General features: G+C 37.3%; 1 protein-coding gene across 1 annotated transcript; it reads left to right on the top strand.

Moving 5' to 3' along the window:
* Positions 1-41,869: 41,869 nt before the first annotated feature.
* Positions 41,870-102,104, top strand: LOC309807117 (E3 ubiquitin-protein ligase RLIM-like; the record flags this gene model as incomplete). The annotated part of the gene is made up of 2 exons (XM_082626352.1): positions 41,870-41,946; positions 100,670-102,104. 2 exons carry the CDS (start codon positions 41,870-41,872, stop codon positions 102,102-102,104), a joined length of 1,512 nt encoding a protein of 503 aa, XP_082482478.1.
* Positions 102,105-144,179: the final 42,075 nt, after the last annotated feature.

Raw genomic sequence — 144,179 nt, 5'->3', positions numbered from 1 at the left:
TTTGGAAATTCTAAATCAATCATAGCAAATTACAAATTATCATCAAGAAAGACTGCATAATAAAAATTTCTAAAGGTTACTGTAGAAATTAAGCTTAAATTCAAATTTAATTCTAAGGTAAATAAAACTATGTATTCTATTTTCTTTCTTCATTATAAAATTTATAAAACCAGAATTTTCCTTCTAATGTACGCATTTGGTGTACTTGCTTTTTTTTTCCAAAAAAAGTTTCCCTAACTTAAGGACATATACAACATAGGGTACCTTAGAATTAAGGAAATATGGGAGAATGATTTTGATTACCTCCTCATGCTACATGAAAATTCATTACTTCAAATTTTCTTGAACAGTTTTTTTAAAAGATGCCAGTTACCTAACTCATACAAACACCCACATACATATGTACATCTTTCTTGTTGGGGAACAGACTTATATTAGTGTCAATAAGTGGTCATTAAAGTTAATGTGTTCATTTTATATAGTCATAATTTAAGATATAGTAGAAATTCGTTTGAACATGATATATACCTTGTAAAAATATATTAGAGACTTATAGAACCACCTCACAGTGACTATATTTGTCCATTATGAGGTTTAGAATATACTTTACTACTTAAATGAGTTGAGTATGATATTTTATCATTATACCTTTGCTTTTGTCATATATTGTGGATGTAGAGTCTTTGGTCAGAAACATACCCTCTATATTATAAAAACATCATTATAGAAAAATGTAGTATTCTTTTAATATATAATTTAACATGAAACTAGGACAGATTTTCAGCAAAAGAAGGGAGCTGCATATAGTTGGCTTTTACTGGCAGGCCTGTTTCTGCCCAGTAATTACCCAGGCTTTACATACATGTTACAGTTCAGTGCTTTGAAGGAAATCCAGCTTTCTTTGCTCTCTGATCTTTTCTTCTCACAAAATACTTAGCAAACACATAGCTATTAGCTCCATAGGAAGTGGTTGTATACATCAGGTATTTTTCCCAAGCCCACTTAACCAAGGTACCAAGTAATTTGACTAGAATCCAAACCAAATCAGTTGAAGAGCTAAGTGTGCAAAAAATCCTGTAACACACTAGATTCCAATGAGCCACAGTTTTATTAACACTGCATCACTTAGCAAACTCAGATGGGGTCTTTGGGTCTTTAGGTTGTTTCTTTAATAGGCAAATGTTTAAGAGCACACTTGATTGATTGATTGATTTATTAAAGAATCATCTTTTTTTAATTTATTTATTTTTGGCTGTGTTGGGTCTTCATTGCTGCACGTGGACTTTCTCTAGTTGTGGGGAGTGGGGGCTACTCTTCGTTGCGGTGCGTGGGCTTCTCATTGCGGTGCCTTCTCTTGTTGCAGAGCATGGGCTCTAGGCACGTGGGCATCACTAGTTGTGGCACACGGGCTCAGTAGTTGTGGTGCATGGGATTAGTTGCTCCATGGCATGTGGGATCCTCCCGGACCAGGGCTCGAACCTGTGTCCCCCGCATTGACAGGCGGATTCTTAACCACTGCGCCACCAGGGAAGTCCCTAAGAGCCCACTTTAAATGCAGTTACACAATGACATCATGATAAGAAATGCTATAGGAATATAGGCATAGAAAAAAAAATTATCATCACTCACATATGCTCTGAGCATTTTCTGCTGGAGAATCTGAACTTCGTAATGAGGGTACTAATATATTACATGCTTCTGATAGTAAGTTCTTATCACTTGAGAAATATCATTAAACGTTATATCTCTGCAGCTTAATCCTTCTTAACCTGAAATATACGTTTAGAAATAATATTTTAACAGTTTGAGAAAATTCAGCTATTACATAGCTATTTGCCTAAATATTTATGTGAGATAATTATGAAAGCATTCTATTAATAATTTTTTGAAGACATTGTAATAACAATTTAGTCAGAATTTTAGAAAAAAAATAAACCAATAAAGGTACTCCTTCTGGTTCAAACTGTACAAATGAATATTCTGAAGCTAAGTAAATTGGGCAAAGTATGTTGCTGTTTCATAAGTTAATGAAAGTAAATTTATTTATTAAATTTTTATTTATTTATATTTTCATGGGTTTATAACACATAAGGTTCATGTGTATAATATTATATTTTGACATTTATATAAACTACAGTGTGCTCACCACCAAAAGGTTAGTTGTCAACTGTCATCATATTGTTGACCCCGGCATTGGGTGTCCAGCACTGTAGCTTGCTGGTCGTTGAATGGAGCTGGGTCTTGGTGTTGAGATGGAGATCTCTGGGAGAGTTTCGCCATTTGATATTACATGGAGCTGGGAGGTCTCTTGTGGAACAGTGTCCTGAATTTGGCTCTCCTACCTTAGAGGCACAGCACTTACGCCTGGCTGAAGCACCAAGAGCCTTTCATCCACACAGCTCAGAATAAAAGGGAGAAAAAGTGAATGAAAAAAGAAAGAAAGAAAGAAAGAATGAGAGAGGAAGGAAGGAAGGAAGAGGATAAAATAAAATAAAATAAAGTAATATAAAATGAAATAAAGTTATTACAATAAAAATAATTATCAAGGAATCAATTTTCTTTTTAAAGTAAAGAACAAAAATGGACGGACAGAACCCTAGGACAAATGGTGAAAGCAAAGCTTAACAGACAAAATCTCACACAGAAGCATACATACACACTCAGAAAAAGAGGAAAAGGGGAAAAAAATAATATATCTTGCTCCCAAAGTCAACCGCCTCAATTTTGGGATGATTTGTTGTCTATTCAGGTATTCCACAGTTGCAGGGTACATCAAGTTGATTGTGGAGATTTAATCCACTGCTCCTGAGGCTGCTGGGAGAGATTTCCCTTTGTCTTCTTTGTTCGCACAAATCCCGGGGTTCAGCTTTGGATTTGGCCCCGCCTCTGCGTGTAGGTCACCTGAGGGCATCTGTTCCTCGCTCAGACAGGACGGGGTTAAAGGAGCAGATGCTTCGGGGACTCTGGCTCACTCAGGCCGGTGGGAGGGAGGGCTACAGAGTGCAGGGCGAGCCTGCAGCGGCAGAGGCCGGCGTGACGTTGCACCAGCCTGAGGCGTGCCGTGTGTTCTCCCGGGGAAGTTGTTCCTGGATCACGGGACCCTGGCAGTGGCAGGCTGCACAGGCTCCCGGGAGGGGAGGTGTGGATAGTGAGCTGTGCTTTCAAACAGGCTTCTTGGTGGCTGCAGCAGCAGCCTTAGTGTCTCATGCCCGTCTCTGTGGTCCGTGCTCTTAGCCGCGGCTCGCGCCCGTCTCTGGAGCTTCTTTAAGGAGCGCTCTTAATCCCCTCTCCTCACGCACCAGGAAACAAAGAGGGAAGAAAAAGTCTCTTGCCTCTTCCGCAGGTCCAGACTTTTTCCCAGACTCCCTCCCGGCTAGCCGTGGTGCACTAACCCCTTCAGGCTGTGTTCAGACCGCCAACCTCTGTCATCTCCCTGGGATCCGACTGAAGCCCGAGCCTCAGCTCCCAGCCCCAGCCTGCCCCGGCGGGTGAGCAGACAAGCCTCTCGGGCTGGTGAGTGCTGGTCGGCACCGGTCCTCTGTGCGGGAATCTCTCCACTTTGCCCTCCGCACCCCTGTTGCTGCGCTCTCCTCCGTGGCTCCAAAGCTTTCCGCCTCCGCCAGCCGGAGTCTCTGCCCGCGAAGGGGCTTCCTAGTGTGCGGAAACCTTTCCTCCTTCGTGGCTCCCTCCCACTGGTGCAGGTCCCGTCCCTATTCTTTTGTCTCTGTTTTTTCTTTTGCCCTACCCAGGTACGTGGGGAGTTTCTTGCCTTTCAGGAGGTCTGAAGTCTTCTGCCAGCGATCAGTGGGTGTTCTATAGGAGCAGTTCTAGTAAACTCAGGTAGAATAAAATTTGTTTACATTCATTATTTTAATTAAACCAACACACATTTTAATTAAAATAACAAACTTAAACTAGGTTTTATTTACTGAAGATTATCCCAGATTAACACTTGGGTTAGTTTCTATATTTCTGAGAGTTTTAGAAGACCCAATTTTTTCAAGTACTTGACCTTCAACCCAACTAAATAGAGCTCTTTTACAAATTAATTTTGGCAATACCATCCTAAGGTAGAAAAATACCACACATATACAATGTACATATATAGACACACGTACATACATAGACACACATAAACATACAGACAGATGCAAACAGGCCTTATAACTATAGTTTTAAAATTTTAGCTATGATTAAGGTACAGTAATATAAAACTCACGAGTTTATAAATGAACAGGTGGATCCAAATTTTGTTTTGGCAGTTGGAATAAGTGACGTTCACCTGCTCAGATGGCTAAAGCTTTTTATTAATATTTGTGGAGAGGACATTTAAGATTTTTTTATTTGCCCAATTTCCAATTACCATCTCTCCCCTTTTTTCGAATGAGGAACATCTCCCTAAAATTTGCATTTTAGGGAATGGCTGTTAAGTCAATAGAGGAGATGGAGGTAGAAAATCTACATCATAGAGAAAGTATCCAAGTGTTCTCCAAGATGGAGTTTTTCAGGCATATTTGCCTGTTTTCAGAGGTCCAGGGTAATTACTATTTAAATTTTTCTTTTTCTTAAGTGCAAGACAGTTCTGTCTCCAATGTCCTGGTTTTTAACAATATCTACAAGCATTTTGAGATGAATAGGGGAGATTTGGAGATTGGTAGAATAGGTGGAATTTGATTTGCTTCTAGAGCCACATTTCTGGTTTTTAGAGGTTTGTAAGACAAAGATTGTTGTTTCCAAATCCCCAAAGACCTGGTTAACAGCCTATCAAGGGACTGATGTGCCCATCCAACTAAACTTGCTTCTTTATATCAGGGAGATTTCCAACTAAGATGAAAATTAAAAGATTTCTAGAGCTTGAGGGTTTAATGCAGTATGCCTTCAAAAAGTCTGCCTAAAGCATTTAAGAAAGACCTTTCTGAGTACCAAATTCAACCTCAGACCAATTCACCTTAGGGAGAAACCTGTACTATTGCTTCTACTAGCCCCTAAACATTGGCCTCCAGGTGATCCATTTCCCGATCATTTGTAGGAGGGCCTGGGAGGACTTCTGGCCATCTGTTTCCTCTGCAGTGGGGAGGTGTTCCTCAGGGGACTGCCTGGCTTGTCTGATAGCTGTAGTATAATCAAGGGTGGGAAGAACATCCCTTAACAGCCAATCTAGGTTGCTGTGAGTGTGGTTGTGAATGGCCACTAAGCTTTCCATTCCTCTCTAAATTTGGTAAGAGGTTCTGAAAGTTGAGGTAAAAGGCTTTATAACTTAGAAGATCTGCTGCTGTCTGGGGGCCATGAATTTTTTGTGGTGTGGGTCCTGGAAACAACCACAGAGGCATTGCATAGGAAGGCCTAAAGCTGGCAGAGCCTGTTTACAGAGCCCTGGAAAGTGGCAAGGGTCATAAAGGATGGGAAAATGATCCCTCCCATCTGTCTCTGGTAATTGTTCTGAATTTAATTACTTGCTTTTAGTATTTTAATGCCTAATCTGTATACCCCAGGCCTAGAGGTTAGGCCAGAGTGCTCTCTGTAAATCTTGTAAAGAAAGGGAAGTCAGAACAGGCAACTTGATGTTTAATGGATTTTGGGGGAAGTTGGAGGAATCTGGGGACCTAAGGGAGTTCACTGAGGTGATGGAGTTGGATTTTGAGAGGTAGGGTTTAGACCAGAGGCCCAGAGAGCCAAAAGATCTGGAGGGTCAGGGACAGGGAGTTGGGGGTAAAGGAATGTATAAGAGGATGAAAAAGGGGAATTTATGTCAGGTGTAGATGTTATTTTTGTTCTGAGTCTAATGTCTGTTCTCTCGTCTTATTAAGGGAGTCCCTAACAATAGCCATTACACTTAAATATAGCCAATTCGAAGCTCCCATTGTCTGGCAATTGACAGGTAGGATCTTATCTTAATCTCAATATCAAATCAAACCAATAAGACTTTTTATGGCTTAACCATGGATGCAAGAAATGTCCCAAAGGAGACTGCAAACATGCAGCCCTAACAATATCTAGAATGAGACAATGAAGGTTGAGATGACAAAGGCCCCTTATGGCGCAGGGCCCCTTGTGACAGACTCCCTTGAGAGCTGGCATAGTCAGACAAAGAGATGCCAGTTGCAAGCCCAGATTGTTACCAGTGATTCTGATCAACTGGCTACCGCACTTGGAATCCCAGTCTTTTCAACTGGAAATGCACATAAGTATAGGTACCTTCCAGGTGGTGGAGACTAGACGTGATATTCTCACTGGTCATAAAGCTAAGCTCTTAAGCATAGAACAACACAAAAGGAAAATTTCCTGCACCTCTTTTTTTTTTTTTTTTTTCATGTACACATGAATGGCTTCAGATAAGCCTTGGGTCTCTTGGAGCCAAACTGATAGCTAAGAGGCATGTGCCACTGGATTGGGGATTGTGGTATTTTACCATGTACCTCATGACATGGGAATTTTCTTGAGGTTGGTGGTGACCTAGTCAATTTAACCCATTCATGGCCAACTTATCCTAACCTGGGGGTCTTGGAGTTAGGTTGCAAGTGCTCTAACAGCTTTTAAGTGCTCGACTGTGCCCACCAATTTTGTGGCTTGCTTCTGAAATTCCATTAGTCATAGCCTTTACCTCATGTGCACATTAACTCACAGTGCCTGTCTGGTGAGAACTGGGAACTCACCAGTCTGTGAGGCAGGCTCAAATGACAAGCTTATAGGACTTTTGCCTCTGTTATACACTGTGGTTTTCATCCTTATGGCAAATGACACAAAAGACATAAACAAAGAAAAGAAACAGTAGGAAAAGAATCAATAGAAAACAAGAGTACTCATATCAAATTTTTACCAGAGTAGGTGTTCCTAAGGAACGAATTCACCCAAATATTTTCTCCTGCTAATCTAAATTTAGAAAAAGCAAAGGACTCTCACCACCTTCACTTCCATCAGACCCTGCAGGCAGAGATCTGGGAGACTGACATGAGATTTCTTCTTTTGGCTTTTGTCAGAGGTCCCAGGTTCTCTCAGCTGCAGCAGCCAGAGTGAGCAGTGTCCAGCCAGTGAAGGTCGCTTCATGGTTGCCAACTCGAGTGGAAACATTTTCCTACTACCCTTCTAGGTTCTTTGGCTGGTCTAATAATCAAATTGACCTAAGACATTAACAGGAGAAAAACAAATTTAATTTTATATGTATGGGAGTCCCATAAAAATAAGAGCCCCAAAAGGCAGCCAGGGAATTGAAGCTTATATAACATTCTGAGCTAAGGAAAGGGGTAGGGGTCTGGGGGTACAAAGGGAAAGAAGGCCATTCACAGGAAGGAAGAGATGTTTAGAAAACAAAGTTTGCCCTGTTACGCAAGTAAGTCTCTTAGGTAAAAAGTTCTCTCTGGTAATAGCTTTATCCTGGTACAGGCTCCCTTTCCAATGTAAATTTAAGCTGTTGAGGGGCAGGTAAAGGGCTTTTCCTGAATCTGATGTATTTTGATTATCTTTCACTCAAAATAATCCTTATGCCAAAGAGACATCTTTTGGGGTAGAAAAATGTGTTCCCCTTTAATCCTCCTATAATAAAATACAGAGTAACAGGAATAAAAAGAGAATTTTTAAAATAAATTTATTTATTTTATTTTATTTATTTTTGGCCACATTGGGTCTTTGTTGCTGCATGCGGGCTTTCTCTAGTTGTGGTGAGTTGGGGATACTCTTCGTTGCAGTGTGCGGGTTCTCATTGCGGTGGCTTCTCTTCTGGCAGAGCACGGGCTCTAGGCATGCGGTCTTCAGTAGTTGTGGCTCGCAGGCTCTAGAGCGCAGGTTCAGTAGTTGTGGTGTATGGGATTTGTTGCCCCACAGCATGTGGCATCTTCCCGGACCAGTGTTCGAACCCATGTGCCCTGCATTGGCAGGTGGATTCTTAACCACTGTGCCACCAGAGAAGTCCCCAAACAGAATTTTAATAGCAGGTATACCTCCTATATACATGGGAGGTACCCAGGAAAACTGAGTATCTCCCCAAAATGGCCCAAGCCACCACCTGAGATACCATCTCCAGCTAAAGACAAAGAAGATGTTTAGTAGGGGGGGGGCAGTTATGGGAGGTTACCGGGCAAAGCACAGTAAATAAAGATATGTTTGTTATGCAGATTTAAGTCATTTTCCTCACTACTGATAAGAGTTTCTAGAGATTTAGAGTCATCCTTCCTTTTCTGATATAGAGGGGGAGACACCCTTACAAATGGAGATTTCCCCTTGTAAATGTCCTTTACAAAAGGGTAACTTCTACTTGGTTTTCTGAGTTTCTCCAGAGTCTGCTCTTTTTTTAAAAAAATAACCAGTCTAAAATAATTCTTATGCCAAAGAGGCATATTTTGGGGTCCCAAATTTTCCTCCACTTTTGTATAATGGATGATAGAATTGAATTAATGTTAATTTTCATAAGTGTGGTAGTGGTGATATGGGTTTGTATCCTCATTACAGGCATAATGAAGTATTTAGAGGTGAAGTATAATATCCTCAGGCTAATATCAGATTGTTTGAAAAAAGAGACATAGGTGTGTGTGAGTGTATGTGTGTGTGTGTGTGTGTGTGTGTGTGTCTGTGTTCGGAGAGTGAGAGAGAGAGAGAAAACTGGCATTGTGGTACAATAATAGTTGATATATTTATTCATTATACTGGTCTTTCAACTTTTCTTTGAGTTTGATACTTTTCTCACAAAAATGCAAAAAATAAAATATGAATTAAAAATTTGGTTTAACTGCTTATAGACATTATCAACTGTATGTGTATTTATGCGATTTTATAGATTTTAATATTTCATCTTTTTTTCCATAAATAATTGTATACCAAAAATCTATGGAACATCAATTTGAAGGAAACACTCTAAGTATGAATACCAAAAGTGTTGCGTGTAGTGAGTATCAGCTCATGTTTTTTTGTTATGTATATAGATGATTGTCAATGAATCTATCTGTGGACTCAAGGGACATTCTGATAACAGCATTCAGTTCTCTCCTTGAGTCCATAGAATAAATGTACAAAAATCATAGTTGACTATGAAAGAGAGTTTGACTTAGAATAGATTTTCAAGAAAGGTTCACAGTATTTTTAAAGAACAGTAGTAAAATTAATGCTAGAGTAGATTAATGTCTGTGAATTTGGATTTTTTTTCAAGTCTTGAGATATTTCTCTCCAATTCATTTCACGGAATTATTGTATAATGTGTCACCCAAGTAGAACTAACCTTAACATATGGATGTTCATACATTATTTCAATTCTGTTTTGTTCTTTTTATACTATGCAATCTCATTATGAGGACACTGCATAATGATAGGTTTTACTCAATCTCACGGTAAGCTTAATATTCTCTTTTCATATTGTGTGCAATATTGCGGTTTGGGGGGGAATACATATTACTTTTAGAAATCATAACCAAATCGGGTATATAGAATGGATTGAAATGGGAATTAAATGATCTGGTTAAAAGTATTCTAGCAAGATCTAGTAACTGGAAAGAAAATATTTTTAATAAAAACGATTATTTTGTAGTTTCATTTTCATTGCTAAAGCATATATTTCACATTTTTATGTTCAAAAAGCTAAAATTTCCATTATTCTTTCTTTCACCTTCCACACTTGAGAAACCTATTTTTCTGTACCAGCGAGTGTCCTACTTTATAATAGTAACGCAAGTGCAATTCTGATAGCATTTATGCTATCATAAAAATTGGCCTTCTACTCTCACCTCTCTTAAAAATTATACTCTTAGATTAATAGATTACCTTCGCATGCTAGATATTTAATAGTCTCCCACCAAAGTTATATATAATTGTGCACCAGTAAGTACTTTAGTCATAAAAGCTTTGGTTCCACCAGTGTTATATGATGTCACTTTCTCTACAGAAACTTTTATTTGCAAAAATAGGTCTACAGGATTCACGTCAGAATCATATTTAGAAAATTCCTGTCTACAATTTTCTATAGTCTAGCAGTTTTCTGGAAAGACATCTAACAAAGCAATTTTTACCTAATATACTGATGCTAGTTAATTGTTTCTTTTGTTTTTAATGTTCTTTAAGATAGCTTTCTAATTATGGTACATATTTTCACATTTACTAATGTTGAGGTACTCTGTAGCACATAACAGAGTTTATTATAGTGGTTCACTTCTTGGAAGACAATTGTGCTATTTTGTGAGGAGTTTATGTTTAGGATAATGGCTTTAGTTTGCAAAGCTCATTCATGTGAATTATTCATGTCAACACATGTTTAATGTGTACTTACTATGTTCCATATACAAGGTTATGTACTAGAGATAAAAGGAAAAGGAGGAAGAGAGAAGGACTGGCCCAAGGAGGAGGAGAAAGCATGATCTAAGACTCAGGACTTAGTAAAGGACATTGATCCATTACAGATTTTTTTTAACTTTTACTGTTTACAACTATTCAAACTTAATAAAACAGCACAGAATCACTAGTATATCCAAAACTCAGAGTCAAGATGTGATTTTTCCCTATTTGATTGGTACCTTGTTTTAGAATAAAATATTAGTGATACACATGAGAGCTCTCAAAGTCCATGGCATTTTCCTTGCTGCTTAGTTACACACTGTCTAAAGTTTGACTATACTCTAGCATCCATATTTTTGTAAATCAAGAATTTGTTTATAGTTAGAAATCCTATTCTACTCTTTTATATTTTGAACTTGCATAAATAATATATTTCCATTAGTAACTTGCATTTTTCATTCAATGTTATGTTTTTCCCCTCAACAGATTTGGAGTTTATCTATTCTAATTCTAGATTTTTAGTAATTAAAGGTCGAACATTCCTACTTGAGTGATCACAGTCTTATATTTAATAGCTCTAACCCTTACAGAAAACAAAATTGATGAGTTTCAAAGCATTGGTTCTGATTGTATTTTATATCATCTCCATGTAATTATCATCTCTATTTTAATTCTACTTATTTATTATTATTATTATTTTAGGTTCTAATTTCTTTTTTTTAATATCTATATTGGATTATAATTGCTTTACAATGGTGTGTTAATTTCTGCTTTATAACAAAGTGAATCAGTTATACATATACATATGTTCCCATATCTCTTCCCTCTTGCATCTCCCTCCCTCCCACCCTCCCTATCCCACCCCTCTAGGTGGTCACAAACCACCTAGCTGATCTCCCTGTGCTATGCGGCTACTTCCCACTAGCTATGTTACGTTTGGTAGTGTATATATGTCCATGCCACTCTCTCACTTTGTCACAGCTTACCCTTCCCCCTCCCAATATCCTCAAGTCCATGCTCTAGTAGGTCTGTGTCTTTATTCCCATCTTACCACTAGGTTCTTCATGACCTTTCTTTTTTTCTTAGATTCCATATATATGTGTTAGCATACGGTATTTGTTTTTCTCTTTCTGACTTACTTCACTCTGTATGACAGACTCTAGGTCCATCCACCTCACTACAAATAACTCAATTTCGTTTCTTTTTATGGCTGAGTAATATTACATTGAATTGCACTTTATTTTTGACTTGGCCCCCAAATTAGTCACACAATTACACAGTGTTTAACAGTTAAACTTCTTGGATTTATCTACATGTATATCACTTTCTTTGCTCAGTTTGTTCTTTAATCCCACTTCTACAAGGTGAGTTTAATTCCCTTCAGTAAGAAACCTATTCCTTTGAAGTTTTAGTATTGAAGATCTATAGGTAGAAATTTCTGTCTTTGTCTGAAAATGTCATCTCTTTCATTTTTTAATATGGTTAGTTAAATGTTCTATTCTAGGTTAAGAGTGATTTTTCCATTAGTACTTTAAGGATAGTGCTTTCAGTTATCTTCTGGCATCTATTGTTACTGATGAGAAGATTGCTACTAGTCTCATTGCTCTTTTTATTTGATATTCTTTCTTTCTTCCAAGTTGCTTTGTAGACTTTCCCTTTGCCATTATGTGATGTGGTTTACCAGCTGTTTTTTAGCCTTGGTTCCCCAGAAAGCAGAGCCTCAGGCCAAGAGTTTATGTGCTATTATTTAATTAGAGAGTACAATGCAAGTGAACCGGATTGCAGGGCAAAAGCAGTGAAGCAGGGAAGGCTGGCGATTCAATATGAGAATGCATGATCAAGCTGGGATTTGACCTCTGGAAGTTCTGTAAACTGGATCTCAAAATTATGGGGAGGGAATGTGAAGAAAGGAGAAAGAATTCATCCATGGCTTTAGCCTGTGGGAGAACTGAAAGGGTTGCTTTAGGAATATTCTCACCTGCTGGAGTAAGGAGAGAGTTGGAGGATAGATTTGTTGGAATCATGAACACAGTGAGACACTGCCAGATTGTATATATAAGTAGTCTGCCAGTGTTGCACATTCTTTTAATGTGGAACAAAGGAAGGATCAGGCTGAGGTGACGTATACGATACAGGATATAGTCATATATTTGTTTTTATTTCTTTTACTGGTGACTCCATGCACTTCTTTTATCTGAGGATTTATTTCTAACTTAATCTCTGAGAAGTACTATTTCTTCAAATACTTGTTAAATTCACTCTAATCTCACCTTCTAAAAATATTATTAGATGAATGTAGGTCTTCCATTTTATCTTTTATTCCTTTATCATTCACATTTTCATTTAATCTCATCATTTTTTTCTTGCTTATTTTCAACTTATAAAATTCAAATTCAGTTTTATCAAATATGTTATTTAAACTTTCTATGGAGTTTTGAACTCCAATGAACATACTTTTTCTGCCTTTTTCTGCATCAATTGAGATGATCATGTGGTTTTTCTGTCCTTCATTCTGTTAATGTGGTGTATCACATTGATTGATTTTTGTCTGTTGAACCATTTTACACATAAATCCCACTTGGCCATGATGTATAATCCTTTAAATATGGTGTTCAGTTCATTTTTCTAGTTGGATTATAGCTTATCTTTGAAGGTTCCAGCTTATCCTTGATCTTCTAACTTCAGATCATCTCTCATTCCTGACATCCAGCCCTACTGACTTCAGGACTGGCACCAAGAGGCAGGGGCAGTGGATTTACATAGACTGCTTAACAAAGCCCCACTATCATGTAAGGTTTAATCTCTATAATAAAGTCCTTCTAGTGGTTCTACTTGTCCAACCAAACCTTAATATAGAGTTTATCGAATGTCATTTGATATTCTGATCAAGGAAAAAGGGAGAAAGCCAAGGTATAAAGTATAGGAACAGAAAGAAAAATAACACAAAGGGAAATATATTAAATTTAGGATGATGCACGGAACATAAATATGCTGTAAAAATCTAAAAACTGGATGAAATTGATTATTTCCTAGTAAAATATATACCACCAGAATTGATTCCAGAAGAGTGTGGAAAACAAGAGAACCCTTAGAAGACCTTCATTGCTACTTTTGGTGAATTTGTCCACATTTCCATCTGGTTTGGCTTGGAGATCCCACCTCCATATTCTCGTGCTGGGCATGTGACCAAGACCTGGCCAGTTAGAATTCCCTGAACTTGAGGTTTTAACAGAAATCCCAAGCTGAGTCAGTCTTTTGTATAAAGGCTGTCTCTTTGCCTGGGTTCAGTAAATTGGTAATATACAAAAATAGAGTTGCGTTTGGTCATTTTTCTTGCCACCCCTTGGAGAAAGTTTTCCCCAAAATAATACAAAACAAAACAAAACAAAACAAACAAAACAAACTGCAGAGGGAAGAATATCCAATTCAGAGAAACATTTTCTATTTATATCCTTTGGGCCCCCACACTTACCTGTGTCTGAAAGTATCAGTACTTTCAAACTTTGTTGTATTGTGAGTCAATAAATTCCTTTCTAGCCTTTAAACTAATTTGTAAGTGTTCTCTAAAATTACAACTTAAAATTAATACAATGACCATGGCAGTAATTGCATAAGATTTCAAGAAGCTAATTTTCTTGCAAAAATGAAGTTATGGGTATATACTCTTTCAAGTTCAAATACTCTGAAACCCTTTCCCTCTTGCTGAATTTTTAAATTCCTTTATATTGGATTTCAAAATACAAAAGAAAATGGGCTCTGCTTCAAGATGTTTGTGAATGTAAGCATACGTAGCCATTACCTTTGCCTCTCAAAAACCTATCATAATAACGGTGAAATCTGAAAGAAAGGGAAGTCCACTACTATAATATGCAAGGAGGGGACTTCAGCTTCTGAGATATATATGTGCCCAGCAGAACTCCTGAGTAACTCAGGATGGCAAGAGGGAGACGTAGACTGAAAGTCTATGTGGGGCAGAGTTACTTCACCTACACCATTTTCTCCAAACAAAAAGTCTGACAGAAAGGCATTTAACCACCCTCTTACCAATTCTTTCTTTTAAAAAGGAGCCTTTTAAAAAAGATATGTAAAGACTGTTTCCAGGTGATCTATAATGGCCAGTGTGTTTGTTACAGTTCCTGCCAAAGACTTATTCTTTCAACATTTGTATGTGTTTAGAATAGTGGCAGGCCTCCATCTGTTCATGGTAAAACTAAGCCTTTCAGATTCTTTCCTAATCCATGAATTATTCCTATTTCTCCCAGGATTTATTTTGCTATTTTTAATATTTATCTTATTCTCTCTTATGTCATGCCTATCTCAAATATCTCAACAAATATTTATGGAACATCGACTTTGGGCAAGGCAGTATTTTTTGGGTGCTATGACTATTGTAGTGAAAATTACAAAACCCTTGCTTTCCTAGGAGTTTGCATTCTTCTTAACATCTAGAGATATTTTGTTTTCTCTTCATATTTACGAATGAAGACCATGAGCTCTGTGTTTATGATTATCTTTACACCTCTCATTTTTCTGTCTTGATTATCTTTGCTAGCTTCTTTATGTCTGTCTTCTTTATAATTGCTCCTGTTCCAAAGGATTCCATCCATCTCCCTCCACTACTACCATGGAACATACTTTCACAGGCAATACCTCATACTTCTTTGACTTCAGTCTGGCATCTTTATCCTAATTTTAGAAGCATACTTGATATTCCGTGATAGCTAGATAAACATTGCCACTAAAATATCACTCTGACATCTCAAATCTCAGAGTTTCCAGCTGAATTGTCATCTATTCCTCTACTATGACAAACAAGTTATATTGCATTTCTTATATCAGTGGAACTTCTCACCATCTACTCAGTCACCTAAACCAGAAACTTAAGGTCATCTTTAAATTATCCAAGCAGCCACCAAATTTTATTGTGCTTCTTTAATACTACTTGAATCTATATGCATCCATATCTCAACTGTCTCACCATTATATCAGGACTTTATACTTTTTTCTTCCAGTTAATGCCATAACACCATAAGTGTGACAATCTAAATTTTGACAATCTGTTCATATCCCTGCCAGTATGACCATTCTAAAAATTGAAAAATTTTATTCCTATTAGAAAAATCGTGTTGACTGTGCATTGCTTAGAAGATCTAGTTCAACTCTTCAGCCTGATACACAATACCACTTTTTGCCTCTTTGGCCTCATCTCTTCATTTCTTGCTAATGTACTTACATCTCTTCCTCTTCTACCCCAGAGCATGATGATTCATATTTACTGTTTACTGAGCCCTAAATTTTCAATGCATCTTTACTGTTGCATGCAGTGTTTATTTTGCTTAGAATAAAATTAATGACTTCATTTCATTGGCTAATTGCTACTATTCCTGTAAGATACAACTCAGATATAACCCAACTTTAAGGAGGTTTGAATTATTAGTGTAGATTTCTCCTCCTAGATCATTCCATTTTATCCTGTATCTGAATCTGTGTCAGGGCATCCCTGACATAGAATGTTACTGTATGTTTATTCATCTGCCTTCTTTAAAATGTAATACATTTCGTCATAATAAGTGCTGTACTTCGTAACTATAACCCTAGCACCCAACATTGGGCATGGCACATTCTTGGTCAGCGTTGAATGCCTGAAATAGTGATTTAGAAAAGGGTTGGCAGATATTATAACTTAATAGGCAAGAAACCCTATACAAATATGTTAAGTAAGTGAGAGAGATCTACGTTGAAATACATCAAATCCAGGATGGTAGGTAACAGTATTAAAATAGGTTTTCTTTGGAGAATAAAGGGTGAAAAATAAGTCTGGGATGCTCACAGTGGCCAAAAATTCTGAAGCAGTGTGTGTGTGTGAGTGTGTGTGTGTGTGTGTATGCCAGTAACTGTTCTAGTTTTTAGAAATGTAGTAGTAATTTTTAAAAAAAGAAAGATCTTTTGGAGCTTCTATTTTGGGATAGGAATGGGGAAGAAAACAAGCACAAGATAAATAAAAAATGTTTTAGATAGTCACAAGTGCTACTAAAGAAAAAAAAATACACTTCCAGAATAGAAGATGACAAGGCCAGGGGTGGTAGATAACTGTGTTGTGACTAGTGATGTGAGAATGCAGAACGCAGAGCCCAGAGTTGGCTTATAATTAGTGTCTGTCCTCTACGAATGGTGGATGAGAGAAAAAGGATTTTCTCCAACATGCTTTTCCAAATCCCCACATTTTTGCAGTGATGTTAAAGATGCTGGCTTGATGATTAACAATGGAGAGTTTTGAATATCACACAAAGGAGAGCCTCTTATTTCATAGGGAGAAAGCCTGAGTTAGGATGGTAAAGAATTTTCAAATCTTAAATGAAGTGACAGAAAAGAAATGCAGTTCAGTTTCCATTCGAAATTCTCATACCAGGAACTTCTCATTGAAGGGAGTATACATTCACGTCTCAAATAATGAAAAGACATGAAATGTTTGGTTAATTGTAGTAAAGAAGATACTGAAGATCTCAAAGTATTGTATATGGATAACAAGTAATATTACTTAACAGAAACGTCACATTTCTTTGTGAACTTTCCAGTACATGCAGTGTTTTGATGTTCATGTTGTTCGATGCTCAGGCTTGTTTGCATTTACAAAAGAATCTTTCTACTTAATTCTTCATGGAATATTGAGAGCACAACTTATTTTCATGGTTAGCCAAAAAAGATAGACTTTATATTGCTATCAAAAACTTATCCACAGGCTATAACTACTTTCAAAAAGAATTTGTTATTCAGACGAGGGGTTTTTTTTTTTTGGAATTAGGCCAAAATAAACAAATGTTTTAAAAACTACCAAGAAAATACAGAGAAAATTCTTAAGATGGAAATATTTATGCTCACAACCACAGTGATGCTGTGTATTTAAACTGATATTCTGTAATGTAAAAAACGTATCAGGTTGAGCTCAGAAGATTCAGGTACAAATCTTCTCCATTTCTGATTTGTCAGGGCAGACAGAGAGGAATATGATTTGGAAGAGCAATATAATACTCAGCAATCGCTTTGAGAGAAAAATAAGTGGCTCTATAGTTTCAAAGTCAGAGTGTTAAATTGGGTTTATGATATAAGCAGCATACACTGGTAGAATGAGATAGGGTGATGTGAAGTAAAGTTAGAGCGATACGATATTGGTGGTTGTTCAAACAGGAAGGATACTGTCTTCTAGCAGCTTCAGTAGCAGGAATTAGGGATTCCATTTTTGGGAAAAATGGTAGAATATAATGTTATAGTGGGCCTAGAACCAAGACATTAAGCCATTTACTTGTCTAGGACTCATTATAATCATTTTCTAGGTACAGGATGGATCCTAGATGAGAAGTTGTATTAGTTGTCTGTTGCTGCATAAGAAATTAGTACAAATGTAATGGCTTAAAACAGCATCCCTTTATTAGCTCACAGTTCTACAGGTTGGGATACAGGCATGGAGTGACTAGGTTCTGTGTTCAAGGTCTTAAAGGTCTGAAATCAGCATTTTTAAACCCTTGTCAGATAATTCTAACATCTAATTCATCTCTGTTGGCATCATCTGTCACATCTTATTCAAGCTGTCATGTATCTGGTTCTTGGTATAAGTAGTGATATTTTATTGTCTTTTGGACATTTTGGCTATTATGTTAGGATACTTTGGTCCCTATTTAAAGTGTTTTGTTTTTTTTTAATTTTTAGCAGGCATTCACTCTTTATAGGTTTGGCACACATTTCCTGTACTTTTATGGACGGTGGTTCCATGATAACCTAATTTTCTGACCCTTTGTGGTACTCTTATGGTCTGTTTCTCTTGTGCAGGTGGGGTTACCTCTGGTCCCTTCTCATGCTGCTTATGGGGTCTGAAGTAGCTTCCCCAGGATACGGCACTTGGTGCTTCTGGTGAGGGAAGGGAATCTCTGGAACACGTGATGAAGAGTCCTTCCTGGGCCAGGCACTTGTGACAGGGTCTCCCTGGACTGTAAGGAGTGGAGGGTGCTTACCAGGTTGAGAGCTTTCTGTGGAGGGATCTCCGTTGCCGGTACCAGCAAGTTGCCTGATGTTTCTGGGGAGGGGAGAGGAGTCTCAGGCCCATCTGAGGAGAGCATTGTCCAGGTGGGAGCTTTTTGTGGTAGGAGCACTTTTGCTGGGACCCTTAGCCACTGATGTGTCTGGGTGGTGAAGGGGGATCTCAGGCCCAGTGGGGAAGGAAAGCACTTTCCCTGGTCACTTAGTGTCATCAGGGCTTCCAATTGTTCGTCCTTGCAGGTTCTGCAAGGCTCGCCTGGTGTTTGGGGGATTCCCATTTGATATGATGGAGGAAGAGCCTCTTTGAGCCACTTCCTGTAACTAAGTTGGGAGTTAGGAAATGCTGGGCCTGGATCACATTTTTTTGTTGGTAGAGGGTCATAAGGTGCCCTGCCATGAGGCTGTTCATCCATTCTGAGGGTCCCTAGGCAATTCACCTTCTCTAGACCTTTCAGAGATCTCCTTTGGTTGTCTCATATTATTTCCAGGATATATAGTTGTGCGTATAAAGGGGGAGCAGGGAGAGGGGAGTATAAACCATCTTATCTGGATTAGAAGTCCTCTCTGTGCCTTTTAAGTGCTCACCTGATTAGGTCAGGCTCACTCTGGATAAGCTCCCAATCAACTGTGCTATATAACATAATCTAATAATGGGAATGATATTCCATCACATTCACAGGTCTCATACTCAAGGGGAGGGGCTCCTACAAAGATCATTGGGCATCATCTTAGAATTCTGTCGACCACAGAAGGTGCATGTGAATGTACTGAAGCATTAATTAAGCAATTATCATCCTTTGGAAGGTTTTAATCTGTTAGGATAGCATGAAAGCCAAGTACTGTTATAATTATTCTACTCACTTTAAATGAAGTATATCTGATATCAAAAATACTTCCTAAAAATCAGACTATTCAAACAACTTTCAGAAGTTAATGTAAATTTCAGAGGTTTGATCCAAGCCTTCATTTCTGGCCATGCAGATATCTTCTGTGTGAAAAATATGCTACCTCAAAGATGTTTTCAAAAACTTCACCACCACTCCCCATTTATATTTTGTAGTTATGTGCAAATACTGTGGCTGCCAGCAATTCACAGAGAAAAGAAAGGTCAGTGATGTTTCTGACTTTAACTTTTTAGAGAAGGTGTATACTTAACACTGCCTACATTTGTATAGGCTGCACATTGCACAAAATTTCTGATTATTGCTTTAGGTTATAATACAATGTACTCTCACCTATACCAGGATTGAAAAATTTAAGCAAAATTTTCTGGACTGGCCAATACAACCCCCCAAAAATAGTCTTCAGGCTGAATTAGGAGAAAAATCCTTCACTATGTTTAGGTTGGAAGGAAGCATGACCTAAATTTTGATTTCAAATACTCGGGGTTTTGGGTGATGGTTTTACTGGGGACAATTAGAATTGAACTATGTAGACATGTTTCTTGAAGCCAAGTTTTACCTTTAAGGCTTTCATATTGCAGCTTGTGAGGCTCCAAGCAGCAATTGGCTACTTTGGGTCATTCACACAAGGATTCAGAGTCATATATAAACCATAAAACCCTTTATAAGAAATCAGAATCTGTTTTAAAAATTAATTATATGAACTAAACATATATAGAAAGAAATTGAAGCTTGAATATATTGAAGAAGCAAAAATTAAAGACATACCTATAACTGCCTTTATCCTTAGTTGTTTACAATCACAGCAAATCAAAGTGTGACATGTTTAAGAGAAAGGTAATTAAGTTCTAAGGCTTTGTCATCTTATCACTTTTAAAAATACAAGATCTGAGTAAATGAAAGAAAATAGAGAGGGTTGTTAAAGAGCTGAGTCATAGAGTGGAATAGAGAACAAGCGGAAGCGGAAGAGGCAAGAAAGCATACACAGGCTGGGTTTGAAGAGAGTTGGGAATGCTGGTTGTGGTAGATGGTCTCTGATTTGCTTACCGGATCTACTCGCCATCCTTCTTAACCCTGCTTCGTGATTCCAGGAGGCTGATCTTTATCAGCTTCATGGACCAGTCTCTCTGTGTCTTCAGGTTGGGTTTGGTTAATATGAACTACTGATAAGTGATTAGAAGTCAGGAGGAAAGAAGGCAAGGGTATTTATTTCCATGATCTGCCCCCTTCCAAACTTTAGGTTGGCAGTGGATGCCATTTTCTAAGGTTACATCTCTTGTTGGGTGGGCTTCTCCTATAACTCGAAGACATTCTGGGTTGCAGGAACTGCTATCTCTCTATGCCCCTTCAAACCTAGTGGTTATAATACTGGTTTCTCACAGCTGCTAGCCTCAGGGTACTTCATCATCTCTTGGTTTCCCTTCATTCTTTACACACTTTAGTCTCTTCATTAAATGCTATTCCATCACTCTTTTAAAGTGTGCCATCAGTTTTTAGCTAGAACTGACTGATACATTGGTAGTGGGGAATAGGAGAAACGTTAAGGCAGTGTTAGGGAGGTGGGATAAACTGCTGTGGAGAGAGATAGGAAGAGAAGGGTTTCAAAGCTTTTTATGGCATTCTAGGAATGTAACATGACTTCTTTAGGTGAATGACTCTAATGTAGTCTTAAATGGCTTCTTAATTATTGATATTTGGTTGGGTTTCTGTTTCTTTGCATGCACAACCAGGATTGAACAGGGCTAAGAGATGTCTGGGATTTACATGACGAGATAATACTACTAGGATCTATCTAGATTAATTATATCATATTAAGACATTTCTCCCATGGAATCAGGAACATCCCAACCCAGTGCACATGCTAAGTTTTTATTGAAATTCAGTGAACTGCTATGGTGTGAAATTAATTTTTATTGTCAGTCCCCTGCGTCGGCAGGCCGACTCTCAAGCCCTGCGCCACCAGGGAAGCCCTATAACACTTTATATAGCTGAGAATTCATCGATCAGGATTTTCACTCTCATTGGAATCCACTACTTGCCTACGACAAATCGGACACGTAGAGTTCTCAGACAGCCAGCGATCAATGCAGTGAATGTGATATTCATGGGAGCAAGGTAGTATGCGAAGCTTGCTGTTTTCTGTGTACTCTGTAAGGCAAATGCTACAGGCTTTTAGTGCATCATTTTCACCAAAAGATCTTACAGCCAAGCTGTCAATCTGTGCTTTGGTGAGTCCTGTAGTTTGCAGATTATGGGAGGACCCAGAGTCACTTTCATCAGATATTATTAGGCTAATTTGTATACCCCCTTGGCTGGTCTCTGATGATAAGTTTGTTTCTTCAATGCCTTCAAACATCCGTGATCTAATTCCTGAATTTTCATCACTTGAGCTGGAACCAGAAATAGGACTAGAACTGGAACTAGACGTACAATTGGGGCTTGAATGCCAACTCAGTGTGGAACTTGAATGGGTATCATAGCTAGCATTTGAATCAGAACCAAATGTACCACTACTACTACCATTAGGTGACTCTAGCCATTCCATGTTTTGACTTGGAGGTGAGACACTATGCTCTAAATTACTGTCACTGTCCATAAGGTTATTTGAGTTACTAAATTCTGTCATTGTCTGCCTTAACGTGCTCTGAATTGGAACAGATGTTGTATCATTTAAGCTAGTATTTAACGTTCTGCAAACGGGATTTCTAATGGTATTGACATAAGCTCTCACACCTGCCTGCTCAGAATGTGAATACATATGCCTCAGTCCTCGTTCACTTTCAGAAGTGACAGTGTTGTTTGGTGTCTCAGATGTTAACTGAGTTCTACTAGCTCTGCTGTCTCTCTGAGAATATGCTCCAGAATGAACTTGTCCTACTTCAAGATTGAAGGGTATGGTTGGATATATTTCCCTCATTCCCCAAGATTCACCACTGCTGGTTGTATCTGGAGAATTTTCTCCATGAACGGCATTCCTTGTTCTAGAAGTTTCAATAAGACCGCTATTTTGCAACTCAAATCCAGTCATTTGCTGTGTCAATATTTCTTGGTGCTCAGTTCTAGAAAATCTCGCATTCTCACTTAGCAGAGGCTGCTCAAAATTCTGAGAGGGTATACTATGATTAAGTCTTTGTACAATTTCCCTAAGTGAACGTGGAGGCGACCAACTTTCAATTCTTGCTCTGGTTCTCCGATACTCTGGGCTCCTACTTCTTGCTCTTCTCTGACTTGTGGTAGGTGGGAATTCCATTAATGTTTCAGTTGTATCTTGTTCAGACATAGATGGTCTTGTAAATATTGATTCAGATTGTGGACTTTCCACTTGCCTTTGGCGGTCTTCCATATTTTCTCTTCTGGGAAGTCTTGCAGACGCTACATATTCATTCTCTGGATTTAGATTCCCATTATCAAGGTTAGCATTTATTTCTAAACTGAATATGAACTGATCACTTTTAAGATTAATTTGGCTCTCTTCTCTCCAAGATTGGTTTTCTCTTTGTCCACTTGTCATATTTTCAGTTTGTCCAGAACAGTTAAGCCAGTCTATTAGAGAGTCACCACTAGACACGTCATCTGAAGAGTCTCCTCTGTCTGTTCACAAAAAAAATGGGGAGGGTGTATAAAAGAACCACCAAAATTAGAACCATCATAAAATAGCACTCTGAAACTTTGTTTCAAAAACAAACAAAAAATGAGAACTTAAATACTCAGGTGTTTTCAACTGATTTCACATTTATAGAGTTAATATTTTATAAACTGCACTGTGTAGATTTATAAGTAAAGGTAGAAAAGTTTCGATTCCATCCAAAAAGAGTGAGCTAATCCTAGATAAACTTAGAGAATTTTTTAAAAAGGGAATCCGGAGGAAGTCTATTTTTCAGTATTTCATCATATACACAGCCCTGTGTACCACTGTCGGAGGAATGTCAAGAGACTTTTTTTTCAGTCCACTCTCAAAACACTAATGCAATTAAACAAGGTAAACACCAGTTAAGGTGCAATGCTAGTAGTTTAGTTCAATTTACATTATTGTCTAATTTTCATTAGTCTCCAACATGACTACTTGTAGGCTCTTCACTTATGTGCTTTTGATAATAGATAAGCTGTTTTAAAATATAAGGTTATTGCCCAAACATAAACAAGTTTTATAGGTTTAAAAGTGTTTGCATTTTGAATACTTCTTAATGTTACCAAGATTTTTAATTGACATTAAATTGAAGGTCAGATCAAATGAATAGACTGAACCTAGCATGGTACATATAAGACCATATTCAAGAGCCAAAGTATTATAGTATCCTCTTCATTAGACAGCAAAATCCTCTACTTCACACTGGGAGGGAGGACACCAGACCTGAGGTCCGAGCAGGGTTTCTCAGCCTTAGCTCTACTGACATTTTGGTGCTGGACAATTCTTTGTTTTGGGGAGCTATCCTTGTGCATTGTGGGATCTTTGGCAGCATCCCTGGCCTCTGCCCACTAGATGCTAGTAACACCCATGCCTCCCCTGTGACAACCAAACATATCTCTAGCCATTGTCAAATGTCCCCAGGTGTTGAAGAGAGCACAACTGTCCCCAGTGGAGAATATTTCTGTTTGCTTTTTTTACATGTCTATGTAGAAAAAATAATTCAGGAAGTAGGAGGGACTTTCAGTTGAGGTCGAAAACCAAGAAAAATACAAATAGGCTACTTTGCACTGTTTCCCAATTAAAACAACCCAAATGTGAATCAGGAAAACAAACAAACAGACCTTGACATGCTCACCAAAAATCAAGTAAATGCCAGTTCTTTTTATGAGAAGTTACTTACCAAATTAATGTAAGTCACTTCTGTATAATTTACTCTTTACTATTATGAAGTTACTATTTCCTATTATGAAGTTCCTTATTCATCCCATCCGATTCCCTCCAAAAGCAAAATATACCTGTATTTTCATCTGAGTCTTGTGGGGCGTTTTCTTTAATTAGCTGAAGTCTTCTCAGCAACTCTTCTTCCGTACTTTCACCTGGAATGCCTAGAAGATTGTTGTCTCTCATAAGTTCGTAATCTTCTTCACTCAGATTATTTACGAACCTGGAGAAATCTTCTTCCCGAACCAATCGGTCCGTTTGACTTATGTGTTGGGCCGAAACTCCATCTCCTTCATCGTTGGAATCCGAGTTTTCCACCTGAATAAACAAGTGGAAAATTATCTGAAATTCACGACGTGGTGTTGAAATTCACCAGTGGTCGTTTCGTTTTCTTCGCTTTCTACTTCCTGCCAGAGTGTCCGGTTCCGACTCAGTCGGATGACCCTCCGCACAGATTCCTCCCTTCTCCCTTCCCGACTCAGTTCTGTGGCCCCTGGTGACGCAACAGTTGGGAGCCGCCTCTAGCCCAGAACTTGCTAGACGTTGCCTAGGCACCCATTATCTTCCCCGCTGTTACCGAGTAGGGACTGGATTCAGGTTAGGTTTCATTTCATTCAAAACCAGCCAATGTTACTGAGGGTTTATAGTGTACCAAGCACCGTGCTTCACCTCGTTTCACCCACAGGAGCCTATTCTCAGGTTTTCAGGCTCTGATATGCTCTATTTATTCGTTACATTCCATATGACTGCCTTCTTCAAAATGCCATGCCAAAGTCAGCCTAGTTCAATGCAGCAATTCTCATTTTCAGGTGCCCAGGGACCTCCGCCTTTTCTCCTCATGAATTTCTCAAATCCTAGACTCTCACTAAGAAAGCCCACAATTTTTGATAATTTACCAGGGCCCTGGCTGAGTCTCTTTAGTGTGTCCTCTCCCTTTTAACTGTTAATGGCTTCATCTTGCATTATATGGTCCTTCAGTCTTGTTTCAAACAAACAAGAAACACCAAAACTTTGGCAGCCTTTTCTGCTCAGCCAGGGAATTCCTTCTCCACAAAAGCATCAGGTTCATTTTTGTCCTCCTTTCTCATAAATATTATAAATAGTACTTAAGCAAAACTAGCCAGAACATCACAGGAACTTTTAGGACAGATACATAATAGTTACTTTGTCTGCCACAGTGAGTACTGACTTTGCTGATTTTGTCGCATGTATCACCTGAAAGGCTTGGTGAAAATAAAATAACGCTCATTTGCAATGCTATCTGGAGGAGACCTCTAATTCACTCTCAGTACACAGCTTAGAAGTTGAAGGAGCTGTGTAAATTCACAGTTGTTGTTTTGTTCACGGTCCACAGCAGGCTTTCTTGTTTGTTCTCAAGGAGATGGAAGGATGGTAACTTTACTGGTGTGACCGTGAAGAATCTAAGTCTATGTCCTGCTTTTGACATTTGTTCCATGCCTTGTTTAACTTAAGCTAGAAAAATCAATCTTTCCCCTCTGAATCAAATCTCAGCAAGACTTTGGATGAGAACAGAATCCCCTAGACTACCCTGCCTCCTTTATGGACTTCTGAGTGTATTTGTTATCTTTCACTGAAGTTATTCTTTTCACAGGGGAACTCTGTTGTAAACTTGTTTGCTGTGCCTCAATCAAAACTAGCAGTATTATGAAAATTCAGCGTGATTTGTACTCTTGATGCAGGAAACCCTCACAATCGTTAGTGTTCTTGAGAGTGATTGATTCAGTTTAATTCACTTCAATCAATTCAAGTGTCAAGTATGTTTAGCGTTTGTTAAATGTCAGTCATATTATCGGATATTAAGATACAAAGATGAGTATATTTAAGAATCTGTTGTCATTAGAGTATAACAAACAATTGAGCTACACAGAGGTAAAATTACAGTTTTGAGGAGAAAGTGATTTGAGTGAGAGAGAAAATCGGTTTCACTGCATTTGGGGTTTAAAGGATGAACAGGAGTTTTCTAAGTGAATGAAAGGGGGAAATATTTTCAAAAGTGAGAACAGCAACTGCTAACACTCATAAAACAACAAGGATAGTAGATTTTAATTACTAAAAAAAGACATTAGTTAAATTGGCAGAGCAAGGCCAAAAAATGGAGATCTTTATGACATGTTTAGAAGTTGGACTTTATCATTAGTGCAATGGAAAGATGTTGAAGTCTTTAGACAGTTGATGGTCAAATTTGCAATTTAGAAATAATATTGATAGTAGTGTTGAGGATGAATATGATGGGCAACTGTTCAGATGGGAGGGTCAGAAATAGATAGCGGGCAGCCTAGGCTAGTGATGACAAGGATCTGAATCAGGGCAAAGGAATATGATTACAATGAAGGACTTTAACAGATCTCTAGGCAGCAGAACTGATTAAACCTAGTAATATGTGGGAAAGAGGGAAAAGTGGGGAGGGGGAATATATGAGGGAAAGGCAGGGGTCAGGATTACTTCTGTATTTCTGTCTTTGCTTAGTGGACAGTGGTACCAATAAGAAGTAACACCTGATTCTGAAGTTGTATGGTTTAGCTTAAGAGGGAGCATGATTGCTTATGATTAGAATAGTATGCAAGTTACCTGAAGATTCAGAAAGTCTTACAGTCTTTCCAAATTTAGGTACAGAAGCACATGAACTATTAATAGCCCCGGATGTTTGGTGTTCCCTGTAGTTGGCTCTCAGTGTCAATGACTCTAGCTTCCTGAACTATTTGTTCCTGGTTATGTCCCAATTCTGGTGCAAGTAACAGGGTATAGGGATCATCATCCCAGAGACCTACTTATTGACCTTGATTATTTAAATAGAAGCCACCAATATAGCTGTGCTTTACACTTAGTTCTCTCATGTCTTGACTTTCCTTCTGAGTATTGCAGTGTAGGTTCAGTAGTTTTTCCTCTGGATGGCAATATTGCTGCTTTGGCCTTTGTTCTATCCCTTGTCTTGATATCAGAAGTCTTCTGAAGATGTTTTTTCTTCACTTCTCATTTCAGAGATGGGAGGTGCATCAGGAAGTCCGGAGGTTGACTAAGCATCACTCGAAGTTGAGTTGGAGGGGAAGAGGTTGAAGATGGAAAGCTGCTTACTTTCAAACAGAGTCAAGCACTTAAAAATTTGGCCAATCCATTGTTTATGATGTGGTGAAAAAATGGGGTGTGTGTGAGCAGATTTGGCTGTTCTTTTATCCTGGTTGTAATAATGGAGTTTTGTAATCAAGAGTTTTCTTTTACTGACTCTGTCCAAGGAAGCTTCTGAACAGATTCTATGACTCAAAGGGAGACTGAAAATAAGCAAGAGATAGCATTCTCCCTGAAAATGGGTAAAAGGAGTTCCGTGGCTTTAGAACTGTAAGAAATGATCAAGACATATATTCCAGATACCTATTGCAGTATAACAGACCAGTCCAAAACGCAGTGGTAGATACAATAGAAACCATGCTGTTATAGTCAGGACTTTGTGAGCTAAGAATAAAGATAAAGAATACTGGGGATGGCTCATCTCTGCTCCATCATGACTGGGCCTCAGCTGTGGTGGCTTGAATGATTGGAGATAGATTAGATAACTTGACTGGTGTCATATGTCTGGGGCCTTGATTCTGGCTAAGTTTTCTTTGAGTCACATCTTTTGGTGCTGAAATGTCCAACCAAGATGGCATCTTCATTCACAAATCTGGGGCTTGAGTTGGGCTGCACAGGCTGAAAAGTCTGGGGCTGGTTTTCTCTCTGTCTCTGTCTTTCTCCATGAAATTTCTCGGTGTAGTTTAGGAGTCTTAGCAACCTGGATATCTCAAAGTAGTTGAACTCTTACATAGTGAGTGGCTTCACCCAAAGTAAACATCTCAAGAGACTTGGCTGGAATCTGTAAGTCTTCCTATGACTTAACCTCACAAGTGCAAGAACACCTTTTCTCTTGCATTCTGTTGATTGAATAAGCCACTGTATCAGCCCATATTCAAGAAGTGGGACACCACATTCTACCTTTCAATAGAGAGGTAACAAAGATTTTATGGTTGTATTTAATGTACTATAGCACATGATGAAAAAAATCTTATAATGATGACTTTTCAGTTTAAGTAGAAATTAATCTCTCCCTCTGTTTTCTGAATTGCATTATTCTCTGGGTAAAAATAAAAAAAGGGAGGACATAAAATCTGAAGTTCTTTGCATTCAGCTTGATTTTAAAGATACCCGATTAAGGATCTTTTTATTATGTAATAGTTTTCCCACATCAGAGACCATTGGTAATATTAAGAGCTATTTACTGAGCAACTGTAATTGCTAGACACTCTGCTTGTGTTTTAACTTATTTGGCCTCAAGCCCCATGCAAGATAGGTATTACTATTCTCAGAGATAAAGGCATTGAGGCTGATGCAAATTAAGTGATTTTCTCAAAGTTACAGTAATAGATAATATGTTTAGATTCAAACAAGGTCTATAGGATGACTTTCCCTGTTTCGCTCTACTCCACTATGTTTAATGAAAACACAATTTTAGACATCATTACACAAACGTAGTAAAATCTCAGTTAAATGAGATGCTTGAATCATGTTTGATCATTTTCGTGTGCCATTTCAATTCTGCTTTGGAGTTAGTCTAGAATATCTTCGTTTTAACTTAATAAATAGTAATTTTAAATCAAGAAGTAAACATAATTAAAGCTTGATAAGATATTTCATATTTATGTCTTTTTCTTTCCTACCAGAAGGATGGGTTAAAAGCTTAAAAGCATTGATGCAGAAAAATGAATATAAATATGCATGTCTCATGGAATCTACTGGAATTGGTTCTTTGACACAAATACTTGTTTTGAATCTAAACACGAAATTCTTGTTAATTGAAATCACACCCTTTCCACTTACATAGGCTTGACACTAGGAATTAGTTTCATCTCTTCCTTATTCTTACCTCTAATTATGGAAATAAAAATGTATTTATTTAGCAAGGTCTCATCCCTCTTATGATTTCCTTTCTTCCTGGTTCTGCTCAGATTTAGACTTTTTTTTTTTTTTTTTTTTTTTTTTTTTTTGCGGTACATGGACCTCTCACTGTTGTGGCCTCTCCCACTGTGGAGCACAGGCTCCAGACGTGCAGGCTCAGCGGCCATGGCTCACAGGCCTAGCCGCTCCACGGCATGTGGGATCTTCCCAGACTGGGGTACGAACCCATGTCCCCTGCATCGGCAGGCGGACTCTCAACCACTGCGCCACCAAGGAAGCCCAGATTTAGACTTTTGATAGCTTTTCTATTAGTGCCGTGTCAGTGGTTAGTTTGCTTCTATGCTTTCTCTAGTTTTGAGCCATTTTACACACTTTCTCTGAGGCATGCTCCAGGTCTGTTATTCACAAGCAAGTTAGTTCATACTTCTGCACATTTGTTTATTTGTAAAGTCTTACCTCCTAGATTATTGTAATAAATAAATAAACTTACATATACATAAATAATATTCTGTTTGTTTGAAAAGCACTCTGACTTTTTGTGAAAGAGACTCACTTCCCAATTTTACAGCATTAATCTGAGGAACAGGGGCCTGCTGGAATACTCCCCAGGGACAGAGGCTGGCAGGTGCCATCTTCCTGCTCTCTCTCTGCCTTGATAAAACTGAAAGGTGCCATCTTTTTTCCCCTTTTTCCTTTCCTGCAGGTGACAACTTTGTGCTCCAGCCAGCTGGCTCCTTCTTCCCTGCTCTTCCTCTGTCTTGCTATATATATATATTTTCTTCTTCTTTTTCTTTTTTTCTTTTCCCTCTTTCCCTTTATTCAAATGGTGTCATCTTTGCACTCTTCCCACCGCCTCACTCAGCCAGTAAGCATCATCTTCACACTTTCCTTTTGATGTGCTCCAGAGACCCAGAATCTCCAAGACAGGAGATCCCATTTTTGTGGCCTCCACTCAGGGGATGCTCCTTGATCACCTGGCTCTGGAGGCCAGGAGGGATTTCTTTTCTGGGTCCCATGGGACTGTAACAATTGGAGAGACAGTTCTTGGCAGGATACCACCCCCAGGATGTACCACTACACATCAGACTGAGACACAGCCCCAGTCTTTACATGAAAAAAGCCTATTTGCTAGTAGGGACAAGACTTAAGAGCAGACTTCAGGTTCAGCACACATCTAGAGGCTACGGATGTGCTCTCGGGGAAGGTAGGCTGGGGGTGCCATCTCTCCACCCTCACTCTGCCTTACTACAGTTCACTGGTATCTCCCAGAATGGAGCTTGTACACTTATGTGAAGCACTGTTTTCTTGTGACTGCTCCCCGGGGAACACCTTCAGATTGCTTGCTTCTGGGGCGCAGCAGGGCTTACACTTGCAATCTCACAAGGCTAAATATATTTGCATTCTTTAAAAGCTGTTACCAAATTTTCTGGCTTCCTATCAACCTGAATCTAGGTACTGCCTGAGATCCTCCACTTTGGGTTGCTCATTTGTCTTGGCACACCCTCAACTGCTGGGATGGTGTGCCAGGTCTATTAAAAATAAACTGCTTAGACAATCACAAAGATTTGAGAGGCAACCAAGAGTAGACAGGGTTAAATGACAAGGTTCATCTGTCACACAGCTCTTCAAGACTGGGAGATGTGGCTATTTCACTTAATGCATAGAAACCAACACAGAGAGTCAAGCAAAATGAAGAAAGAGAGGACTATACTCCAAAAAAAGAACAAAATAAAACCTCAGGGAAAAATCTTAATGAAATGAACATAAGTAATTTACTTGATAAAGAGTTCAAAGTTATGGTCATAAAAATGCTCACTGAACTCAGAAGGAAAATGGATGAAAACAGTGAGAACTTCAACGAAGAAACAGAAGATATAAGAAAGTTCCAAATAGAAGTCACAGAACTGGAGAATGCAATAATTGAACTTAGAAATACAGTAGATGAAGCACAAGAAAGAATAGGTGAACTCAAAGACAGGTCAGAGGAACTCATCCAATCAGAGAATAAGGAAGAAAAAAGAATGAAAATAATGAATATAGCTTAAGGGATTTATGGCACATCAAATGGAATAACATTCACCTTATAGGAACTCCAGAAGGAGAAGAGAAAAGGGGGCAGAAAACATTTGTAGAAATAATATCTGAAAACTTTTCCTAACCTGGGGAAAGAAACAGACATCCAGATACAGGAAGCCCAGAGAGCTCCAAAGCAGGTCAACCTAAAGAGATCCATACCAAGAAATATGAAAATTAAAATGTCAACGTTAAAGATAACAAGGGAATCTTAAAATCACCAAGAGAAATACAACTTGTTATATAACTTGTTATATACAACTTGTTATATAACTACATCAACCTAAAAAGCTTCTACACAGAACAATAAACAATCAACAAAATGAAAGGGCGAGCTACAGAATGGGAGAAAATATTTGCACATCATGTATGTGATAAGGTCTTAATATCCAAAATATATGAGGAACTCATACAATGGCTATATATATATATATAGATAGATAGATAGATATAGATTCTCAAAAAATTCAATTAAAACTTGGGCAGAAGAATTGAATACAAATTTTTCCAATGAAGGCATCCAAATCACCAACAGGTTCATGAAAAGATGCTCTACATCACTAATCACCAGGGAAATGCAAATCAAAACTACAACGAGATATCACCTCAAAGAGACTAAGAGGTAACAAATGTTGACAAGGATGCAGAAAAGGAAACCCTTGTGCACTGTTGGTGGGAATGTAAATTGGTACAGCCGCTATGGTAAACAATATGGAGTCTCCTCAAAAAATTAAAAAGAAAACTACCATACATTAGCAATCCTGCTTTGGGTGTATATATATCCAAAGAAAATGAAATCACTATTTCAAAGAGATATCTGCACTCACACGTTCATTGCAGCATTATTCACAATTGCCGAGAAATGGAAACAACCAAAGTGTCCATACATGGGTAAATGGATATAGAAGATTTGGTACGTACATAGATGGAATATTATTCAGCCATGAAAAAGAAGAAAATCCTGCCACTTGCAACAACATTTATGGATCCTTGGGGCATTATGATGAGTGAAATAAGTCAGAGAGAGAAAAATAAATACTGCATGATGTAACTAAATTGTAGACTCTAAAACAGCCAAACCCAGAGAAACAGAGAATAGAATGGTTGTTGCCAGGGGTTGGGGTTGGGGGAAATGGGGAGATGTTGACCAAAGGGTAAAATATCCAGTTAGCACATGAATTTCTGGGAATCTAATCTACAGCATGGTGACTGAGGTTAACAGAACTGTATTATATACTTTAAAGTTGCTAAGAGAGTAGATCTTACATGTTCTCACTGAAAAAAAAATGTTATTTATGCGAGGTAACGGAGTTGTGTTAACTAGCTCTGCTGTGGTAATCATTTCACAACATGTAACATACCAACAGGTTGTACACCTTAAACTTACACAATGCTATATGTCAATTACATCTCAATAAAGTTAGAAAAATACAGAAAACAGACTGTTGCACAACATTCAAGCAAAAATACTAGTTTTGGGCTGCTTTTTCTTGAATTTAGTCATTGTTACTTCTTGAATCTGTTTTGTATCACATGATAGCAGACTCATACAGGCAGCTTACTTCTGATCAGGTGCAGCCAAAAAGAAGCAACTGATGGTATATGGGAGTTTAGGGATAAGCTACGAGATTTCTCCCTTTCTTCCTCTACTTTGTGAAGATTCTCCAGCAGCAACTTTGTAACTTCCATGGCTCCAACTCCAATGAGACAGAACTGGTATGGTCTGACATTGATGATCATTTAACCTGGCCCTGGACTCCTTTACAACCCTCTGCTTAACTCTGCCTTTCCAGCATAGGGGTAAAAGTAAATTCCTGTTCCTATTAATCACTCCATTATCTAGGTGGCCCTTCTTTACTTCTCAGAAGTTTCATCACTGGTGTTCTTAATACCCTGTATTAAATTTATTTGCAAAGACTTGAAACAATTTCTATTTTATTTGTTATGGGCAAATACAGTATAATAAAATTTCCAAATATTAAAAAAAAATTAGAAGAGACATGAAATCTCAAAATGGGGAAATGTTAGCCACGTTTAGGAAGAAAATGTACTAATATTATTGGAGGAGAGAATTCAGGAATTGGAAGAGAACACTAATGAGTTTGGAAGGTATAAGACTGTGGAGAAGTTTGAATGGTGGGCTTCATGCCACAGGAAATAGGGAGTGATTCAAAGTTCTATAAAGATTGTGCTCACTTCAGCAGCACATATACAAAGTTTTATAAGATTAATCTGAAAGTGGTAGGCAGTTTGGAGTATGTGATGGAGTGATGTCAAAGAAAAATTGCACCAGATGGTTAAACAGGCAAGGAGTACTTTACTCAAGATGATTCTGTAAGAGGGGAGAGAGACTGAACTCCGTTCTGCTGAAACAAAAGGCATGGAAGTTTTTAGATGCCAGGATGAGCTGTAGGAAAAATAGTAGAGGATGCTGGGGAAGAGGTTGGTCAATATAATTAGACCATCTCTGTTTGCTTTGGCTCTTATCAAAGTTAGGCTCCTATACTCCCCACAGAGACTGGGAAGTAGGGGCAATACCTTTCTTGAAGGTTATATTTCAAAGAGCTGACTCCCAGGTCCTTGAGAAAGACATTTCTGGGTTGGAAAAGTATCAAGTGACTAGGAGAAAATTTACATCTCAAAGGGGCAGAGAAAGAATTTACAATTTCAAGTTTCTTAAAGTAAATGTTTTCAGAAAAGGGAGGTTAAGGGCCTATGGTAAAGAAAAAACCTGTCTGAAGTTGAGCCAAACTGAGGGACACATTAAGGCCATCTTGATCAGTAGTTAAAATTAGCATTACCTTCAGGAAGGTTATTTTATAAAGAAAAGCAATGCTTTAGAAACTTTCTCAGAAGAATCAAAAGTAACTGTCTGCTAGTTAGATACAGGTCAGGAATAATGAGAAAGGGCAGTTACAAAGTTAACTCAACTAATGTTCTCTGTGTTGTAGCTTTAATAAAGATGAAATAAGTAGAAAAAAAATAATCCATTGGTACACGGTGAGAGCCAATTGGATGGATTGCCCAATTAGAAATACTTCTTTATTTTCTAGTCATTATCAGTCAAGGATTAACAAACCTACTTTTATTAGATATACTTCTGTCTAGGGATTGAGAAATATCAATTATTTAAACTTAATCACTACTTTATTTCTGTGAGATTTTTAAAAGTATACTTTGGGGAAAAGTAATGGAAGAGTGATATAGCACTAAAACATTGAAGTGAATGACATAATAAGATCCTATCTTTCTCAACTTAAGGAGAAAAAAAGGGAGGGCAAAAGAAATGGGCAGAAAGTAAGTTTACCTACCAGTCATTGTGTCAAGTGTTTTCATATATTTATCTAATTTAATACTCACAAAACAATGAGACATAAGATATTTATCCCATTCCGTAGATGAAACTCTGTTTACAAAGTAATATATCAACCAATTGTAGAGCTGACCCTTGAATTTAAGGCCTTACGTCTGTTGAAATGCAAGAGCCAAACCCTGCTAATACAAGGTGCTTAGAATAGGTAGACTTCAGTGAGCAGGAAAATTAGAGCATGCGTGAACTGATGACAAGTTTTGCTGATCTAGTAGCTTTGTGAGATTTGTCTAGATCCAAAGACCCTTGCTCTACTAAACCATCAAATTAGAGGTGGTCTCCTTCTTAAACAACCAATATTTGCAGAGCTATTCAGACTTTGGGTCATGGTATTTTTTCAAGGATTAACTATTATCACTGGCTTTTCAAATTTTAACTTTAGAAAGTCCTTGCTTTTGTTGGAAGCAATGTTAAATTTTGATGCAGTTGTTTGCAGGGATGAAACTTGGTCGCCCTCTGGAGGCTATTCTCAGGTCCGACTAGCATACCTTAATTTTGAGAAAGAAGTCAGGTCTCAACAATTTAACAACTCATTTTAAATGTGTGGAAATTATGTATATACATTATACTTTTTTAGAAGTTACAAAACATTGAGTTCAAAATGCTCAAAATATTTTAAAATGCTGAATTAAACGTTTTATGGCATAGCATGTTTGGAATTCCTGTTCTCCCTTTGGAAATGGAGATGGTCATCATTCTCCTTTTATCATGCAATATCTATACTGGGATTAAAACCGTTATTTTTTCCTCCCCTATTATAAGAACACATGGGCAATTAGTTCTATAAATTGAATGATAAAACACATGACAATACAATACACTCGATTACTACCAAGATCTTTCATTTTAAGTTTAAAAAAAAATCTCTAAATTTCCAATTAAAAAAAATTTTTTTTCTTTCTCTCAGATATAAAACATCAGAGCTTACAAGAACCCTTAAAAACAGAATGGCTCAAAGGATAAAAATGTTTTGCTCCCTAGTTCATTCTTGTTCAGTTTTCTTGTAGAAGGTGTATTATACCAGTTAGTGTAAATTATACAAGCAAAGTTCTTGCCATATATTGGTTACAGCATTTCTACATAAAGTAAGCATTTATGGGCCTTCCCTGGTGGCACAGTGGTTAAGAATCCACCTGCCGATGCAGGGGACACGGGTTCCAGCCCTGGTTCCCGAAGATCCCACATGCCGCGGAGCAACTAAGCCCATGTTCTGCAACTACTGAGCCTGCGCTCTAGAGTCCGTGTGCCACAACTATTGAGCCTGCGCTCTAGAGCCCATGCGCCACAACCACTGAAGCCCGCGCACCTAGAGCCCATGCTCCGCAACGAGAAGCCACCGTGATGAGAAGCCCACGCACTGCAACAAAGAGTAGCCCCCACTCTCCGCAACTAGAGAAAGCTCGCGTGCAGCAACGAAGACCCAACACAGAGCCAAAATAATAAATAAATAAATAAAATTTTAAAAGTAAGCAGTTATGAGCTGCTATAAGCCTACTGTTTCTTTACTTGATTTAAATGAATTTAATTCTTTAAATAACTGAGCAGGTAGAGAATTTAGACTCAGCCATTATTAGAGGTACCTTATACAGCCAAAGTGGTATAAAAACCCTGTAACATGAAAGTGTTGTGGAGGTCCTTCTGGTCTTCTGAGACCGGGACACCTGTACCTTTATGTCCCATTTATAAATGTTCCTGTATAATGTTTGGGATGTTGAAATATTTGATGAGATAGATACCTCATGCCTATTACATGCCTTCCCTATATCTCTCTCAACTACATCCCTCTAATGAGTTGGTGCAGCTCCAAGGCTCTATCCAATAAAAAGGTAGTGTCAGGCAGTGCTTGTTGTACTCAATGGCTTTTAATCCTCCAACTGCCTTGTAATCTCCTCCTTCACACCTTGATGCTTAGAAATGGCATATTTCCTGAGGAAGAGGTTTCTAGGGAGTCCTGGATACTTGCTTGAAATGGGGACAGGAGGATGGAGGAACAGAAGGGAAGATATAGGGAAGATGAACGGATTTTTTAATATATATATTTTTTAATTTATTAATTTATTTATTTATGGCTGTGTTGGGTCTTCGTTTCCATGCGAGGGCTTTCTCTAGTTGCGGCAGGTGGGGCCCACTCTTCATCACGGTGCGCAGGCCTCTCACTGTTGCGGCCGCTGTTGTTGCGGAGCACAGGCTCCAGATGCACAGGGTCAGTAATTGTGGCTCACGGACCTAGTTGCTCCGCGGCATGTGGGATCTTCCCAGACAAGGGCTCGAACCCGTGTCCCCTGCATTGGCAGGCAGATTCTCAACCACTGCACCACCAGGGAACTCCGGATTTTTTTTTATATAAATTTTTCTGCCATAAAAACTATAGGTACCAAGCAAAGCAATCAGGGAAATTTATAGTCATGCATTAATTTACCACTTACAATGATGAGTAGATAGAGGACATTAGATAGATTAAGGAAGTATCTAGGAGGTAAAATGGATAAGATTGATAATGGATAGGATATAGTGGCTGATGCGAGAGGTTGAACTCAAGGATTATTGTTAGGTGCCTGGTTTATACAACTGGGTGAATGGTGTCACTACACACTAAGACAAGTGAAAATGAAGGAGGAGAGATTCGGCAGTTTAGGGAGACCATGAGTATTTAGCTTTATGTATATTTTAAATGAACAGATTTAGATGTTAAATAAGCAACTGGATTTACAGAATTCAGATTAGAGGTCTCAGGTACACAAATGTCCAAACTTTATGGAGTTGGTAACTGAAGCTGTGTGTTTCTGTGAAATCATATTATGAGTTCTAGAGTGAGAGGACATAATGGCCTAGAACTGAATTTTGCAGAATTTCAACATTTAATGTCTGAGGAGAAGGATACGTACCTGCAAAGAAGATAGAGAATGAACTGCCGCAGAGATTAAAGGAAAACCAGAAGAGTTTTTGGGTCAAGGAAAATCAAGTCTCAAAGACAGAAGCAAATCCTACTTACAGGTCAAGTAAGTAGGAGATAAAATTTTCACATCGCATCCATGGATTTGGAAATAACTTATGAAGTACCTTTTTATTGGAGTAATAAAAGATGGATTCTATTGGGAGTGGGTTGAAGCATGAGAAGGAAGTAATAAAGTGAAGATATCAAATATAGATAAACATTTTTAAACAGCTTTATGGAGGTACAGCTGATGCACAACAAATGGCACATGTTTAATATATACTATTTGATGAGTTTGGACATATGCATAAACCCATGAGACAATTAACACAATCAAGGTAATAGACATATCTGTCCCCTCCAAAAGCTTCCTTGTGTCCCATTTTTTCTGTGTGTGGTAAGAACACTTAACATGAAATTGACCCTCTTAACTAATTTTAAGTGCTTAACACTATTGTTAACTACAGACACTATTTGTACAGCAGGTTTCTTGAATTTACTCATCTTGTATAACTGAAAATTCATACCTGTTGAACAACAGCTCCCCATTTCTCCCTTTCCCCAGCCCCTGGCAACCAACATTCTATTCTCTGCTTCCATGAAGTCTGATTATTTTAGATACCTCATATAAATGGAATTATGCAGTATGTGCCCTTCTGTGACTGGCTTATTTACTTAGCATATTGTCCTCCAGGTTCATCCCTGTTGCCACAATGGTAGAACAACCTTCTTCTTTTAAAGTTGAAAATATTCCATTGTAAATATATACTACATGTTTTGAACCATTCATCTGTCGATGGACATTTTGGGAAAAGCTTCTTGACATTGATCTTGGCAATGATTTATTGGCTATGACACCAAAAGCACAGACCACAGAAGCAAAAATAGACAAGTAGAACTACATCAAAATAAAAAGCTCCTGCACAACAAAGGAAACAACCAACAGAATGGAAAGGTAACCAATGGAATGGGAGAAAATATTTGAAAATCATATATCTGGTAAGGGGTAAATATCCAAAATTTATAAGGAATTCCCACAACTAAGTAGCAAATAAACCAAATAACTCGATTAAGAAATGGGCAAATAACTTGAATATATATTTTCCAAAGAACACATATGAATGGCCAAAATGTATATGAAAAGGTACTCAGCATCGCTAATCATCAGGGCAATGCAAATCAAAATCACAAAGAGATATCACCTCACACCTGTTAGGATGCTTAGTTTCAAAAATACAGAGGTAACAAGTACTGGGGAGAATATGGAGAAATTGGATCTCTTGTACACTGCTGGTGGGAATACAAAATGGTATATAGTCACTATGGAAAACAGTATGGAGGCTTCTCGAAAAATTAAAAATAGAACTATCATATGATTTAGCAATCCCACTTCTGAATGGATATATGTATATATATATATGTAGATATATGTGTGTGTGTTTATATATATATATATATATGTATAAGAGAACTGAGATCAGATCTCAAAAAGATTGCACTCTCACGTTCATTGAAGCATTATTCACAATTGCCAAGATATAGAAAAACATTTTCAAGAATTATTTTAAAAACTGTGCCTTTGAAGAAGAGATAGTGTGGTAATTAGTAATAGAAGTCAGGTGGAGAAAGGTGAGTTTGGTTTTGCTTTTCTTTTTTGCTTTACTCTTCTTTATTATTTTTCCCAATTTGGAAGATTTTAGAATGTTTAAAAAAGATAGTGGAAAAGATCCAGATTAGAGAAGGTATTGAACAAAATAAGGATCCTTAGAGAGTACAAGGTGATGCAATCCAAATCAGGAGTAAGGGAATTGGGTTTAGTAGGAATAGAGCTTCTGTTCTGTTAAATTACCAAAGGAGATAAAGATGGCAGCAGATGTAGTAACTCTATTATGTTAATTAACAGGAAAGTTCTCCTAATGTTTTTTTTCTTTTCTGTGAATTAAAAGAGATTATCTCCTGATATTATAGCAAATGGTGGGGACATGCCATTTAAGAATAGTGCAATAGCTGAATCACTTTGTTATACAGCAGAAACTAACACAACATTGTAAAGCAATTATACTCCAATAAAGATTTTTTTAAAAAAACAAAGAATAGTGCAGAAAGAGAGAACAAAGTGTAAAGAGTGGGAAATGATGGGTCCAGATTAATGTAGCAGAATTAAAGGGCAATATTAAAGGACCTTTTAGGTTAGTGATCATGAATTTATAAAGGAAACAATCTAAACTATTACACACTTTACTTGGGAAGACTTTGAAAGCTGGAGATCAAGAAAAGAGAAAGCAATGGTTTGGGTTGATCCAGCATAATTAAAAGACACTGGAACAGGGCTAGGGACAAACACACTATTAGATAATGGACATTGGAATGTAAGAGAGTAAGGAGAGATACAAAGGCAGTATCAGGAGAAAGCAAGGGAGTAAACAGACTTGCGTCAAAGTACTATCATAGTGGTGGGGTATTTGAACAAGTGAACTGGAATGTGAGAAGTTATCGTAAAGGGATGGCATATTTGTGTGAATAATTTTTAAAGACTATTTCTCTTTTTCCAGCTCTGATTTTTATTTTAGAGGACTGACTCCTGAAAACTCGGTTTCCCAGGATTCATTGGCAACTAGCTTCCAATTAATTTTGAGTAAAGGAAGGACTGGTGAGAGTTTGGAAGAAGGGGATAGGGGAGAACCCAGAATGCCCTCTTTCTTTGAGTTGTACATACAACTGAGGCTTCGTCTCCCTCATGCGTCCAATTCCTGCTCAAGGGCTTCTCCCTCCATGTCCCCAGCACCCACCAGCAGTCTCTACATTCATTCCAGTTCTGCTTAGGGGATTCAGTCTTTCCAAACTCTAGGTTGCCTTCCTATTTCATTTGACTCCAGATTTTATAACTTTTGAAACAAGCTCCTTTTATTAAAATCTACTTTCTAAACTTCCTGAAGCAGATTTCCTGTCCTGCATGAGTAATCCCAGGAAAAAGATGCTCAAGATGGGACTCTGGAATAAGGTTTTGAGCTTGAATGTAGTAGTGACTCCATTGCCAATGCAAAGACAAGTACTTCTTCCGAGTAGTGGAAGCCATAAATAAATTACCAGCAATATTTGCTTTGAACATATTGCCAGTTGAAGACAATACTTTTACATGTCAAGCGGCAGCTGATTTTGTCTATTACAGCAGTAATAACTACAAGCACCACGGGGACCATTAGCTGCTTCTTATAGCACCAGAGAGCTTACAAAATGAAAATGTTTACACTTAATGTTAAAAGATGTTAGGTGTTTAAACTCTCAGATCGAGGCATGGGAAGACACAGAGAGCCACACTGAGGGCCTTAAAATTTTCTCACGTCTTATAGCCACACAGCAGACATGGCTGAGGATCAAGTTTCAAATCTAAAAGTGTGAGTTGCAGAATTAAAATGCAAGTTCAAGGTACATCTGTGCTAAGTCTCACAGATTAATATCAGGACATTGATCAGGAAGAGCTGGGTATTAAGATAAGGATATATTGAGTATTTAGGATAAGTGCAGGTAGGCAGACTCAGATTAATATGAAAATTTTTAACCCAAATCTTCCTGTGGTTTCCTCGCCAAAGGAAGCCACCCTTCTTCCTCCCCATTTGAGGAAACTAACCTTCCCTTACTTAACATATCTCTAAAGACCTCATCTAAATAGGTTAGTTTTCAAGGAAATTGCTACTTTTCTCAAGACCCATCCACATCAGCACTTACTGCATCCTAAAAACTACAGTCAGATTCCACCAGGCCCCAGGAGGCAAGTATAATGTCCACCCTGGTAGGAGTTAGCATATATATCAAAACAAATGCTATATCCTGCTAATGTGTATCAGCAGAAACCTGTAGAATGTGTGTGTGGCATATGGTTTTTTGGGTTTTTTTGTTTGTTGTTTTGCAGTACGCGGGGCTCTCACTTTTGTGGCCTCTCCCATTGCAGAGCACAGGCTCCGGATGCGCAGGCTCAGTGGCCATGGCTCACGGGCCCAGCCACTCCGTGGCATGTGGGATCCTCCTGGACCGGGGCACGAACCCGTGTCCCCTGCATCGGCAGGTGGACTCTCAACCACTGTGCCACCAGGGAAGCCCTGGCATATGTTTTACAAGTGCTAGACTGAGAAAGATGGAATATAAAGTTGGAAGGGGTTGAATTTATTATAAAAACATACCTGAGATTCAAAGTATTAGCTCTAGCTGATGGAATTGGCTCTAATCACTGGCTTGTTTGGCTGACTGATACATAGATTCAATAGTCAGCAACATTCAAAGAGGGCAAGATGCCATAATTATCTGACAGAATGTGGACAAAGGAATCCATGCACTTAAAATGAGAATGTTGGAGTGGATTAATTATGTAAAACCCACTCAACTATCCCACAGTTATGCCCCCACAGAGGTCATCGATAACATTCTTCTTCAAGACATTAAGACATTCTTTGATGAGAGAAATACAAGCATCCTTGAAAACCTCTGTGGAATCTGTCTTCTGGGGGCTAATGATGACAATGCGGGATAGCACCAATGAAATGGCCCCCGTGCTTTTAACAGGAATATGGGGTTACAGAGTAGCAGAGGTTAAGTGGTAGCATTTAATATGAGAAACAAGGTGAGTGCAATTATCATAAAGGTCAGCAGGGCAGAGTGGCACTATTTTCACCCAAAATGACTTCCAGCAGTAACAGATTAATCACATTTACACTGGGAATTACATTGATGAGCAGGCTTGACTGTATAAATGAAAATAAAATTCAAGCACAATGAGCAGAAACCTGCATTGATTTTCCAGGAATGAAAATTACAGCCTCGCCCAGACCTAAACCAGAGATCAGGTGGCTACAATAGCTTCAGAAACTTTGCTGCAAAACTGTCAAAAGTATAGAGTGTGATTTTTTTTTCTCCAGGTCTACCTCAAAGGGGTTTACAATTTTCCAGGGGGAATGTTTAGAAAGAAAAGTGGAAAACTCAGAATTTTTCAGAGGTTATTAAGATAAATTTACACACCTGAGGTTCCAAAACATCACTGTGGTCTTCAGGTCATAATAGGGCTTATGGAAGCCATGTGATAATTGAAATTTTGACACAAGTTCACCTCACTAGAAATCTTGTGCAGTGACCTACACTATATTTCCCCATATCTGAATGTATTTTTGGAGTACACATACTTGGAAAATGACAGAACTCTCAAACAAGGTAAGTGCTATTAAGAACGGCTACTGCCTGACACCCATAAGGATAGCTATTATTAAAAACAATAATAAATAACAAGTATTGGCATGGATGTGTAGAAATCTGAACCCTTCTCCATTGCAGTTCCTCAAAAAATTAAACAGAATTACCATACGATCTAGCTATTCTACTTCAGAGTATATATCCAAAGGAATTAAAAGCAGGGACTTGAACAGATGTTTGTAATTTCATGTTCTTAGCAGCACTATTCACAATAGCCAAAAGATGGAAACAACCTAAATGTCCATCAACAGAGGAATGGATAAACAAAATGTAGTATATACATACAATGGAATATTAATGACCCTTAAAAGATAAAAAATTCTGACACACACTGCGATACGGATGAACTTTGAAGACATTATGCTAAATGAAATAAGCCAGAACCAAAAACACAAATACTGTGATTCCAGTCATATGAGGTACTAGAGTAATCAAATTTATATAGACAGATAATAGAATGGTGATTGCCAGGGTCTGGGTGCAGTGATGAATGGAGAGGTTTTGTTTAATGGGTACAGAGTTTCAGTTTGGGAAGATGAACAAAGTCCGGGAGATGAATGGTAATGATGGTTGCACAACAACGTGAATGTACTTGATGCCACTAAATGGTACACCTAAACATGGTTAAGATGGTGTCTTTTATGTCATGCATATTTTGCCACAACTGGAAAAAAATACATAGGAAGGGCCAAGTGGAAGCTCCTGGAACTGTCCCTACATGAAAACAATACCAAAAATTAGCAATAGCACATATCTGGGGAATTTGCAGAGACTAAAATAACCATGCAGATGGTAATCTCCATCACCTGCCCCATTTAAATAATCTGTTTGGCCTGTAAAAAAGGCAAATAAGTCATGGACAATGATTGTTCATTATCATAAGATAATGAGGTACTAATTCTAATCAGAGCTGCTGGATTTTATGGGCCTTTTTTTCCTGGAACAAATCAAAACATCTCTAACTCCTGATATACAGCTATTGATCTGGCGAATAGTTGTCTCCACATCAAACAGCAAAGGTAATGGAGCAGTTCACTTCTACCTGACAGAGACAGAAGTACACTCAAACTCTGTCTTACCTGAGTCCTATGCCAAGTCTCCCGATGTCTATAATATTATAGTCCATAGGGAGATTAGTCATCTGGATATCACAAAAGCATTATGATAGTCCCTTGTATTGATGAGTTTATGGTGATTGGACATGAGAAAAAGTAGGAAGTACTCAAGTTGTGTCAGTAAGATACATAGATGTCAGAGTGGGAAATAAACTCCATGAAAATTTAGGATGTCAAATATATCACAGCCTAGGTATGATAATGCACACAAACAGAAACCAACCTGCAGAAAGCACTGAAGATCATGTTGATTTGTTTTAAAGATGGAGGCAGCACACAACTAGGATTCCGAACGATTTTTTACACACTCCCTTTCCTAAATCCCATTCCTGATAGTGACTGCTCTTTCCTTTTACCTCTTCTCTCCTGTCCTCACCCTTCCTTTATTGTTCCCTATCCTTCTTACCCCTCTTCCCTCTTTCATTCTTCCTCATAGAGAATAGCCTGGGCTATTATTTGTATTCTTTACATTCTTTGTATCTCTCTCCCGTCCACCCCCCACCTCAACAAAGGCCTTGTACCAATTAAGAAAGTAAACATTTCAAGTCTTCAGAGTATTGAGTGGAGAAAGGTTATGGGGAAATAGCAAATCCTGACAATTTAACTATTCTCTATGTATCACGTAAGTATATTTATCGTAAATAAATTCATACATGCAATAATAGTACAAACAGAAAATATTCACAAGCTACCAGACTGCCAAATTCTGAATGAGATACAAAATCACATACCTATACTATCTGCTTTTCAATTTATAATTAAAACCACGTTACCTCAGAATTTTAAAAATAGCATTTTGATAATTATAAAAAAATTATAACTACATTAAAATTTTAAATTTCTGCACTTTTAAAGACACCATTAGAAAATGAAAGGGCAAGCCACAGATTAGAGAAAATATTCATGAGATATAGATATAGATATAGATATATACATAACATAGACTGGCATCCAGGATATGTAAGATGATCTTACAACTCAATAGTGAAGTAGTATTCGGGGGAAATACTACTTCAGAATTATAAGAAACAAATATTTGTGTTTAAGCCACCCAGCCTATAGTATTTTTTATTGAGATATAGTTGAAATATAACATTATGTAAGTGCAAGGTGTACACTTGTTGGTTTGATACATTTGTATATTGCAGTATGATTACCACCAGTAGCATTAGCTAACACCTCTATCATGTCACGCAATTATCATTTCTTTTTTTGTGGTGAGAATAATTATGATCTAGTCTCTTAGCAACTTTGAAGTTTATAGTACAGTATTGCTGACTGTAATCACTATGTTGTGCATTAAATCTCCAGGGCTTATTTACCTATCACTACCAGTTGCAAGTTTATATCATTTGACCAACATTTTTCCAATTTCCCCACTCCCAGCCCCTGGACCACCATTCTACTCTTTGCTTTTATGACTTTGGCTTTTTTAGATTCCATATATAAGTGATATAAGACAGAAAAAGACAGTCTATGGTATTTTTGTCATAGCAGACCAAACAAAGGAGTATTTGGGAGATGCCATATCATGTAAGCTTTTTAGTCAATGGTGAGAAATATTGATTTTATTCAATTACAATAGGATAGTGCAATGCAGAGTTGGGTTTGGAGGCTTAAACATGGGAGAAAAATGGTCTAATTTATTTTTTTAAGATTATGTATTGGGGGCTGCTTCCCTGGTGGCGCAGTGGTTGAGAGTCCGCCTGCCGATGCAGGGGACGTGGGTTCGTCCCCCAGTCCAGGAAGATCTCACATGCCGCGGAGCGGCTGGGCCCGCGAGCCATGGCCACTGAGCCTGTGCATCCGGAGCCTGTGCTCCGCAACAGGAGAGGCCACAGCAGTGAGAGGCATGCATACCACACACAGACACACACACACACACACACACACACACAAAAGATTATCTATGGGGAGTTTCATATAGACAAGTAAACAAGGATTCAAGAAGAAACTTTAGAAGGCCCTTTATAAGAGTCCAGGTAAAGGATAGCAGATTAAGGTGGTAAAAATAGAAAAACATTAACTAGCAATTAACTGAGAAATAGATTTTCAGGAACTAACCCCCACACATTTAGATAATTCATCTGAAATATGCTATTTGAAAATATACCTTCTTAGGATGCATCATATCTCTGAAGGAAATGCTAAAATACCAATGGGTTGATAGTCCAAGCAATGAAGATTTACTGAGTGGTGTGTGTGTGTGTGTGTGTGTGTGTGTGTTTGTCATCCTCAACTGTCCTAGGTTCAAGGAAAGGCAAATAGAAATAAAACCTTCATGTTGGAATACTGTCCCACAGTGAGTAAAGGTATCATGTACTTATAAATTATATCTATTTAAACAAAGCCTAATATAATGGGAAAAATAAACTAGACCTGGAATCAAAAGACCTGAGTTTGAATCGCAGCTTGATTAATTACCAGAATATTAAGTTCGGGCAAGTTGTCCACATTTGATCAATTTCAGGTTCCTTATTTACAAAATGGTAGGCTGGATGGAGTGATCTCTAGGCTCCCTTCTTGCATGAGATTTTGTTATTCTACAACACCATACTGGTATTCTCATTAAAGTGAATTTCAAGTGTTTGGTCAAGAAGAGACTCATTTATTTACTTCTTTTATTTCAAATTTAATAATAATGTAAGCCCTCATCCCATCAGGCAAAGAAGAAACTCTACCAGTTTGTCATCATTCAAGAATCCATTCCTTTCATTAGGTCACATGAACATTCTAGAGGCTTAAAATAACCCTAGAAAGTGTGGTAGAGGCTCTGTATTTGGGCCTTAAACAAAAGATACATCTTGTTGAACTTTCATGGTGGCTTTAAATCTGCTGACTCTACTGCTTCACTGATAAACTGGAATCACAGTAAAGTTGGTGCCTGAACCCATATTACTTGCATGAAGTGCATAACCACTGTTTCTGAAATCTTTCTCTATCTCTGGAGACATGCCCTATTTTCACATTGCCATAGTGAATGTTTAAGTTTTCTGCTACATGAAGATATGTCCCTCTCTCCAGCCTCAGGGACATCTATCCCTCTTCCTTTGGAGTCTCAATGGCTCTCCTCTTTTTCCTCTCTCTCTCTCTCTCTCACCTAACATTATTCTTTCAAAGTATTTGTGCTTTTCAAAGAACAAAGGAAAATCTGTCAATTCCAGGAAACACCAGCTTTTCACCCTAACACAAATCTCCCCTGAAGTAATTAACAGCAAATGTTAACTACCATCTTGAAGTGGTGGTAATAGAGTTATTGGGGAAAATAAACACAAATTAAAGCTTCAGTAAATTATACTGCCATAACTACAAATAATTAGCTCTTCAAGAAAACAGATTTATATATCGACAAAATCCTTGTTTTGGAGCCTCCTCACCAAATAGCCTTAGTCTTTAAGGGAACAATCAATGATCTGAAATCTATCCCTCACCAAGCATACTTTGAAAAGTTCATTCTACTATACAGCTCATTAGATCGAACTTGCAATAAATCTTAACAGACTCAGAGAAGAAAATGTTTATTTAAAGTGGTAAATTTTTCAAAACTTCACGTGGAGCCTGACTGTGTTTCCAAAGATCTGATTCCTGCATTTCGCTTCAGATCATCCCCAATCATTAGAGAGATCTCTAACCAAAAGGTATGTAAATCTTCTATGTTCATGTTGCCATATCTGACTACATATATATTCTTATTTAACACACACAAAAACTCATGCACACACTGTCTCTCGCTCTCTCACATACATACAAAAACACACACACACCCATCCCTTCAGTTCATATATTTGTAAACCTACATACTCTTTTTGTAACTGCAATTTATTTTTTAAATCCACATTATGTTATTATGATCCACCCATGTTAATACACACAAAGACATTTCATTCAATTTACCTATTGTATAATATAATACTTTTGAAAACAAACCATAATTTATTTATCAATTACCTTTAAGAAGGGAATTTAGGTAACATCCACCTTATTATAAACAGCACTACATTAAGATTCCAATGCACCTAGCTTCTAATGTAGATAAATAAGAACTTCCTTAATGATAGAGAGGCTGACCTTTCTATTATAATTTTCGTGGCCACCCAGATGTATTCTTTTGTGTTTTTATTTGTCCATTTGTCTATACTGCTGTGGAAATGTTTCAATATTAATGTCATATAATCTGTTCAGCTTTTCTTCATACTTTGTGATTGTTTAAATGTTGTCTTTAAGACACCTTTCCCTAACCTGATTTCATAAAGCTATATCCATATTTTGCTTTTAAAGTATTAATGTTTTTTTCTTTCATATTTAATTTTTGATTTGAACTGGAATTTATTTTCTCATTTCTTTAAGATAGGGGTCTAACCCTTTGTCCATATGAATTTCCAATAATCTCAACACCATTTATTAAAAGGTTCATCCTTTCTCCACAAATCTGTAATGTTACCACATTAGTCTTTTTTTTAATCTATCTATGTTCCTGGGCCCTATATTCTGTTCAATTTTGTTTGTCTATACCTTTGCTGTGCCAGTACCACACTGTTTTAATTAATATGACTTTAAATGTTTATATCGGGTAGCATAGGTTGCCCTTTCTTCATGTTTCTTAATGTTTTCATATCTTCTTCAAAAATTTTTGGCTACTTTCAACTCCCTACTTATACCTAATGGTCACCTTGGCTAAGACACGGTAACCAGACATTTAGTCAAACATTATTCATGATATTTGTGTGAAGAATTTTTTAGATGAGATTAACATTTAACCCAATCAGTTGAAAGTCTTAATAGAAAAAAGACTGACGACCCCTCAAAAAGAGGGAATTCTGCCAGCAGACTGCCTTTGGACTCACACCGCAATATCAGCTCTTCCCTGGGTCTCCAGCCTGTTGCCCTGCCCTGCAGATTTTTTGCACATACACATGTCCTATTGGCTCTGCTTCTGTTTCTCTGGAGAACTCTGCCTAATACACTTCTCTCCCATATAAACTTTAGATTTAGCTTGTCATGGCTTATGAAAATATCTATTGCAATTTTCATTGTAATAGCAATGCATACACAAGTTATTGCCATGGTCAATTATAAGATATTGATTCATGTTTTCAAAGAATATTACAAAGTGTTCCATTTAATTTTTTACATCCTTTAAGAAAGCTTCATTTTCTCTATGAATATTTGACTCACATTATATTTATTCTCAAATACCTGATATTTATTGTTTTATTGTGAATGATATTTTTACTTAATAGTAAAAGTATTAATGGAATAGTATTTACTAATAGTAGTACATTTTCTTACTGGTTGTTGCTAATATTTTAAATTCTTATTGGTTTTTGTACATCAGTCATCCAGCAAGTTCAGAGATTAGATTTTCTTGTATTTTGTATGCAGACATTTTCCACCTCTTTTTTTGTTTTCACATATATTTTCCACTGGCTTTTGCTTCGGTACATATAAATTAATCTTGTGTTAATATTTTATTTGGAATAGTTTTATTGATTTCTATAAATGGATGTGTTGTATATTTTATTTATTTATTTGTTTTGGTTTGGCTATTGTATATTGAAAAAGTGAGTATACCCTCTTGTTTCACTCTCTGAAAAATTTTATATAAGATAAAGGTTAATTTGAGCCCTGAAGGATTTGCAAAGTCACTTTTAAAATGTCTGGTCCTGGTGTTTTTGTTTGCTGATTTGTAGACATTTAACCAGACTATCCTATTCATGTAAAAGTTGTTAGTATACTATGTTTCTCTATTTCCTCTTAAGACAATTGTGCTAATTTTATTTTTTAATTCAATTTTTTATAAATTTTCTTATTAATGGCATAATACTCTTTATTCCTATAATTAGTAAAACTTCAAATATATGTAAATAAAACCCCTTTTCTTTCATAGTTTTGTTTGTGCCTTCCTCTTCTATGAACATAAAAAAATACCATTCTTTATATTTTCAAAGAAACAAAATTGAAGTTTACTGATCCTCTCTATTGTCTATTTAGATCCCATTTTTTACTGACATATAATTCACATACCATCGAATTCACCTATTTATATATTTCAGTGATTTTGAGTATGTTCTCATATAAGTGCAACCATCATTACAGTCAATTTTGAACATTTTTATCACTTCAAAAAACAAATCTAATATTCTTTAGGCATCACCTCCCTATATTCCCACCCTACTTGCCACAAGCTCTAAGCAACCACTAATCTATCTTCTGTCTCTGTAGATTTCACTATTCTGGACATTTCATAGAAAGAGAATCATACAATATAAGGTCTTTTGTGACTGACTTTTTTACTTAGCATAATATTTTGAAGGTTCATCTAGGTGATAGCATGCATCAGTATTTCATTCCTTTTTATAACCAAGTAATATTTCATTGTATGGACATACCAATTCTGTTCATCCATTTATCAGCTGATGGACATTTTGGCTGTTTCCACTTGTTTGCTACTATGAAAAATGTTGCTATAAACATTCTTCTTCAACTGGTGTGAACATATGTTTTCATTTCTCTTGGGTATACATCTAGGAGTAGAATTGCTGGGTCATATGGTAATTTCATGTTTAATTGTTGGAGGAACTGCTTAGATGGTTTTCAATTGAGTGACGCCATTTTACTGTCCTATCACTATTTTTTTAAATAGTGTGAAGTGTGAGTCCTCCTACAAGTTGTAGATTATTGATACCCTCTAAAGTTTGTTTTCTGTTTGTCCTCCTTGTTTTATTAATTATCTCTTCTTCGATGGCACAATCTATTTAATTCTTATGTTGCAAACTTAGCTAATTAATTTCTAATAAGTTTCCTTTCAAATATGTGTGTGTGTGTGTGTGTGTTTGTGACACAGATTACAAGTATTGATTTACAGGTTTCCAGCAAGGGTTTTTTTTTCAGCTCTAAATATTTAGTAAATTCTGACAGAAATTGTCATTAAATAATAAAATAGAGCTTACAGTTTCAAACTTAATAAAGTAAAAGTAGACTGTTATAAATATTTCATGATTCCAGAAGAAAAAGAAAAATATGAAAGAATTTAGACAAGTAGGAAAAAAAGGAAGATTTAAACCAAATTAGTAACTACATTTAATGCAAATGGATTGGCTGCTCCAAATGAAAAGAAAATAAGTGTCAGATTGCATAAAATTACATGGAACTATGTGCTCTCTTCAAGAGACATACCCAAAGAAAGTGGAAGAAGTAAATAATAAATGCAAGAGCAGAAATTAATGACATAGAAAATAAACAACACAAATTCAAAAGCTAACACTTGGCTCTTTGAAAATACTAATAAAAATGGCTATCTACTTGAGAGGCTTCTCAAGACCAAAAAAGAATAAAAAAAGATAGAAAGCACAAGAAACCAATATCAGAAAGGTAAAATGGTCATATATCACATACATGTTACAGACTTTACAAAGGAAAAAATGAACAAAGTGTTTTCAAATAAATTTTAAATTTTATAAAAGTCACAGTCCCCTAGAAAAATATAACATCAAAATAGATTCAAACAGAAATAGAAATTTATACATACATTTATACATTACAGACATTGAATCAGCACTCACTACTCTCACCATGAAGAAAGCTGAAATCCAAGATTTTTCACTAGTGTGTTCTAAAGAAAGGAAGAATTCCAGTAGTACACAAACTCTTTGAGAATAGAAAGAGGGAACACTATTCAGCTACTTTTGAATATTTTCTTCATTTCAAGACAGGAAAGGGTAGTATAAGAAAGCATAATTAGAGGTGACCTTACCCAGGAAAACAGATGATAAATATAATATAAGCAAACTGAGTCCAATATAAAAAGCTAATTTCATGACAGACAACCAAAATTATTTTACACAACAAAATTAATAAAATTAAACATACAAAAAAATTAAATCAAAAGTTTCTTATAATTTCAGCAGTCATGTATGATTTTACAAAAACCTGCAGCTAATCTTATCAAAGTAGAAACAAACTTTCTTAAATGAAAATTAGCAATCTACCATAGAGGAACATTATAGATACAGGTGAGATGATGAAAGATTTAAAGATCAGGAAGAAGACAAGGATGCCCCCTGTCACCACTCTATTCAGTATTGTACTTGAGAGTTTAGCCAGTGGAGAAAGTCAAGAAAAAGAACTAAAATGTTTAAGGATTAGAAAAGAAAACACACAACTTGTTCTATTTATGTATGATATGGTTGTGTACAGAGAAAATACAAAATAATGTACAGGAAATTGCTAGGATTTGTAAGAGAGCTTCTTAAGATTTCTAGATAAAAATCAATAAAAATAAATTGTGTTTTTATATAATAGCATCAAACAGAAAGTGATAGTAAAAAGAAAGAAATCCTTTTAGATAGCACCAAAAAGCTGAAGTAGCAATAAATCCAATAAGATATACAAAGCCTTTACAGACAATATTATAATAGTTTTTCAAAGACCTTGAAGATTTCAGAAATGAATAGAGATATATTTTGTGTTTATAAGTTGGATATCTTAATAGTGAAAAGATGTTAAGTCTGTAAAGATTAAGTTATAGAGTAAGCAAAATCTAAGTGAAAATGCCCAAGATTTTGTTTTGGACCTGAAAAACTTCTTTAAAAATTTATACAGATTACAAAAGCCCACCACACACTTGAAGAATAATATAAATGTGAGAAAAGTTGTTCTACTGAATATTCAGTGTTCTTATAAAGCTATAGTAACAAAGAGGGTGCAGTTTTGATACAGAGACAAACAAATGAACCAAAAGAAGACTTAATAGAGACACAGAAAAACAAACCAAAACATATATTATTAAAACAAAATCATATGTATATATATGTACACACACACACACACACATACATATGGCACCTCTGTATAACAGAGGTATCACAGCACCTCAACAAAGACATAACAAACTTTTCAATTAAAAAATGCTGAGCACTAAGGTATCCATAAAGAAAAAATAATTAAAATTGTATCATATTGTAAACAAAATTATTTCCAGATGGATTAATGACCTATATGTGAAATGGTACCAAATATATTTTAAAAGACAATATAGGAGGCTATCTTTAAGCCACAAAGTAGAAAGATGGAAAAAAGTATAAGCTTTAAAGGAAAAGATTGATGTATTTACCCACATTAAATTAAGAAATATTTTCCAACAAAAGAAAACACAAAGATAGTTAAAAGAGAGGTCATGCCACAGAGTTTGAAAAGATCATTGCAACATATAAAACCAATAGAGAGACTACTATTCAAAATATGAAAAGAACTTAGAAAGAATAAAGCTGGAGGTATCTCACACCCTGACTTTAGACTATAGTACAGACCTACAGTAAACAAAACAGTATGGTACTGACACCAAAACAGACATATGGAACAGAATAGAGAGACCAGAAATAAACCTATATACACTTATGGTCAATTAATCTAAGACAAAGGAGGCAAGACTGTTCAATAGGAAAAAGGTCTCTTCAATAAGTGGTGCTGGGAAAACTGGACAGCTACTTGTGAAACAATTAAATTAGAACACTTTCTCACATCATATACAAAAATAAATTCAAAATGGATTAAAGACCTAAATACAAGATCAGAAACCATAAAACTCCTTGAAGAAAACATAGGCAAAACACTCTGACAAAAATAATAGCAATATTATTTTGGATCTGTCTCCTAAGACAAAGGAAACAAAGCAAAAATAAACAAATGGGACCTAAATAAACTTAAACGCTTTTGCACTGAAAAGGAAACCACTGACAAAATGAAAAGACAACCTACTAAATGGCAGAAAATATTTGCAAATGATATGACCTATAAGGGGTTAATATCTAAAATATATGAACATCTCATAAAACTCAATTTTAAAAAACAATTAAAAATGGGCAGAAGACCTGAATAGACATGTTTCCAAAGAATACATACAGGTGGCCAATAGGCACATGAAAAGATGCACATCACTAATCAACAAAGAAATACAAATCAAAACCACCATGAGATATCACTTCATACGTGTCAGAATGGCTATCATCAAAAAGACTACAAATAACAAATGTTGGCAAGGATGTGGAGAAAAGGGAACCCTAGTACACTGCTGGTAGGAATATGAATTGGTGCAGCCACTATGGAAAACAGTATGAAGGTTTCTCAAAAACTAAAATTAGAACGACCATAAGATCCAGCAATTCCACTCCTGGGTATATATCCAAAGAAAACGAAAATACTAATCCAAAAAGATGAATGCACCCAATGTTCACAGGAGCATTATGTACATTATTTACAATAGCCAAGATATGGAAGAAACCTAAGTGCCTGCTAACAGCCAAATGAATAAATAACATGTGGTATGATACACACACACACACACACACACACACACACACACACAGAGAGAGAAATATTACTCAGCCATGAAAAAGAAAGAAATCCTGCCATTTGCAACAACATGGATGGACATGGAGGGTATTATGATTAGTGAAATAAGTCAGACAGAGAAAGACAAATACTGTATGTTATCATTTATATGTGGAATCTAAAAAATAAAATGAATGAATATAACAAAACTGAAATAGACTCACAGTTATAGAGAACAGACTAGTGGTTACCAGTGGGGAAAGAGAAGGAGGAAGGAGCAAGATAGGGGTAGGGGATAAAGAGGTATAAAATGTGTAAAATAAATCAGCTACAAAGATATATTTACAGTTCAGGAAATATGGCCAATATTTTATAATAACTTTAAATAGAGTATAATCTATAAAAATATTGAATCACTATGTTCTACATCTGAATGTAATATAATATTGTAAATCAACTATACTTCAATTAAAAAATGAAATAAACTCTTAAAAGCAAGAATAAAAAGGCAAATAACCCAATAGAAAAGTAGGCCAAAAATTCAATAGACCCTTCAAAAAACAGCAAATCCCAAAAGCCAATAACTATATTTAAAATTGTAAAATATTTATATTTTCACTAGTAATCATGAAAACTAAAATTCACACCATAATGAGGTACCACTACACACAGATTAGATAGGAAATATTAAAATAAATGATAACAACTAATGTCAAGGAATTTAAATATCAGTCACTACCACTGTTGGAAGTGTAAGTTGATTTGACCACTTGTCATTATGTTGTGGTTTAAGGACATATATTCTCTGTGACTCAGCATCTCATGCCTGAAACTTCCCTATAACTCAGTAGTTCACTCCCTAGAGAAATGTGTTCTCCTGTGTACTAGGATACATATATAAACATGTATCTTGTTCAGCATTGTTCATGACAGCCATAAATAGAAAACAACACAAATATCTATCAACAGTATTACAGGAATGTGCACATAAGTAATAAATCTACAAAGAAAAACAATGAATGGGTTAACATAAAAGTTAGGTAAGTGGTTATTGTTTGTGCTATGGGAGTGTTTTGTGATGATGCAAGGCATGGAGGGGATTCTTGGTTGTTGCCAATGTTCCATTTCTTGACCCGTGTGATTGTAACAATTGTTACTGCTTCATAATTTTCATTAAATGTACATAGAGTCTATAGATTTTCCATCTAAACTCACAAAGAAAAACAGCTATTGTGCTTACTACCTAGGGAGTTAAGTACACAGGACTGATGCTACAGATGAATACTTATGTCTCCACAGCGATGCTTGCTGGCCACAAAAGCTAAAGCACCAGGATAACTGCCTTTCCTTATTTTCAAATTCCAAGTCTCACATAAATGCACTGAGTTTGTGGAATTTCTTTTATATAAAGATCCCAAGCTGAAAGAGGGTTTGGGATTTTTTTTTTCTTAACTTCAATCCTCTGCCTTAGGAAGGTATACTAGAAAATGCAGTAGCCCCCTTATCCTCAGGGTATACATTCCAAGACCCCAGTGGTTGCATGAAACAGCAGATAGCACCGAATCCTATATATACTGTGTTTTTTCCTATACTTACATACCTATGATAAAATTTATAAGATAGGCACAGTAAGAGGTTAACAATAGCTAATAATAAAATGTAAAAATTATAGCAATATGCTATAATAAAAGTTATGTGAATGTGGTCCCTTCCTCTCTCAAAATATCTTATTGTACAAACTTAATGCCTTTTCCATCTTAACTAAGCACTTATCATGCACTGTGGCCATAACTATTGCAAATTGAGGTGTGACCGCAAAACTAGCATGAATTTATTTTTCCTTCTTCACAATTTCACATACAGAAGATTCATTCTTACCATAGATCTTAGAAACCTCAGCAAATGATTTTTTCTTTCCTTATTAAACCAAGAACTTTCACCTTTTCACCTAAAGAAAGTACTTTACAGCTTCTCTTTGGCATATCCAAATTGCCAGCATCACTCCTCTTTTGCTTTGGGGCCATTATTAAGTAAGATAAGGGTGACTTGGACACAAGCACTGTGATACTGAGACAGTCAGTTCTATAAGGAAGAGGGCTACTAAGTGACTAAGGGGTGAGATAGGCCAGACAAAGGGATGGTCCATACCCCGGTGGGTGGATGGATGATACAAGATTTCATCACACTACTCAGAAATTTATGAATTGTTTATTTCTGGGAGTTTCTATTTAATACTTTTGGACTTCGATTGACCGTGGGTAACTGAAACAGCAGAAAATGAAACCTCGAATAAAGGGAAATGACTATAGATCAAATAGATGCTGAATGCCAATCCACTTATTTCACTCTAGGAGTAATCTTGGATGAATCAATTATAATACCATCTGAACTCTCCAAATATCTTTAGTTCTTTCAGATTGGTAAGAAGTGGTCTTGTTAATGAGATAAGTAATTCTTTTTCCCCTTGTCAATAAACAACATGGTGCACATGTTCACTGAAGTGTGTCAAAACTCACACCTTTTAAATGACATTTTCAAATTAACTTCCTTAAGGTGATCTTGCCCTTAGAGAAGTAACTTTTCTTGCTTTTTCAGAGTCCTTAACTCCAAGAATCAAGTTTATTATTTAACTATACCTACACTTCCAAATACTCTCACCAATAGCCACTGTCCCCAGAGTTTAGACTCTAGTGTTGCCCTGAAGCATTTTTTCAAAGGAAAAAAAATCTCCCTAGAAAAAAGTATTTATATTCCCTTTAGGTTTAGTCTTCTTATGGGTATCAAATAATATTCACTCCTTCCTTAAATCTAACACAGACAAAAAAATTCCTGAATCTATACCATGCCAACTTCTGAATTCTGAATTTGGGATATAGTAAATTAATGATTAATAGTTTCTTCTTCAACTTCCTTTAGTACAAACACACACACATCCTAATTTTCTTAGTCTTTTAAAATACCATCACAATTGAATAAGATTACTAACTTCAGTACTATGATATCATAATATAGGATTTCCTACTATAGTACCATAAAACATTGATCTCTGATGCTCAATCACACTGAAAAGCTCTACAAACTCTAGGGTTCTACAGCTGTAGTTCTCTTTTTGCACTGCTTATTGAGAGGAAAAATTTGTATTCATACCTTATAACTTCTCTTTAAACTTGCCTTCCATTCTTAGGTTACTTAAGATTTTGTATATTCAAATCTGTCCACAAATTGGAGTCAAATATTACTCCAATATTTGATTAGGTGCTAAAATCAGTGGAAAATATTGTTTAAGGGACTAAAGTCAAAATTACCCTTGAAAATCTCTTAAATCAATCATAATATACACTGTCCACTAAATAATTTATATCAGTTCCTCTAAAGCTTATTTAATCAATTTCCCTTACCCATCCTCTCAATTAATTATTCAATGAATTATTTGAGAATGGCAGAGAATCATGAATTCCTAAAGAATGCATTCTTCTTCTCACGTACCTACTGGCTGTCTTCTCACTAGTTTCAAGCCCTGTTTCAAATGTAGCTGGAGCCAAATACTGTATCAACTGCATTGCCCCCATCAATATTGCCATATCATTCAGGGACTTTTCCTCCGTCTTCATAAACAATCTAATTTCCCTTCTATCATCCATTTTGGATGATGCAGATACACAAATGACCTTCCCCAGACTTCTTCCCTCTCTTCATAGCCTGATAACAGCTTGTGAAATTTTCCTATGGGAAACTAATAAACTCACTAGAAAGTATTAACCTAGGCATTCATGTTAAACCATGCATTCTCAAACTTGACACTCGGCCAGTGCTTCCAGGCCAAGATTACTACTTTTCTCAAGTTACTCCCCTGCTGAAAGAGTATTCATTACATCAGTTTACAAAAGCTGTGAGCACTCCCCTTCCTCAGCAACAATCTGGTAGTTTAGATAAACGGTGGAGTATTTCTTGGCTAATTTCTATGGTAGTCTTAGATGGAGGCACAGCCGTATGTTATGTCACAGTACAGTAATCTCAGACAATACCACAAGTATATAAATCCTCATTTATGTCGACTTGAATATCTGGAAGAGCATGAAAGTGGGTCTGTTACTAGAAGAAAAGCCTACTTTACAATACAAAACACATAGAGAACAGTGGAGAGCATGGATAGTGTTTTCCTCTTCTCCATTTAAAGTCTATACAGGTTTCAGCTTAAAGCTGCATCTCTGTAGGTTCTCCCTAACTTTTCTCCTCTTCACCATGACCTTGGTTTTTTTTAGCTTTCTTCTTACTCTGAAAGACTTGATTAGCAGTCAATAGGCTCCTTTCATCTTCTCAGCAAGATAGGCTGTGGGAGAGGTCAGGTACCTTGAAGGTCCTACGGAAATATGTTTTAATCTTTAGGTTAAACATCTACAATCAAAATTTCTCTTTCAAATGTTGATAGCCTTTATTTGGTGTTATGATAATAGAAACTTTCTTTTCTCATCTAAGCTAAGGCTCTCTTCTAGGTGGGGGAAATGACCAAAAAAAGGGAGGGGGGACTTGGAGAAAACAAATGTTGTCTTACTGCGTAACACTGAAGACAGAGAACAGAATTATATGGCACTTTTTCTTGAGGAGATGATGACATTGCACTGTGGTATTCATTTTTCTTCTTTAATTAATTAATTTTTATTTATTTTTGGCTGCGTTGGATCTTCATTGCTGCACGTGGGCTTTCTCTAGTTGCGGCGAGTGGGGGTTACTCTTCATTGCGGTGTGTGGGTTTCTCACTGCGGTGTCTTTGCTTGCTGCAGAGCACGGGCTCTAGGCACGTGGGCTTCAGTAGTTTTGCCATGCAGTCTCAGTAGTTATGGCACACGGGCTTAGTTGCTCTGGGCATGTGGGATCTTCCTGGACCAGGGCTCGAACCCATGTCCCCTGCCTTGGCATGCGGATTCTTAACCACTGTGCCACAACGGAAGTTCTGCACTGTGGTATTCTAATGAGAGAAGTGGAATTTTTTTAAATTGTTTTGCATAGAGGGAATTTACCACCGTAGTGGTGATATCTGACTTCTCTTATGTCTTAACTTCTGAGACCTAAAGCCATTCAACAGTGTTTTCTTGGTAGCTCTTGAAATACCAGACTGTAGTAGAAGAAATTACAGACCTTTGTCCAATGTCTAAAGCCAGTTTATTAAGCAGAAGCACAATTTAAGGACTCTGTATTTCAAATAAATCAAATCCTTATAGTCTCTAATTTATACATAATCTTTCAGTTCCATTATTTTTCATTTCCAAAGATAATTCTTTTTAAATCCACTAGACTATATTTTCTACCTAAACTATATGTTCCATTAAAATAAAAGTATGGGGGTTGCTAAATGGGCCAAGATCCTCTCATGTTCTATCATGTATGTCATTAAAAATAATTTAGAAAACAATGCCATGTTTATTATCAGATTATGTGTCTGTTATAAAAGATACATTGGAAAACCAGGTTAATCATATGTGGTTTGATTGAGAAATTCAATCTTGATGAAGTAAAAAAATTTAAATGTTTAATTTTTTTTCAGTAACTGCTACAAGGGAAATTTAATGCTTTTGCAGTCTAGAGCAAAAATTACATCCAATTTTAAAGAATTCGTGTAAGTAACTATATGGACATTTCATGTACCACTATTATTATGTTATTATTTTTATTGGGGGGATATTTGTTCAAAGCAACAACTCCAAATAGCCAAAAAGCTTCCCACATGCTCTTCTCTAAATTCCTGTTTTGTTTAATTATAACCCTGAGTTTAGAATTAAAAAGAAAAAGGGGAAAAGAGGGAGACCCTCCTCTGACTACAAGCACAATTAGCTGCCCATTAGCAGTTATGATCCTGGTCTTCTGCCTCTGATATCAGTGGCCTCTAATAACATGGAATGGGTTCACTCTGTGGCTTCAGCATGGGAAGAGTTTATGGTTCATCCTCATTCTTGACTCTTTTACAACGGAAGAACCCCACCAAAGTGGAAGCCATGTCATACTTTTGTCACTTCCAGCAATAACCCCCTCCAACTTATTCTCTGGGCTACTGTTCGACCACACTGAGTTCTCTTTTAAGCTCTCTGACAGTGACAGTGAACTAACCGGAGTACTGGTATTTTCATCATCTCTTACCCAGAAACACTGTTTCTTCTACCAGGTCTGACTGGTAGAACAAATGAAACAAATTTTCAAACAACAAAGTTTCAAACACACAAAACCTATCAAATGATTTGTTTGTTGCTTTGTTTTAATCCCAATAACTGTAGCTTTCATCTCTAGAAGTTAAATTTGGTTCTTTTATATATCTTCTATATTTCGACATAACTTTTTTTAACATGTGTGGTACAATTATAAAAGCTATTTTGACTTCCTTATCTTCTCATTCTAACATCTGTGCCAGTTTGGGGTCACTTTCAAGTGATTATTCTTATTATAGTTCATCTTTTCCTGTCCCTTTGTATGCCTGGTAATCTTTGGTTGGATGACATACTTATTAATTTTGCCTTGTAGTAGTGATGATTATTTTTGTATTTCTATAAATATTATTGAGTTTTGCTCTGGAACATAGTCAAGTTACTTGGAAAGGTTTTCACCTTTTTGTGTCTTGCCTTTAAGATTTGTTCTGCTCTCAAAAACTTTATTAGTTAAATGTTTTATATCTATTGTTCAGATGATGAAAATGAAATTCCTAGAGAAAATGTAAAAGCCATGTACCTGGCTGTGGTAGGATCTCAAAAATTATCATTGAATAATTTGAATTCATATCCCTCTGATTCTAAAAACACCATGGTGCCACTCTTCACAACGTTCCTCTGTTTTAAGTTAACTCACTTATTAGCTAGATGAAAAGTCCCTCAAAAGTTTCTTAAATATCAAATTTAAATACTGTGCTAAAAAAACAATATAATAATTTTCTTACCACTGGCTGTAACAATTTACTCATCTAATTCAGGCTTTTCAATTAACAGTAATTATATATGGTTATAATATGTGAGAACATGCAACGAGAACTTATGTTGGAAAAATATCTGTTCTTACATTTCATATTATAAAAATGTTTTCACTGTACAGGAAAAGCCAGACATATTCTAAAATATTTATTTGCAGGAATGTCTTGGATATATATTTTCCTTTAATAATTAATAAAACTAAGAACTGACAATAGCATTGATTGAGAAAGAGTATAATTTTGAGATTCCTGCCTCAGAGATGATGTTAATCTTCATGTTCACATTTCATGTAGTTTAGTTCAGAAAAAAGTTTTCATTTTCCTCTTTGTAACTAAAAGGATCCCCATTCTGCATTCAGAACAGTAACAGTAAAAAACAAAGGCCTACTTTATATAAAGTCAGAATTTATAAAGACACACACACCCATATATACATATATGGATGTGTGTGTGTGTGTGTGTGTGTATATATAAAACTTCCTTATTCTTGTTTCCAAAATATTATTGTAAAGAAAATTATGACTTCTGTGGTATTTATTCATGAATAAACTCTAATGGAGAGTTCTACTCCTCGTTCTTGTCCAGTGTGTGAACCCATATATAAATTATGGAAATCCCCATCTTATGAGGAAGAATCTGTCTCTCGTTATACAGACTGAAAATGCCACCTACTTAATCTCTGAGTATCCTTTAAAGCCATAGGCTAGCATATGACCTTAGTTCTGACAATCAGTTATGTCCATTCTGGAGACTGGACTAGAAGCTACTGACAAGAAGAAAAGACTGCTTAGAATATATTCTGAAAGTGGAAAGCACACACTGTTTTCAGTATCCAGAACAAATGTATCAGTGATTCATATTACTGTATTTAGCATCCCCTATCATTGATATTTGTAGTTCTAGCTGAAGTGTCTCTGCCCAGTGACTCTTGCACTAGGTTGTTCCCTGGACCAATTCTACAGCATGATTCCTAGACATAAGTTTAAACTTCCAAACACCAATCCTGGTTGTTGAATCTTTTATTTAGAGATTCCATAAACTGTCCAATATCTTTTTAATAGTTTATTTTCTACTTAATTAACCCAGAGTAAGTCACCGATTGCTCTAACATAAAAATTGATACCAGGAGAGATCAGAGACAACAGCTCATTGAGGATATAGGGGAAATTGCCATCAGTTATCTAGCTTGGTTGGCACTGGAGACAGTAAATCTCTAGTTGGCAATAAGAAACAAATTGAGAAAAAATTATCCTTAGAGTGTCCTGCAACTTAAAGCCTACTAGTGACCTGACTAGGGAAAATCAAGTAGTAACTCACATGTAAAAGTATGAAGGTTCTGGGACTTCCCTGGTGGTGCAGTGGTTAGGAATCCACCTGACAGTGCAAGGGACATGGGTTCGAGCCCTGGTCCGGGAAGCAACTAAGCCCACGAGCCACAACTACTGAGCCCGTGTGCCACAACTACTGAAGCCTATGAGCTTAGAGCCTGTGCTCCGCAACAAGAGAAGCCACGGCAATGAGAAGCCCACACACTGCAATGAAGAGTAGCCCTCACTCGCCACAACTAGAGAAAGCCCGTGCACAGCAATGAAGACCCAATGGAGCCAAAAATAAATAAATAAATTTATCTTTTAGAAAAGTATGAAGGCCCTGAGTATTCCAAATCTGTAGGGTGTCATGGTTACTTCTAAGGGCACTGGGAGAGCATCCTTTCCCAATTGTATTCTTAGCTCCCTTGTCAATGATCAGTTGGCTGTATATGCATATATTTATTTCTAGTCTCTTTATTCTGTTCCATTAGTCTGTCTTTTTGCCAGTACCATGCTGTTTTGAGTACTGTAGGTTCGTAATATATTTTTTGAAATCAGAAATTCTTATGCCTCCAACTTTGCTCTTTCTCACAACTGACAAATGGTGTTGGTGAAATTGGATATCCACATGCAAAAGAATGAAACTGGACTCTTGTATCATACACAAAAATCAACTCTAAATGGATTAAAGACTTAAACATAAGATGTGAAACTGTAAAACTCCTAGAAGAAAACATAGGGGAAAAGATCCTTGACACTAATTTTGGCAATGATGTCCTATCTATATGACACCAAAAGCACAGGCAACAAAGCAAAAATGGGCAAGTAGAACTACATCAAACTAAAAACCCTCTGAACAGCAAAGGAAACAATCAACAAAATGAAAAGGCAGCCTATGGAATAGAAGAAAATATTTGCAAACCCTGTATCAGATAAGGGGTTCATATTCAAAATTTATAAGAAACTCCTATGACTTAATAGCAAAAAACCCCCCAAATAACCCAATTTAAAAATGGTCAATGGGCTTGAACAGACACTTTTCCAAAGAAGAAATATAAATGGTCAACAGATATATGAAAAGGTGCTCGACATCACTAATCATCAGGAAAATGTAAATCAAAACCACAATGAGGGAATTCCCTGGTGGTCCAGTGGTTAAGACTCTGTGCTTTCACTGCTGAGGATGCAGGTTCAATCCCTGGTCAGGGAACTAAGATCCCACATGCCACACAGTGCAGACCAAAAAATCCCCCAAAAAACAAACAAACAAAAACCACTCAATGAGATATCATCCCGAACCTGTTAGGATGGATATTATAAAAATAGAAAAATAAAGTATTGGTAAGGATGTGGAGAAATTGGAACTACAGTGTACTGTTGGTAAGAATGTAAAATGGTACAGTTGCTATGGAAAAGAGTATGGAGAGTCTTCAAAACCTTAAAAATAGAATTATCACATGACCCAGCAATGCCACTTCTGTGTATATAGTCTAAAGATTTGAAACCAAGATCTAAAAGATATTTCTGCACTACCATGCTCACTGCAGCATTATTCATGATAGCCAAGATATGGACAAAACCTAAATTTCCATTGATGGATGAATACATTTTTAAAATGTAATATATACATACAATAGAATATTGTCCAGCCTTAAAAAAGAAGGAAAATCTGCCATGTGCAGTAACATAGATATACCTGAAGACGTTATGCTAAGTGAAATATGCCAGTCACAGAAGAACAAGTACTGCATGATTCCACTTACATGAGATATCTAAAATAGTCAAACTCGTAGAAACAAAGAGTAGAATGATAGTTGCCAGAGGCTGTATTATACACTTAAAAATTTGAGAGTAGATTGCATATTGTTTTCTTACAACAATAAAATTTCTTTTCATAAACTAATAAAATAAATTAAAAATAAAGACAACAGGATACACCAATGTAATAAGAATGTAATATTCCAGTCTTAAATTCCCAGCTCAAGGTAATGCCAAATATCATTAACTTTCTGTGAATATGGTAAAAGTCTTACTTCTTGCATCCACAGGTTGAGATAGAATAACTCTAAACATTTAATTCTGATGACTCTTTATTATGAGAGTTTAATTGGCATTTTGGAATGGGGCATTGACTGAAAAAGAACTGGACTTCTTTGTAGTGGGATGAGGATATAATGGTAGATTCCAATAAAGAAAGGACTCTCCAACCCTCACTTGCCATCTTTCTAAGGAGAAGTCAAGTTTACAATATATAGTAACATTTTTTTTGCCATGATTGGAGACATGTAATGACTTAGCCAAGAAGAGTTACCTAGAAAATGGAAGTCAATTTTTCCCATCCCAACCTCTTTAGCCTTCCCTGTATTGATTCTTGGTACTTGCAATACCACTATTCTCCACTAGTCAGGGTGGAGACATGAAGATGAAATAATAAATGGCAGTTTGACTTAAGTCTGCCTCCCAGTAGGACTAGTAGGATGCCCCAAATGTCCATAAATATTTCATTAGTTTCTTAGTATATCATTAAAGTAGTACACTCAGCCACAAGCAGAATCACCATCTTGGCTGCATGTCTCAGGGAATAATATTTTTTTAGGAAGAGCCCACTAAAAGCCCCAAGAGCTTCCTCTATTTATTATAATAATATGTCAAAAGCATGATTAAATCCCTAAGAGAATCACAGTGATTAGTTTCACTACTGAAGATTTTACAAATTTAGGATTGGTGATTTCTATCATATTCCCTTTTAAAATTTCAATATGTCTAGTGTAGAAGTCAGAGTATTCAGGAGTAAAACAGAAGATTGTTATAAATTTGATCAGCTAGAGACAGCAAATTGAGACCGTTGTTCTATATGTGGTCTCTTCACTAGAACAAATCAACAAGGTTCTAAGGAACCTGCTTTGCTTTCTAAGTAATCGATAGCTATTGATTAGGCACATGCTTTTATTCCTTTACTCTGAAAAGCTGAGAACATCAGAACAATTTGCTTGCAAATCACAAGGCAGCAGTATTAATTTCACTGTATTGTCTCAACTTTTTCATTCTATATCACAGCTTAGCTCATAGGGACCTTGACCTTCCGACATCACACTTATCCTCTATTTTAATGACATCATGCTCAGAGAACCTACAGATCAGTAAATAGACTATCCAAAGTGTCTTGGCAAGACCCATGTCTGCATGAAAGTCATAGATAAATTGCATGAACCTTGTCCATTCCCTATGTTTTAGGAATCTCCCTCTTTATGAGGCGAATCCACCTTTCACCATAGAAGCTAAACATCTCAAGTGCTTGTTTTCTCAGCCTCCTCTGAAACTAGGGCATTAGCACAAAAACGGAATTCTATCAGTTGGATGCATATGCCCCAGATTTGCAATTAAAAGCTGCCAGTGAGAGAGTGGAAAACAGCAATTGTAGAGTCTATACTGGTCACACAAAAGAACCCTAGTGGAAGCAATATCCTCTTTCCAGCAGCGTCTGACGTTCTGTGTTTGTGAGCTCAGCATTATAATCTGCAGAGTAATCAAGTAATCCAGCAGTAGTGGCAATCTCATCTTCACCCCATCAGACCATGAAATAAGTTTAGACATTTCTCCTGGCTGATAGTTTAGACCCACGGTTCTCTGACTCTCTAAACCATTCTGTGAGCTACTGTATATCATTGTAATAAATTTCTTTTCTTAAAGTTATCTAAGTTATATCATGTTGCTTAAAACCAAGAGTTCTGCCAATACACCCAATTAGCATTTAGTAAGCATCTTCAATTGGCCTTATCAGACCCTAAAGGAAACTAGATAAATAGGATACAAACTCTGTTAGTGCATATGCTTGTGGGGGAAACTGTGATGGTGTTAGAGTACACACATATATAATAAACCATGGGATTATACCTAAAATTTTGCTTTTCTTAGGCTAATTGTGATTTCTACTTTGTGGATTATTTTTTTTTAAAACCCACATTTGTTTATTTATTTATTTTTGGCTCTGTTGGTTCTTCACTTCTGTGCGAGGGCTTTCTCTAGTTGTGGCAAGTGGGGGGTCACTCTTCATCGCGGTGCGCGGGCCTCTCACTATCGAGGCCTCTTTTGTTGCTGGAGCACAGGCTCCAGATGCGCAGGCTCAGTAGCCGTGGCTCACGGGCCCAGTTGCTCCGCGGCATGTGGGATCCTCCCAGACCAGGGCTCGAACCCGTGTCCCCTGCATTAGCAGGCAGATTCTCAACGACTGCGCCACCAGGGAAGCCCCTTTGTGGATTATTTAAGTAAAATGTTTAATTCCTGAACATTTGGATCTATTTTTAAATAATTTTGGTTACTGATTTCTAATTCAACATCTCAATGGTCAGAAAGCATATTTTATTGTATTTCAGTCTTTGAAATATGTTGAGACTTGCTTTATGTACAACCATATAATTAATTTTGTAATATAGTCTATATATACTTGTTAAAAGTGTGATTTCCATCATTGTTGCATAGAGCGTTTTATATATTTCAAATTGATTGAGTTTGGTATTTGTATTAAAAATCTTCCATGGACTTTTGGCTGGTTGTTCTACCTACTACTGAGAGAGTTGTGTTAAAATCTCCCACAAAGGGCTTCCCTGGTGGCGCAGTGGTTGAGAGTCCGCCTGCCGATGCAGGGGACGCGGGTTCGTGCCCTGGTCCGGGTAGATCCCAGATGCCACGGAGCGGCTGGGCCCGTGAGCCATGGCCGCTGAGCCTGCGCGTCCAGAACCTATGCTCCACAATGGGAGAGGCCACAACAGTGAGAGGCACGCATACCGCAAAAAAAAAAAAAAAAAAAAAAAAAAAATCTCCCACGATGATTGTGGATTTACATATTTATTCTTCTTTTCCTGTCAAGTTTTGCTGTATGACTTTTTAAAAACATTATTGTTTGTATGAAATCTTAGATTTATTACATTGTTTTAGAGAATTGATCTTTTAATCATTATGGTATTTGAAACAAATTCTACAGGTAAGCCATTTGAATAAGATAATTTAACAAGGTTGCTGAATCCAAGGTCAGTATTTTTAAAAATCAATTGTATTTGTACAGACCAACAACAAATAGGATATTCAGAAAACGATGCTCTTGATGGTAATATCTAAAAAGTGAAACACATAAAAATAAATCTAATGAGAGATATGGAGATTTCTATATGCAAAATTATGAAACACTACTGAGAAAAATTAAAGAATACCTAAATAAAGGGATATACCATGTTCATGGACTGAGGGACTCAACTTATTAGAGAAATCAATACTTCACATATTAATCTCAGTTTCAATATAGTCAAGTCCCGTTAATTTGGGGTTTTTTATTTTTGTTTTTGTGTTTGGCTGTTATATTTGTTGCATATTTGTTTGTTTGGTTTTTGTTTCTTTGTGGAGATTAACAATGGTTTTAAAATCACTGGGAAGTGTGTCCTCCTACAATTTAAAACTGCTACTCTCTTCCTCATTGATGCTTAAAATTTCATATTTAGATATATATTCTATAACTTTACCTTTCTTTGAACCTCTTAAATCTAACTCCTCACACTTCCCTGGGAGAGGCAGCACCTTAAAGCTTGTAAGCCATTTACATTTCAGTACAAGTTTGGTATAAGTTTCCTAGAAGAAGTTTTGGTAGGAGAAGGAGAGAACAGAGATAAGAGGCACCTAAAAGGGCAAAGAAAAAAGAAAATGAGTTCAATAAAGACAACCACATATTGGAGAAAGACCAGCCTTTTGCTATTTCTCAATCCTTCTTAGAACAGCTGTTTATTGACATTCAGAAAAACAGATGACTGCAGTATTTCTGCTTATTGATTTACTTTATATTCCAGTATAAGCCACTACCAATCAAGCAGTCATCATCTGCTTAATCCAAAGTTTTATTTTAAAATTGTTTTTTATGTTGCTTTTTAAGTTGATATGACATCTGGATTCTAAAACATGACATTCTGTTCTCTTTTGGATACAGGAAAAAATATTTTGATGTTTGAGACTGTATGATTAATTTTCCAAATGGTGGAAAGAGTACTGGATTGAGAACAGAGATTTTAATACTTCTTAATATTTAATATGCAATCATCTATCTTTGGTAAATTGCTTAGCTAAGCAGGCTCATAGTTTTCTCATTTGTAAAATGAAGGGACTAAAATATCTCATGAACAACGTGTTCTCAACCCCTTTAAGGGTACATTACTCTTAGTCACATGTTCATTGGATTACTCCGGAAATTCTTTCTAAGAATAAGACAGTGTAATTTTATTTTATTTATTTTATTTTATTAGTTTCTGCTTTATAACAAAGTGAATCAGTCATACATATACATCTGTTCCCACATCCCTTCCCTCATGCATCTCCCTCCCTCCCACCCTCCCCATCCCACCCATCCAGGCGGTCACAAAGCACCGAGCTGATCTCCCTGTGCTCTGCGGCTGCTTCCCACTATCTATCTACCTTACGTTTGGTAGTGTATATATGTCCATGCCTCTCTTTCGCTTTGTCACAGCTTACCCTACCCCCTCCCCATATCCTCAAGTCCATGCTCAAGTTGGTCTGTGTCTTTATTCCCGTTTTACCCCTAGGTTCTTCATGACATTTTTTTTTAATTCCATATATATGTGTTAGCATATGGTATTTGTCTTTCTCTTTCTGACTTACTTCACTCTGTATGACAGACTCTAAGTCTATCCACCTCATTACAAATAGCTCAGTTTCGTTTCTTTTTATGGCTGAGTAATATTCCATTGTATATATGTGCCACAACTTCTTTATCCATTCATCCGATGATGGACACTTAGGTTGTTTCCAGCTCCGAGCTATTGTGAATAGAGCTGAAATGAACATTTTGGTACATGTCTCTTTTTGAATTATGGTTTTCTCAGGGTATATGCCCAGTAGTGGGATTGCTGGGTCATATGGTAGTTCTATTTTTAGTTTTTTAAGGAACCTCCATACTGTTCTCCATAGCGGCTGTACCAATTCACATTCCCACCAGCAGTGCAAGACTGTTCCCTTTTCTCCACACCCTCTCCAGCATTTATTGTTTCTAGATTTCTTGATGATGGCCATTTTGACTGGTGTGAGATGATATCTCATTGTAGTTTTGATTTGCATTTCTCTAATGATTAATGATGTTGAGCATTCTTTCATGTGTTTGTTGGCAGTCTGTATATCTTCTTTGGAGAAATGCCTATTTAAGTCTTCTGCCCATTTTTGGATTGGGTTGTTTGTTTTTTTGCTATTGAGCTGCATGAGCTGCTTATAAATTTTGGAGATTAATCCTTTGTCAGTTGCTTCATTTGCAAATATTTTCTCCCATTCTGAGGGTTGTCTTTTGGTCTTGTTTATGGTTTCCTTGGCTGTGCAAAAGCTTTGAAGTTTCATTAGGTCCCATTGGTTTATCTTTGTTTTTATTTCCATTTCTCTAGGAGGTGGGTCCAAAAGGATCTTGCTGTGATTTATGTCATAGAGTGTTCTACCTATGTTTTCCTCTAAGAGTTTGATAGTTTCTGGCCTTACATTTAGGTCTTTAATCCATTTTGAGCTTATTTTTGTGTATGGTGTTAGGGAATGATCTAATCTCAAACTTTTACATGTCCCTGTCCAGTTTTCCCAGCACCACTTATTGAAGAGGCTGTCCTTACTCCACTGTACATTCCTGCCTCCTTTATCAAAGATAAGGTGACCATATGTGCGTGGGTTTATCTCTGGGCTTTCTATCCTGATCCACTGATCTATCTTTCTGTTTTTAAGCCAGTACCACACTGTCTTAATTACTGAAGCTTTGTAGTCTAGTCTGAAGTCAGGGAGCCTGATTCCTCCAGCTCCATTTTTCGTTCTCAAGATTGCTTTGGCTATTTGGGGTCTTTTGTTTTTCCAAACAAATTTTGAAATTTTTTGTTCTAATTCTCTGAAAAATGCCAGTGGTAGTTTGATAGGGATTGCATTGAATCTGTAGATTGCTTTGGGTAGTAGAGTCATTTTCACAATATTGATTCTTCCAATCCAGGAGCATGGTATATCTCTCCATCTATTTGTATCATCTTTAATTTCTTTCATCAGTGTCATAATTTTCTGCATACAGGTCTTTTGTCTCCTTAGGTAGGTTTATTCCTAGATATTTTATTCTTTTTGTTGCAATGGTAAATGGGAGTGTTTTCTTGATTTCATTTTCAGATGTTTCATCATTAGTGTACAGGAATGCCAGAGATTTCCGTACATTAATTTTGTATCCTGCTACTTTACCAAATTCATTGATTAGCTCTAGTAGTTTTCTGGTAGCATCTTTAGGATTCTCTATGTATAGTATCATGTCATCTGCAAACAGTGACAGCTTTACTTCTTCTTTTCCAATTTGGATTCCTTTTATTTCCTTTTCTTCTCTGATTGCTGTGGCTAGAACTTCCAAAACTAGGTTGAATAAGAGTGGTGAGAGTGGGCAGCCTTGTCTTGTTCCTGATCTTAGTGGAAATGGTTTCAGTTTTTCACCATTGAGGACAATGTTGGCTGTGGGTTTGTCATATATGGCCCTTATTATGTTGAGGAAAGTTCCCTCTATGCCTACTTTCTGCACGGTTTTTATCATAAATGGGTGTTGAATTTTGTCGAAAGCTTTCTCTGCATCTATTGAGATGATCATATGGTTTTTCTCCTTCAACTTGTTAATATGGTGTATCACATTGATTGATTTGCGTATATTGAAGAATCCTTGCATTCCTGGAATAAACCCCACTTGATCATGGTGTATGATCCTTTTAATGTGCTGTTGGATTCTGTTTGCTAGTCTTTTGTTGAGGATTTTTGCATCTACGTTCATCAGTGATATTGGCCTGTAGTTTTCTTTCTTTGTGACATCCTTGTCTGGTTTTGGTATCAAGGTGATGGTGGCCTCGTAGAATGAGTTTGGGAGTGTTCCTTCCTCTGATATTGTTTGGAAGAGTTTTAGAAGGATGGGTGTTAGCTCTTCTCTAAATGTTTGATAGAATTCGCCTGTGAAGCCATCTGGTCCTGGGCTTTTGTTTGTTGGAAGATTTTTAATCACAGTTTCAATTTCAGTGCTTGTGATTGGTCTATTCATATTTTCTATTTCTTCCTGAGTCAGTCTTGGCAGGTTGTGCATTTCTAAGAATTTGTCCATTTCTTCCAGGTTGTCCATTTTATTGGCATAGAGTTGCTTATAGTAATATCTCATGATCTTTTGTATTTCTTTTTTTTTTTTTTTTTTTTTTTTTTTTTTTTTTTTTTTTTTTTTTTTTCCGTACGCGGGCCTCTCACTGTTGTGGCCTCTCCCGTTGCGGAGCACAGGCTCCGGATGCGCAGGCTCAGCGGCCATGGCTCACGGGCCCAGCCGCTCCGCGGCATATGGGATCCTCCCAGACCGGGGCACGAACCCGTATCCCCTGCATCGGCAGGCGGACTCTCAACCACTGCGCCACCAGGGAGGCCCGATCTTTTGTATTTCTGCAGTGTCAGTTGTTACTTCTCCTTTTTCATTTCTAATTCTATTGATTTGTGTCTTCTCCCTTCTTTTCTTGATGAGTCTGGCTTATGGTTTGTCAATTTTGTTTATCTTCTCAAAGAACCAGCTTTTAGTTTGGTTGATCTTTGCTATCGTTTGCTTCATTTCTTTTTCATTTATTTCTGATCTGATCTTTATGATTTCTTTCCTTCTGCTAACTTTGGGGGATTTTTGTTCTTCTTTCTCTAATTGCTTTAGGTGCAGGGTCAGGTTGTTTACTCGAAATGTTTCCTGTTTCTTAAGGTGGGATTGTATTGCTATAAACTTCCCCCATAAAACAGCTTTTGCTGCGTCCCATAGGTTTTGGGTCGTCGTGTCTCCATTGTCATTTGTTTCTAGGTATTTTTTAATTTCCCCTTTGATTTCTTCAGTGATCACTTCGTTATTGAGTAGTGTATTGTTTAGCCTCCATGTGTTTGTATTTTTTACAGATCTTTTCCTGTAATTGATGTCTAGTCTCATAGCATTGTGGTCGGAAAAGATACTTGATACAATTTCAATTTTCTTAAATTTACCAAGGCTTGATTTGTGACCCAAGATATGATCTATCCTGGAGAATGTTCCATGAGCACTTGAGAAAAATGTGTATTCTGTTGTTTTTGGATGGAATGTCCTATAAATATCAACTAAATCCATCTTGTTTAATGTATCATTTAAAGCTTGTGTTTCCTTATTTATTTTCATTTTGGATGATCTGTCCATTGGTGAAAGTGGGGTGTTAAAGTCCCCTACTATGAGTGTGTTACTGTCGATTTCCCCTTTTATGGCTATTAGTATTTGCCTTATGTATTGAGGTGCTCCTATGTTGGGTGCATAAATATTTACAATTGTTATATCTTCTTCTTGGATTGATCCCTTTATCGTTATGTAGTGTCCTTCTTTGTCTCTTCTAATAGTCTTTATTTTAAAGCCTATTTTGTCTGATATAAGAATTGCTACTCCAGCTTTCTTTTGATTTCCATTTGCATGGAATATCTTTTTCCATCCCCTTACTTTCAATCTGTATGTGTCTCTAGGTCTGAAGTGGGTCTCTTGTAGACAGCACATATATGGGTCTTGTTTTTGTATCCATTCAGCCACTCTGTGTCTTTTGGTGGGAGCATTTAGTCCATTTACATTTAAGGTAATTATTGATATGTATGTTCCTATTCCCATTTCCTTAATTGTTTTGGGTTCGTTATTGTAGGTATATTCCTTCTGTTGTGTTTCTTGCCTAGAGAAATTCCTTTAGCATTTGTTGTAAAGCTGGTTTGGTGGTGCTGAACTCTCTCAGCTTTTGCTTGTCTGTAAACGGTTTAATTTCTCCATCAAATCTGAATGAGATCCTTGCTGGGTAGAGTAATCTTGGTTGCAGGTTTCTCTCCTTCATCACTTTAAGTATGTCCTGCCACTCCCTTCTGGCTTGTAGAGTTTCTGCTGAGAGATCAGCTGTTAACCTGATGGGGATTCCCTTGTGTGTTATTTGTTGTTTTTCCCTTGCTGCTTTTAATATGATTTCTTTGTGTTTAATTTTTGACAGTTTGATTAATATGTGTCTTGGCGTATTTCTCCTTGGATTTATTCTGTATGGGACTCTCTGTGCCTCCTGGACTTGATTAACTATTTCCTTTCCCATATTGGGGAAGTTTTCAACTATAATCTCTTCAAATATTTTCTCAGTCCCTTTCTTTTTCTCTTCTTCTTCTGGAACCCCTATAATTCGAATGTTGGTGCATTTAATGTTGTCCCAGAGGTCTCTGAGACTGTCTTCTGTTCTTTTCATTCTTTTTTCTTTATTTTGCTCTGCATCAGTTATTTCCACTATTTTATCTTCCACCTCACTTATCCGTTCCTCTGCCTCAGTTATTCTGCTATTGATCCCATCTAGAGTATTTTTCATTTCATTTATTGTGTTTTTAATCGATGCTTGATTCATCTTTAGTTCTTCTAGGTCCTTGTTAACTGTTTCTTGCATTTTGTCTATTCTATTTCCAAGATTTTGGATCTTGGATATAGAATCTTGGATCAGCTTTACTATCATTATTCTGAATTCTTTTTCAGGTAGACTGCCTATTACCTTTTCATTTGTTAGGTCTGGTAGGTTTTTATCTTGCTCCTTCACCTGCTGTGTGTTTTTCTGTCTTCTCATTTTGCTTATGTTACTGTGTTTGGGGTCTCCTTTTTGCAGGCTGCAGATTCGTAGTTCCCGTTGTTTTTGGTGTCTGTCCCCAGTGGCTAAGGTTGTTTCAGTAGGTTGTGTAGGCTTCCTGGTGGGGGGGACTAATGCCTGTATTCTGGTGGTTGAGGCTCGATCTTGTCTTTCTGTTGGACACGTCCGCGTCTGGTGGTGTGTTTTGGGTTGCCTATGGCCTTATTATGTTTTTAGGTAGCCTCTCTGCTAATGGGTGGGGTTGTGTTCCTGCCTTGCTAGTTGCTTGGCATAGGGTGACCAGCACTGTAGCTTGCTGGTCGTTGACTGAAACTGGGTGCTGGTGTTGGGATGGAGATCTCTGGGAGATTTTCGCTGCTTGATATTATGTGGAGCTGGGAGGTCTCTTGTGGACCCGTGTCCTGAAGTTGGCTCTCCCACTTCAGAGGCACAGCACTGACTCCTGGCTGCAGCACCAAGAGACTTTCATCCCCCCGGCTCAGAATAACAGGGAGAAAAAGTAGAAAGAAAGAATTAGTAGAAGAAAGAAAGAGAGAAGGGAAGAAAGGAAGAAGGGAAGAAAGGAAGGAAGGACGGAAGAAAGAAAGAAAGGAGGGAGGGAGGGAGGAAGGATGGAAAGAAAGAAGGAAAGAACAGAGGGAGGGAGGGAGGAATGAAAGCAAAAGGAAGAGTGGATGGAAGAAGGGAGGGAGGGAGGTAGGAAGGAAAGAAAGAAAGAAAGAAGGGAGGGAGGGAGGAAGGAAATAAAAAGAAGGTGGAAAGAAGAAGGGTGGGAGGGAGGGAGGGAGGAAAGAAAAAGAAAGAAGGAAAGGAGGAGTGGAGGGAGGGAGGGAGGAAGGGAAGGTAGGAAAAAAAGAAAGATCAGGTAAAGTAAAATAGAATAAAGTATTAAATATAGTAGCGTTATTAAAATTAGAAAGTAATTATTGAAAAAAAAATGGACCGATAGAACCCTGGGACATATGGTGGAAGCAAAGCTATACAGAGAGAATCTTACACAGAAGATTACACATACACATTCACAAAAAGAGAGCAGGGGGAAAAATCAAAAATCTTGCTCTCCAAGTCCACCTCCTCAATTTGGGATAATTCGTTGTAAAAAGAGGAAAAGGGCGAGAAGTCTGAAATCTTGCTCTCTAAGTCCACCTCCTTAATTTGGAATAATTCGTTGTAAAAAGAGGAAAAGGGGGGAAAGTCTTAAATCTTGTCCTCAAAGTCCACTTCCTCAATTTGGGATGATTCACTGTCCATTCATGCACTCCAGAGATGCAGGGCACATCAAATGGACCGTGGAGCTTTAATCCGCTGCCTCCGAGGCTGCACAGAGAGATTTCCCTGTCTCTTCTCTGCTCTCACAGCTCCCGGGTCTCAGCCTTGGACCTGGCCCCGCCTCTGCGCGTAGGTCGCTGGAGGGTGTCCGTTCTTCGCTCAGACAGGACGGATTTAAAGGAGCCGCTGATTCGGGGGCTCTGGCTCACTCAGGCAGAGGGGAGGAAGGGGCGCGCAGTGTGGGGCCGGCCTGCGGTGGCAGAGGCCGGTGTGACATTGCAGCAGCCCGTGACGCTCCGTGCGCTTTCCCGGGAAAGCCGTCCCCGGGTCTCGGGACCCCGGCAGTGGCGGGGTGCACAGGACCCCCGGAAGGTGGGGCGGACAGTGACCCGCGATCGCACACAGGCCCCGCGGCGGCGGCGGCGGCGGCGGCGGTGGCGGTGGCGGCGGCGGCCCACGCCCGTCTCTGAGGTCCGCGCCTTACCCGCGGCTTGCGCCTGTCTCCGGCGCTTCCCCAAGCAGCCCTCTTAATGCCCTCTCCTCGCGTACCAGGAAACAAAAGGGAAAAAAGTCTCTTGCCTCTTCAGCAGCTCCAGACCCTTTCCCCGGACTCCCTCCGGGCTAGCCGTGGTGCACTAACCCCTTCAGGCTCTCTTCCTGCCGCCAGCCCCAGTCCTCTCCCTGCGCTCCGACTGAAAGCCGATACCTGAGCCTCAGCTCCCAGCCCCGCCCACCCCGGCAGCCAAGCAGACAAGCCTCTCGGGCTGGTGTGTTCCTGAGGGCACCGGTCCTCTGTGCCAGAATCTCTCCGCTTTGCCCTCCGCACCCCTGTTGCTGTGCTCTCCTCCGCTACTCCGAAGCTTTCCCCCTCCGCCACCTGCAGTCTCCGCCCGCGAAGGGGCTTGTAGTGTGTAGAAACCTTCCCTCCTTCACGGCTCCCTCCCACTGGTGCAGGTCCCGTCCCTATCCTATTGTCTCTGTTTATTCTTTTTTTTCTTTTGCCCTACACAGGTATGTGGGGAGTTTCTTGCCTTTTGGGGGGTCTGAGGTCTTCTGTCAGCGTTCAGTAGGTGTTCTGTAGGAGTTGTTCCACGTGTAGATGAATTTCTGATGTATCTGTGGGGAGGAAGGTGATCTCCGCGTCTTACTCTTCCACCATCTTCCTCCGGGCCTCGATATTAGTCGACAGTGTAATTTTAGATGACACCTTTCTTTTAATAACATCAATTAATTTTTTCTCAAAAATTTCCAGTTAAGCAGTAGAGATAAATATCTTTTAGATATGGGGATATCAATAAAGTCTGAAGTTTTACTAAGCTTACAGAGTTGAAAGTAAAAGGATAAGTATTGTTAATATGAATATTATCATTTAGAAAATGGTTTTTACATCCTATAGGCTTAGTTCAGAAACAAATAATGTTTTAAGTCATCTCCAAGTGCTCAAAGGGCAAATAATCTATTCTATATATGACAACCATAAAAACACAATACTTTGATTCCTTAAATATGATTTCTAATTCAAACTTACCCCTCATTTATTATAAAAAGTTCATTCTTTTGATCTAAATTAATTTACTAAAATAGATATAAATTGTCTGTGCTAGATAATATTTTCAAATGTAACTTCCTTGTCTTACAATACCCTCATTTGAGACAGGAATATAATAGATGCATTATTAACATGCCTGCTCTTTCTACAATCTAATGGTTTTCAAAATGACTTAGTCAATCAATAAATACTTATATCAAAAGTTACTGAGACCAGGAACTTCCCTGGTGGTCCAGTGGGTAACACTCTGTGCTCCCAATGCAGGGGGCCCGGGTTCAATACCTGGTCAGGGAACTAGATCCCACATGCATGCTGCAACTAAGAGTCCACATGCTGCAACTAAGATTCCGCATGCCATAACTAAGACCCAGTGCAGCCAAATAAATAAATATTAAAAAAAAAAGTTACTGAGACCAGTGGTTTTTAAATTGTAGTTCTTGGAGTTTGGGGATTTTGTCAAGGACACTTATGAGTTTATGAAAGAGTGGAGGATACAAATAATCAAAGCCACACTTATTGTGTATTTCATAAAGTTATTGGGATTACATGTAAAATTTTGTTTGAAAGATGGGATATGTTGTATTAAACATTTGGATGTCACTGACTGTACAGACGCTTTTCAAATGTAGATGTTAATAGTAATAGTAATAATGCATATTGAGCATTCATTAAATACCAGGCACTGTTTGAGTGCTTAAGAGGCACTAAGTTATTTCATCCTAACATCAATCCAATGATCATTATCTCAATTTTACAGATGTAGAAATCAAGGCACAGAAAAATTAAATATCTGTCCCAGTTAGTAAATGAAAGAACAATAATCAAACTCAGGCTGTTTAACTCCAGTACGTTCACTCTTACCCACAACATTAATTCACTTTCTTAGGACCTCCTTAGAATAGAAAAATGGACAATCTTAAAAGTCTGAAAAAAAGAGACAAAATAGACTAAATGAAGTTTCTGATCAGAAAAGTAGCAATACAAAAGTGGTATTAAAATATTTATCTGGTAATTAAAGTAAAATAAATAACAGGAGAACCTAACAACTTTGGGTATTTGGGCTCATTCATTTATTAATGAATATTAATTGAGCTAGTTATCATCTTTTGTGATTAGGCTACATTAATGAATAAAGCATAAAGAAAATTCTGCCCCCTTGGACTTTCTAATGGATCCAGAGACTAGTTACCTTGGCCCAAAGACCTGGCCTAGGAGGATAGCAAGGAGCCTACAGAGTGTTAGTTGAAAAAACATTCAATTTTTTTTCTATCTAAAGGCTACGGCAGAGATAGAAGAATGAGAAAATCAGAAAGTGGGACTAGGTTTGGAGAGAAAAAGGATTTTGAATAGCTATCTTTCAAGGAATAGCAAGAAATCCATTTATGAATATTTAGAAGACAATTAGCAATACAAAGTTGGGCCTTTAGTGAGAGTACATTACATGGATACCATAGCCATTTCCCACTGAGGTAATAGCCAATCCAATGACAAGTTTTAGCTGGAAACATAAAATTGAATCAATAGTCTGATAGAGGAGAACCAGCACACAAAATACAGAAGTATGGTGAATTCCCAAAATAATGGAATGGGAAAAATCAAAAAGAAGCACTCAAAGTAACAAACTGATTTGCTAAATATGTGAAAAGTGTAACAGGTAGTACATAGTCAACACAATTACAGCAAAAAGATGAGTCATCTGTGAGGAGCAAAAAATCAAAAGCAATTGAGATTTTAAGGTAAATGAGACAGAAGAAGAACCTTTGAATTTGCAAATTATAAAGCATTACTGATGTGGAAAATAAAATCTTGGTGCAACGTGGAATGAAAGCAGGGTGAAAAGAGAACATAAAGTGTATATGTCATTTGTTTTGCACATATAATACAAGGAAGGGGAGGAGTAGACCATTAGGAAGAAGGGCATGCTTCATTTTGGTGGTAACTGCATCAAGAACACTACAGGATTTTGAAACCACAAATTAGCTGAGGATTAGAGAAAACTTTACTTAGCTTTGGAAAAGCTGTGCTTCAAATAGCTTACGGATAGCCCAACTAATTCCTTAGTCTTTCCACTACTATATGCTGCTTCCAATAGAGTAATACAAACCTGTCACTTGTTTTTAATAATGCTTGCTCATTTCCCCAGCAGTTTTCTCTTAATCTACTATCTTTGACTTCCTTGCCTTAGCTTACAGTAACACTTTAATACAGGGACTATAACAATAATGCTGGACTCATTTATAATTCCATCTCTTCAAACACATTTTCCCACATGAAATGTTGTTAGGATTAAGTAAAAAGAAAGTAAAGTGACAAATAAGAAAACCCTCTTTTAAAAAGATTTTTAAAAAAACCTTTGCTCTGAAAGGCAGATATGAATCACTGACAGCACACATTTGGGTATTAGCTAGGTGTAATAAAGTTCTCACACTCTTTCACTCAAGCTTTGTTTCAGTCCAATTGTGCCCTCTACAGTCTTATCAAGTGAATGAAGGTGACTTTAGCTTGAAAGGAATCTGATAAGTCTCTGATACTCAGTCCACACTTTTCAGACACGAAAGCAATATTTGATTCTTTATAAAAATTTCCGACCTATTTAATTTGGGGGAACTCTCTAAGATAAAAGGTAATTAAATTTAACAAGTGGATACATTTGCTTGGCTGTGTGATGACCACTGGAAAAGAAAATAAAGTTTTATATAATCTAATTGTGTCCTTCAACACTGAAAACTATTATTAGTGACAATGTTGAATTTTACCTGACCCTTCGAATCCTGGAAAACAGCAAAAGTTAAGATATCTCTCTGCCATTTGTGTTGTGGAAAACAGCTTATTCCTAAAAACCACCCTTCCACAGATGCCTCCTCGTGTTTACCGATGGCAATGACAGACAAAGATATTCCAAATTGCCATTTTTTTGTCTCATAAATTATCAGCTGAAGTGTTTATTGCTACTAATCAATTGGAACAAACTGCTAATTAATCAAACTGTAAAGTTTCACTCCTTGCTCCAGGCTCCAGAACTCGGACTCACTGTCAGACTGAGTCAACATATAATCTCTCCTAAGAACAGGCTGACCTCAAGGTAAAATATTCTCTGATCTACCATCCACTCAAGCTACTCTTTTATCCCATTTTCCCACAGCCTACCCTTAATACCCTTGTTACTTACTCTCAAGAGAAGAAAAACCCCTTTTGATTAACCACTGAGAGGCTTGCAGATCTTAGGGTCACAGCATTCTCCCTAATGCAATACGTCTCCTCCCCCAATTGCAATAGACCCCTCCTCGCACTTAACCGTTTCAGTAAAGTTTCTCCTTACTATGCTGGTATTGTTTGGTTTTTTTTTTTTAGTTGACATTGGCAACTGATAGAAGAAGTAAATATTGCTGCATCTGGATATATGTGATAATGGGGGATTGAAAACTCTAAAATTTTTAATTAATTTTTATTGGAGTATAGTTCTTTTACAATGTTGTGTTAGTTTCTTGCTGTACAGCAAAGTGAATCAGTCATGCATATACATATATCTGCTCTTTTTTAGATTTCCTTCCCATTTAGGTCACCACAGAGCACTGAGTAGAGTTCCCTGTGATATACAGGAGGTTCTCATTAGTTACCTATTTTATACATAGTAGTTATATATGTCAGTCCCAATCTCCCAATTCATCCCACCCACCCCTTCCCCCCTTGGTAACCGTAAGGTTGTTCTCTACATCTGTGACTCTATTTCTGCTTTGCAAATAAGTTCATCTCTACCATTTTTCTAGATTCCACACATAAATGGTACTATACAATATTTGTTTTTCTCTGTCTGACTTACTTCACTCTGTATGACAATCTCTAGCTCCAACCATATCTCTGCAAATGGCACTATTTCATTCCTTTTTATGGCTGAGTAATATTCCATTGTATTTATGTACCACGTCTTCTTTATCCATTCTTCTGTTGATGGACATTTAGGTTCTTCCACATGCTGGCTATTATAAATAGTGCTTCAGTGAACACTGGGGTGCATTCATCCTTTCGAATTATGGTTTTCTCTGGATATATGTCCAGGAGTGGGATTGCTAGGTCATATGGTAGCTCTATCTTTAGTTTTTTAAGAAACCTCCATACTGTCCTCCATAGTGGCTGTACCAATTTAGAGTTCCACCAACAGTGTTGGAGGGTACCCTTTTCTCCACACCCTCTCCAGCATTTATTGTCTGTAGATTTTTTGATGATGGCCATTCTGACTGGTATGAGGTGATACCTCACTGTCATTTTGATTTGCATTTCTCTAATGCTTAGTGATGTTGAGCATCTTTTCATGTGTTTGTTGGCCACCTGTATGTCTTCTTTGGAGAAATGTCTATTTAGGTCTCCCACCCATTTTTTGATTCGGTTGTTTGTCTTTTTGATATTGAGCTGAATGAGCTATTTGTATCTTTTGGAGATTAATCCCTTGTCAGTTGCTTTGTTTGCAAATATTTTCTCCCATTCTGAGGGTGTCTTTTCATTTTGTTTATGGTTTCCTTTGCTGTGCAAAAGCTTTTAAGTTTCATTAGGTCCCATTTATTTATTTTTGTTTTTATTTTCATTACTCTAGGCGGTGGGTCGAAAAAGATCTTGCTGTGGAAAACTGTAAATATTAAATGATTTGGTTCATTCAGTGAATTATGAGTGTTAATGAACACATTAAACAGTCCACAAAGAGAGAGTCCTTTAAGCATCTGCTGTGTGCTAGGGTTTCCTCTACTAGGCCACAATTAGAAAAATCTGTTTGCTCAAAAAGCACATAGGTCAGTACAGAAGACTAACATAAAACCATCATGAGATGCATTGATAGAAATGTACACAGAGTGCTATGTTTACATTTGATAAAGTCATTTACTATGAGTGCCTAAGGTTTATGGCAGGAAAATAATGTGACAAGAAAAGTTCTATAGTAAAGGTGATATCTGAGAAGACCATCAAAGAATAATCACAACTTTGTCAGATCAACAAACTGTGAAGAATCTGTATTTGGCATTGGGAACAAAGTGATCACAAAAAGCCCAAGTAATACCATGGTTCCTCTGGAGAGCAAAAGTAGTTGGAACTGACTCAGCTGTAGCTCACATATGTAAGACAACTGAAGGGGAGCTGGAAAGATGAGCAGATACAAAGCAGCACAGCCTTTTACAACTATGAAAGTTGGGGACTGCACAACTCCAGAGGGTACCATTCATAAAAACGTCAATGTGAATGACACATGCTGGAGTTGTGTACAGCCCTGAGCAAGACCTCTGAGCAGGTACCAAATTAGTAGAGTATTTTTATGCCAAGTGTATAAGTTAGGATGCTTTTGGTAGCAAAAAATGGAAACCGAATCTGTCTGTCCTCAACTTTAAGAGGATTTTGGAAAGAACATCAGGGCTCATGTAACAGAGGAGGACCCTATGGGGCCTTCCTAGGACAGACCCCTCCCCCATATCCTCTACTTTAGCTCCTCTCTGAAGTACATAGATCACAGTATTTGATGCACATTTCCTGCTTTACAGATGCTAAAACCCCCACCAAATGGAAGGTTAACTACTTAATGACCATAAGCACATAGCCCCCAGGCCTACTGGAGCCAAAGTATTGATGACCTTAACCCCTGGGACACTGTCCTGTAACCTCACCATCAACCAAACAGAGAGCTGTGCACAAACTGATCACATACCTTGGGACTCCCCTCCCTCACCTTGCCTTTAAAAACACTTTGCTGAAACCCATCAGGAAAATGAGGCTTTTTGAGTACTAGTTGTCCCGGACGCTTTGTATGGCGCCTTACAATAAAAACGACACTTTCTTTCACCACAACCCAGTGTCAGTAGATTGGGTTTACTGCATGTGGATAAGTGGACTCAAGTTTGCTTCAGTGACACTCACAGTACTGCTATGGGGCCTTTGCACAGCAATGGAGACCATAAACAAGACGAAAAGACAACCCTCAGAATGGGAGAAAATATTTGCAAATGAAGCAACTGACAAAGGATTCATCTCCAAAATTTATAAACAGCTCATGCAGCTCAATATCAGAAAAACAAACAACCCAATCCAAAAATGGGCAGAAGCCCTAAATAGACATTTCTCCAAAGAAGACATACAGATTGCCAACAAACACATGAAAGGATGCTCAGCATCACTAATCATTAGAGAAATGCAAATCAAAACCACAGTGAGGTATCACCTCACACCGGTCAGAATGGCCATCATCAAGAAATCTAGAAACAATAAATGCTGGAGAGGGTGTGGAGAAAAGGGAACCCTCCTACACTGTTGGTGGGACTGTAAATTGGTATAGCCACTATGGAGAACAGTATGGAGGTTCCTTAAAAAACTGAAAAAGAGAATTACCATACGACCCAGCAATCTCACTACTGGGCATATACACTGAGAAAGCCATAATTCAAAAAGAGTCATGGACCACAATGTTCATTGCAGCTGTATTTACAATAGCCAGGACATAGAAGCAACCTAAATGTCCATCAACAGATGAATGGATAAAGAAGGTGTGGCACATATATACAATGAAATATTACTCAGCCATAAAAGGAAACGAAATTGAGTTATTTGTAGTGAGTTGGATGGACCTAGAGTCTGTCATACAGAGTGAAGTAAGTCAGAAAGAGAAAAACAAATACTGTATGCTAACACATATACATGGAATCTAAAAAAAACCCAAAAGGTTCTGAAGAACCTAGGAGCAGGACAGATATAAACACAAAGACATAGAGAATGGACTTGAGGACACAAGGAAGGGGGAAGGTTAGGCTGGGACGATGTGAGAGAGTAGCATGGACATATATACACTACCAAATATAAAAAAATAGAGAGCTAGTGGGAAGCAGCCGCATAGCACAGGGAGATCAGCTGGGTGCTTTGTGACCACCTAGAGGGGTGGAATAGGGAGGGTGGGAGGGAGATGCAAGAGGGAGGGAATATGGGGATATATGCATACATATAGCTGATTCACTTTGTTATGCAGCAGAAACTAACACACCATTGTAAATCAATTATACTCCAGTAAAGATGTTTAAAAAAAAGAAAAAGAAAATAATGGCGGCTTTGTAAAGAAAAGGGAAAAGCCAAAAAGTGCTGGATATAATTGAGGATTTCTGTATTAGAGATTCTGCAGCACTGAAGTACAAGAAAATTGAGTAGGGGGATGAAGATTTAAGAATGTTCAACTTTTTATGAATTTAATTCCTTTCACCTTTTTTTATGAGTAATGGTTAAAATTTGAATTGCTTTATAAATTACTTTTGGGTGATTAACTGTGTTTTTTAAAATGCATCTCTGTACAAAGACTCTCTCTGACATTTATTATGGTGGCCTAAATAAATAAATACATCTTGAAGGTCTTAGTGGTAAATCACCATGTTTAATTCCAAGAGAATTTAAAAGGTAAAGAAAAATTAGTTTCAAAAATATTTTCAACAAGTTGACATTTATGAAAAAATTTGAAAGATGAGCAGCTATGGGCATACCACCTTATTTTAGCTGATGAACTAATGAATATAGACTTCACACATTTTCAAAGTACTGAACTGCCTTTTCTTCTATAGCAATCCTCAACCTATACCAGGTTAAAAAAACTAATAATCTTAAATCATGATTTCTTCCCTAAAATCCCCTTTCTACTCTTTTATAAATCCTCCTTAACATTAATTTTTTCCTATCATATTTCTTAGCCTTGATTATTTCATGTATTTGATGTACAAATATACTGAACACTTACAATATATACAAGATACTTTCTTTTAAAGCTACATGTTAGTTGACACTTTTGTGCTTGACACTGGAAGATACACTGTTGGAAGATTCAGCCCCTGCACTCAATTTTCTCACAGGTTAAAGAAGATTCAGACAAGTAAATCCACAATTCAACACTCTGCTATAAAAGATATGAGAAAGGGTTGCCCAGGGGGTTTTGATTGTAAAGAGCAGGAGAAACTATCTTTTCCTGGGTATGGGAGGATTCCTAGAGGAGATGTTACCTGAGAAAAGGAAGATGAAAAGAAATTGCCAGGTGAATAAGGGATATTTTTTTAGCTTTTATTTCTCTTCAATTCTCACCAAAAAAGAAAAACTCAAAAAAAATAAATGAAGGTATATGACTCTCAGAGCTCTTTAGGCTCTTTGGTATCTATATTTGTAGCTGGAGATACATGTGCCACAATTATGTTCTAAGTTAAGGGAGTCTGCGTGTGTCATACATCAAGCATGTAGCGCAAGCTCATGTTAATAAAAATAAATAAAAATTCAGGTATAATCAAGGTAGAAAAGCAACAACTCACTACATATTCACTGATACCTTTCCTCTAGTCTCCTCTCCTGTGTTCCTTTCACCCACCCAAATGTTTTGGTGTGTAAGCTTTCCTCTCAAGACAATGGAGTCCACAGCATGGCCATCACAAGTTTGAGTGTTGAACAATAGGTGAGATCCCTAGTGAATAATTATACCCAGTTGGAGAAGACTGAACAGTGCTTGGAGCCAGGTGAGAGAAATAGCGTTTGGCTTATCTGCTCTGAAATAATATCTGAAAGACTCAATCCATAAAGTTTCCATATGGTTGAAAACAAGTTGAAGAGTGAACCCTGGGTCTTAACGTTATGTGTGTGTGTGTGTGTTTGTGTGTGTATGTTCTGATTCATCAAATGTTAGAAGAGAAACATTTTGTGATAGAAAGAGCATTGGCCCCAGAGGCATGGGTTTAAAGTTCTATATCTGTCACTCTCTTGCCAGGAGGCTTTTTTAAAAGCTCATTTAATGACTCAGTTAATGCTTTTTTACATTTGAAAAAGCATGAGGCTTTTTCCAACTTTAAAGTTTGATGATTTTATGGTCACTTTTATTTGCAGCTTTTAAGACTCCCCATCTAAATAAACTCTTAGGCTCCGTGACGTGTGCCCAACCTAGACATGCCGAAGGGGCTTTGAAATCCTGGCCTGCTTTCAGCCAACTTTATCCATTTATATCAGCTGATTTGTTACTTGATAAAAATGTTCAGGATAATGCAGTCACTTTTTTAAATGCTGTAGAAAAGACCACTTCAGAAACAGATTAGAACAGCCATGATAATGGACCGGAGTCCTGAGGCATTGAGCTGAGAATTCCATCTCCCCCCTGCATGAGAGAGGCAGATCGTTACCCTCTACAGCATCTGAAGTTGGGGATTTGCTCCCTACCCCCCTAACTCTGGCTAACAGCTTCCCATCAGCCTACCATCTGTGAATGAATCTGGACCTGCAGATTTATAGTCTCAGTTGGTACCCTGTCTTAGGATGTGGAGGACAGCTTGCTTTATTTTTCCCTAATGCTGCTTCTTCCCAATCTTAAGAGCTAACTCAAGATTTAGTGAATAATCTATACACACGTTACATGAGCTACTCAGATTCCCTCCCACTCCCACATCGTGTCTTCCAGACTGAGGAGTTCTTCCAACCGCCTATTCTCAAACGGAAGTTCCTCCTCTCCCTCGATGGTTTTTGCTTCCCTCTGTATTTTAAGGTGTACTTATCAAAACTTCCTAAGAACTTCTAGGTTCAGACAAATTTCTATTTTGTCCAAGGGTAAGACAATACCTTTCACTTTGTTTCCAATATCCTTTGTGATAATGTCCAACAAATTTGGTCAGTGTTGGTTTCCTGGTCGTAATCTTAGACTGAACCTTCAGGCAACGGAGTCCTTAGGTTTTCTTCCGCAGTGATAATCAGTTCTCAGAGGCTTCCATCTCATAGAAGAGTTTCAATGATTTTACCTGAACTGTTTCTCCCTGCTCTCATTAGAGCTCCTCTGCTCATTTCAACTCCTGTTCATCCTACTTTGATGATCTTTTTATTACCTGGAAGAACTTAGTTCTGTGCACAAATTTGGAAATTCTCCCATGGTACTTCTTATCTTGATCCCTTGAAAAAAATGTTAAATAAGGCCAGTTCAATATGCCTTCTTAGGGGTTCCTATTATAAACCCTTTTCCTTCCAGAGAAAATGATCATTTATCCCAACTCTTCATTTACTCTCTAAGATAATTCTCTCTCCATCTCAAAACATTGTCTCTAATCCCAAGAAAACTCAATTATTTAGCTTTAGTGAGGTGTAATTGATATATAATAAACTGTACACATTTAAAGTAAAATAAATAAATAAACTCAACTATTTCTAAACTTCCAAGTATATATAGATAGCTGATTACTTGTGACCTCTCACCGATGGGCCTATTCCACTCAACTAAAGACAACTATGCCGCAGAAATGCACTCAGTCTGTGTAGAATACAGATCTAAATGTCTACCCACTTACGGTGTAATAATGTATACTTAATAAAATGCTCTGTAATATTGATGACTGTGGTCTTTAGTGTCCCATGAACCTAAACATGTTGATTAACGGAGTAAAATGTAGATTTTACTGTGTGTTATTTACAGGAGCTTTATTTTTATTAAGGTCATTGCTAGAAAAATATGTTTCTGCTAATAGTATTTATACTATACATCAAAAGTTAAAGTTATTATTTTGGCAAGATCAGACTCCTGATACTCACTTATTTAGTACTGCCCAATAAATTTTCAATATTGGAATTCTTTATCGATGAAGAATAAAGAATTTATGATACTTTTATTATTCACCTTTTACATTTGTATCCACTAAGAAGCATTTTCACAATACATGCATATGAATATTTGTGGATTACTTTAATGTATCTTTCACAATGTTAAAATCTCTTTCAAGACCCATTTGCTGTTAAGAGGTCTTACCTCTTTAATAATAGATGATAGATGATTTATTGTCATATTTGCCAATGAAAAGGAAAACCATGGCCAGAATTTGTGATGTCACTCTATGTAGACACATATGCATAGAAATAACCTGTAGGTGTTACACACACACATATATAGTCCTATATATATAAGTATATATTTTTATATGTATATATTGTGCATACATATGTATGTATATGTATATGTGTGTGTATGTACTCACTTATCTTTCCACCCACCCATACATGCATCCATTGATCTATCTAGCTATCTTCCAACACACAGTACCCCTACAATGATAAAATAGGATCAGAGTTTCATAGAAATATAGAGCCCAAAAGATCCTTAGACATAGTTTAAAAACAAAGAATGTTATTCTTAGATGTGTAACTCTCCAAGATAGCACCAGGAGAAAGAACTCAGCTGGAACCTAATCCCCATATTCCAATTACAAGTTCAGTTTTCATTCCACCATACCACACTGTCTTTCGCACAGATATCTGTTATACAGATGGATAGATACTGATCCTTAGAAGACAGTGTCAGTGCTGAAACTATTTTCTGTACTGAACACCCTGCTGTCAACTAAATTCTCGTTTGAGTTTTGAAGTTTACTGATGGTTTCTGTCAGTCCCAAGCCCTCCTAGGCATTTTTACACATAATCAATATGAGGGGAGCTTCCTGTCTGGCATCAATCAGTTCTTTAAACAACAATTATCTATTAAAATATTGTTCTTAAGTCAGGAAAAATGGATGTTAGTGTCAAACACAGCTTTGCTCACTCTCACACACACACACACTCACGCAAATTACAAATAGTATTCGACTGCTCTATATTTCAGGCTATTCAATAACTAGATAAATGAAATATACTTTCTGTCTACATAATTTTTTTTACTATGCCAAGGCATACACACTAGTTGTTCCCTGCAGTACCTGCCGAATGCAACTAAATTTGCAACAGAGTTAATCACTGGTGCAGCTGAATATTTTAAGAGATTTATCCTCTAGTAGGAAATTCATCTTTTTTCCAAGAAAAGGGCATTTACCCACTCCTTCATCTCCAACTGAAGTAGTTCCGTGATTTCCTTCCTTTCTCTGATTTCCACACTCCAATTCCCAAAGACAAGCTCATTTCTGATGACCTTTCAGTCTATGAGTATTTGGGGTAGGAGTGGGGGTAGTGCACAGTTAAAATAAACTTTGTATACAATCACTTTCTATGTTGTTATGAAATTATTCTAAGCTTCCCTAATAATAAACTTACAAAGAAACCATGCAAATGATTCAGATGTGCATATGGAGATAGCTATTATCTAGAAAGCATCCAGATTTCTTAAAAAGCCAAAAAAAAAGAGACTGACTCACTCAGGATATATGGAAATATAAGTGAGGTAGGTGGGCTAGAGTGTATGTCATTATCAATAAAGCCCTAGGAGAAAATCATAATTTGAAAAGATACATGCACCCGAAAGTTCACTGTAACACTATTTACAATAGCCAAGACATGGAAGCAACCTAAATGCCCACCAACAGATGAATGGATAAAGAAGATGTGTTCCATATATATATATATATATATATATATATATATATATATATATATATATATATATATATACACACACATACACACACACACATACACACAATGGAATATTACTCAGCCATAAAGAAGAATGAAATAATGCCATTTGCAGCAACATGTATGGACCTATCATACTAAGTGAACTAAGCCAGACACAGAAAGACAAATATAATATGATATCACTTATATGTGGAATCTAAAAAAAATTATACAAATGAACTTATATATGAAACAGAAAAAGACCCACAGACATAGAAAACAAACTTATGGTTAGCAAAGGGGAAGGGGGTGAGGGATAAATTAGGAGTTTGGGATTAACATATAAACATGAGTCATATAAAATCGATAACCAACAAGGACTTCCTGTATAGCATAGGGAACTATATGCAATATTTTGTAATAACCTATAAGGGTAAAGAGTCTGAAAAAGAATATATATGTATATATATGTGTATATATATATATATACATACATAACTGAATCACTTTGCTGTACACCAGAAACTTATACAATATTGTAAACAAGTATACTTCAAGAAAAAAATTAAATTAAATAAAAAATAAAAAATAAAATAAACACCTAGATATATATTTGCATAACTGAATTAAATTCTTAAAACCCCCAAAATGAATGTTTTAACTGAATTTGAGAAATGAAGACTAAATTAAATCTTGGGTTTAGAATTAATTTGATTCATAATGGAAGGAAGTTAGAAAATAACATTTATTAAGAACAACACTGTTTAGCAATCCTATATGAAGATATAACACACAAAATATCTCCTATTACTTCCCTGTTAGAAGAGCTCTTTGCTTTAATACTTACACTACAGAGAATTTAATTAGTTCTCAATCAAATATTCTTCAGCCAGTGATTATACAGCAATAAAACATATTTGCATCTGCAAACTCAAGGTAACTTTTATAAGAACACAGTGGTTGGAGAAAATCTTGAGTTACATTCCAAATACATTGGGTAAAACTTCAGACTCCTGTGTAGACATTTTGAAAAGCCTTCAAAGTGTCACAGAAGAGGATGTGCAACTCTGATGTTACTGGGGTTAAGAGAGGCCATGTTACTGCAAAGCAATGTTTGTTAAAACCATATTAATTATTAAGTGGTTAGGATATGATGATTTTAAATATCTATATTATAACAATTTTTTGTTTCTTTGGTTTCATTGCGTTTCAGGAAATTTGTTGGGGTTGTTGGGCTAACATATAAAACATATTAAAGGTTTCCATTAAAATAATAGGACATTTTTTCCTGGTTACATTTTAACAAAACTGCTTGATTTTTACAAATGGATTCCTGACCTCAAGCAGGAGACACCTTTACATATAGTATCACATTTACTTTATTTTACATAGAATGTCACTAAAGTTTACCACAACCCATTTAGTTATCATTGCCTTTTACAAATAATGAAACTAAAACTGAGAGATTAAATAACTTACCCAATGTCACACAGCTCATGAGCGGGGGAGATCAGAGTCCAATTCAATAGCCTTTGAATTTTTCACTATATAGTAGGACCATAGTTCAACTAATCCGGTATTTATTGAGTTTCTAACTGTGCATAACATTTGGTGTTAGGCATTAGAGGGGCACATAATGATGCCTACTTCTTGCATCACTACAGTTTACAATCTAGTAGAAGGCAAGTGCACACATTGTTCTATTTAAGAGTCTAAGAGGAAGCAGGAAGGTGAAAAATGGCAAATATTTATGCAAACAGGAGTTTTACAGGCCATCTTGAAGGGCAGTGTATTTAATACAGGACTAGAAGGGTACAGATATTACAGAGAGGTTTGATATGAACTAGGGCATAAAGGGTAGGACATTGCAAGCACAGATTACAATGTGAACAAAGGCGTGGAAAAAGTGACAGCACATGCAGAGAGATGTAGGTAAGGAAAGCCTTGAAGGTATTGAAGAAAACAAGTCTACATGATACTTGTTAAAGATAGCAAGGATAAGTCAGGGAGACTACTACAGAGGGGCTGTGTAGTAGGAGAGGGAGACGGGGCTCAACTCCTAATATAATAAGAACAAGTAGAGATATAAAGGCAAGGAGCAGGGTGGGGGTCAGTAGAAAATTACTAAGAGGAAACATCAGGGGTAAGGAGAATTCTGGCTAAATCAATTTGACAGAAGTTTTTTCTGTAGTCAGGCTAGGGTGATAAGACATGAAGGGTGAGGGATAAAGAGTTTGATCATATATCAAGGGTAGAGGATTTTTGCTAAACTGACCCACCAGAATTCATGCTAATACTAGTCTAAATGGGCCAAGGACAGAGCCTAAGGTCAGGGACTAGTTAGAAAGAGGACTCAGAGAAGGCTGACTCACGTTTGGTCAAAGAAGAGTGCTATGGTCTGAATATTTATGTTCCCTCAAAATGTATATGTTGAAATCCTAACCCCCCAAATTGGTGGTATTAGGAGGTGGAGCCCTTGGAAGGTGATTAGGTCATGAGGGTGGCACCCTCATGAATGGGATTAATGCCTTTTATTTCAGATTTTTTGTGACTATTATTATTATTTTCTTTGAAATATAGTTGGTATACAATATAAGCTACAGCTGTACAATATAGTCATTTGCAATTTTTAAAGGTTATACTCCATTTATAGTTATCATAAAATATTAGCTATAGTCCCTGTGCTGTACAGTATATCCTTGTAGCTTATTTTATACATAATAGTTTGTACCTCTTAATCCCCTACCCTCTCCCCTTCCCTCTCCCCACAGGTAACCACCAGTTTGTTCACCACATCTATAAGTCTGTTTCTGTCTCGTTATATTCACTTGTTGGTTGTATTTTTTAGATTCCACAAATTCCTTCATGAATGGGATCAATGTCTTTTAAAAGAGGCTCCAGAGAGCTCACTAGCCCCCTTCCACCATGTGAGGACACAGCAAGAAGGTTCTGGCTATGAATCAGGAAGAGGGCTTTCACCAGAATGAGACCATGCTGCTATCTTGATCTTGGACTTCAGGCCTCCATAACATTACAAAATAAAGTTCTGTTGTTTATAAGCTACCCAGTCTGTGGCATTTTGTTACAGCAGCCAGAATGAAAAAAGACAGAGAGAGAATCTTTGTCCTTCCTTCCTCCCTTCCTCCCTCTGGCCTTTCTTCCTTACTTTACTTATTTCACTCTCCAACGCATATTCATTTAGTATCTACTTTAAGGAACTGAATAGATGGAAAACACAGGTTGAGCTATAAAGATCACTATTCTTATAGTATACAGTTTATTGGAGGAAGAGATAAGCGTCTGTGACAGAGCATGACATGCACAATTTTATTTTAGATAAACTGGTCAGGAAGACCTTTCCATGGAAGTGACATTTAAACTGAAGTTTGAAAGATGAAAATGTAGTAATGTTGGCAAATCTAGAGTGATTTTTGTAAGGACTTACTACACATTTTACTTTATTCTATATGCAATAAGTTGTCAAATGTGTTTGAAGATAGAGGATGCATTCTAATAGTGTGGATAAGAGCTTGCATTTAGCCTGAATATTAAAGAGGCCCCAGGAAACCCGACCATAGGGAAACCCAAACTCTGCTCCCAATACAAATGCTACTTTTTAAAGAACTTTCACCCTTTGGTCAACCTACTGTCCATTGAATTTGTTGAGGTTTGTGGATATTAAAACTTAAGCAAGAGAGGCAACTTGATTATAGTACAGTAGTTTGAATTTAAGCAAAATGGTATGCCTGAAATGTAGGGGCCTTTTTGTAATGTAATTTGAAAATGTGGTGAGTTTCTTTGAATAGGCAACCCAGACTGACCATTCAGTGACTCTCCATAAGAGCGACTACAACACCCAATTAGCACCATAAAAGGGAGAGTCAACATGACAGAGATGTGAGGTGACCATTTTTACCCACACCACACGCTGCCATTGTGGTTACACCTACTGGTGTAAATACTTGGTGAAAGAGGCAGTGCACCTCCCTGTGACTGCAGGCTACTGAACAAAATCACCAACCTCCCTTCAATAGGAGCATATAAAATTCTAGGCCTGGAGAAGAACAAGTAATAAAGTAACTATGTACTCTCCCCTGAGTTCATTATCCTCTTCTCTTCTCCCTACTGGGTCGAAGGAAGGCAGAAGATAGCATTAAAGCTCATTTTCAGGGTCTGCATGTTCAGTTGTACAGGTGGTGCACTGCATATTTATAGGAGTGTCATTCACTTTCTTCTTTACATGAATGGTGCCCCCTGGGAATTTTAGAGTGCACAACCTGTGAATCTGTATACAGCAGGCCTGCTTAATTTGGTTTTGCTCATATATTGTGAGCTTTTGTGTTGCTTATTCATTTTGTGTTCTCTGTGTTCATTTGTTTTGAGAAACAAACCTGATATCCGTTTCATCCTTGGAACCGTAAAATTCATCTTTAAATATATCTATATAGGTAACAAACAGAATATTATTTATGTATATGTAAGTTTATTTATTTATTACAATAATCTAGGATGTAAGACTTTACAAATAAACAAATGTGCGGAAATATGAACTAACTTGCTTGTGAATAACAGACCTGGAGCATGCCTCAGAGAAAGTGTGTAAAATGGCTCAAAACTAGAGAAAGCATAGAAACAAACTTACCACTGACACGGCACTAATAGAAAACCTATCAAAAGTCTTGATCAGGGCTTCCCTGTTGGCGCAGTGGTTGAGAGTCCGCCTGCCGATGCAGGGGACATGGGTTCGTACCCCGGTCTGGGAAGATCCCTCATGCCGCGGAGCGGCTGGGCCTGTGAGCCATGGCCGCAGAGCCTGCACGTCTGGAGCCTGTGCTCCGCAGTGGGAGAGACCACAACAGTGAGAGGTCCACGTAACGCAAAAAAAAAAAAAAAAAAAAAAAAAATTCTAAATCTGAGGAGAACCAGGAAGAAAGGAAATCATAAGAGGGATGAGACCTTGCTAAATAAATACATTTTTATTTCCATAATTAGAGGTAAGAATAAGGAAGAGATGAAACTAATTCCTAGTGTCAAGCCTATGTAAGTGGAAAGGGTGTGATTTCAATTAACAAGAATTTCTTGTTTAGATTCAAAACAAGTATTTGTGTCAAAGAACCAATTCCAGTAGATTCCATGAGACATGCATATGTAGATTCATTTTTCTGCATCAATGCTTTCAAGCTTTTAACCCATCCTTCTGGTAGGAAAGAAAAAGACATAAATATATGAAATATCTTATCAAGCTTTAATTATGTTTACTTCTTGATTTAAAATTATTCTTTATTAAGTTAAAACGAAGATATTCTAGACTAACTCCAAAGCAGAATTGAAATGGCACACGAAAATGATCAAACATGATTCAAGCATCTCATTTAACTGAGATTTTACTACGTTTGTGTAATGATGTCTAAAATTGTGTTTTCATTAAACATAGCAGAGTAGAGTGAAACAGGGAGTGTCATCCTGTAGACCTTGTTTGAATCTAAACATATTATCTATTACTGTAACTTTGAGAAAATCACTTAATTTGCATCAGCCTCAATGCCTTTATCTCTGAGAATAGTAATACCTATCTTGCATGGGGCTTGAGGCCAAATAAGTTAAAACACAAGCAGAGTGTCTAGCAATTACAGTTGCTCAGTAAATAGCTCTTAATATTACCAATGGTCTCTGATGTGGGAAAACTATTACATAATAAAAAGATCCTTAATCGGGTATCTTTAAAATCAAGCTGAATGCAAAGAACTTCAGATTTTATGTCCTCCCTTTTTTTATTTTTACCCAGAGAATAATGCAATTCAGAAAACAGAGGGAGAGATTAATTTCTACTTAAACTGAAAAGTCATCATTATAAGATTTTTTTCATCATGTGCTATAGTACATTAAATACAACCATAAAATCTTTGTTACCTCTCTATTGAAAGGTAGAATGTGGTGTCCCTCTTCTTGAATATGGGCTGATACACTGGCTTATTCAATCAACAGAATGCAAGAGAAAAGGTGTTCTTGCACTTGTGAGGTTAAGTCATAGGAAGACTTACAGATTCCAGCCAAGTCCCTTGAGATGTTTACTTTGGGTGAAGCCACTCACTATGTAAGAGTTCAACTACTTTGAGATATCCAGGTTGCTAAGACTCCAAAACTACACCGAGAAATTTCATGGAGAAAGACAGAGACAGAGAGAAAATGAGCCCCAGATTTTTCAGCCTGTGCAGCCCAACTCAAGCCCCAGATTTGTGAATGAAGATGCCATCTTGGTTGGACATTTCAGCACCAAAAGATGTGACTCGGGCCTCCCTGGTGGCGCAGTGGTTGAGAGTCCGCCTGCCGATGCAGGGGATACGGGTTCGTGCCCCGGTCTGGGAGGATCCCATGTGCCGTGGAGCGGCTGGGCCCGTGAGCCATGGCCGCTGAGCCTGTGCGTCCGGAGCCTGTGCTCCGCAACGGGAGAGGCCACAACAGTGAGAGGCCCGCGTACAGCAAAAAAAAAAAAAAAAAAAAAAAAAAAAAAAAAGATGTGACTCAAAGAAAACTTAGCCAGAACCAAGGCCCCAGACATATGACACCAGTCAAGTTGTCTAATCTATCTCCAATCATTCAAGCCACCACACCTGAGGCCCAGTCATGATGGAGCAGAGATGAGCCATCCCCAGTATTCTTTATCTTTATTCTTAGCTCACAAAGTCCTGACTATAACAACATGGTTTCTATTGTATCTACCACTGCGTTTTGGACTGGTTTGTTATACTGCAATAGGTATCTGGAATATATGTCTTGATCATTTCTTACAGTTCTAAAGCCACGGAACTCCTTTTACCCATATTCAGGGAGAATGCTATCTCTTGCTTATTTTCAGTCTCCCTTTGAGTCATAGAATCTGTTCAGAAGCTTCCTTGGACAGAGTCAGTAAAAGAAAACTCTTGATTACAAAACTCCATTATTACAACCAGGATAAAAGAACAGCCAAATCTGCTCACACACACCCCATTTTTTCACCACATCATAAACAATGGATTGGCCAAATTTTTAAGTGCTTGACTCTGTTTGAAAGTAAGCAACTTTCCATCTTCAACCTCTTCCCCTCCAACTCAACTTAGAGTGATGCTCTAGTCAACCTCCAGACTTCTTGATGCACCTCCCATCTCTGAAATGAGAAGTGAAGAAAAAACATCTTCAGAAGACTTCTGATATCAAGACAAGGGATAGAACAAAGGCCAAAGCAGCAATATTGCCATCCAAAGGAAAAACTACTGAACCTACACTGCAATACTCAGAAGGAAAGTCAAGACATGAGAGAACTAAGTGTAAAGCACAGCTATATTGGTGGTTTCTATTTAAATAATCAAGGTCAATAAGTAGGTCTCTGGGATGATGATCCCTATACCCTGTTACTTGCACCAGAATTGGGACATAACCAGGAACAAATAGTTCAGGAAGCTAGAGTCATTGACACTGAGAGCCAACTACAAGGAACACCAAACATCCGGGGCTATTAGTTCATGTGCTTCTGTACCTAAATTTGGAATGACTGTAAGACTTTCTGAATCTTCAGGTAACTTGCATACTATTCTAATCATAAGCAATCATGCTCCCTCTTAAGCTAAACCATACAACTTCAGAATCAGGTGTTACTTCTTATTGGTACCACTGTCCACTAAGCAAAGACAGAAATACAGAAGTAATCCTGACCCCTGCCTTTCCCTCATATATTCCCCCTCCCCACTTTTCCCTCTTTCCCATATATTACTAGGTTTAATCAGTTCTGCTGCCTAGAGATCTGTTAAAGTCCTTCATTGTAATCATATTCCTTTGCCCTGATTCAGATCCTTATCATCACTAGCCTAGGCTGCCCTCTATCTATTTCTGACCCTCCCATCTGAACTGTTGCCCATCATATTCATCCTCAACACTACTATCAATATTATTTCTAAATTGCAAATTTGACCATCAACTGTCTAAAGACTTCAACATCTTTCCATTGCACTAATGATAAAGTCCAACTTCTAAACATGTCATAAAGGTCTCGATTTTTTGGCCTTGCTCTGCCAATTTAACTAATGTCTTTTTTTAGTAATTAAAATCTACTATCCTTGTTGTTTTACGAGTGTTAGCAGTTGCTGTTCTCACTTTTGAAAATATTTCCCCCTTTCATTCACTTAGAAAACTCCTATTCATCCTTTAAAACCCAAATGCAGTGAAACCGATTTTCTCTCTCACTCAAATCACTTTCTCCTCAAAACTGTAATTTTACCTCTGTGTAGCTCAATTGTTTGTTATACTCTAATGACAACAGATTCTTAAATATACTCATCATTGTATCTTAATATCCGATAATATGACTGACATTTAACAAACGCTAAACATACTTGACACTTGAATTGATTGAATTGAATTAAACTGAATCAATCACTCTCAAGAACACTAACGATTGTGAGGGTTTCCTGCATCAAGAGTACAAATCACGCTGAATTTTCATAATACTGCTAGTTTTGATTGAGGCACAGCAAACAAGTTTACAACAGATTTCCCCTGTGAAAATAATAACTTCAGTAAAAGATAACAAATACACTCAGAAGTCCATAAAGGAGGCAGGGTAGTCTAGGGGATTCTGTTCTCATCCAAAGTCTTGCTGATATTTGATTCAGAGGGGAAAGATTGATTTTTCTAGCTTAAGTTAAACGAGGCATGGAACAAATGTCAAAAGCAGGACATAGACTTAGATTCTTTACCGTCACACCAGTAAAGTTACCATCCTTCCATCTCCTTGAGAACAAACAAGAAAGCCTGCTGTGGACCGTGAACAAAACAACAACTGTGAATTTACACAGCTCCTTCAACTTCTAAGCTGTGTACTGAGAGTGAATTAGAGGTCTCCTCCAGATAGCATTGCAAATGAGCATTATTTTATTTTCACCAAGCCTTTCAGGTGATACATGTGACAAAATCAGCAAAGTCAGTACTCACTGTGGCAGACAAAGTAACTATTATGTATCTGTCCTAAAAGTTCCTGTGATGTTCTGGCTAGTTTTGCTTAAGTACTATTTATAATATTTATGAGAAAGGAGGACAAAAATGAACCTAATGCTTTTGTGGAGAAGGAACTCCCTGGCCGAGCAGAAAAGGCTGCCAAAGTTTTGGTGTTTCTTGTTTGTTTGAAACAAGACTGAAGGACCATATAATGCAAGATGAAGCCATTAACAGTTAAAAGGGAGAGGACACACTAAAGAGACTCAGCCAGGGCCCTGGTAAATTATCAAAAATTGTGGGCTTTCTTAGTGAGAGTCTAGGATTTGAGAAATTCATGAGAAAAGGCGGAGGTCCCTGGGCACCTGAAAATGAGAATTGCTGCATTGAACTAGGCTGACTTTGGCATGGCATTTTGAAGAAGGCAGTCATATGGAATGTAACGAATAAATAGAGCATATCAGAGCCTGAAAACCTGAGAATAGGCTCCTGTGGGTGAAACGAGGTGAAGCACGGTGCTTGGTACACTATAAACCCTCAGTAACATTGGCTGGTTTTGAATGAAATGAAACCTAACCTGAATCCAGTCCCTACTCGGTAACAGCGGGGAAGATAATGGGTGCCTAGGCAACGTCTAGCAAGTTCTGGGCTAGAGGCGGCTCCCAACTGTTGCGTCACCAGGGGCCACAGAACTGAGTCGGGAAGGGAGAAGGGAGGAATCTGTGCGGAGGGTCATCCGACTGAGTCGGAACCGGACACTCTGGCAGGAAGTAGAAAGCGAAGAAAACGAAACGACCATTGGTGAATTTCAACACCACGTCGTGAATTTCAGATAATTTTCCACTTGTTTATTCAGGTGGAAAACTCGGATTCCAACGATGAAGGAGATGGAGTTTCGGCCCAACACATAAGTCAAACGGACCGATTGGTTCGGGAAGAAGATTTCTCCAGGTTCGTAAATAATCTGAGTGAAGAAGATTACGAACTTATGAGAGACAACAATCTTCTAGGCATTCCAGGTGAAAGTACGGAAGAAGAGTTGCTGAGAAGACTTCAGCTAATCAAAGAAAACGCCCCACAAGACTCAGATGAAAATACAGGTATATTTTGCTTTTGGAGGGAATCGGATGGGATGAATAAGGAACTTCATAATAGGAAATAGTAACTTCATAATAGTAAATAGTAAATTATACAGAAGTGACTTACATTAATTTGGTAAGTAACTTCTCATAAAAAGAACTGGCATTTACTTGATTTTTGGTGAGCATGTCAAGGTATGTTTGTTTGTTTTCCTGATTCACATTTGGGTTGTTTTAATTGGGAAACAGTGCAAAGTAGCCTATTTGTATTTTTCTTGGTTTTCGACCTCAACTGAAAGTCCCTCCTACTTCCTGAATTATTTTTTCTACATAGACATGTAAAAAAAGCAAACAGAAATATTCTCCACTGGGGACAATTGTGCTCTCTTCAACATCTGGGGACATTTGACAATGGCTAGAGATATGTTTGGTTGTCACAGGGGAGGCATGGGTGTTACTAGCATCTAGTGGGCAGAGGCCAGGGATGCTGCCAAAGATCCCACAATGCACAAGGATAGCTCCCCAAAACAAAGAATTGTCCAGCACCAAAATGTCAGTAGTGCTAAGGCTGAGAAACCCTGCTCGGACCTCAGGTCTGGTGCCTTCCCTCCCAGTGTGAAGTAGAGGATTTTGCTGTCTAATGAAGAGGATACTATAATACTTTGGCTCTTGAATATGGTCTTATATGTACCATGCTAGGTTCAGTCTATTCATTTGATCTGACCTTCAATTTAATGTCAATTAAATATCTTGGTAACATTAAGAAGTATTCAAAATGCAAACACTTTTAAACCTATAAAACTTGTTTATGTTTGGGCAATAACCTTATATTTTAAAACAGCTTATCTATTATCAAAAGCACATAAGTGAAGAGCCTAGAAGTAGTCATGTTGGAGACTAATGGAAATTAGACAATAATGTAAATTGAACTAAACTACTAGCATTGTACCTTAACTGGTGTTTACCTTGTTTAATTGCATTAGTGTTTTGACAGTGGACTGAAAAAAAAGTCTCTTGACATTCCTCCGACAGTGGTACACAGGGCTGTGTATATGATGAAGTACTGAAACACAGACTTCTTCTGGATTCCCTTTTTAAAAAATTCTCTAAGTTTATTTAGGATTAGCTCACTCTTTTTGGATGGAATCGAAACTTTTCTACCTTTACTTATAAATCTACACAGTGCAGTTTATAAAATATTAACTCTATAAATGTGAAATCAGTTGAAAACATCTGAGTATTTAAGTTCTCATTTTTTGTTTGTTTTTGAAACAAAGTTTCAGAGTGCTATTTTATGATGGTTCTAATTTTGGTGGTTTTTTATGCACCCTCCCCATTTTTTTTGTTAACAGACAGAGGAGACTCTTCAGATGACGTGTCTAGTGGTGACTCTCTAATAGACTGGCTTAACTGTTCTGGACAAACTGAAAATATGACAAGTGGACAAAGAGAAAAACAATCTTGGAGAGAAGAGCCAAATTAATCCTAAAAGTGATCAGTTCATATTCAGTTTAGAAATAAATGCTAACCTTGATAATGGGAGTCCAAATCCAGAGAATGAATATGTAGCATCTGCAAGACTTCCCAGAAGAGAAAATATGGAAGACAGCCAAAGGCAAGTGGAAAGTCCACAATCTGAATCAATATTTACAAGACCATCTATGTCTGAACAAGATACAACTGAAACATTAATGGAATTCCCACCTACCACAAGTCAGAGACGAGCAAGAAGTAGGAGCCCAGAGTATCGGAGAACCAGAGCAAGAATTGAAAGTTGGTCGCCTCCACGTTCACTTAGGGAAATTGTACAAAGACTTAATCATAGTATACCCTCTCAGAATTTTGAGCAGCCTCTGCTAAGTGAGAATGCGAGATTTTCTAGAACTGAGCACCAAGAAATATTGACACAGCAAATGACTGGATTTGAGTTGCAAAATAGCGGTCTTATTGAAACTTCTAGAACAAGGAATGCCGTTCATGGAGAAAATTCTCCAGATACAACCAGCAGTGGTGAATCTTGGGGAATGAGGGAAATATATCCAACCATACCCTTCAATCTTGAAGTAGGACAAGTTCATTCTGGAGCATATTCTCAGAGAGACAGCAGAGCTAGTAGAACTCAGTTAACATCTGAGACACCAAACAACACTGTCACTTCTGAAAGTGAACGAGGACTGAGGCATATGTATTCACATTCTGAGCAGGCAGGTGTGAGAGCTTATGTCAATACCATTAGAAATCCCGTTTGCAGAACGTTAAATACTAGCTTAAATGATACAACATCTGTTCCAACTCAGAGCACGTTAAGGCAGACAATGACAGAATTTAGTAACTCAAATAACCTTATGGACAGTGACAGTAATTTAGAGCATAGTGTCTCACCTCCAAGTCAAAACATGGAATGGCTAGAGTCACCTAATGGTAGTAGTAGTGGTACATTTGGTTCTGATTCAAATGCTAGCTATGATACCCATTCAAGTTCCACAATGATTTGTCATTCATGCCCCAATTGTATGTCTAGTTCCAGTTCTAGTCCTATTTCTGGTTCCAGCTCAAGTGATGAAAATTCAGGAATTAGCTCACGGATGTTTGAAGGCAGTGAAGAAACAAACTTATCATCAGAGACCAGCCAAGGGGTTAGACAGATTAGCCTAATAATATATGATGAAAGTGACTCTGGGTCCTCCCATAATCTGCAAACTACAGGACTCACCAAAGCACAGATTGACAGCTTGGCTGTAAGATCTTTTGGTGAAAATGATGCACTAAAAGCCTGTAGCATTTGCCTTACAGACTACACAGAAAACAGCAAGCTTCGCATACTACCTTGCTCCCATGAATATCACATTCACTGCATTGATCGCTGGCTGTCTGAGAACTCTACGTGTCCGATTTGTCGTAGGCAAGTAGTGGATTCCAATGAGAGTGAAAATCCTGATCGATGAATTCTCAGCTATATAAAGTGTTATAGGGCTTCCCTGGTGGCGCAGGGCTTGAGAGTCGGCCTGCCGACGCAGGGGACTGACAATAAAAATTAATTTCACACCATAGCAGTTCACTGAATTTCAATAAAAACTTAGCATGTGCACTGGGTTGGGATGTTCCTGATTCCATGGGAGAAATGTCTTAATATGATATAATGAATCTAGATAGATCCTAGTAGTATTATCTCGTCATGTAAATCCCAGACATCTCTTAGCCCTGTTCAATCCTGGTTGTGCATGCAAAGAAACAGAAACCCAACCAAATATCAATAATTAAGAAGCCATTTAAGACTACATTAGAGTCATTCACATAAAGAAGTCATGTTACATTCCTAGAATGCCATAAAAAGCTTTGAAACCCTTCTCTTCCTATCTCTCTCCACAGCAGTTTATCCCACCTCCCTAACACTGCCTTAACGTTTCTCCTATTCCCCACTACCAATGTATCAGTCAGTTCTAGCTAAAAACTGATGGCACACTTTAAAAGAGTGATGGAATAGCATTTAATGAAGAGACTAAAGTGTGTAAAGAATGAAGGGAAACCAAGAGATGATGAAGTACCCTGAGGCTAGCAGCTGTGAGAAACCAGTATTATAACCACTAGGTTTGAAGGGGCATAGAGAGATAGCAGTTCCTGCAACCCAGAATGTCTTCGAGTTATAGGAGAAGCCCACCCAACAAGAGATGTAACCTTAGAAAATGGCATCCACTGCCAACCTAAAGTTTGGAAGGGGGCAGATCATGGAAATAAATACCCTTGCCTTCTTTCCTCCTGACTTCTAATCACTTATCAGTAGTTCATATTAACCAAACCCAACCTGAAGACACAGAGAGACTGGTCCATGAAGCTGATAAAGATCAGCCTCCTGGAATCACGAAGCAGGGTTAAGAAGGATGGCGAGTAGATCCGGTAAGCAAATCAGAGACCATCTACCACAACCAGCATTCCCAACTCTCTTCAAACCCAGCCTGTGTATGCTTTCTTGCCTCTTCCGCTTCCGCTTGTTCTCTATTCCACTCTATGACTCAGCTCTTTAACAACCCTCTCTGTTTTCCTTTCATTTACTCAGATCTTGTATTTTTAAAAGTGATAAGATGACAAAGCCTTAGAACTTAATTACCTTTCTCTTAAACATGTCACACTTTGATTTGCTGTGACTGTAAACAACTAAGGATAAAGGGCAGTTATAGGTATGTCTTTAATTTTTGCTTCTTCAATATATTCAAGCTTCAATTTCTTTCTATATATGTTTAGTTCATATAATTAATTTTTAAAACAGATTCTGATTTCTTATAAAGGGTTTTATGGTTTATATATGACTCTGAATCCTTGTGTGAATGACCCAAAGTAGCCAATTGCTGCTTGGAGCCTCACAAGCTGCAATATGAAAGCCTTAAAGGTAAAACTTGGCTTCAAGAAACATGTCTACATAGTTCAATTCTAATTGTCCCCAGTAAAACCATCACCCAAAACCCCGAGTATTTGAAATCAAAATTTAGGTCATGCTTCCTCCCAACCTAAACATAGTGAAGGACTTTTCTCCTAATTCAGCCTGAAGACTATTTTTGGGGGGTTGTATTGGCCAGTCCAGAAAATTTTGCTTAAATTTTTCAATCCTGGTATAGGTGAGAGTACATTGTATTATAACCTAAAGCAATAATCAGAAATTTTGTGCAATGTGCAACCTATACAAATGTAGGCAGTGTTAAGTATACACCTTCTCTAAAAAGTTAAAGTCAGCAACATCACTGACCTTTCTTTTCTCTGTGAATTGCTGGCAGCCACAGTATTTGCACATAACTACAACGTATAAATGGGGAGTGGTGGTGAAGTTTTTGAAAACATCTTTGAGGTAGCATATTTTTCACACAGAGGATATCTGCATGGCCAGAAATGAAGGCTTGGATCAAACCTCTGAAATTTACATTAACTTCTGAAAGTTGTTTGAATAGTCTGATTTTTAGGAAGTATTTTTGATGTCAGATATACTTCATTTAAAGCGAGTAGAATAATTATAACAGTACTTGGCTTTCATGCTATCCTAACAGATTAAAACCTTCCAAAGGATGATAATTGCTTAATTAATGCTTCAGTACATTCACATGCACCTTCTGTGGTCGACAGAATTCTAAGATGATGCCCAATGATCTTTGTAGGAGCCCCTCCCCTTGAGTATGAGACCTGTGAATGTGATGGAATATCATTCCCATTATTAGATTATGATATATAGCACAGTTGATTGGGAGATTATCCAGAGTGAGCCTGACCTAATCAGGTGGGCACTTAAAAGGCACAGAGAGGACTTCTAATCCAGATAAGATGGTTTATACTCCCCTCTCCCTGCTCCCCCTTTATATGCACAACTATATATCCTGGAAATAATATGAGACAACCAAAGGAGATCTCTGAAAGGTCTAGAGAAGGTGAATTGCCTAGGGACCCTCAGAATGGATGAACAGCCTCATGGCAGGGCACCTTATGACCCTCTACCAACAAAAAAATGTGATCCAGGCCCAGCATTTCCTAACTCCCAACTTAGTAACAGGAAGTGGCTCAAAGAGGCTCTTCCTCCATCACATCAAATGGGAATCCCCCAAACACCAGGCGAGCCTTGCAGAACCTGCAAGGACGAACAATTGGAAGCCCTGATGACACTAAGTGACCAGGGAAAGTGCTTTCCTTCCCCACTGGGCCTGAGATCCCCCTTCACCACCCAGACACATCAGTGGCTAAGGGTCCCAGCAAAAGTGCTCCTACCACAAAAAGCTCCCACCTGGACAATGCTCTCCTCAGATGGGCCTGAGACTCCTCTCCCCTCCCCAGAAACATCAGGCAACTTGCTGGTACCGGCAACGGAGATCCCTCCACAGAAAGCTCTCAACCTGGTAAGCACCCTCCACTCCTTACAGTCCAGGGAGACCCTGTCACAAGTGCCTGGCCCAGGAAGGACTCTTCATCACGTGTTCCAGAGATTCCCTTCCCTCACCAGAAGCACCAAGTGCCGTATCCTGGGGAAGCTACTTCAGACCCCATAAGCAGCATGAGAAGGGACCAGAGGTAACCCCACCTGCACAAGAGAAACAGACCATAAGAGTACCACAAAGGGTCAGAAAATTAGGTTATCATGGAACCACCGTCCATAAAAGTACAGGAAATGTGTGCCAAACCTATAAAGAGTGAATGCCTGCTAAAAATTAAAAAAAACAAAACACTTTAAATAGGGACCAAAGAATCCTAACATAATAGCCAAAATGTCCAAAAGACAATAAAATATCACTACTTATACCAAGAACCAGATACATGACAGCTTGAATAAGATGTGACAGATGATGCCAACAGAGATGAATTAGATGTTAGAATTATCTGACAAGGGTTTAAAAATGCTGATTTCAGACCTTTAAGACCTTGAACACAGAACCTAGTCACTCCATGCCAGTATCCCAACCTATAGCACTGTGAGCTAATAAAGGGAAGCTGTTTTAAGCCATTACATTTGTACTAATTTCTTATGCAGCAACAGACAACTAATACAACTTCTCATCTAGGATCCATCCTGTACCTAGAAAATGATTATAATGAGTCCTAGACAAGTAAATGGCTTAATGTCTTGGTTCTAGGCCCACTATAACATTATATTCTACCATTTTTCCCAAAAATGGAATCCCTAATTCCTGCTACTGAAGCTGCTAGAAGACAGTATCCTTCCTGTTTGAACAACCACCAATATCGTATCGCTCTAACTTTACTTCACATCACCCTATCTCATTCTACCAGTGTATGCTGCTTATATCATAAACCCAATTTAACACTCTGACTTTGAAACTATAGAGCCACTTATTTTTCTCTCAAAGCGATTGCTGAGTATTATATTGCTCTTCCAAATCATATTCCTCTCTGTCTGCCCTGACAAATCAGAAATGGAGAAGATTTGTACCTGAATCTTCTGAGCTCAACCTGATACGTTTTTTACATTACAGAATATCAGTTTAAGTACACAGCATCACTGTGGTTGTGAGCATAAATATTTCCATCTTAAGAATTTTCTCTGTATTTTCTTGGTAGTTTTTAAAACATTTGTTTATTTTGGCCTAATTCCAAAAAAATCCCTTGTCTGAATAACAAATTCTTTTTGAAAGTAGTTATAGCCTGTGGATAAGTTTTTGATAGCAATATAAAGTCTATCTTTTTTGGCTAACCATGAAAATAAGTTGTGCTCTCAATATTCCATGAAGAATTAAGTATAAAGATTCTTTTGTTAATGCAAACAAGCCTGAGCATCGAACAACATGAACATCAAAACACTGCATGTACTGGAAAGTTCACAAAGAAATGTGACGTTTCTGTTAAGTAATATTACTTGTTATCCATATGCAATACTTTGAGATCTTCAGTATCTTCTTTACTACGATTAACCAAACATTTCATGTCTTTTCATTATTTGAGACGTGAATGTATACTCCCTTCAATGAGAAGTTTCCTGGTATGAGAATTTCGACTGGAAATCTGAACTGCATTTCTTTTCTGTGACTTCTTTTAAGATTTGAAAATTCTTTACCATCTTAACTCAGGCTTTTTCACTATGAAATAAGAGGCTCTCATTTGTGTGATATTCAAAACTCTCCATTTTTAAGCATCAAGCCAGCATCTTTAACATCACTGCAAAAATGTGGAAATTTGGAAAAGCATGTTGGGGAAAATCCTTTTTCTCTCATCCACCATTCGTAGAGGACAGACACTAATTATAAGCCAACTCTGGGCGCTGGGTTCTCCATTCTCACATCACTAGTCACAACACAGTTATCTACCACCCCTGGCCTTGTCATCTTCTATTCTGGAAGTGTATTTTTTTTTCTTTAGTAGCACTTGTGACTATCTAAAACATTTTTTATTTATCTTGTGCTTGTTTTCTTCCCCATTCCTATCCCAAAATAGAAGCTCCAAAAGACCTTTCTTTTTTTTAAATTACTACTACATTTCTAAAAACTAGAACAGTTACTGGCACACACACACACACACACACACACACACAGCTTCAGAATTTTTGGCCACTGTGAGCATCCCAGACTTATTTTTCACCCTTTATTCTCCAAAGAAAACCTATTTTAATACTGTTACTTACCATCCTGGATTTGATGTATTTCAACCTAGATCTCTCTCACTTACTTAAAATATTTGTATAGGGTTTCTTGCCTATTAAGTTATAATATCTGCCAACCCTTTTCTAAATCACTATTTCAGGCATTCAACCCTGACCAAGAATGTGCCATGCCCGATGCTGGGTGCTAGGGTTATAGTTACGAAGTACAGCACTTATCATGAAGAAATGTATTACATTTTAAAGAAGGCAGATGAATAAACATACAGTAACACTCTATGTCAGGGATGCCCTGACACAGATTTCAGATACAGGATAAAATGGAATGATCTAGGAGGAGAAATCTACACTAATAATTCAAACCTCCTTAAAGTTGGGTTATATCTGAGTTGTATCTTACAGGACTAGTAGCAATTAGCCAATGAAATGAAGACATTAATTTTATTCTAAGCAAAATAAATACTGCATGCAACAGTAAAGATGCATTGAAAATTTAGGGATCAGTAAACAGTAAGTATGAATCATCATGCTCTAGGGTAGAAGAGGAAGAGATATAAGTACATTAGCAAGAATTGAAGAGATGAGGCCAAAGAGGCAACAAGTGGTATTGTGTATCAGGCTGAAGAGTTGAACTAGATCTTCTAAGCAATGCACAGTCAACACGAATTTTCTAATAGGAATAAATTTTTTCAATTTTTAGAATGGTCATACTAGCAGGGATATGAACAGATTGTCAAAATTTAGATTGTCCCACTTATGGAGTTATGGCATTAACTGGAAGAGAAAAGTATAAAGTCCTGATATAATGGTGAGACAGTTGAGATATGGATGCATATAGATTCAAGTAGTATTAAAGAAGCACAATAAAATTTGGTGGCTGCTTGGATAATTTAAAGATGACCTTAAGTTTCTGGTTTAGGTGACTGAGTAGATGGTGAGAAGTTCCACTGATATAAGAAATGCAATATAACTTGTTTGTCATAGTAGAGGAATAGATGACAATTCAGCTGGAATCTCTGAGATTTGAGATGTCAGAGTGATATTTTAGTGGCAATGTTCATCTCGCTATCACGGAATATAAAGTATGCTTCTAAAATCAGGATAAAGATGCCAGACTGAAGTCAAAGAAGTATGAGGTATTGCCTGTGAAAGTATGTTCCATGGTAGTAGTGGAGGGAGATGGATGGAATCCTTTGGAACAGGAGAATTATAAAGAAGACAAACATAATGAAGCTAGCAAAGATAATCAAGACAGAAAAATGAGAGGTGTAAAGATAATCATAAACACAGAGCTCATGGTCTTCATTCGTAAATATGAAGAGAAAACAAAATATCTCTAGATGTTAAGAAGAATGTAAACTCCTAGGAAAGCAAGGGTTTTGTAATTTTCACTACAATAGTCATAGCACCCAAAAAATACAGCCTTGCCCAAAGTCGATGTTCCATAAATATTTGTTGAGATATTGGAGATAGGCATGACATAAGAGAGAATAAGATAAATATTAAAAATAGCAAAATAAGTCCTGGGAGAAATAGGAATAATTCATGGACTTGGAAAGAACCTGAAAGGCTTAGTTTTACCATGAACAGATGGAGACCTGCCACTATTCTAAACACATACAAATGTTGAAAGAATGTCTTTGGCAGGAACTGTAACAAACACACTGACCATTATAGATCACCTGGAAACAGTCTTTACATATCTTTTTTAAAAGGCTCCTTTTTAAAAGAAAGAATTGGTAAGAGGGTGGTTAAATGACTTTCTGTCAGGCTTTTTGTTTGGAGAAAAAGGTGTAGGTGAGGTAACTCTGCCCCACATAGAATTTCAGCCTATGTCTCCCTCTTGCTATCCTGAGTTACTCAGGAGTTCTGCTGGGCACATATATATCTCAGAAGCTGAAGCCCCCTCCTTGCATATTTTAGTAGTGGGCTTCCCTTTCTTTCAGATTTCACCATTATTATGATAGGTTCTTGAGAGGCAAAGATAATGGCTATGTATGCTTACATTCACAAACATCTTGAAGCAGAGCCCATTTTCTTTTGTATTTTGAAATCCAATATAAAGGAATTTAAAAATTCAGCAAGAGGGAAAGGGTTTCAGAGTATTTGAACTTGAAAGAGTATATACCCATAACTTCATTTTTGCAAGAAAATTAGCTTCTTGAAATCTTATGCAATTGCTGCCAAGGTCATTGTATTAATTTTAATTTGTAATTTTAGAGAACACTTACAAATTAGTTTAAAGGCTAGAAAGGAATTTATTGACTCACAATACAACAAAGTTTGAAAGTGCTGATACTTTCAGACACAGGTAAGTGTGGGGGCCCAAAGGATATAAATAGAAAATGTTTCTCTGACTTGGATATTCTTCTCTCTGCAGTTTGTTTTGTTTGTTTTGTTTTGTATTATTTTGGGGAAAACTTTCTCCAAGGGGTGGCAAGAAAAATGACCAAATGCAACTCTATTTTTGTATATTACCAATTTACTGAACCCAGGCAAAGAGACAGCCTTTATACAAATGACTGACTCAGCTTGGGATTTCTGTTAAAACCTCAAGTTCAGGGAATTCTAACTGGCCAGGTCTTGGTCACATGCCCAGCACGAGAATATGGAGGTGGGCTCTCCAAGCCAAACCAGATGGAAGTGTGGACAAATTCACCAAAAGTAGCAATGAAGGTCTTCTAAGGGTTCTCTTTTGTTTTTCACACTCTTCTGGAATCAATTCTGGTGGTATATATTTTACTAGGAAATAATCAATTTCATCCAGTTTTTAGATTTTTACAGCATATTTATGTTCAGTGAATCATCCTAAATATAATATATTTCCCTTTGTGTTATTTTTCTTTCTGTTCCTATACTTTATACCTTGGCTTTCTCCCTTTTTCCTTGATCAGAATATCAAATGACATTCGATAAACTCTATATTAAGGTTTGGTTGGACAAGTAGAACCACTAGAAGGACTTTATTATAGAGATTAAACCTTACATGATAGTGGGGCTTTGTTAAGCCGTCTATGTAAATCCACTGCCCCTGCCTCTTGGTGCCAGTCCTGAAGTCAGTAGGGCTGGCGGTCAGGAATGAGAGATGATCTGAAGTTAGGAGATCAAGGATAAGCTGGAACCTTCAAAGATAAGCTATACTCCAACTAGAAAAATGAACTGAACACCATATTAAAAGGATTATACATCATGGCCAAGTGGGATTTATGTGTAAAATGGTTCAACACACAAAAATCAATCAATGTGATACACCACATTAACAGAATGAAGGACAGAAAAACCACATGATGATCTCAATTGATGCAGAAAAAGGCAGAAAAAGTATGTTCATTGGAGTTCAAAACCCCATAGAAAGTTTAAATAACATATTTGATAAAACTGAATTTGAATTTTATAAGTTGAAAATAAGCCAGAAAAAATTATGAGGTTAAATGAAAATGTGAATGATAAAGGAATAAAGGATAAAACGGAAGACCCACATTCATCTAATAATATTTTTAGAAGGTGAGATTAGAGTGAATTTAACAAGTATTTGAAGAAATAGTACTTCTCAGAGATTAAGTTAGAAATAAATCCTCAGATAAAAGAAGTGCATGGAGTCACCAGTAAAATAAATGAAAACAAATATATGATTATATCCTGTATCGTATACCTCACCTCAGCCTGATCCTTCCTTTGTTCCACATTAAAAGAATGTGCAACACTGGCAGACTACTTATATATACAATCTGACAGTGTCTCACTGTGTTCATGATTCCAACAAATCTATCCTCCACCTCTCTCCTTACTCCAGCAGGTGAGAATATTCCTAAAGCAACCCTTTCAGTTCCCCCACAGGCTAAACCCATGGATGTATTCTTTCTCCTTTCTTCACATTCCCTCCACATAATTTTGAGATCCAGTTTACAGCACTTCCAGAGGTCAAATCCCAGCTTGATCATGCATTCTCATATTGAATCGCCATCCTTCCCTGCTTCACTACTTTTGCCCTGCAATCCGGTTGACTTGCATTGTACTCTCTAATTAAATAATAGCACATAAACTCTTGGCCTGAGGCTCTGCTTTCTGGGGAACCAAGGCTAAAAAACAGCTGGTAAACCACATCACATAATGGCAAAGGGAAAGTCTACAAAGCAACTTGGAAGAAAGAAAGAATATCAAATAAAAAGAGCAATGAGACTAGTAGCAATCTTCTCATCAGTAACAATAGATGCCAGAAGATAACTGAAAGCACTATCCTTAAAGTACTAATGGAAAAATCACTCTTAGCCTAGAATATAACGTTTAACTAACTATATTAAAAAATGAAAGAGATGACATTTTCAGACAAAGAGAGAAATTTCTACCTAAAGATCTTCAATACTAAAACTTCCAAGGAATAGGTTTCTTACTGAAGGGAATTAAACTCACCGTGAAGAAGTGGTATTAAAGAACAAACTGAGCAAAGAAAGTGATATACATGTAGATAAATCCAAGAAGTTTAACTGTTAAACACTGTGTAATTGTGTGACTAATTTGGGGGCCAAGTCAAAAATAAAGTGCAATTCAATGTAATATTACTCAGCCATAAAAAGAAACGAAATTGAGTTATTTGTAGTGAGGTGGATGGACCTAGAGTCTGTCATACAGAGTGAAGTAAGTCAGAAAGAGAAAAACAAATACCGTATGCTAACACATATATATGGAATCTAAGAAAAAAAGAAAGGTCATGAAGAACCTAGTGGTAAGATGGGAATAAAGACACAGACCTACTAGAGCATGGACTTGAGGATATGGGGAGGGGGAAGGGTAAGCTGTGACAAAGTGAGAGAGTGGCATGGACATATATACACTACCAAACGTAACATAGATAGCTAGTGGGAAGTAGCCGCATACACAGGGAGATCAGCTAGGTGGTTTGTGACCACCTAGAGGGGTGGGATAGGGAGGGTGGGAGGGAGGGAGATGCAAGAGGGAAGAGATATGGGAACATATGTATATGTATAACTGATTCACTTTGTTATAAAGCAGAAATTAACACACCATTGTAAAGCAATTATACTCCAATATAAATATTTAAAAAAAGAAATTAGAAACTAAAAATAATAATAATAATAAATAAGTACAATTAAAATAGAGACGATAATTACATGGAGATGATATAAAATACCATCAGAACCAATGCTTTGAAACTCATCAATTTTGTTTTCTGTAAGGGTTAGAGCTATTAAATATAAGACTGTGATCACTCAAGTAGGAATGTTCGACCTTTAATTACTAAAAATCTAGAATTAGAATAGATAAACTCCAAATCTGTTGAGGGGAAAAACATAACATTGAATGAAAAATGCAAGTTACTAATGGAAATATATTATTTATGCAAGTTCAAAATATAAAAGAGTAGAATAGGATTTCTAACTATAAACAAATTCTTGATTTACAAAAATATGGATGCTAGAGTATAGTCAAACTTTAGACAGTGTGTAACTAAGCAGCAAGGAAAATGCCATGGACTTTGAGAGCTCTCATGTGTATCACTAATATTTTATTCTAAAACAAGGTACCAATCAAATAGGGAAAAATCACATCTTGACTCTGAGTTTTGGATATACTAGTGATTCTGTGCTGTTTTATTAAGTTTAAATAGTTGTAAACAGTAAAAGTTAAAAAAAATCTGTAATGGATCAATGTCCTTTACTAAGTCCTGAGTCTTAGATCATGCTTTCTCCTCCTCCTTGGGCCAGTCCTTCTCTCTTCCTCCTTTTCCTTTTATCTCTAGTACATAACCTTGTATATGGAACATAGTAAGTACACATTAAACATGTGTTGACATGAATAATTCACATGAATGAGCTTTGCAAACTAAAGCCATTATCCTAAACATAAACTCCTCACAAAATAGCACAATTGTCTTCCAAGAAGTGAACCACTATAATAAACTCTGTTATGTGCTACAGAGTACCTCAACATTAGTAAATGTGAAAATATGTACCATAATTAGAAAGCTATCTTAAAGAGCATTAAAAACAAAAGAAACAATTAACCAGCATCAGTATATTAGGTAAAAATTGCTTTGTTAGATGTCTTTCCAGAAAAGTGCTAGACTACAGAAAATTGTAGACTGAGGAATTTTCTAAATATGATTCTGACGTGAATCCTGTAGACCTATTTTTGCAAATAAAAGTTTCTGTAGAGAAAGTGACATTATATAACACTGGTGGAACCAAAGCTTTTATGACTAAAGTGCACAATTACTGGTGCACAATTATATATAACTTTGGTGGGAGACTATTAAATATCTAGCATGCGAAGGTAATCTATTAATCTAAGAGTATAATTTTTAAGAGAGGTGAGAGTAGAAGGCCAATATTTATGATAGCATAAATGCTATCAGAATTGCACTTGCGTTACTATTATAAAGTAGGACACTTGCTGGTACAGAAAAATAGGTTTCTCAAGTGTGGAAGGTGAAAGAAAGAATAATGGAAATTTTAGCTTTTTGAACATAATAATGTGAAATATATGCTTTAGCAATGAAAATGAAACTACAAAATAATCGTTTTTATTAAAAATATTTTCTTTCCAGTTACTAGGTCTTGCTAGAATACTTTTAACCAGATCATTTAATTCCCATTTCAATCCATTCTATATACCCGATTTGGTTATGATTTCTAAAAGTAATATGTATTCCCCCCCCACACCGCAATATTGCACACAATATGAAAAGAGAATATTAAGCTTACCGTGAGATTGAGTAAAACCTATCATTATGCAGTGTCCTCATAATGAGATTGCATAGTATAAAAAGAACAAAACAGAATTGAAATAATGTATGAACATCCATATGTTATAGTTAGTTCTACTTGGGTGACACATTATACAATAATTCTGTGAAATGAATTGGAGAGAAATATCTCAAGACTTGAAAAAAAATCCAAATTCACAGACATTAATCTACTCTAGCATTAATTTTACTACTGTTCTTTAAAAATACTGTGAACCTTTCTTGAAAATCTATTCTAAGTCAAACTCTCTGTCATAGTCAATTATGATTTTTGTACATTTATTCTATGGACTCAAGGAGAGAACTGAATGCTGATATCAGAATGTCCCTTGAGTCCACAGATAGATTCATTGACAATCATCTATATACATAACAAAAAAAATGAGCTGATACTCACTACACACAACACTTTTGGTATTCATACTTAGAGTGTTTCCTTCAAATTGATGTTCCATAGATTTTTGGTATACAATTATTTATGGAAAAAAAGATGAAATATGAAAATCTATAACATCGCATAAATACACATACAGTTGATAATGTCTATAAGCAGTTAAACCAAATTTTTAATTCATATTTTATTTTTTGCATTTTTGTGAGAAAAGTATCAAACTCAAAGAAAAGTTGAAAGACCAGTATAATGAATAAATATACCAACAATTAATGTACCACAATGCCAGTTTTCTCTCTCTCTCTCACTCTCCAAACACAGACACACACACACACACACACTCACACACACTCACACACACCTATGTCTCTTTTATCAAACAATCTGATATTAGCCTGAGGATATTATACTTCACCTCTAAATACTTCATTATGCCTGTAATGAGGATACAAACCCATATCACCACTACCACACTTATGAAAATTAACATTAATTCAATTCTATCATCCATTATACAAAAGTGGAGGAAAATTTGGGACCCCAAAATATGCCTCTTTGCCATAAGAATTATTTTAGACTGGTTATTTTTAAAAAAAGAGCAGACTCAGGAGAAACTCAGAAAACCAAGTAGAAGTTAGCCTTTTGTAAAGGACATTTACAAGGGGAAATCTCCATTTGTAAGGGTGTCTCCCCCTCTATATCAGAACAGGAAGGATGACTCTAAATCTCTAGAAACTCTTATCAGTAGAGAGGAAAATGACTTAAATCTGCATAACAAACATATCTTTATTTACTGTGCTTTGCCGGGTAACCTCCCATAACTGCCCCCCCACACTAAACATCTTCTTTGTCTTTAGCTGGAGATGGTATCTCAGGTGGTGGCTTGGGCCATTTTGGGGAGATACTCAGTTTTCCTGGGTACCTCCCATGTATATAGGAGGTATACCTGTTATTAAAATTCTGTTTGGGGACTTCTCTGGTGGCACAGTGGTTAAGAATCCACCTGCCAATGCAGGGCACATGGGTTCGAACCCTGGTCCGGGAAGATGCCACATGCTGCGGGGCAACAAAGCCCGTGCACCACAACTACTGAACCTGCGCTCTAGAGCCTGTGAGCCACAACTACTGAAGACCGCATGCCTAGAGCCCGTGCTCTGCCACAAGAGAAGCCACCGCAATGAGAACCCGCACACTGCAACGAAGAGTATCCCCAACTCACCACAACTAGAGAAAGCCCGCATGCAGCAACAAAGACCCAATGTGGTCAAAAATAAATAAAATAAAATAAATAAATTGATTTTAAAAATTCTCTTTTTATTCCTGTTACTCTGTATTTTATTATAGGAGGATTAAAGGGGAACACATTTTTCTACCCCAAAAGATGTCTCTTTGGCATAAGGATTATTTTGAGCGAAAGATAATCAAAATACGTCAGATTCAGGAAAAGCCCTTTAGCTCCCCCTCAACAGCTTAAATTTACATTGGAATCGGATGAATGGATAAAGAAGATGTGGCGCCGCCCCGCACTCCGTGCCCCTCCCTACCTCCCGGCCTGAGTGAGCCAGAGTCCCCGAAGAGGCTGCTCCTTTAACCCTGTCCTATCTGAGCGAAGAACAGACGCCCTCCGGCGACCTACACGCAGAGGCGGGGCCAAATCCAAAGCTGAGACCTAGGAGCTGTGAGAACAAAGAAGAGAAAGGGAAACCTCTCCCAGCAGCCTCAGAAGCAGCGGATTAAAGCTCCACAATCAACTTGATGTACCCTGCATCTGTGGAATACATGAATAGACAACACATCATCCCAAATTGAGGAGCCAGGAGTCAGTGCTGTGCCTCTGAGGTGGGAGAGCCAACTTCAGGACACTGGTCCACAAGAGACCTCCCAGCTCCACATAATATCAAACGGCGAAAATCTTCCAGAGATCTCCATCTCAACACCAGCACCCAGCTTCACTCAACGACCAGCAGGCTACAGTGCTGGACACCCTAAGCCAAACAACTAGCAAGACAGGAACACAACGCCACCCATTAGCAGAGAGGTGGCCTAAAATCATAAAAAGTCCACAGACACCCCAAAACACACCACCAGACGTGGACCTGCCCACCAGAAAGACAAGATCCAGCCTCATCCACCAGAACACAGGCACTAGTCCCCTCCACCAGGAAGCCTACACAACCCACTAAACCAACCTTAGCCACTGGGGACAGACACCAAAAACAACAGGAACTACGAACCTGCAGCCTGCAAAAAGGAGACCCCAAACACAGTAACATAAGCAAAATGAGAAGACAGAAAAACACACAGCAGGAGAAGGAGCAAGATAAAAACCCACCAGACCTAACAAATGAAGAGGTAATAGGCACTCTACCTGAAAAAGAATTCAGAATAATGATGGTAAAGATGATCCAAGATTCTATTTCCCAGATACAAAATCTTGGAAATAGACTAGACAAAATGCAAGAAACAGTTAACAAGGACCTAGAAGAACTAAAGATGAATCAAGCATCGATTAAAAACACAATACATGAAATAAAAAATACTCTAGATGGGATCAATAGCAGAATAACTGAGGCAGAAGAACGGATAAGTGAGGTGGAAGATAAAATAGTGGAAATAACTGCTGCAGAACAAAATAAAGAAAAAAGAATGAAAAGAACAGAGGACAGTCTCAGAGACCTCTGGGACAACATTAAACGCACCAACATTCGAATTATAGGGGTTCCAGAAGAAGAAGAGAAAAAGAAAGGGACTGAGAAAATATTTGAAGAGATTATAGTTGAAAACTTCCCTAATATGGGAAAGGAAATAGTTAATCAAGTCCAGGAGGCACAGAGAGTCCCATACAGAATAAATCCAAGGAGAAATACGCCAAGACACATATTAATCAAACTGTCAAAAATTAAACACAAAGAAATCCTATTAAAAGCAGCAAGGCAAAAACAACAAATAACACACAAGGGAATCCCCATCAGGATAACAGCTGATCTCTCAGCAGAAACTCTACAAGCCAGAAGGGAGTGGCAGGACATACTTAAAGTGATGAAGGAGAAAAACCTGCAACCAATATTACTCTACCCAGCAAGGATCTCATTCAGATTTGATGGAGAAATTAAAATGTTTACAGACAAGCAAAAGCTGAGAGAGTTCAGCACCACCAAACCAGCTTTACAACAAATGCTAAAGGAACTTCTCTAGGCAAGAAACACAACAGAAGTAAAAGACCTACAATAATGAACCCAAAACAATTAAGAAAATGGGAATAGGAACATACATATCGATAATTACCTTAAACGTAAATGGACTAAATGCTCCCACCAAAAGACACAGAGTGGCTGAATGGATACAAAAACAAGACCCATCTATATGCTGTCTACAAGAGACCCACTTCAGACCTAGAGACACATACAGACTGAAAGTAAGGGGATGGAAAAAGATATTCCATGCAAATGGAAACCAAAAGAAAGCTGGAGTAGCAATTCTCATATCAGACAAAATAGACTTTAAAATAAGGACTACTAGAAGAGACAAAGAAGGACACTACATAATCATCAAGGGATCGATCCAAGAAGAAGATATAACAATTGTAAATATTTATGCACCCAACATAGGAGCACCTCAATACATAAGGCAAATACTAACAGCCATAAAAGGAGAAATCGACAGTAACACACTCATAGTAGGGGACTTTAACACCCCACTTTCACCAATGGACAGATCATCCAAAATGAAAATAAATAAGGAAACACAAGCTTTAAATGATACATTAAACAAGATGGACTTAATTGATATTTATAGGACATTCCATCCAAAAACAACAGAATACACATTTTTCTCAAGTGCTCATGGAACATTCTCCAGGATAGATCATATCTTGGGTCACAAATCAAGCCTTGGTAAATTTAAGAAAATTGAAATTGTATCAAGTATCTTTTCCGACCACAATGCTATGAGACTAGATATCAATTACAGGAAAAGAGCTGTAAAAAATACAAACACATGGAGGCTAAACAATACACTACTTAATAACGAAGTGATCACTGAAGAAATCAAAGAGGAAATTAAAAAATACCTAGAAACAAATGACAATGGAGACACGACGACCCAAAACCTATGGGATGCAGCAAAAGCAGTTCTAAGAGGGAAGTTTATAGCAATACAATCCCACCTTAAGAAACAGGAAACATCTCGAATAAACAACCTAACCTTGCACCTAAAGCAATTAGAGAAAGAAGAACAAAAACATCCCAAAGTTAGCAGAAGGAAAGAAATCATAAAAATCAGATCAGAAATAAATGAAAAAGAAATGAAGGAAACGATAGCAAAGATCAATAAAACTAAAAGCTGGTTCTTTGAGAAGATAAACAAAATTGATAAACCATTAGCCAGACTCATCAAGAAAAAAAGGGAGAAGACTCAAATCAATAGAATTAGAAATGAAAAAGGAGAAGTAACAACTGACACTACAGAAATACAAAAGATCATGAGAGATTACTATAAGCAACTCTATGCCAATAAAATGGACAACCTGGAAGAAATGGACAAATTCTTAGAAATGCACAACCTGCCAAGACTGAATCAGGAAGAAATAGAAAATATGAACAGACCAATCACAAGCACTGAAATTGAAACTGTGATAAAAAATCTTCCAACAAACAAAAGCCCAGGACCAGATGGCTTCACAGGCGAATTCTATCAAGCATTTAGAGAAGAGCTAACACCTATCCTTCTGAAACTCTTCCAAAAAATAGCAGAGGGAGGAACACTCCCAAACTCATTCTACGAGGCCACCATCACCTTGATACCAAAACCAGGCAAGGATGTCACAAAGAAAGAAAACTACAGGCCAATATCACTGATGAACATAGATGCAAAAATCCTCAACAAAATACTAGCAAACAGAATCCAACAGCACATTAAAAGGATCATACACCATGATCAAGTGGGGTTTATTCCAGGAATGCAAGGATTCTTCAATATACGCAAATCAATCAACGTGATACACCATATTAACAAACTGAAGGAGAAAAACCATATGATCATCTCAATAGATGCAGAGAAAGCTTTCAACAAAATTCAACACCCATTTATGATAAAAACCCTGCAGAAAGTAGGCATAGAGGGAACTTTCCTCAACATAATAAAGGCCATATATGACAAACCCACAGCCAGCATCGTCCTCAATGGTGAAAAACTGAAACCATTTCCACTAAGATCAGGAACTAGACAAGGTTGCCCACTTTCACCACTCTTATTCAACCTAGTTTTGGAAGTTTTAGCCACAGCAATCAGAGAAGAAAAGGAAATAAAAGGAATCCAAATTGGAGAAGAAGAAGTAAAGCTGTCACTGTTTGCAGATGACATGATACTATACATAGAGAATCCTAAAGATGCTACCAGAAAACTACTAGAGTTAATCAATGACTTTGGTAAAGTTGCAGGATACAAAATTAATGCACAGAAATCTCTGGCATTCCTATATACTGATGATGAAAAATCTGAAAGTGAAATCAAGGAAACACTCCCATTTACCATTGCAACAAAAAGAATAAAATATCTTGGAATAAACCTACCTAAGGAGACAAAAGACCTGTATGCAGAAAATTATAAGACACTGATGAAAGCAATTAAAGATGATACAAATAGATGGAGAGATGTACCATGTTCTTGGATTGGAAGAATCAACATTGTGAAAATGACTCTACTACCCAAAGCAATCTACAGATTCAATGCAATCCCTATCAAACTACCACTGGCATTTTTCACAGAACTAGAACAAAAAATTTCACAATTTGTATGGAAACACAAAAGACCCCGAATAGCCAAAACAATCTTGAGAACGAAAAATGGAGCTGGAGGAATCAGGCTCCCTGACTTCAGACTATACTACAAAGCTACAGTAATCAAGACAGTATGGTACTGGCACAAAAACAGAAAGATAGATCAATGGAACAGGATAGAAAGCCCAGAGTTAAACCCACGGACATATGGTCACCTTATCTTTGATAAAGGAGGCAGGAATGTACAGTGGAGAAAGGACAGTCTCTTCAATAAGTGGTGCTGGGAAAACTGGATAGGGACATGTAAAAGTATGAGATTAGATCATTCCCTAACACCATACACAAAAATAAGCTCAAAATGGATTAAAGACCTAAATATAAGGCCAGACACTATCAAACTCTTAGAGGAAAACATAGGCAGAACACTCTATGACATAAATCACAGCAAGATCCTTTTTGACCCACCTCCTAGAGAAATGGAAATAAAGACAAAAATAAACACATGGGACCTAATGAAACTTAAAAGCTTTTGCACAGCCAAGGAAACCATAAACAAGACCAAAAGACAACCCTCAGAATGGGAGAAAATATTTGCAAATGAAGCAACTGACAAAGGATTAATCTCCAAAATTTATAAGCAGCTCATGCAGCTCAATAACAAAAAAACAAACAACCCAATCCAAAAATGGGCAGAAGACCTAAATAGACATTTCTCCACAGAAGATATACAGACTGCCAACAAACACATGAAAGGATGCTCAACATCTTTACTCATTAGAGAAATGCAAATCAAAACTACAATGAGATATCATCTCACACCAGTCAGAATGGCCATCATCAAAAAATCTAGAAACAATAAATGCTGGAGAGGGTGTGGAAAAAAGGGAACACTCTTGCACTGCTGGTGGGAATGTGAATTGGTACAGCCGCTATGGAGAACGGTATGGAGGTTCCTTAAAAAACTACAAATAGAACTACCATATGACCCAGCAATCCCACTACTGGGCATATACCCTGAGGAAACCATAATTCAAAAAGAGACATGTACCAAAATGTTCATAGCAGCCCTATTTACAATAGCCCGGAGATGGAAACAACCTAAGTGTCCATCATCGGATGAATGGATAAAGAAGATGTGGCACATATATACAATGGAATATTACTCAGCCATAAAAAGAAATGAAATTGAGCTATTTGTAATGAGGTGGATAGACCTAGAGTCTGTCATACAGAGTGAAGTAAGTCAGAAAGAGAAAGACAAATACTGTATGCTAACACATATATATGGAATTTAAGAAAAAAAAATGTCATGAAGAACATAGGGGTAAGACAGGAATAAAGACACAGACCTACTAGAGAATGGACTTGAGGATATGGGGAGGGGGAAGGGTAAGCTGTGACAAAGTGACAGAGCGGCATGGACATATATACACTACCAAACGTGAGGTAGATAGCTAGTGGGAAGCAGCCGTATAGCACAGGGAGATCAGCTCGGTACTTTGTGACCGCCTGGAGGGGTGGGATAGGGAGGGTGGGAGGGAGACGCAAAAGGGAGGGGATATGGAAACATATGTATATGTATAACTGATTAAATTTGTTATAAAGCAAAAAAATTAAATAAAATAAAATTTAGAAAAAAAAAAAAAAAGAAGATGTGGCGCATATATACAATGGAATAATACTCAGCCATAAAAAGAAATGAAATTGAGCTATTTGTAATGAGGTGGATAGACCTAGAGTCTGTCATACAGAGTGAAGTAAGTCAGAACGAGAAAGACAGATACCGTATGCTAACACATATATATGGAATTTAAGAAAAAAAAATGTCATGAAGAACATAGGGGTAAGACAGGAATAAAGACACAGTCCTACTAGAGAATGGACTTGAGGATATGGGGAGGGGGAAGGGTAAGCTGTGACAAAGTGAAAGAGCGGCATGGACATATATACACTACCAAAGGTAAGGTAGATAGCTAGTGGGAAGCAGCCGCATAGAACAGGGAGATCAGCTCGGTGCTTTGTGACCCCCTGGAGGGGTGGGATAGGGAGGGTGGGAGGGAGACGCAAAAGGGAGGGGATATGGAAAAATATGTATATGTATAACTGATTAATTTTGTTATAAGGCAAAAATTTTTAAAAATAAATAAATAAATAAATAATAAATAAATAAATAGATAACAACAACAACAAAAAAAATTTACATTGGAAAGGGAGCCTGTACCAGGAAAAAAGCTATTACCAGAGAGAACTTTTTACCTAAGAGACTTACTTGCGTAACAGGGCAAACTTTGTTTTCTAAACATCTCTTCCTTCCTGTGAATGGCCTTCTTTCCCTTTGTACCCCCAGACCCCTACCCCTTTCCTTAGCTCAGAATGTTATATAAGCTTCAATTCCCTGGCTGCCTTTTGGGGCTCTTATTTGTATGGGACTCCCATACATATAAAATTAAATTTGTTTTTCTCCTGTTAATGTCTTAGGTCAATTTGATTATTAGACCAGCCAAAGAACCTAGAAGGGTAGTAGGAAAATGTTTCCACTCGAGTTGGCAACCATGAAGGGACCTTCACTGGCTGGACACTGCTCACTCTGGCTGCTGCAGCTGAGAGAACCTGGGACCTCTGACAAAAGCCAAAAAAACAAATCTCATGTCAGTCTCCCAGATCTCTGCCTGCAGGGTCTGATGGAAGTGAAGGTGGTGAGAGTCCTTTGCTTTTTCTAAATTTAGATTAGCAGGAGAAAATATTTGGGTGAATTTGTTCCTTAGGAACACCTACTCTGGTAAAAATTTGATATGAGTACTCTTGTTTTCTATTGATTATTTTCCTACTGTTTCTTTTCTTTGTTTATGTCTTTTGTGTCATTTGCCATAAGGATGAAAACCACAGTGTATAACAGAGGCAAAAGTCCTATAAGCTTGTCATTTGAGCCTGCCTCACAGACTGGTGAGTTCCCAGTTCTCACCAGACAGGCACTGTGAGTTAATGTGCACATGAGGTAAAGGCTATGACGAATGGAATTTCAGAAGCAAGCCACAAAATTGGTGGGCACAGTCGAGCACTTAAAAGCTGTTAGAGCACTTGCAACCTAACTCCAAGACCCCCAGGTTAGGATAAGTTGTTCATGAATGGGTTAAATTGAATAGGTCACCACCAACCTCAAGAAAATTTCCATGTCATGAGGTACATGGTAAAATACCACAATCCCCAATCCAGTGGCACATGCCTCTTAGCTATCAGTTTGGCTCCAAGAGACCCAAGGCTTAGCTGAAGCCATTCATGTGTACATGAAAAAAAAAAAAAAATAAGGTGCAGGAAATTTTCCTTTTGTGTTGTTCTATGCTTAAGAGCTTAGCTTTATGACCAGTGAGAATATCACGTCTAGTCTCCACCACCTGGAAGGTACCTATACTTATGTGCATTTCCAGTTGAAAAGACTGGGATTCCAAGTGCGGTAGCCAGTTGATCAGAATCACTGGTAACAATCTGGGCTTGCAACTGGCATCTCTTTGTCTGACTATGCCAGCTCTCAGGGGAGTCTGTCACAAGGGGCCCTGCACCATAAGGGGCCTTTGTCATCTCAACCTTCATTGTCTCATTCTAGATATTGTTAGGGCTGCATGTTTGCAGTCTCCTTTGGGACATTTCTTGCATCCATGGTTAAGCCATAAAAAGTCTTATTGGTTTGATTTGATATTGAGATTAATATAAGATCCTACCTGTCAATTGCCAGACAATGGGAGCTTCGAATTGGCTATATTTAAGTGTAATGGCTATTGTTAGGGACTCCCTTAATAAGACGAGAGAACAGAAATTAGACTCAGAACAAAAATAACATCTACACCTGACATAAATTCCCCTTTTTCATCCTCTTATACATTCCTTTACCCCCAACTCCCTGTCCCTGACCCTCCAGATCTTTTGGCTCTCTGGGCCTCTGGTCTAAACCCTACCTCTCAAAATCCAACTCCATCACCTCAGTGAACTCCCTTAGGTCCCCAGATTCCTCCAACTTCCCCCAAAATCCATTAAACATCAAGTTGCCTGTTTTGACTTCCCTTTCTTTACAAGATTTACAGAGAGCACTCTGGCCTAACCTCTAGACCTGGGGTATACAGATTAGGCATTAAAATACTAAAAGCAAGGAACTGAATTCAGAACAAGTACCAGAGACAGATGGTAGGGATCATTTTTCCATCCCTTATGACCCTTGCCACTTTCCAGGGCTCTGTAAACAGGCTCTGCCAGCTTTAGGCCTTCCTATGCAATGCCTCTATGGTTGTTTCCAGGACCCACACCACAAAAAATTCATGTACCCTAGACAGCAGCAGATCTTCTAAGTTATAAAGCCTTTTACCTCAACTTTCAGAACATCTTACCAAATTTAGAGAGGAATGGAAAGCTTAGTGGCCATTCACAACCACACTCACAGCAACCTAGATTGGCTGTTAAGGGATGTTCTTCCCACCCTTGAATATACTACAGCTATCAGACAAGCCAGGCAGTCCCCTGAGGAACACCTCCCCGCTGCAGAGGAAACAGATGGCCAGAAGTTCTCCCAGGCCCTCCTACAAATGATCGGGAAATGGGTCACCTGGAGGCCAATGTTTAGGGGCTAGTAGAAGCAATAGTACAGGTTTCTCCCTAAGGTGAATTGGTCTGAGGTTGAATTTGGTACTCAGAAAGGTCTTTCTTAAATGCTTTAGACAGACTTTTTGAAGGCGTACTGCATTAAACCCTCAAGCTCTAGAAATCTTTTAATTTTCATCTTAGTTGGAAATCTCCCTGATATAAAGAAGCAGGTTTAGTTGGATGGGCACATCAGTCCCTTGATAGGCTGTTAACCAGGTGTTTGGGGAATTGGAAACAACAATCTTTGTCTTACAAACCTCTAAAAAACCAGAAATGTGGCTCTAGAAGCAAATCAAATTCCACCTATTTTACCAATCTCCAAACCTCCCCTATTCATCTCAAAATGCTTGTAGATATTGTTAAAAACGGGGACATTGGAGACAGAACTGTCTTGCGCTTAAGAAAAAGAAAAATTTAAATAGTAATTACCCTGGACCTCTGAAAACAGGCAAATATGCCTGAAAAACTCCATCTTGGAGAAAACTTGGATATTTTCTCTGCGATGTAGATTTTCTACCTCCATCTCTATTGACTCAACAGCCATTCCCTAAAATGCAAATTTTAGGGAGATGGTCCTCATCCAAAAAACGGGGAGGGATGGTAATTGGAAATTGGGCAAATAAAAAAATCTTAAATGTCCTCTCCACAAATATTAATAAAAAGCTTTAGCCATCTGAGCAGGTGAACGTCACTTATTCCAACTGCCAAAATAAAATTTGGATCCACCTGTTCATTTATAAACTAGCGAGTTTTATATTACTGTACCTTAATCATAGCCAAAATATTAAAACTATAGTTATAAGGCCTGTTTGCATCTGTCTGTATGTTTATGTGTGTCTATATATGTACGTGTGTCTATATATGTACATTGTATATGTGTGGTATTTTTCTACCTTAGGATGGTATTGCCAAAATTAATTTGTAAAAGAGCTCTATTTAGTTGGGTTGAAGGTCAAGTACTTGAAAAAATTGGGTCTTCTAAAACTCTCAGAAATATAGAAACTAACCCAAGTGTTAATCTGGGATAATCTTCAGTAAATAAAACCTAGTTTAAGTTTGTTATTTTAATTAAAATGTGTGTGTTGGTTTAATTAAAATAATGAATGTAAACAAATTTTATTCTACCTGAGTTTACTAGAACTGCTCCTATAGAACACCCACTGATCGCTGGCAGAAGACTTCAGACCTCCCGAAAGGCAAGAAACTCCCCACGTACCTGGGTAGGGCAAAAGAAAAAACAGAGACAAAAGAATAGGGACGGGACCTGCACCAGTGGGAGGGAGCCACGAAGGAGGAAAGGTTTCCGCACACTAGGAAGCCCCTTCGCGGTCAGAGACTCCGGCTGGCGGAGGGGGAAAGCTTTGGAGCCACGGAGGAGAGCGCAGCAACAGGGGTGCGGAGGGCAAAGCGGAGAGATTCCCGCACAGAGGACCGGTGCCGACCAGCACTCACCAGCCCGAGAGGCTTGTCTGCTCACCCGCCGGGGCAGGCGGCGGCTGGGAGCTGAGGCTCGGGCTTCAGTCGGATCCCAGGGAGATGACAGAGGTTGGCGGTCTGAACACAGCCTGAAGGGGTTAGTGCACCACGGCTAGCCGGGAGGGAGTCTGGGAAAAAGTCTGGACCTGCGGAAGAGGCAAGAGACTTTTTCTTCCCTCTTTGTTTCCTGGTGCGCGAGGAGAGGGGATTAAGAGAGCGAGCCGAGGCTAAGAGCATGGACCACAGAGACGGGCATGAGACACTAAGGCTGCTGCTGCAGCCACCAAGAAGCCTGTTTGAAAGCACAGCTCACTATCCACACCTCCCCTCCCGGGAGCCTGTGCAGCCTGCCACTGCCAGGGTCCCGTGATCCAGGAACAACTTCCCCGGGAGAACACACGGCACGCCGCAGGCTGGTGCAACGTCACGCCGGCCTCTGCCGCTGCAGGCTCGCCCTGAACTCCGTAACCCTCCCTCCCACCAGCCTGAGTGAGCCAGAGTCTCCGAAGCATCTGCTCCTTTAACCCCGTCCTGTCTGAGCGAGGAACAGATGCCCTCAGGTGACCTACACGCAGAGGCGGGGCCAAATCCAAAGCTGAACCCCGGGAACTGTGCGAACAAAGAAGACAAAGGGAAATCTCTCCCAGCAGCCTCAGGAGCAGTGGATTAAATCTCCACAATCAACTTGATGTACCCTGCAACTGTGGAATACCTGAATAGACAACAAATCATCCCAAAATTGAGGCGGTTGACTTTGGGAGCAAGATATATTATTTTTCCCCCTTTTCCTCTTTTTCTAAGTGTGTATGTATGCTTCTGTGTGAGATTTTGTCTGTTAAGCTTTGCTTTCACCATTTGTCCTCGGGTTCTGTCCGTCCATTTTTGTTCTTTACTTTAAAAAGAAAATTGATTCCTTGATAATTATTTTTTATTGTAATAACTTTATTTCATTTTATATTACTTTATTTTATTTTATTTTATCCTCTTCCTTCCTTCCTTCCTCTCTCTGTCTTTCTTTCTTTCTTTCTTTCTTTTTTCATTCACTTTTTCTCCCTTTTATTCTGAGCCGTGTGGATGAAAGGCTCTTGGTGCTCCAGCCAGGCGTAAGTGCTGTGCCTCTAAGGTAGGAGAGCCAAATTCAGGACACTGTTCCACAAGAGACCTCCCAGCTCCATGTAATATCAAATGGCGAAACTCTCCCAGAGATCTCCATCTCAACACCAAGACCCAGCTCCATTCAACGACCAGCAAGCTACAGTGCTGGACACCCAATGCCGGGGTCAACAATATGATGACAGTTGACAACTAACCTTTTGGTGGTGAGCACACTGTAGTTTATATAAATGTCAAAATATAATATTATACACATGAACCTTATGTGTTATAAACCCATGAAAATATAAATAAATAAAAATTTAATAAATAAATTTACTTTCATTAACTTATGAAACAGCAACATACTTTGCCCAATTTACTTAGCTTCAGAATATTCATTTGTACAGTTTGAACCAGAAGGAGTACCTTTATTGGTTTATTTTTTTTCTAAAATTCTGACTAAATTGTTATTACAATGTCTTCAAAAAATTATTAATAGAATGCTTTCATAATTATCTCACATAAATATTTATGTAAATAGCTATGTAATAGCTGAATTTTCTCAAACTGTTAAAATATTATTTCTAAACGTATATTTCAGGTTAAGAAGGATTAAGCTGCAGAGATATAACATTTAATGATATTTCTCAAGTGATAAGAACTTACTATCAGAAGCATGTAATATACTAGTACCCTCATTATGAAGTTCAGATTCTCCAGCAGAAAATGCTCAGGGCATATGTGAGTGATGATAATTTTTTTTTTCTATGCCTATATTCCTATAGCATTTCTTATCATGATGTCATTGTGTAACTGCATTTAAAGTGGGCTCTTAGGGACTTCCCTGGTGGCGCAGTGGTTAAGAATCTGCCTGTCAATGCGGGGGACACAGGTTCGAGCCCTGGTCCGGGAGGATCCCACAGGCCGTGGAGCAACTAAGCCCATGCACCACAACTACTGAGCCCGTGTGCCACAACTAGTGATGCCCACGTGCCTAGAGCCCGTGCTCTGCAACAAGAGAAGGCACCGCAGTAAGAAGCCCGCGCACCACAACGAAGAGTAGCCCCCACTCCCCGCAACTAGAGAAAGTCCGCGTGCAGCAACAAAGACCCAACACAGCCAAAAATAAATAAATTTTAAAAAAGATGATTCTTTAATCAATCAATCAATCAATCAATAAAGTGTGCTCTTAAGCATTTGCCAATTAAAGAAACTCAACCTAAAGACCCAAAGACCCCATCTGAGTTTGCTAAGTGATGCAGTGTTAATAAAACTGTGGCTCATTGGAATCTAGTGTGTTACAGGATTTTTTGCACACTTAGCTCTTCAACTGATTTGGTTTGGATTCTAGTCAAATTACTTGGTACCTTGGTTAAGTGGGCTTGGGAAAAATACCTGATGTATACAACCACTTCCTATGGAGCTAATAGCTATGTGTTTGCTAAGTATTTTGTGAGAAGAAAAGATCAGAGAGCAAAGAAAGCTGGATTTCCTTCAAAGCACTGAACTGTAACATGTATGTAAAGACTGGGTAATTACTGGGCAGAAACAGGCCTGCCAGTAAAAGCCAACTATATGCAGCTCCCTTCTTTTGCTGAAAATCTGTCCTAGTTTCATGTTAAATTATATATTAAAAGAATACTACATTTTTCTATAATGATGTTTTTATAATATAGAGGGTATGTTTCTGACCAAAGACTCTACATCCACAATATATGACAAAAGCAAAGGTATAATGATAAAATATCATACTCAACTCATTTAAGTAGTAAAGTATATTCTAAACCTCATAATGGACAAATATAGTCACTGTGAGGTGGTTCTATAAGTCTCTAATATATTTAAAAAAGGTATATATCATGTTCAAACGAATTTCTACTATATCTTAAATTATGACTATATAAAATGAACACATTAACTTTAATGACCACTTATTTACACTAATATAAGTCTGTTCCCCAACAAGAAAGATGTACATATGTATGTGGGTGTTTGTATGAGTTAGGTAACTGGCATCTTTTAAAAAAACTGTTCAAGAAAATTTGAAGTAATGAATTTTCATGTAGCATGAGGAGGTAATCAAAATCATTCTCCCATATTTCCTTAATTCTAAGGTACCTTATGTTGTATATGTCCTTAAGTTAGGGAAACTTTTTTTGGAAAAAAAAGCAAGTACACCAAATGCGCACATTAGAAAGAAAATTCTGGTTTTATAAATTTTATAATGAAGAAAGAAAATGGAATACCTTGTTTTATTTACCGTAGAATTAAATTTGAATTTAAGCTTAATTTCTACAGTAACCTTTAGAAATTTTTCTTATGCAGTCTTTCTTGATGATAATTTGTAATTTGCTATGATTGATTTAGAATTTCCAAATTTCCATCCATTTTTAGAATTCAAAATTTTGGCTAAAACCATCAATTATTTGAAATCCTCTCTCAATCTAGACTGTGCCTGAGGCCAGTACCTGAGCTGATCCTCTAGAGAGCTTCATGGAGAGTATAATAAGGGGAGCCCTTGTTGAGTAATTTATAATTGATTAACATCATCATGAATTGCTCCCAACTTTATTCATGATTCTGAACACTTGAGATAATTGAAATACCAAAAGAATGAGTATAAAGCTATTAGGACAAGTGGATACTTGAGCCTACTCACAGTCTCTTTGAGGCAGAGGCTCATTTTGTGCATAAGTGTAAAGAAATGTATTTTTGGAAAAATAATTCTAGTTCCAGTTAGAAGATGGTGAACTCAGAGATTTCATTTATCACTGCTCAAAGTGTTTAGAGCCATTGAAAACATTTCCCCCTAGACATTGAAATGATGGACTTATTTTAATCAGCAATTACAAAAGTTGACCAAGTGCCAGGCATCAGTGAGTAGATTATTGGGCAAAAATTCGTTTTTTCCCCTTGTACAAAACCTGGATGCATCCTGTCCAAGGACAGACTTAAACAGGCAAGGGAAAGTTTATTGAAAATTTGCAATTGGAGAGAGAGATTGGACTAAACTCTGCTGAAACAAAAAGTGGGACAGTTTATCAATTCTGGAGTGAGCTAGTGGACTGGTACTGGAGGACATTAGGAGGAGACTGGTTAATGTGATTAGGCCATCTGTGTTTGCTAATCAGCACTTATTGAAGTTAGACTCTTGCCTTCCCACAGAGAATGCGGTGCTATCTTTCTTGATGATTACATTTCGAAAACTGGCTCCCATGTCCGTGAGAAAGACATTCCTGGGTTGTAAATCTGGCAAGATGACTAGAAGAAGATTTACATGTCAAAGGGGTGAAAAAAGAATTTGCATGTTTTTTAGAGTAAATGTTCTAAATAAGGGGAGGTCAAGGGCCTATAAGTCAGGAAGAAACCTGTCTAAAGTTTTATTAAGCTGAAAGGAATGTTAAGGCTGTCTTGGTCAATCTAAACCTTGAACACAGGTACAGATGTTTGCCAACTCTAGAGAAAAGCCTACAAGTACGACCAGCTCCTTTACCTTTAATTTCCCATCCTCCTTAATCTGATTTAGGTATTTCACTTGTGTTGTCACAGGCTTACCAATATCACAGAATTTATCAGGTCAAATTGCAATTTTTTTCTGTTTACTACTCTTGACACTGGACTGTAAGGTACCTGAGAACAGGGATCCTGTTTACATTTGTAACCATAGGATCTACTGTAATTCCCCTTACCTCAATTAATGCCTGCTAGAATAAACTGAATTCTAAAAAATTAACAGAAAAGTAGCTGAGATAGGAAATAAGAATGTGGGAATTACAAAAAAATTAAGAGCCTTTAGGTTAGTAAAATGAAGATGGTAAGGGAATATGATCAGAAGCCATATATTCCTAGAAGGTATGAAATTTTCTAGTAAATCCTAGAAAACTAGAAGTTGGCCACACCCAGTGGAGATAGGAAAGAGGGCTCACATTTAATGTACACTATATGGTAGACACTATGTTAGCATATCAAATTTAATCGTTTCTCTGTGAAGAAAGCACTGCAAACCCTATTTCATAAGTAAGAAAACTGATACCTGGAGTGGCCATATACCACCTACAGAACAGTGAACCAAGATTGAAACACTCACCTTTATGGCCCCAAGTCATAAAGCTATTAAACTTGGCTGCCTTAAACATAAATTATAATAGTTTAAGTTTAGGAGAGAAAAATGATCAATACTTTTAACTTTGCATATGAGATGATATCCCTAAGAAGGGATCACCCTCAAAATATAAATAGAATCAATAAGTATCAGATGTATCTTTAAATACTAGAGACAAGCCAGGGTGTAAAGAAAACTGGTGATGTTTGGGGGTACCTTCCAAAACTTTTGAAGGTGGTGTCCCCACAAGGAGGCTCTGTCTCTTGGTAGCACCATCAGCTCTGCTTCTGGATTGGATGGATATTGAGATGACATTAGAAGTGCTCTTCTCTTAGAGTTAGGACATTCTCGGATTTTTTAGTAATGAAATACCTTTGATTCTTTGCTTTATCACCAAAAAAGATTGTTTAAAGGAACAACCTTTTTGTTTTTCCAGATACACACTGGGAATGCTATTTACCAACTCCCACTACATGCTAGAGATATGATGGTAGTCCCCTTATATATCCCAGTATACCGTACAGAAAATATTAAGGCTACTGGCATCAGTCCCATATGGTTAAATAAGCTGTTTAAAGGAGGATATTCCTGAACTGGAGAGGGATGTCTGGGACAAGAGCAAGCAGGATGGAGAGGATTTAATCAACAATTTAGTTTTATCTGGAAGCCTGATAAAATTCAAATACCCATGTCTCGCTTACATGGGACTTAGTTTTCAACATAATATGGCTTGACAATTTTTCTTAAGAATTTGGGATGAGAAGGAAAAACATAATAATTTAATCTAGTCAATAAAAGGAATATTGATGTTCCTCTTATGTCTTTGAAATCCTTTGGTCAATTTCTTGACTTGTCATCTGACTGACTTTTACCCTTTTCTAGAAAAAAAGCATACCGGGAGGAAGTGAGACCTAGTGCTCTTTAGTGTACTCTTGGCATTCTTCCAACTCTTCTGGAAAACATCATTCTATCACTTATATTCCTGTAGAACTGTAAGTTGAAATGAAGAACCCTCTTACCCAGCCTCTTACACAAAAGTATCACGATATTCTTTAAAAGACCCTATCCAAACAGACACATTTTAAATAATCATTAGTTCACCATCATGACCCAACAAGACTGCAAGGTTGCTTAGCAACAGAATCAGGCACTCTTAACAGGAACATGCATGGGAACAATGGTGAAAAGTGATGGAGATCTTACAAAGGCAAATTCTTTGAATTAAATCTTTGTGAAAAGACATCACAGGCAAAATAAGTTTTTTGACCTAAGAATTGTTTCCTGAGATTGATATATTATTTCATAGCTAAACATCAACCACTTTTCATAGAATAGATAGAACAATGGAACTTTTAGTCTTTACATAATTTAGGGCACTTACAAAACATTAGTTATTAGTGTTAGCTTGAAAATGAATAATATTTCTGTGTCGTCCCATTATCTTTAAAACTGTATAGATATATAAAGAAAGGAAGTTACTTACAAAAATAAATACTGCAAATGTATTTGATTAACGATGTTCTATTTTTATGTCATACGTAATTAGACTATAAAAATTGTATTCTTTTAAATTTGAACAAGATATAAGTATATATATATGTATATATATGTATACATACATACACACAAACATGCATTATCTATGTAATTCCCATTTCCAGTAGAAAAGAAAAGAAAAGAAAAGGAAAAGGAAAAGCCTGCAAAGCATTGTCTCTTTGGGACTCCTAGATTGACTAATTTTTGGCTGAATGGGCTGATTTTATACTACAATACTTGTAAAGGCATTAACTTGCTTCTATTAGTAAATGGAAGAAAATCCAGTACATATAGGCTCTGTTGATGCAATATGTAAACACCCAGCAAGTTCAAAGAGTAAGCTCAACATCCTGGAAGAAGACCTCAACTTTGAACCTAGTCCCATCTCTGGCTTGGACAATTCACTTAACCACCATAGACCTCATATTCCTCATCGCTAAAAGGAGATCTCCAAGATTATTTTCAGCTCTAAAATTCCTAAAGTTCATGTCCATCAACTCTAAGTAGCATCATTCTTTTTTCTCACAGAAGAATTGTTTGTTTTACGGCATTGGTTATTTGACTACTGTCTTTATGTAAACACTAGAAGTAGCAGGCTTGTTCGCCAATACATTCAAGTATCAGGCAGAAAATTTTCAATACTGGGTTTTTGTTTGTTTCTTTCTTTCTTCACGGCTGTTTGCATGTTGCAGAGCTGATTTTTAGTTTCTGGAGGTTAAAAACATGCAGGTGTAGATATCATGTGCTGCAGCCATTTATATCACCAGCCATAATGTTTTAAAACAACTGGCTTTTTTGCATAGTCTTTAGAAGAGGGTTAGATGAGCACTTCTGTTTTCCTTTCCTTGAGAAGTTTTATAACAACACCGAAAGGTCCTCTTTAAAATGTCAGACAAGATTAACAACAAAATCTTGGAAGACAGCCAGTCCACCAAGGAAACAAACCCAAAGGACTCTTTACAGATGCAAATCTTAAATAAGCAACAGAACCTGAGAGTGGGGTGAGGGCAGGGGAGATAAATACTTTGTAGTAAAGAAATACATTCAAGAGATGCCTCATGGCCTTGAACTGTTGGAAAGGAGTAGCAGTAAACAAACCTGGCCCCCAGCAATTGCTAAAGGGCACATTCATTAGGAAGTTGGAAGCAAGAAGTATAAGATCATGAGTCAGAGAAGCAGAATCATGAGCCACACCCACACTGGGTTCTCTATGGTATTGTTACAACCAAGAGAAGTTGATGTAAATATTTTAATTGCAAAGAATTGAAAAACTGGTTTTTAATCTCACTAGTTGATGCCAGGCCAGGTTTTTGATTATACAACTGAGGATGTAGCTCTATAGTCCTGACAGCTGAGTAGTAGAGAAGATGCAGTTTTCTTCCCACAAAAATACCACTTCTCCTACTAACAATTCTAAAGGGAGAGAAAGCCTTTAACAGAGAACACATTAAAGGAGAGTCACAGTTATTTAAAACCAGAAACTTAAATATTGATGGAAGAAGCAAGTAGGTTTAGGAAGAGAGCAAGCTACAGAAATTGATAAAAGCTTTGCACTTTTAGTTGAAATTTTTAAAATTATCAACAGAAATGGAGAATTCTCTGCAATTTGTATTTTATCCAGTATTCAACTAAGTGGCCTATTAGTTTAGTAGGATGAAAAGTATCTTGCTGGCAAATGTGGAAACTAATACAGAAACAAAAAGATAAGGCAGAGACATATTTTTGTAGCATAGGATTTCACCAGCTTTGTCAAGGTTGACACAAGAATCATATTATAGTTATACTTAATATAAATGTTAGATTATGTAATACATAAATGTATATTCAGTAGAAATAGTCAATAAATTGTACATAATGTACTACAGTAGTAAATGTTAGGTTCTTTTCAATGAATACTTTATAGTGTTTTTGCGATCTTTATAAAGAGCCTAGTTTTTAAATAAATACTATTTCAAATTTGGGGAATGAGAAGTTTAAAATAAGATGAACCAGATTTCTACAATCCATTTTCTGATGCTCAAAGTGGGCAGACTACAAAATGGAGCATGGCTGAGGCCATGTGGTAATCTGTGTGTTCCTTGCACTGTTTGAATTATATTATACATCCGTAATATGCAGGGGCACAAATCACTCATAGGTTATGCTTTTTAGGCAAACTTTTACACACAAATAACAACTAATTAGAATAGACCTTAGCAAAACCGTGATGTTTGCTTGTTTCATCAAGCTCCACTTTCTGAGTTTCCCCTGTGAGTCTATTTATTGCTCTCTCTTCTCTATTCCCTAATACCCTCTGCAGAACACTTATGCCCTCAAGTTCTCTTCCCTCTTGCACATCATCAAAACTTGCTTTTGGATCATTCAGGCTGAGGTAAAAATGACTACGATCTTAAAGCACAACCAGTATTTGAATTTTAATGGGAAAAAAAGATTTAAGCTAAAGGGATGAGATTCCGAGATAAAGGGATGAGAGTTGAGTGCCAACCATCAGTTAGTAGATGAGAAGACCTTTTTAGGCAGCAAAACTTTTCTGCATCTCTAGTCATAATACTAATTCTGCAAGCTATATAGTTGGAGAGATGCAATCATATGAAAGGCTCAAGATATCAGAAAATAGAAACCAAAACTATTTCTTCTTAGTTCATAAATAGGGTGTAGGTTTACTAAAGAGGACATTAAAATTGCTCCCTGTTTCCTGAACCCAATCCAACCAGCAAGGGAAACGAGTTGAATAATGTAGCATTTGAGTTGGTTAATGGCAGGGAGAATTCAGAGTGGAATTACAGATGTAAAATGGATATCAGGATGTTACTTGTGTGTATGTGTCCATCGTGTATGTGTATAGAAGCCACCTCTGTCATCTAGGAAAAGATATTTAAATATTCCAGAGTTATAAATTCACTGAGAAGAAACGATAAACTTCAGGGTCATTTTGTTGCTCAATTGGGTCCTATTTGAGGGATGAATCAATAACAATGATTTCCTTGAATGGTCTCTCAAGGCTATTGTTTTTTTATGGCCCTGGTATGCAAGGGGGTTGTTCTGAAAGGACACAAACAGGTAATTCTCTCTTTCAAGGATTTTGGTCGTAGTAGTTGAGCAAAAACTACAGTATGATAGAAAGCAGTTCGTTTTCTTTGTCTCATATAGAGAGTTAAAATTAAAAAGTGAAAAGACCCTACGTTTTATCATTTTATATTCAACACTGATCTACATAAGTGTTAAAACAAATTGATCTTACTACCCATTATGATTATTAAGGTACCAAAAAAAAAATTCACTTTGAAAACGATTCCTGAATATGGATACATTTTGTATTCAGAATCACATGGAAAAAGAAGCCTCTTAATTTACATGGGCCAGTGTCCCATAGTTATTGATCATTATTCATGGGAAATAAATTAATTTTCTAACACCCATCATTTGCTATTTTTTTTAACAAAAGAGGGATTTTATTGTTCAGCACAGGGAAACATAGCCATCATTTTATAATAATTAAATGTAGTATAATCTATAAAAATATTGAATCACTATGTTGTATGCCTGAAACTAATATAATATCGTAAGTCATCTATACATCAATAAAAAGAGGTATTTTAGTTTTCTTATCAGCTGTTCTGTTCTTTGGTAAGAAGTGAGGAAAAAAACACTTACTGATTCTAAGGAAGTCAGATCCTTTATTTGCCTGATGATTATGAATATGAAAAATGTGTTCTCTACAGAACAGTAGCTCTTAATCAAAAAAAGGCCAGCTCTAACATATTCTACAAAGAAGAGTGTGCCAAGATATAGCAATCCTTTTTGATTCTTTTGAAGTTTACACAAATAGTGTACTCTGCATGAATTTTATCTTTCAACTAAATCATTCTACTGGAATCTATGATGCTATAGTACTAGTTTACGAAGAAAGTGTAGTAGGCTTCACATATCTCCATATCTTATATTGATGGCATTTAAATTCTAATACCAAACTGTTATTGTTTCATAAACTAGGAGAAAATTACGCTTATAACAAGCAGGAGAAGCTGGCAGAAACAATAGATTTTCCATTCTTTGCTTTCTATTGTTTGTAAGCCTAATTACCCTAGTTGACCAATTAATGACAACACATGATGAAATTTTCCTGACTGCTGATTAATGAGCTCTAATTTCACTAGCTTTGTTACTGCTAAGGCTTCCACTAATTCTATGTGTGAATGTCTTCTTACCCTACTCCTCCTACTTTCCTCTTTGAACTTCCTCATATGTAGAGAACCCATCTGATTGACTTAAGCATCAGAAGATACTTATAATCAGAGAAAAAGCAAAAAAGAATGACTATAATGCCAATTAGTATAACTATTAATTAGAAATTATGTTTTGAGGATTTTCAGACAGAAGAGGAGTAGAAATGATAATAGTTTAGTTTTAGGAAAGCTGTAGTACACAAAGAGAGCCCCAAATCACACCACAGAGAATTTTGCAGGAATTTAATATATCTGATATACACTCAATTTGTGCCCATGAATGGTGAGCAACTAGAAGTAAAGGAGAATCACATAGTTACATTTCTGGACAAATCAGGTTATCAGAATGATGTAATAATGGCAGTTTACCTCAATCACTTCTTAGGCTTTCTTATTTACTATGCTAAATGTTAAATGAGATTTCTGAGTAAAAGCATTACAATGACTTCAGCATTGTGGGACATGAAACACAGTGAGAACTCAGAGCAAGGAAGGAAATAAGTCAGGTAAGAAGGAAAAAGAATTGAAAGAACTGAAAGCTGGATTACTTGGCTGTCAGGTGTTAGGAGAGTTTATTTGTGCTTTTTCTTAATCTTCATAATGCTCTTGTCAGAATGGTAGTAACATACACATATTGTTTTTAGATGAGCGACCTTTAACTGTAGGTTGCACTTGATTGTCTGCCAGGTTTTCAAGTCTGTGATGGGGACAGTAATGTCAGAAATTTCAATCCCAGTCAAATCAAGACCTGGTAGAAACATCATTATGGAAGTGTATAGTTTTGACCCAAATTTGACCACATTAAAATGTTGTTCTTTCTTCTCCAGGATGATAGTCTGTATTTCAAGAAGAATTCTAATTCTTGCCCCATAACAATTTCTCTGAGTTCTTTGTGCCAACTAAAGCCTTTGATTGATTTTCATATTAGCAAAGCCCTGGAATTCTATGCAAAATGCTATGAATAGTTAGCAAATAGCAAAAGGATGCAGAGCCGTTATCAGATTCTCAAAACTCAATCAGATTATCTAAGAGTTTACATTAAATGAGGTAATGAATGCCCTTTCTGGATCCAAACATTATAATATTTTTAATCCTTACCGTGGTCCCTGAAATGTCTATGATCTCTAATTATCAGTAAGGGAACTGAGGCGTCGTAAAGTCTAAGTAAGTGAGAGGTCTGGAATTCAAATCCAGGTCAGTTTCAGTCTTGAACACCACTAATTCTATAGCCTACACTGCATTCTATACTCTAACTGTAGATAATCAATAAATGTTCATTTATTTCCTTTACCCCAGTTGGGGACAAAGAACATGGGTGTGTGAAAGAAAGCACAGATTAGTTTTAATGTAAATGATATAATAATTATGCTAGTCAGCAGTTACAGAATATTCATATTGTGCTAGGAGTTGAGCATTAAGTACTTTACAGGCATTCTTTTATTTAAAATCTCATATATATAATACCTACCTTAGGAAGTAGGTAATATAAATGTGCCAAGGTGATTGAAATAACGTGGTCACGTACAGTCAATGAAACTGGGAAGGAGTTTTCTGGGGTGATGGTTGAATTTTGGCCAAGACATTAAGGGGAGAAGGGATGAGCACTGGTGGGGAGACTGAAAACTTATTCATCATAGGGAGAAAGCACTGGTGGAAGCATTGTACTGCTTGCTTAAGAACTGTTACCCTCATAACCCAAAAACTGAGGTTTTGCTGAAAGCTGAAGGCAGATTTCTTGCAGTGTGAAAAATAATTTACTGATATCTCTTCATGTTTGAACATGACTGTTTTGCAGATTTGTTGAAATGACTCAAGTTCTCTTTCAGGTCTAGACTAAATGTCTGTATCATAGCGTTAGGGCCCATGAAGCAGCATTTGCAAGCCCATACTCACCTCTCCCCTTTTTAGTGTTTTGCACTCTGGAAAAGCAAACAACAGCAACAACAATATCTTATTTCCTTTTATCTATAGTTATTATTCATCTTGTCAAGAAACCCATTTGATATATTTATGCTAAAATATAAATGAGATTTTTCCAGTTTTATTGAGATTGAATTGATATATAATATTGTATCTGTCCAAGGTGTACAATGTGATGATTGATATATATAGTGTGAAATGACTACCACAATAAGTTTAGTTAACCTTAATTCACATAATTACAAATTTTATTTCTGTGATGAGAACTTTCAAGATCTACTCTCTTAGCAACTTTCAAACATAAAATACGGTATTGTTAACTGTAGCGACCAAGCTGTACATGACATCACGATTACTCACTTATCTTATAACTAGAAGTTTTTATCTTTTGATCATCTTCACTCATTTTCCTCACCTCCAACCCCCAGCTCTGGCAACCATCCTTCCATTCTTTCAATCATGAGTTCAGCAGTTTAGATTTCACATATGAGATCATAAAGTATTTATCTTTCTCTGTCTGACATTTCATTTAGCATAATGCCCCCCAAATCCACCCATATGGTCACAAATAGCCAGATTTCCTTCTTTATCATGGCTGAATAATAGTAGGTTGTATGCACCCCATTTTCTTCATCCATTCATCCACAAAAATCACTGAGGTTGTTTCCATGTCTTGGCTACTCTATTGGGTTGGCCACAGAGTTCATACAGGTAATGAATACACTGTTCAATAAAACTTGGTGGAAATGAAAAATGTGTCTTTCATTTTTACTTAAAATAAATCTTTGACAAAGCCAGCTAGGCATCCCTTTGAGTAATGACTTATATCGCATTGAAATATTTTAAACATATGAACAGTAATAGCTTAAATGACAAATGTTACTAATATTGACACAATTGATCAAGGAGAATATGTTAGAATATGTTAAAATGCAGATGGACAGTGAAAGAACAAATATAACTTTTAACTAAATATTGTCTTGATATTTAGACCATTGGTTAAGAACATGATAACAGGTTTCATCCATTTCAAGAAAGCAGAATATTTGCAGATCACTTAACATTTACTAGGTATGTTCTCAGTCTGGAAGGATATATTTCATTTACATGTGTCATTTAATTTAACCACATCCCTCTGTAATAGATAGTGTTATCCCTATTTGCAGATAGGAATCAGACTCAGAAAGATTAAGAACGTTACCTAATTCTAGTAAGTAGCCAAACCTAAACTGATCTAATTCCAGGGCACAGCTCTTTCTGACACGTCAGTGTGGGTCTTTATCTCTTTGAGAATTGTTGAACATTAAAAGCCTTCTTCCAGGTAAATGCATAAAGAAACAACATGTGCAATGATATAACAATACAAGTCTCACTAAATAATTGGTGTGTTTGGCCTTGCTTTTGCTGACAGATCTTTTGCAAAATGGCTTTTCTCTGAGATATTGGACTTTAAATATTTTCTTTGAAGACTTTCCTAAACTATACCTATCAGAAAGCTACTTTGCTTTCAGCCTAAAGAAAAATGAAAGCTTACTTAACTACACTTAGGTGCCAGGGTCATACTATGAACTCTACACCTGCCAGGATTCACGCGAAGATAGGGTGGCTCCACAAACTGTCCATAGTACTGTGATTTCTTTCCGATATTTTGAAGTAGAAACAATTTAATAACTATTCACAAAAGAGAGAAACACTGTTTCTTGGTCCTCAATATCATACTGCTGTAGGCTAATTCTTTCTCTCTTTTTACCCCTTAGTATAGAGAGTGTGTTTTGGGGACCCTCCTTCACGATCTTCTCCATTCCAAGAGCATCTTACATAAATCCAGGACTTCTCAAGCAGCCAGTTTTGCCAGATGGTCTTAGGGTTGGTTGTACCCATATATGTATAATCCTGATCTTCTCAAGTAAGTTCCTTATAGAGCATAATGGCTAAGAGAATTGGTGCTGATACCAGACCTGAGTTCAAATCCTGCCTATGCCCCTAACTAGCTGTGTAACCTTGGAGAAGTCACTTAATCCTTAAAGAGATTAGATTTCTCACCCAGAAAATGGTATAATAAATGCATCTACCCCATATGGTTAGTGTGTAAATTAATGTAACTTGAGATGGTGCATGTTAAGCATTAGCACAGTGCCTGTCTCTTGTTAGTAATACCTGCTTTTATTATTAATTATTCTCTATATTCCCAGTTTCAGCAAGGTGCCTAACATATAATAGTTGTTCAGCAAATATTTACTGGATTGAACTAGCTCTGAAATGTAAGCATTGGGTCAACAGCAAAGTAGTCACCCCACCATCATTTCTCCCACAGGAAGGGAGAATAGATGGAAGCCAGCCATCATACTTTCGTTTCTTATTCTAAACTTCCCATCCAGGCCCAGCAATAAAATAATCTTCCTGAACCCCAACAATTTCGAGAATTTTTCAAATCACACTATTTGAAAATAGTTGGGGTTCCCTAATCTAATATGTCCCAGGGCCCCAAGGTCACCAAGCTTATATTAATGAAGTCTAGTTAAGATAAATGATTACACTTAGTAAACCAACTGCTTATGAGCTCATTGGGCTTTTTAAATTTTACTATCCGCACTTCATAGAGACACAAGTATTTTGCTTTTGTAGGACACTCAACAGTCAAAGTAGTCTTTCAAAAAGCACAAATCAGATGCTATTATTGCACTGCTTCTAACCTCTAAAGGCTATCTATTGTAGAGAGATTAAATTTTCAACTACTTAGCCAGGCTCACAGGGACCATGTGCTCTGGTCACTTACTACATCTTTCCCTGACCTTCATGGGGTTCGAGGCACAGTTGTCTTTTTCAGTCCCTCAGATGCAACAAGCTCTATTTCTTGCTCTCCCAGCTTTAGATTGGCTAATCCTTCTACCCAGACCAATTTTCCTCTGATCATTAAGGTCTCGGTTCAAACGCCACCACTACTATCTTGACCAAAGAGACCTGCCTCCTCAGTGCCTCTCCGTCCCATTGTCCAGTCGTATTTCTGTCGCTGTACAAAATTTATTTACATGTTTACTCTGTCTTCCTCCACCACTGGACATTTGCTTAAGAGCAAGGATTTTGTAATTTTTTGCTCACCGCTGAATCTTCCAAGGCTTGCAGCAGACACTGGCACATAGAAGGAAATGTGTGGCTAATAAATGAATAAATATGTGAATGAAAAAAAACTGTGAAACACTAACACAAGAATATTCTTCTTTCAAAAGAATAATGAAAAATAATTTCATTCAATAAGAGTCATTCTTACTTACTGATACATGACTTAGTAGTTCCCAATCAATTTAAAATGTTCCATTTTTTTCTGATACTTCACAAGTCATTAATTAAATGTTGCTCACACTTAGGGCCAATCTGTGAGACATTATTATCTTGTCTACTCTAAAGTTCCAGCATTAACTCAGGCGTAGCTTCACCAAGTACTGATCATGTGACCTTGGCCTCTCATTGCCTCAGTTTTCTCATTTGTAACACGGGTATAATAATAGGCTTATTTCATAGGCGTATGAGGAGGAAAACCTTATATATATGTGTGTGTGTCTATATATATGTAGTTAAACAGTGTCTTAGAATAGTGTCTGGCACATGATAAGCATTACAGAGTATTGACTGCTGCTACTAGTACTGTTATTATGAGAACTAACTGTTGAGAATAATCCTTCATATACTGGTTTATTCCACTGAAGATAAAGGAAACTAATAGAATGTTAGAAATCAGATTAAACACAGAAAGCCAATAAAATATACCAAGACAGAAGATGATGAGAGTGTAAAAGCATAGAAGAAAAAAATGGTTTTTGTTTTTCTTATTCTTTTTCTTTTTTAAAGAAGGAAAGAGCCTAGAAATAGGACAAAAACTATTCATTGGCTATACTGACATGGGGATCGCTGGTGACCTTCATAAGTAAAATTTCAGGACAGTGGGCAGTGAGATTACGGTGACAGAAGTCAGATGGATGTAACTTATAGAGTAAATGGGACGTGAGGAATTGGAAACAATATATGAAGACAACAATTTTGAAAAGTTCAGACATGAATTGTCTAAAGAAGATATGCAGGGATTAGGGGAGGAGGGAGGCTTTCATGTTACACGTATAGTTTTTAACATTTTCAGTTGGAGTTACTAGTCTAGAATGAGGTTGAATTTTGGCAAGAATCATTCATAAGGGGTAGATGGGCTGTAGAAAATGCAGTGCTGTGAAGTACTTGAGAAGATGAGAGAAAATGAAATCCTATCTGTAGTGCACATGGCCTTTTAACTTTCACTCCTGTAGTAAAAGGGAATACAAAGATCAATGCAAATGCTAATGAATTAATGGATTTGGCAGTGGACTATTTACAGACTTCTGTGTTCTTAATGAGTTATGAAGCACCTCACCAGCTCAGAGTGAAGGAAGTAGAGAGGATGGAGGTTAAGTAAAGCTTCTAAGAAAATAGTCCTTAAGGAGAATTAGAAAGAGCTTACTGTAAGTCAGAGCACTATTTCCAGTCTTGAAAATCCATTTGAAGCTGGTGATTATTAAGTTATTGGAATACCAATTTGCCCTGCCACATGATTTTTCTCCAGCTACCTGGATATAAGTTACACAGAGGCAGAAGAGAGTGAGAGATAACAATCGAGGGAAAATACAATTAGTATTTTTTTTTTTACCTTTTTCCACTTTCCCGCTCCAACTCTGGGGAGCCTTCACAGACATGGCTGCCCTCCCAGCCTCCAGCAGCACTCTGTTATCAAAGAATTCAAAGAAATGGAACATAGGTTTCCAACTTATTAATTTAGCAAAATGAAAAATTATATATAATGTCTTCCGTTGGCAAAGATTTTTGCAATATAATTTGGTTCCATCTTTTGACAAGTAATTTGGCAATGTCTAGCAAGATAAAAATGTTAAGAGCTTTTTACACATTAATTCTAATTCTGGACGCTTATGCCAATAAATAATTTATAATCCAGAAAATTATTATATAAAGATGCTCATTGTCATGTCATTTGTAATAACAAAACAT

This window comes from Mesoplodon mirus (genome assembly GCF_964341445.2).
Source record: "Mesoplodon mirus genome assembly, chromosome: 1".
NCBI classification, from domain to species: Eukaryota; Metazoa; Chordata; class Mammalia; order Artiodactyla; family Ziphiidae; genus Mesoplodon; species Mesoplodon mirus.
This window is presented reverse-complemented; position numbering and strand designations above follow the sequence as displayed.